General features: G+C 36.3%; 8 protein-coding genes across 12 annotated transcripts; 4 read left to right on the forward strand and 4 right to left on the reverse strand.

Moving 5' to 3' along the window:
* Nucleotides 1–5869: 5869 nt before the first annotated feature.
* LOC108986050 lies at nucleotides 5870–9750 on the forward strand. 2 transcript variants are annotated; one of them, XM_018958568.2, is made up of 2 exons: nucleotides 5870–5936; nucleotides 6113–9750. In XM_018958568.2, the coding sequence occupies exon 2, from the start codon at nucleotides 6665–6667 to the stop codon at nucleotides 9608–9610; it is 2946 nt and encodes a 981-aa protein (XP_018814113.1). In that variant the 5' UTR covers nucleotides 5870–5936; nucleotides 6113–6664; the 3' UTR covers nucleotides 9611–9750. The 2 variants fall into 2 exon arrangements, with proteins under 2 accessions (XP_018814113.1, XP_018814110.1); XM_018958565.2 differs by having other exon boundaries at nucleotides 5871–5936; nucleotides 6045–9750.
* A 16404-nt stretch (nucleotides 9751–26154) lies between these two features.
* LOC108986059 lies at nucleotides 26155–33915 on the reverse strand. 4 transcript variants are annotated; one of them, XM_018958593.2, is made up of 4 exons: nucleotides 33755–33915; nucleotides 32281–32716; nucleotides 30032–31205; nucleotides 26155–29594 (listed from the first exon to the last, which is right to left on the reverse strand). In XM_018958593.2, the coding sequence occupies exons 2-4, from the start codon at nucleotides 32445–32447 to the stop codon at nucleotides 26586–26588; spliced, it is 4350 nt and encodes a 1449-aa protein (XP_018814138.1). In that variant the 5' UTR covers nucleotides 32448–32716; nucleotides 33755–33915; the 3' UTR covers nucleotides 26155–26585. The 4 variants fall into 4 exon arrangements, with proteins under 4 accessions (XP_018814138.1, XP_018814130.1, XP_018814122.1 ...); XM_018958585.2 differs by having other exon boundaries at nucleotides 33751–33915; XM_018958577.2 differs by having other exon boundaries at nucleotides 33624–33915.
* A 17195-nt stretch (nucleotides 33916–51110) lies between these two features.
* On the forward strand, nucleotides 51111–81309 carry LOC108986085 (chloride channel protein CLC-f). The gene is made up of 9 exons (XM_018958612.2): nucleotides 51111–52019; nucleotides 52945–53347; nucleotides 54855–55049; nucleotides 75485–75939; nucleotides 76066–76170; nucleotides 79565–79786; nucleotides 79947–80159; nucleotides 80600–80832; nucleotides 80984–81309. Exons 1-9 carry the CDS (start codon nucleotides 51624–51626, stop codon nucleotides 81063–81065), a joined length of 2304 nt encoding a protein of 767 aa, XP_018814157.1. The 5' UTR covers nucleotides 51111–51623; the 3' UTR covers nucleotides 81066–81309.
* A 1692-nt stretch (nucleotides 81310–83001) lies between these two features.
* LOC108986094 (peroxisome biogenesis protein 5) lies at nucleotides 83002–98174 on the reverse strand. Its single transcript, XM_018958620.2, has 15 exons — nucleotides 97864–98174; nucleotides 97604–97720; nucleotides 97274–97460; nucleotides 96448–96641; nucleotides 95748–95999; nucleotides 95439–95549; nucleotides 94323–94478; nucleotides 93107–93300; nucleotides 91774–92020; nucleotides 89852–89936; nucleotides 89599–89708; nucleotides 87415–87639; nucleotides 84833–84898; nucleotides 83462–83556; nucleotides 83002–83374 (listed from the first exon to the last, which is right to left on the reverse strand). The coding sequence occupies exons 1-15, from the start codon at nucleotides 97975–97977 to the stop codon at nucleotides 83296–83298; spliced, it is 2232 nt and encodes a 743-aa protein (XP_018814165.1). The 5' UTR covers nucleotides 97978–98174; the 3' UTR covers nucleotides 83002–83295.
* A 1796-nt stretch (nucleotides 98175–99970) lies between these two features.
* On the forward strand, nucleotides 99971–111648 carry LOC108986105 (COP9 signalosome complex subunit 6a). Its single transcript, XM_018958628.2, has 9 exons — nucleotides 99971–100409; nucleotides 100579–100667; nucleotides 108105–108198; nucleotides 108631–108692; nucleotides 108804–108882; nucleotides 109259–109351; nucleotides 109704–109804; nucleotides 110438–110493; nucleotides 111198–111648. Exons 1-9 carry the CDS (start codon nucleotides 100106–100108, stop codon nucleotides 111277–111279), a joined length of 960 nt encoding a protein of 319 aa, XP_018814173.1. The 5' UTR covers nucleotides 99971–100105; the 3' UTR covers nucleotides 111280–111648.
* A 742-nt stretch (nucleotides 111649–112390) lies between these two features.
* On the reverse strand, nucleotides 112391–112756 carry LOC108983329 (tRNA (adenine(58)-N(1))-methyltransferase catalytic subunit TRMT61A-like). Its single transcript, XM_035687764.1, has one exon. It carries the CDS (start codon nucleotides 112754–112756, stop codon nucleotides 112391–112393), a length of 366 nt encoding a protein of 121 aa, XP_035543657.1.
* Nucleotides 112757–113217: 461 nt separating this feature from the next.
* On the reverse strand, nucleotides 113218–113538 carry LOC108983339. Its single transcript, XM_018954931.1, has one exon. It carries the CDS (start codon nucleotides 113536–113538, stop codon nucleotides 113218–113220), a length of 321 nt encoding a protein of 106 aa, XP_018810476.1.
* Nucleotides 113539–137091: 23553 nt separating this feature from the next.
* On the forward strand, nucleotides 137092–141719 carry LOC108986136 (probable WRKY transcription factor 2). Its single transcript, XM_018958659.2, has 6 exons — nucleotides 137092–137633; nucleotides 138236–138767; nucleotides 139376–139564; nucleotides 139776–140653; nucleotides 140745–140903; nucleotides 141003–141719. Exons 2-6 carry the CDS (start codon nucleotides 138315–138317, stop codon nucleotides 141571–141573), a joined length of 2250 nt encoding a protein of 749 aa, XP_018814204.1. The 5' UTR covers nucleotides 137092–137633; nucleotides 138236–138314; the 3' UTR covers nucleotides 141574–141719.
* The last annotated feature ends 2460 nt before the right edge of the window (nucleotides 141720–144179 follow it).

Here is a 144179-nt window from a genome sequence, read left to right on the forward strand (position 1 = left end):
GATAATAGTTTGAGGGGCACGTGTATTTTTTTTTTTCTAGAAATAAATTAAACAACCAAGCCACCCCCATCTTAATTATTCATTCTAATAAATATTTTTGGGGTTTAAAATTCTGCATACATCAATTTCTCAAAAATTAAAAATTATGACCTCAATTTATAAAATGTGAAAATTTAAATACTAATTTTACAATTAGTTCTTAATTAATAATCATACAATAAGCAAATGGAAATGGAAATTGCTACTAAGTACGCCCACAAATGCATTATTATATCCAAAACAAAATGATTGAACTAGAGAGAAAAAAGGGGAAATCTACCGATGCATATATCCCGTGGATTAATTCTCCAATGATTCTCTCGTACGTGATTGTATAAAGATTCATATCTAAATATGATACAAGATTACAAGGTGTTAGTTACCATGATAAAATGGGTAGGTTATTGAGGCCGGGTGTCGTGCCGACTAATCCCATGCACCTGGCCTATTAAAATGTATCTTTAAGATATTATAAGAGCCAAATGAGTGTAAGATCCCAACAACAATAAATATAAATATAAATAAAAAGAGAGATCTGGGACGAATGATCTGCTCCCCACCCCATGTCCCACAAAGAAGATCAGTAGCCTAATTTAGTGATCTTGATATAATCTGAATGCTAAACTTGGCCATGTTGTTTTGGTTTGTACTGCACTTGACTAGTCTTATAAATTGCTTGGAGGAGAGTTGTATTGATACATGATCCCCATACGTCGATGACAGAAGGGATCGAGTAATCAGCTGGATTTGAAAGATTGAAGGTTGTTGGCGCCAAGCGTGGCGACAGAAAGAGTTCCAAGGGCACGGTGGCGAATGGATTTCATGCACACTCATTTAGATGATTTTTTCCTACTAGGTGAAGGATTGGAGGGTATGAGGTCTTTGTGGAGCAGTAGTACTATGTCTTTGGGATTTGGCTCTCGGAGAGTTTCCTGAGAATGAGAATGAGAAAGAGAAAGAGAAAGAGAAAGAGAAAGAGGAGCCTATCAATTAAACTGCATTTTGCACCAATAAATATATTCAATCATGACTTCCCTTTAAATTAAATCATTATATAAAAATACTATTTTAATTAAGTTACAAGTTTTTACTAATATTGTGTACGTAGTTTCTTAATTTTCAAAATGCACTTAAAAGAGAAAAATAAATTTGAGAAAAAGTATAGAAACACAACTTATAAATTATACGATGATATTGTAGAAAAAATAGGATCACAAAGATGTACTTTTAATCTATTTTCTTGAATTTCTTTGGGATATATAATATAAATATACAGTAATCTATGACATTTTTATACATAATAATCTATCACATCAAGATATATAAACGTGTAAATTTAAATGTTTCTCTTTGAGTCTTGAGATATTAAAAATATCTTAAAAAATATTCTAAAATCTAATTTAATTTGTATTTAAATATCTCATACTACTCTCACACATTGCGCGGGTCTACTACTAATTTTTAACAGTTTTGTATTTGGTCGTTGAAACAAATTCAACTCATCTCAAATTTATCATTGATGAAATCCACAACATTTTTAACTTCTCATAAAAAAGTTAAACTCATCTAAATCTAAAAAAGTTAAATCCATCTCAATAGGACTCATAAAATACTATTATTAACAATTCAACTCATTTTATATCAACATCCAAACGTAGCCTTAAAGTATTCCTGATGCTTCTCACTATAAATGTTTAAAAAATTACTAACTAAAATCTAGATAATATAAATTTTGATAAAGTATTTCAATGGAAAGATACAAAGGTTGGAGTGCCCGTTAGCTCCTACGGCAGCAACAATCAAGCATAGTGAATTCCAAATCGAAGATGGAGAGAGAGAGAGAGAGAGAGTTGTGATATTCTCCTTGTTTACAAGGCCATGTTTGTGATTGAAATGATTGTTGAGTTGTATGTGGAGTTTGGTTTGTGAGTAAAAAAAAATCGAGAAATAGAGAATTCACTCGACTGTCACTCGAGCGAAGCTCAACCTTTGAGTTTACTCAAGGTGTGCTTGACAGTGGACTCGAGCGAAACTCAATCCGTGAGTTCACAAAATATTATTATTAACAACTCAACTCATTTCATATCAACATCCAAACGTAGCCTTAAAGTATTCCTTATGCTTCTCACTGTAAATGTTTAAAAAATTACTAACTTAAATCTAGATAATATAAATTTTGATAAAGTATTTCAATGGAAAGATACAAAGGTAGGAATGCCCGTTAGCTCCTACGGCAGCAACAATCAAGCATAGTGAATTCCAAATTGAAGATAGAGAGAGAGAGAGAGAGAGTTGTGATATTCTCCTTGTTTACAGGGCCATGTTTGTGATTGAAATGGTTGTTGAGTTGTATGTGGAGTTTTGTTTGTGAGTAAAAAAAAAAAAGAGAAATAGAGAGTTCGCTCGACTGTCACTCGAGCGAAGCTCAACCTTTGAGTTTACTCAAGATGCGCTTGACAGTGAGCTCGAGCAAGACACAAATCTTGGTGTTCGCTCAAGGTGTGCTCAACACGCCGCTCGAGCAAATGAGTCTGTTTTTTCCAATTAGCATTTACAGTGCCGTTTACTATAAATATGTAATATTTTGCTTATTGTGGACAATTTTCAGCATATTTATCAAAGAGAACAACAGTCAAATGAGTGCATATTGTGTCAGAGTAAAAGTCTTAGAGAGAGTGAGTTGAGAGTGAATGATTATAATCTTTTCTGATTAATAAGATTTCTGCAGTTCTGTGGACGTAGGCAAGTTGTCGAACTACGTAAATTGTGTGTTGTGTTTGCTTAATTGTATGCTTGTTTACTTTGATTGCCATCCTTGGTGTGTGTATTTTATTACAACAACTAGTATTAAGAGCTAAAGTCAGATCTGAAGGAGAACGATGGCTAGAGACAAAGTGAAAGCACCTGGGATTGAGAAGTTCGACGACACTGATTGAGAAGAGGCTCCATCTTCCACTTTTGAAAAAGAAGTCGGAGAGCATGAATGATGTGAATGGACCCTGTTAGATCAACAGGTTATGGCGATTGTTCGACTGACCTTGTTCAGAACAGTGGCACACAATGTCAGTAAGGAGAGAACCACGACGGATCTAATAGAAGCTTTGTCAAGTATGTATGAAAAGCCGTCGGCGAATAACAAAGTGCACCTGATGAAAAAGTTTTTCAATCTGAGGATGCTAGAATGTATGTTTGTGGCCCAACACTTGAATGAATTTAATACAATCACAAATCAACTATCTTCTATAGAGATTGAGATTGATGTTGAGATTAGAGCGTTAATTCTGTTGGCATTGCTGCCAAATAGTTGGGAAGTTATGAGGATGTCCGTGAGTAGTTCAGCCGGCAAGATGAAACTAAACTATGACGACGTACGCGGTTGGTGGAGAGGCACCTCACATCGAGAGATCATGCAAAACTATATTGCTGGTGATCTTGGGTAGATGTATGCTGCTGGTGGATAGACATTGGATGTAGTGGGAGTGGGTGATGTGCACGTCACACTTCCAAACAATGTGGACTTTACAGCAAATCAGACAGGTTCCAACTCTGAAGAAAACCCTGATCTTTGTGGGACAGCTTGATAACAGCAGTTATGCAGTAGCGTTCTTTAGATGAGTTTGAAAAATCACTAAGAGTGCGTTGGTCTTAGAAAATGGTAAGAGATCGAATTATTTGTATTTAACATTAGTGTCCAGTAATGTGTAGGAAAATACAAGAGTGCAAAAAGGTAGGCTTGATTGCGCGAAACATATGAGGAAGCAAAAATGAGTCAGCTTTGTTGTTCCTCACGTAAGCTTGGGGAAGTTGGTTGAGTTTGCCAAGATCGGTTCGAGACCGAATACTCCTAGTGCAGTGAGAGTTGTGAATCGCCCAATGTATATGCTGACTAAGGGCAATGTACGTAAGAGACTGAAGTCGAACTCGACTTCAATGTGTCTTATGGCTTAAAGACGGGATTTGTGAGCTGCAGAGGTGGTAGGGTTTGAGCTGGAAACAATGGATAGCATGTGGAGAACCAGTCTCTAAGTGTGAGATTGTTGGGTTGTATGTGGAACCTCTTTGTGTGGAGAATTAGTCTCCAAGTGGGAGATTTGTTAGGTTGTATGTGGAGCCTGATTTGTGATAAAAAAAAATTGAGAAATAGAGAGTTCAATTGATTGTTGCTAAAGCGAAGCTCAACCCGTGAGTTTGTTCGAGTCTCGCGCGATAGTAGTTTTGAGCGAGACACAAACCTTAGTGTTCGTTCGAGTGGCGCTTGACACACTGCTCGAGTCAATGTTGATTGGTTGTTCACTCGAGGTGCGCTCGACACGCTGCTTAAGCGAATGACCCAACTTTTACCAATCAGGGTTTCCAATGTTGTTTATTATAAATACGTAATATTTGACTTATTGTGAACGATTTCCAACATATTTATTAGAGAGAACAATAGTCAACTGAATGCATATTGTGTGAGAGAGTAAAAGCCCTAGAGATAATGAGTTAAGATTGCATGATTGTAATCTCTTTTGATTAATAAGGTTTATGCAGTTTTATAGATATAAGCAAGTTATCGAATCACGTAAATTATGTGTTGTGTTTGTCTGATCGCGTGTTTGTTTACTTTGGTTGCCATCTTTAGTGTGTGTATTTTATCACAACAACGATGTCATCTTAGTTAAAGATATTTCTCGTTTAAAGACTATCTAATATTCTTATTCCCAAAAATACATATATACATAAAGACTATCTTACTCAAATTTTCATAATTATATATATATATATAACATCTTTTTATAGTCTTCTTAATTATCATACATTTTCTGTCATCGTATCAAATGATTAAATGATAATTGCTTAAAAAAATGATTGAATGATAATTAATGTATAAGTAATTTTTCAATCATTTAATATTATAATAGAAGATAATGACAAAAATAATAATAAATAGCATTTCTTATATAAAAAATTTAAGAAATATTTTTTCAAAAACAATATCTTAGAAAAGATAAAAAAAAGAAAAGAAAAGAAAGAAGCCATATGGTAGTTGCTACTAACCTAATCTCAAAAATATCTTTATAATTATTCACAATTATTTCTCACTGACTTTGATTTCCAACAATTACAAGATGAATAGTAATTGTTCAGTCTTCAGTTGGACTGGTCTTTGGTCCAATTTCCGGTGTAAATAGTTTTAAACCGTGTCAGATGATTACTGACTACACATAGAAGAAAGGGAAAAAAAACTTAACTTTCACGTTATATAATGAGTAAAGATAAATACACAATATTTTACATAATATGTTTTATAATATATATTATAAAATAAAAATATTTTTATAAATAATATTAATTTTATAAAATATTTTTAAAAAATACTTCTCTTTTAAAATATTGTTATATAAAATATTGTGTAAAGTGTTATGAATTTATCATTTTTCTTATATAATACATCCTCCATTTTTAAATTCCTAGTGCAATTTGAAGCCTGACTACTACATCCCACTACCAACAAGCATCCAGTTATGGGTTCCTCTCCCTATGGCCTTTTTTCTGAGTCGTTTCTGACCAATCTTCGACTTCTGTGTCAAGTGAGAACCCATGTTAGACGTAGAATTGAGTGATTAATTAGTACAACACATAAAACAAAAAGAAATTGCCCAAACCCAAGGCAGATTATTTAATTATCACTACTGAAAAACTACATCTTTGCGACTTCTTTTTAAGCACTTCTTCAATATTATATATTCAAACCGCACAGATCCAACCCATTCATCAGATTCCTGTCCTCAGTACAGCTTGTTTTTGAGGGAGAGAGAGAGAGAGAGAGAGAGAGAGAGAGAGAGAGAGACGTGGGTTCTCAGTTGTTGAGACAGAGAACTGGGCCTCCCTCTGAGCCTCAAATGAGACTGAGAAAGGTAAATTGAATGACAATTCTATATAGCTTCATGTTCTTCGTTTGTTGTTTTTTTTTTTCTTCCAAATTTTTCTGACACTTGTATTCTGGTCATAAATATCATGGGTAGAAAAAAAGCAGTTATATGGTGTCCATATTCTTGGTGTCTAATGCTGTCTACGGCCTCAAATTTCTCAGGGCAAAACAAAACGCTTTGCCGTCTATACCATTGGTAATTAGATGTGAATCGAAAATTACGAACTTCAACTTCCCTCCCGTCTTATTGTGTTATGGCTACTCTTGGTCAAATATACTGCAGACGCAGAAGGGAAAATAATAGGTTCTTGTGCTGAACAAAAGAGAGGCCCACAATAAGAAGTGAGTGATATAGGGGAACTCCATCACATGCAAGTTTCTGCTGTTTTGAGTTTGTACAGTTGCATTCATCTTCTGGTAGTCGTTCGTCAGAGACCCATATAATTGCCATCAATCAGCATAATTTGGAGCAAAAGAATCCACAGGAAGCCAAAAGTGGATCTTGTGATAAAAAAACAGGCGATGCACATAATGGAGAGTAATGCTTAATAATCTCTGCCAATATTCAAGTATAGGAATCAAGCATTAGAAATTTGTAGTGGTGAAAGACGTTGTAAACAGTTCAAAACTTCCTAGCTCCCAAAGCGAGATCCTCGTCCACCACAACAACGCAAGTGCACCCGTCAAGCTTCAGCCTCAGAGACTCATCCGCGAATGGAAGAAGCAGCATCAAAATCTGCGGAACTACCTCAACAAATCATGATTTCCAGTGGTCTCACCATCAAGATAGCACCTAGTTGCATAAGAGCAGGCGTAGAGACTGGTGTTCCCGGTAGTTCTAATTCAGATTTGCCATCTCCAAACATAAAGAACTCAATGGAATCATCCCCATACAACTCTCCCTCCCTTGTGTCGCCACCTTCATCAGCATTTGTTTCAGCCCTGCAGTCACCATACATATCCCCAAGGGCCATGACCCCAAAACCACAAGAAAACCCAACTCCCGTTACCCTTCCATCACCGCCGGTCTCATACCGGGGCTCTCTGTCTGACGACATTCCAAGCAGCTCGTACACTCCCCCATCCGACCAATATGAGTATTCGGATGACCCAGCTGATGCAAAGCTCAAATTTGTGACCTGTGACCCGGCTCCCCCTCGCCTCTCCTTCTCATTTCCAGTCCCTCGAATCTCCTTCGCCAAAGGACCCGTCTCTCCTGCTTCCAGTGCCAAACTCAGGAGCTGTGATGTTTACATTGGCTTCCATGGCCAAAACCCCAACCTGGTGCGCTTCTCTAAGTGGCTTAAGTCGGAGCTTGAGCTTCAGGGAATTGCTTGTTTTGTTGCGGACAGAGCGAAGTACTCTGATAGTCAGAGCCACGAGATTGCTGACCGGGTTATCTGCTCCGTCACATATGGGGTTGTGGTTGCGACTAATTCCAGTTTTCTGAACCATCTCAGCTTAGAGGAGATAAGATTCTTTGCTCAGAAGAAGAACCTGATACCACTCTTCTTCCACACGGGACCGGCTCAGATCATGGGCCTTCTCAACTGTAATTCCATTGATAAAGAATGTAAAGAGGCAATAGATGGACTTATCAAGTGCAATGAATTCAAGCTGGAAGCCAATGAGGGTAACTGGAGAAGCTGTGTAACCAAAACTGCTGGTATTTTACGAACAAAGCTTGGTCGAAATAGTGTGGCCGAGAAAGATGGGGTAGTAGAAGGATTTGAGGAGATACCCTTCCCGAGAAACAGATTTTTTGTTGGAAGAGAAAAGGAAATTTCGGAGGTTGAAATTCTCTTATTTGGATGTGGGGATTGTCAAGAGCAAGTTTGTTCTGCGCATGCCATCAAGGGAGAAGCCACTGGGCAATCCGAAGGCCTGGCAGATGAGGAAAGCGACGTCGTTATGACTAGAGGAGCGGGGAGATACATCAGTTTGGAGATGGGTAAGAGTAAAGAACCAATTTTGGAGGCTTGGGTAGAGCCAGTTTTAGGAAGGAATTCATTCAAGAGGTGCAAGTACAAGAAACCCAAGAGTTTGGGCAGCAGTGTGATTTGCATAAATGGGGTTCCTGGCATTGGTAAAACGGACCTTGCACTGGAATTTGCTCACAGGTTTTCACAGAGGTATAAGAAGGTTTTGTGGGTTGGTGGGGAAGCTCGATACTTAAGGCAAAACATATTGAATCTCTCTCTCAATTTGGGATTGGATGTAACCGCTGATGCTGAAAAGGAAAGGGGGCGCATTCGGAGCTTTGAGGAACAAGAATTTGAGGCTTTCAAGAGAATCAAGAGGGAGCTATTCCGGGACATGCCTCACTTACTGATTATTGATAATCTTGAGACGGAGAAAGACTGGTGGGAAGGAAAGGATTTGCATGATTTGATCCCAAGGAACACTGGAGGGTCTCATGTGATTATTACAACTAGGCTATCCAAGGTGATGAATTTTGATACAGTGCAGCTTCCTCCGTTACCATTGTCTGACGCAATGGTTTTGATAAGAGGAAGAAGGAAGAAAGACTACACAGCTGGTGAGTTAGAATTTTTGGGGAAATTTGATGAGAAGCTGGGAAGGCTGAGCTATGGTTTGTGGTTGATTGGATCACTACTGTCTGAGCTTGCAATTGGCCCTGCTTCTCTCTTTGAAGCTATAAACCAGGTGCCACTCAATGAAGGTTCTCTTATGAGCAACACTGAAGAACAGTATTGGAAGAACAATCCTTTCCTCATGAAAGTGCTACAATTTTGCTTCTCAGTATTACAGCAAACTAATGGCAGAAGGAACCTTCTTGCCTCGAGAATGCTTCTAGTTGGTGGTTGGTTCGCCCCCACACCCATTTCGGCGAGTTTGCTAGCCGCTGCAGCAAAGAACATGCCTGCCATGGGAAATCGTTTCAAGAAGTGGACCAAATGCCTGTCTCTCACATTTGGGTGCTGCGCTAGTTGTTTAGCACCTCAAACTTGCAAGAGCGAGGAAGACTCGGCCCTAATTCTGGTTCAATTGGGGCTAGCACGAAGAACCAACAAACAGACAGGATGTTGGATCCAGTTGCATCCCATAACGCAGGTATTTGCAAGAACAAAAGAAGGTTTGCAAGCTGCCAAAGCCACAGTTCAAGGTGTGAGGAAAACAGGAAATCCATTGGCCAACTCAGACCATCTATGGGCTTCCGCTTTCCTGGTTTTTGGATTCAAATCCGAACCCCCACTCGTCCAATTAAAGGCAATCGAGATGGTTTTATACATCAAAAGAACAGCTCTCCCTCTTGCAATTCAAGCCTTCAAAACCTTCTCAAGGTGCAACTCGGCATTGGAGCTATTAAAGGTGTGCACAAATGTACTTGAAGAAGTAGAGAAATCGTTTGTCTCTCAGATACAAGATTGGTGTCATGGGTCACTTTGTTGGAAGAAAAAATTTCAAGGTAATCAAAGGGTAGATGAGTATGTGTGGCAGGATGTGACATTGTTGAAAGCTACGTTACTCGAGACTAGAGCAAAGTTGCTGTTGAGAGGTGGGCATTTTGACAGTGGAGAAGACCTCTGCAGAACTTGTATTAGTATCAGAACGGTGATGCTCGGACATAACCATGCCCAAACCTTGGCTGCTCAAGAGACATTGGCCAAGCTAGTGAGGATGAGGAGCAAGATATGAATTATGAAGTTGCCTAACATCAAAACAATGCATCCCGTGTTTTGGAGAACTCATGTGTCAGTTATAATTAGCATACTTGCTCATAAATTTCTCTCAGGATACTAGCACTTCACGTTCAAATGAAACTTCCTATTAAAGTAGTTTGATCAAAGACCAAAAATATGCTCATATGTCTCTGAATGTATCGACTTAAATTTCATGCAGAGACTCTCATGTAGAGACGACTGGTCTTGCATATGACTTACCAACCAGACCATGTTATCATCCGAATTCAACTAAAAATTGCATTCTGATCAACCGAAGAGTACGGGAGTTGATAATGTTTACTTTTTACGTCTTTTCCAAATGATCACAGGTCCCATGTTGATGAAAGTTAACTTGTCGAGAATAACATTTTGGTAGCATGTAGCCATTCTTGACAGAGAAGGAAATTGGGAATTGCCTACACGGTTCTGTTCCACACATCCCACCAAATCTAGAATCACAAAAAATTAAGTTTGCCTCGTTTGTTTCGGTGAGATGAGATAAAATGATTTGAGATTAAAGTTAAAAATTGAATAAAATATTATTAAAATTTATATTTTTAATATTATTTTTATTTTAAAATTTAAAAAAGTTAAATTATTTATTTTATTTTGTGTAAAAATTTAAAAAAATTATAATAATTAGATGAAATAAATTAAGAGGAATTGTGAAAACAAACGAGGAACCAACCGACCTTTTTTTGACATTCTCGGATGGGGAAAATTTGGGTCAATTCATCTTGGTTTGTTAGTGGTTTAATAAATAAATAAATAAAATACTCAGTTATTATGTGACTTCGTTTGTTTACGTAGATGAAATGAGATGAAAGTTAAAAGTTAAATAAAATATTGTTAGAATATAATTTTTTAATATTATTTTTATTTTAATATTTGAAAAAATTTATTTATTTATTGTATTTTGTGTGGGAGTTTAAAAAAATTGTAATGATTAGATTAGATGAGATATATAGTTTGTGAAAACAAACAAATCCTAAATTATTGTTTATAACATATATAATTTTTTAAAATGTTACCGAGTTTTGCATTAAACGATCATGAATTTATTCAATTAAGTTGCAAATAATTTGAACGCTCGTGTTAATAAATGCTAAACAATTTAAAATTTTAGAAGTTTGAGATCACACTTCATGTTCTTCTCTGTAACACTACATCTTCTTATTTTCCCTCTCTTTAATTTACTATAGTCAGTAATTCAAATAATACTACATTAGGAGAATACTACATTTAAAAAACTTCACAATCAAGTTATAAACAAAACTAAAATTTCTTCTGTGCATCGAGCACAACGCAAGGCTAATTTATAACATACATAAGTTTCGAAGCTTAGTTTATTCATATTGACCCACATCGAGAAGGTTTAAATAGTAATTAGCCATTTAAATTTAAAAGAATTTAAAAGGCCATGACCCATGTCAATAAATAATATTCAAAACATGGATTTTTGCAACGTCTTCAACTATCTAACTGTATCAACATTAAATGGTAATTAGTGCTATAAACTTACACCATCTGTTGGTAAAACTTGGATAATAAAATATACATGTATATATATATATATATAAACGTTTTGTAAATTAAAGAATATATAAAAATAACAAGAATAAATTAGAAAGAGAGAACCCGGTATTGAGGCACGTTGTGATAGACGCTTTTTTTAGAGTAGATTCCACCCCCTCCAAATCTTAATATGCACTAGATTTCTTGACAGTCTACTTCTAAGATACAATAACGTCTGTTTCCGTTAATCTTCTTGTCGGTGCACACAAAAGAAAATTTTCGAATCCAATATAAAATAACCAACGCCCAAAGAAAGAAATACAAAAACAATTAGGAAGTTTTTCTCCAATTTTTGTATAGAATTGGAGTTAGTAAATTTGTGGTTGGGGTTTCCTATTTATAGAGAATGAAAGGACGCTTGTGAAAAGTCATAACTAAAATGAAATGACACTTGTGAAAAATCACAACTTCTATAAATGAAATAGTACTCGTGAAAAGTTATAACTTATATAAATGAATTGATGCTTGTAAAAAATCACAACTAAAATGAAAGAGCACTTGTGAGAAATCACAACTTTTCAAATTATAGAGAATACATTGAAAAGTTTATAATTCACTAAAGGGCACAACCTCTCATTTGGTGGCCAAACGGTCAAGACTCATATTCCTAAGAGATATGCATTGGTTCAAGTCATCGTGGCGTATTTTCATTTAAATCTTGACAAACCGAACCAACACATTGAACAATGACAATGGTAATATTATTTTTTACTTAATAGTAAATATTTAAATAATTTCTAAGTCTAAAAAGCAACATCATCCACTCTCAAGTTGTGTTTTTACTATATAACATGTCCAATTGAATTATTAAATATATTTAACCACCAAGGTGGTAGTTCAGTTGATACGAGGTGATATTTCATGGTTTCGAGGTCAGTGTTTAAATCAGGACATAAGTTGAAATCACTTGTGGTAGTAAAGCCTGACCTTTGAGCCATGAGATAGGCTTTGGACTAGCTGGATACTTTGGGGGTGCTGTGGTGACGGGCTCGCCCTTGGGGCAGTATCTATGGCTCAAACCGGACATTCCGCAACGAGGAGGTGCTCATATGGTCATGCTCAGGAAGGGTTTTTACGCTGGTCCCCCCTGCCTCTCCCTTTTTTTAAGGAAAAAAAAAGAATTACTAAATATATTTAATTCTATATATGTATCATTAATGATCAAATCATGATACAGATAATTCAAAACACAAATAGACTGCAAATGATAGGGATAAGATAGAAGAACAGACTTCAAGTGATAAAGATAAGACTGAAGAGAACAAAGTGATAAGTCTTCAAACTAACTCAATGTAGTTCTTAGTCAAACTAAGTGTAATCTTGATAAACATATACAATTAGAGATAAATTTGAGTACTAGTGTATTATCACTCATAAATAAACGCAGACTTCTTCCAAAACATTCATCGAGGAAATCATTCTTTACAAAATATTGTGTCCTTGAGTTTCTGTATGGAATCAAGAGCCAATAGACCAACGTCACTCTCAATGGCATCCACCAATTCATTCGCTTGTTCTGCTAATTCTCTATGGTGTGCCCAACTTATTCGTTACCTTAGAGGCCAAGATTTATTCGATTACCTAGATGGTTCCTTACCCTACCCTCCATCATCGATCCCCTCCTCAACCTCACCCTCTCCATTCATTCCTAATCCCAACTATTCCAACTGGACAAAACAAGATCAACTTATCCTCAACACTATCCTCTATTTCCTCACAAAAAAACTCTAGCATATGGTATCAGAACAGAGGTATTGAGTTCGAACACTGACTCTACACTATTTTATTTAATAAAATATTTCACATATTGAGCTCATTCATTGAAGGAGAGTGTTAAGAATATAATACAAAAATTAAATTCTACATTTTCTCATTAGCTTATACTTTTGAGACAAGTGGTAATTTCATAAAATCTATATTTTTTGAAGCCTTGGAATGAGTTACTTAATCTAAAATTGCATTAAATTGCCATGAATTTAGTCATTTAAGCTTAAACTAATTTGAGAGGTTATATCAATAAATCTTAGATGGTTTCAAATTTTAAAAGCCCGGATCACTTTATATTTTTTCTTTTATAACACTTGATCAATCTTTTTTTTTTTTTTTTTTTTTTTCTATTTCTAATTCGTCATATTTAGGGTTTGAGGTTGCATTAGAAGTCTTAAAAAAAAAAAAAAAAAAAGCTTAAATAGTCTTAAAAACTCTTTAAAGGAAAAATTAGATTGTTTAGGTGTTTCATATTAAAATACTTTTTAATTTCAAATAAGTTGAAAAGTACAATTGATGTTGTTTTTCCTCAAACATGCTTAGATAAACCGGAATGTAATTTAAATTTTAAAAAGGTTGTCAATGTGTGAAAATACACATACAAATTTCAGATAATTACAACTTTTAAACTTTTAAGGATATGATCATAAAATTAAATAATTGTCATTTCTACCTCGGAAAAAACTTTTTTAATTTATTTCCAAACGAATGTAACATATTTGAAAGTGTTTTAAACATATGGTTACGAAACAGTAAATAACTTTTTAATAGTAGAACTTATTACTTAAACTATAAGTTCTCGTTTGTTTTTAGAGATGAAACATAAACCATCTCAAGTTTTAGTACGGTCAGAGTCATTCCAAAAACACACATTTTCATAAATCTCATCTCATCTTACTCAGTCTCTCATTTACTCTGCACTGTTCACTAATTTCATCCCATAGAAACACTGACAAGACAACCCTGTGAAACAGAACAACCATATCTCTTGTGTTGCCCTAGCCTAGAGGTGTACGACTCACTTTCGGCAACAGGCTGCAGCGGTTCTTTGCCTAGCTGTGCGAATCTCAACCTTTATCCCATCTTCTGCAAAACCACTTGGAAGAACTGTTGCGTCGCGTGGGTCGCATCTATGGGTACCTATGGCTTGTCCTCGCTTGGATAAGTTGATAAAGGTCGAGTGTTTGTGGCCTCTGCACCTACCCTCCAGCGATCTCTCAAGTCATCCAGCTAATGGTCTTCTCCCCTCTAAATGAAAGACGTGTCATGTGGTTTTCCTGTGTTATGAATCGACTGGAGACTGCAACACACAATGATCTCACGTGGGTTTCCTACAATTTTTCCAATCTCCACAAATTCATTTTTCAAAATCACAGACCAATTTTCCCTATATATAAAAATGCCGAAAGCTAGGAGAATCACAATGTCCACCACTATTGGCATATGCAACCGTGGAACATCTCTCCCCAACTGCCTGTTAGACCCCCACGTCAAGTTACCTCTAGAGATGCCGCACATGCTCTAGTCATGGTGGGGACATGCACCTTGGCTAGCCTACAAGCATGCCTTAGCTCGTGGGGTGACACGCACGGGGCACCCAGCATGCATGCATGCCTTGGCCCGCGCAATGGCATACACGGGGCGTCCAGCATGCGGGCTAGCGAGGTTAGTGAGCGCTTGCCCATGCGCACAGGCATGCGTCGCAGGCTCATGCACGCAGCCATGTGCAACACTGCGCCATGCGCCCATGCGAGCGGCATTGCATGCAGCAGCGCGCCGCACTCGCATGCTTGTTCCTGTGCACAGGCCCATGCGCACCTTGATGAGCAGCGCGGCCTTGTGCGCGCCCATGTGCCACAATGCCATGAGCAGCACATACAGCCCACCCAGTGCACATGCACAGCAGCTGCCGCACGCTAGCGAGGTTAGTGGCATGCCTCATGGCATGCCATCTAGCTCACGGCTCCAGCTTGTGCCTTGCAGAGTAGGTCGGTGGCATGCCCACCAGGCATGCCATCCAGCGCATGGCTCCAGCCCATGCCTTGCAGCCTCAACGCCTGAGCCACCAGCTTGAGCCATGCAGCCAGCACCTCGGCCACCAGCCTGGGCCATGCAGCGCACCACCATGGCTCACCATCAGCAAGCCAGGCCGCACAACCTAGACATGGACCAGCCCGAAGACCACCATGCACCAACCTAGCCCATCATGGGCCATGCATGCCACGGCTAGACTTGGTCCATGATCATTATCATGTTATTTACTTTATTTATTTAATTTAATTTATTTATTTATTTTCAAGGGACCTATTGGGAGTTTCCAAATTGTATTGCATATAAATAAGACTTCATTCACTTGCCTTAGAATCTTTTGGCAAATTTCCTAGAGGGAAGACTATTGTTTGAGAGATCATAAACGGTGCTTTTGCACTTGGACTTTTTGGGTGAAATTCGTGAATCCCAATGAGAGGATTACACCTTGCAATTCGTGAATATGTGTAATTCATTTATCTTATTTTCTTGCAACTTGGTACAATCCGTGAATCCAAATTGTATTTATCAATATATGAGGTTCATTCAATTATTGTGCAATTCGTGAATCAAGTGTTGAATTATCCTTATTGTTATTTGTTCATTCAAGTTCTTAAGTTTCATGCTTTTGTTCTCAAGTGTTCTTCATTGAGTTCTTGGTGATCATCTTCATTTTTTGCTCTTCCAATCCATCCAAACCATATTTTCGACCAACCCTAGTGTTTGTCAACTTTCCATAATTGAAACCCTTCATCCTTGTTGCCCTAGCCGAAACCAACTGCCATTTGAATTTGAATTCAAATTTCGGCATTCCTTGCCTTATTTGAATTGCTTTAGCCGCCCACTCCATTTACCATAATTAGAGTTCCTATATTTTAGGAACCCTAATTGACCTCATTCTTACCATAGCCGGCCATATACACTCACCATTGACTTCCAAGATTTTAGGAAACTTTCCTAAAATCCCTCATTAGCCATACTCGACCAACCCTAGCTGCCCAACATCATCTTCCAAACCCTAACCCTAAACCCCAAAGTGGCGCCAACCCTAATTGCACCCATTGCTGTGCATCACTTTCCACCATTGTAGCCATACACTTCATATTTCTTTGCCACCATTCCATACACCTATTAAGCCTAAATACTTAACCTCACCACACCCAAGTTTTCATCTTTGTGACCCTTGTTCGAGAATCAAGCAAGAAAGGAACGGGCTTTCAGTCATCTCAAGGAGATCCTAGACATGGAGATCATAGTGTTTAGGGACTTGACCGAGGTCCCTAACACTGTTGCAGTGTAGCACCCATTCAAAGGCGAGCACAGGTCTGAAAATGCAATCGTACAAGGCAACCCCTACTCCCCTCAATAAACAAATGGATTAGATCTACATAAATTGCTTGTGATTGCAATTTCTGCTTACTGGTATATGCGTGTTGGTCCTAGGAGTTCAAGTTGTGAAGATTTTGAGTTGTAATTTGCATAGTCATGTGGTCTTGCTTGCATGCAACATGTTTGATCAAATGTCAAAACCATTAAAGCTGGCATGCTACATGTTTGATCAAATGCACCACAATCTACATGACTCTCTCATCTTTCTGTTTCTTTGCTTGCTATTCTTCTTCACACAAGTGCCTAGTATTTTTTTCACATTATTAACCGAAAAGCTAAGAGCTACTATTTCTTGAATGGATCTCCTTCATGACTGTCAACTCTGTTTCATTTTATAAATATTAATGTAATTTTTCATCAATAGTTGTTCAATGTTTTAGTACAAGTACTATCACCACTTCATCTCCATCTCTCAAGTAATATTTACGAAATTATTGGTAATGAATATATATATATATATATATGCTTCATTTTCAATAACCTATTTTGGTTGACCCCAAGCCAAGTAGGTGGAAAGAAAGTTCATGAAATAATTAGAATGCCTGTTTACATCCACATGATGATGATCTTCGATTACATGTTAAGTATAGATTGGATCAAAAGACTGAAAAAGTTAGATTATTTATAGCTTCCCACTAACCTTGCTTCTTTTAAAAAATAAAAAAAATTGGTCTAAGCTATAATCTTTTTACGACAAATATTAGAGTAGTAACATCAACCTGCCACGTTAGACTTCCCTAAAACCATCTCAAGCTATTCTACAAAATTTATATGATATCATGAAATAATGTCTACGTTCTGGGTAGCTATAAAAAAATATGACTCTCGATGGGTACTTAAATTGGCATAGCTTTTTGAAACTGAACGATGAGCACATTACATATTTTTCTTTGTAAGAACACATGTCTGCACTTGCTCCAACCATATTGTTTCATACTCTAAACCTTGGAGTGATCTGTTGCTTCCGAGATATATAGCACATAGGATTTTATTATTTCAAAATGCTGCTGGCTTTAATGGCCACCTCCTATGTTCTAAAATTTTGAACAACCTTTTTGTTTTGCTAGCTTTACTACCTACGCTTCTCTAGCCTATCTCACCATCAGTGAGTTTGGCCCACTCTCCTCGCAGTTTATATTTCACTTTCTCTCATGTTTTGGCTATCATTCATGCATATTATCTGCTAGAATTCTCCACATAGTCCTTGGATCGTGTACACCCACCTTTAACTAATGCATGAAGTTTTTACTTATGTTACACACACTGAATGCATACATCTTTTATGCCATACATTAGTTTTTTCACATTGATGATTCAGAAATTTCACACACTGATTGTGAGTTATAGGCGGATGGGATGGAGGATATTTTCATTGAGATGTTGTACGGGGATGCCCTTACTAGTGCACTAAGGGTTGGGAAGATCACAAGTAAGGACCACGCTTCGTATGCCGAATACCTTACGGCTCTGGGCATAAGGGTGTATGATGCGAACCAAGTGAAGGGAAAACTACATAGGCTAAAGATGATACAACAAATTTTCAAAGACCTAATGAGCCAAACTGGTATGGGATGGGACTCCGATACAAAAACAGTTATAGGAAGTGATGAACATTGGGAAAATTATATTAGGGTAAACAAGCTGTAGCCATTTATTTGAAAATATTATACCATACTTGCGCTATTGTACCATGTGTTCTTATATTTTATGTCGTCTTAAAAAATCTCTAATACATAGATATTGAAATATTTGGACTAGGCCAAACCACAAGTGAAGAGGTTCAGGACCTTGGGTAGCCCAAAGTATGCGGAACTTTGCACAATTTTTGGTACTTCAATTACCACTGGTACACTCCACCACGCGTTCATCGAACCACCTCCAACGTCGGATGACAAGTAGAGTCTTGATGCAGATATGCGAAGTCGAGGTCCCACACTAGGCACGTGAACCAGTGCAGACTTTCATGTAAATGGCATGTCACAATTTTTCATGGACATGGGGACACCTTCATCAAGACCATCTAGTTATTATAGGCACTTCAACCTCCACTGCTGGACGAAATTTTTCTCATGCATTCTACCGCTTACTTGACCCCCATGGTTCAATGAGGCTTTCTGGCCAGGATGATGTGCATAGGTGAGTGTGGGCCATGCATAATTGATACAATGTTGCTTTTCCATTAGGCTGACATTGTGTAAATTATTATGTTGAGATGTTATTTTTCATTTACATTCTTATGTATTGAGAGATATTTTATTTATGTTGCTATAAACTTATTTGACCTAAAATTCAATCGACCTGATGATATTATGTCAATTGTTAATGTTATTAATATATTGCCGATGTATGACTTTTTACATTTGTCTACAAACAGTATGCGCTCCAGTATTAGAGAATGGATGATGACAATATTTCACTGGGAAGTCCACTGACACCCAAATGTCGAGAGCAAACATGTTAGCTATTGGACAAAAGGGAGTGATAGTGATGATGGGCCCAATCCCATGGAGACAGTAGATGTCGTCAACCTAATTAGGATCCTGACCTCCCGACTGAGAAGGAATCGCCTTATACCACAATATAATATAGGCATTTGCGGAGATCAATATATTATATAACTTTTGAATGAACATCTTGATAATTGTAAGGACTTGTTTCGCATGGAGGTACCCATATTCCACGCGTTATGCGCATTGTTACATACGAATCACTTGTTACGTGATTTTAGAATATCAGTGACAATGGAGGAATTTTTGGATATGTTTTGCATGCTTATGGGCCACGCACATGCCCAACGCATTGTTGGGGACACGTTTCAACATCTGACACAAATAATTAATAAACATGTGAGAAGGGTGATAAAGGCACTATGTGAGCTTGGGTGACATTTGATTGTGCCAGTACACAGAGACGGCGTCCACCCCTATTAGGGGTGATAAACGGTCCGGTTGAACCGAACGGACTGACCGTTTCGGTCAGGATCGGACCGGACCGAGACTTAGACCGATTCGGTCCACATTTTAGAGGACCGAAGAGTTTCGGTCCGGTCCACGGTCCAGATTTTTTCAGACCGGACCGAATGAAACATAAAAAAATATATATTTTATATATAATAATTGTACAATTAACAATATAAATTTTTAAATATATTATTAATACTTGTTAATATTTTATAAATTAACAATATTTTATATATATCTTCATCTAACCTATCACTATTAACAATATAAAATTTTAAATATGCTATTAACACTTGTTAATATTCTATAAATTAACTAATATATAATATCAATTAGTTAATTATATAGTAATTATATAAATTAATAATATAATTTTCTTCTAATTTATTATCATATAAAATATTTTTTTATTGAGTTTGTTACATAATCTATATTAATAAGTCACTTAATGTAATTTAGTATTTTAAATAAATTTTTTTTATTAACTATTTAAAAAAAAATAGGCCAGACGGTTAGCTATCGGTCCGGTCCGGTCCCTTTGGGTGTTTGGTCCATCGCCGGACTGGACCGGACCGGACCGGACCATTTGCAGCCTTAACCCCTATATAGAAATTAACCACCGAAATTTTCCTTAGTTTCGAGTAAGAAATATAATTCAAACTTTCTTTTTGAAATAAAATTGGCGTTAACTTCATTTATCGAAACCATAAAAAACATATCTAAGGTAGTTGCTTATCATTTGATTTTATTTATGACTGGGAATACATTGGTGTGATGGACAACATTATGATGGAGGCGATCGTACCAGCTGAGGTACGTGAGGCATATCGAAACCAGCTGGGGCGAATTACTCAAAATGTACTGTGTATAGTTGATTTGAATATGAAGTTTACATTTGCATACACTGGATTGGGGGGATCAATGCATGATGCTCGTGTCTTCCATCATGCGTGTAGTGATTCATTTGCCCATTTTCCATGGCCGCCCAAGGGTAAAATCTTATGTTTTTCCCTTTCAAATATTTACCCTTGGAAGTGATTTGTTTTTCCCTATATAAATATTGAACTATATGCGTTGGATTTAAATGGATTCTTAGGTTAGTATTATTTTGTCGATTATGTTTTCCCATGCACTAAGGGATTTCTGCCCCCTATTCAAGAGAAAGATACCACATAAGTGATCGTCACAACCAACATCATTTTCGAGGGTTTAAAGATTACTTTAATTACCGCCATTTATCTACTCATAATATCATAGAACGCACTTTTGGTGTTAAAAGAATGCCTTAAAATTTTGAAGTTAATGCCTACATATTTAGTTGGGAGGTAAGGACTCATTATTACAGCGTGTTGTACACTGTATAAATTCATTAGAACGGTGACTCTTGATGACTGGATATTTCAGAACTGGAGCACATGATGACTGAAGCAAGCCAATCTTTGACTGCAATAAGAGATGAGATTTTCATTCCTATGTGGGCAGCTAGGGGTGGCCATTGATGGTATAATTAAAAACTCAGCATATATGTAATATAGTACTTCTTTTGTAATGGTTAACTCTTTTATTTTTCCTATAGGTATTTTATACATTCCAAAAATTAATATTGTTACGATTGACACTTTCAATGTTAATATTTCGTAACACTACTTGACTTTGAAATGACAAATAATAAAAAATTGCACGTTACAATGCAAATAACGTGTGTAATGCGAAGCAAACTTATATAGAATATTGAAGTGTCAAACAATAATGAATTCTCGAACTCTCTGTATGAGTTACGTTCGATCGTAATGTCGAGCGCCTGTCGAGCGAACTCTCTGTATGAGTTACGCTCGAGCAACATGTCGAGCACCTGTCAAGCGAACTTTCTATATGAGCTCGACGGGGGCTTGAGCGCCATGTCAAGCACATGTCGAGCGAACTTTCTGTATGAGTTACTCTCGAGTGTCATTTTGAGCACCTGTCGAGCAAACTATTTGTATGACAAGTGCTCGACATGGACAGGGGCTTGAGCGCCATGTCAAGCACATGTCGAGCGAACTTTCTGTATGAGTTACGCTCGAGTGCCATTTTGAGCACCTGTCGAGCAAACTCTTTGTATGACAGGTGCTCAAGCTCCATGTCGAGCACCTGTCAAGCAAACAAGAGTAAATAATTTTTTTTCCATAGTAACAATATTATATAATATTTAATTAAAAAAACCATGACTTTTTAGTGTGTCTACACAGTTTTCCTGAACGCATGTATAAAAAATCAATTTTCTTTAACCCCATGGATGAAATTATATTTCTCGACAAATTACATGTTTCTTCATTGGATCACAAGTCACTGTTTATTAGCTTTTTTTGTACAATTTGTTTTTTGGTAGTTGGGATTTTTTGTAGTAACATCTCCACATTGAATTGATGTATATTATAAACTACAAAATATATACAAAATATATAAAATAATTTTTGTAGTAACATCTCCACGTTGAATTGATGTATAAAATTCGTAGATACATTCCAAAAGTACTAGTTTGAGAGTTAACGGCAACCAATAACGATTAAATATTCTAGATATATTCCAAAACTAATAGTTTGAAGCATTACAAAATCTAATTACAAACGACCATCAATAATAACCATAGGTTGTTATTGATAGCCGACATACATGATTCTTGTTCGGATACAACATAATTATAGCACAAATAACTATAAAACAAAACCATGACAATAATAAACTTTTTAAGGTTCCCTTGTACCTCCTTTCCATAGCTTGCAATGTTGCTTCTTGGGCCATTACTCGTTGTTGATTGATCTTGGCGTTCATTCTTTGAGCTAACTCTAACGTCATTTTGCAACAACTATTTTGTTTGATTTCAACATCAATCAATTGAAAAAGTAGCATTGTTTATTGATCTTATAATTTAGAGAATTGTAAAATCGTCTGTCAAAATTAGTATCTTTGCCAGAAATCCTTAACTTGGATGGAATCCCACAGTAGCAAAGTGGTCTCTCCAAATAAACTTGATATGTTGCTCTTGAAGTGCAAGAACTTAAACTAGCACCGCTGACAGTGTTTTTCATATTGCTTGAATCTGGATCACGTTAATGCAATTGCATTAGCAATCTTGGAAGTTAATATAACTGTATAAATTCAGTGTCCAATACAAAAAGTTGCACTTACCAAATGTGTATGTTTGTACAAAGATATGCAGAGCCTTCATACACATGTCCATAATGGTTTACTGAAGACCAATGCTAACAGTTTGACAATGTTGATTACAAATGCAATATCTGCTATATGGGTGCCTATCAGTCTCTACACCAATTTACAATACCTCCACAAAAGTAGGCAAAAGGTGGATTTGGTAAAGTGTGAAATGATCGACCATTTCATTTCTAATTTCTACGCAGCTGCATTTTGAGATATCAAGAATCCTGAGCAGTTACACTATCAGAATACATAAGAGAAAGGGGTCCAGCCAGTAATCTTGGAAGTACTTCTTCCCTGCAAGCAACCTAACTTCCAACATCAACCAAACTTCGAGACTTTGAGATTAATCCACCCATAGCTTTCATTACATTTTGAGGGCATGTTTGGAAGACTTTCTACTTGTGTTCCATGTATTTCGATTATGGTAATATATAATCTGTGTCACATTTTGGGCGAAGATGTTAAGAGATGTAGTGGTTATAATGGTAATGTTAAAACCATAGTAGCAAATGCTGAAACAGAATTAGAAGTCCAAAAGCTTGGGGAGACAAAAAGCAAAACACCTGTGGGTTCAAAAACTACAAAAGAGTTTTCCAATGGAGCTTTGTTAAATTACACTCGTCTCTTCATTTTTCCCATTATTAATGAGAACTTGTATAAACAGGTTCCTCGAAGTCAATTTTGGAATACAGGATAGAACATTGTATAAGAATAAAAAATATTCTATTTCTTTTATATCTAATGGTAATCAATAATACCTATGGGTAACTTTAAATTGGACTGTTGTATCTCTAACTGATCAGGTGTTTATACAACGACAACTACGGGACCCGTGATAGAGGGAGGCGGCCACCATGATCGAGACTAGGGAGAAAACAATAAGTCAAGCCTGGTTGTAAACCTGCACATCATGTTCACTGTAATTTCAAACATACACTTAATGCGATGCATGAGTGCCGACTATATATCGTTAACTTAAACTCGTAAAATAAAAATAATGTATCCAATTAAATTGCTCATTTTTTCAACATATACGCTACATAATCATTTACGAAGTAAAAATTTTCCTCTTATATGAATTAAGCCACACAATTAATTATCCTACTAAATATCCAATTAAATTAAGAATTTTATTCTAAAATTAAAATTATGAAATGAAAGTTATATATTTAATTACAAGTCCATGTGCAGTTCCATTTTCACATTTTTTTTTAAATTCTTAATTTTTAAAAAACTTTCTACTTGTTTGATATAAGTTTTTGTTGATGTAGCATTTTTAGATTCTAATTAGTTGAGACATGACATTAATGTAACATTCATTAACGCTGATTCAAAAAAAAAAAAACATTCATTAATGCTACGTGGCAATCTCGTTAACTTATACGACAGGAGTTTTGACCAATGATATTAAAGTATAAAAAGTTTAAAACTTAAGGTTAAAAACTTAAAATTAGAAATGTATAGAGTGTAAATAAACTAATATGTTCGATAGCCCACTCGATACTCATCTGATTAAACTCGAATCAAACTGGATTTGTAAAAAAAAAATTCGTCTGTGAAAATAAATATCTGCTTAATTAGTAAATGACACATATCTGACAAAATTCGATTCAATTCGGCTAAAACTCGTTAAGGCCCGCTCGTTTATACTCAAGTCGACTCATTAGCTTGACTCGATTAAAATTCATTCATATATTGATAAATATATACATATACCTATGTATATATACATATATATGTGTATTAGCTAATAATATAAGCATAACATTTATATAATTAAATATATAATATGTAACCTAATTAATTATGTTTATATATTGAATATATTTCATAGCTATATTTTATAATTTGTACAATAATTAGTCTATAATTAATATTTAATAATTTCTTATACTAGTATGTGGGAACCATATATGAAATAGATATATGCTATCATATTACGTGTATGTATTAATAATTTTTATAGACATATAATATATTGTTATTATAGATAAATATCAACTAGTTAGATATTAATTATTTATAAATTTTTAAAATCATATAATTCAATAGAGGTTCTACTTGTTAGTTGTATAATTCAATATTAGATTTTTTCTTTTCTTTTTATTTATCTAATTTATTAATTATTAAATCTTATTTAGAAAAAAAAAAACAATTCGGGCTCAAGATGAGAGTTTAGTTTACTAAGTCGAACTCGAACAAAGAATAAATAAAAATCTCAAACTCAGATTACTCGAGCTCGAGAGCTCATGTATTTTAAGTCGAGTCAAACTCGACAAGTCAAAGACTGACTCAACTTGATTACATCCCTTCAAATGTAGGAGACTTTTGTTTTTTTTTATTTTTTATTTTTGCAAGTGCACCAAATTGAAGACTAATTGAAAAGATGTCGCTCATTTAAAATATAGTTTTATAAAAAGTTGTAAAAAGTTTTGTATATCCATCATTTTCCAAATATAAAAAACTGTCCTGCGTCCAGCACCAAGCAAAGTCCACACGTTCCATCCACTGCCTTGCCTAACACCGGTTAGTGGAGCGCATGCAACGAGACAAGGAGTGACGGTAGTGATCCGACCGCCAAGCTTTTTGTTGTTCTGTACCTTCCTTGGGTCTTTGCCGTCCCCCGTAGCTCTCCCACTCCTTCCTCTCTGTCCCATGGTCGGCTAGGCATCCATAACCTTTTTATTCGTATTCTAAGATCCAAGCCATTGGAGCTCTACAAAAACTAAAACTCAGAGATAAAGTTTGGCTTCCTGATGGGTCCTTCCGGGTTGTCCCGGCGGACCCCACATTATAAGGTTATAAGAGATACTGTCCTTTCACAATATAACGGTGGAGTCTCTCATCTCCCAGCACGTGTATAACAAAGCATGCAGTATATACAACCGATTTGGAGAATGATAATAATAATAATAATTGTTTTTTGATAAGTAATAATAATAATAATAATAATTAAGAAGACGACGACGATTGGCCACAAATATCTGCATGTGCATGCGGTTATTGCTGATCTCCTGAATGAGTTGTATCCTGTTTTTCCTCGCGGGGATAAGGAAGATTGCCAACAAATTTTGATTGAATGCATGATGCAACACGGTACGTTGCAACCATTACATGATGATCGATCTTTCGTAGATACGTATGTATCTACGTACTGAACATCACAAGCATCTCATGTGTCCAGCAACCATGACACGTACGGTCCCCGGGCTTTGAAAGTTCTAGCTCTACCTACCATCACTTATCAGTAGTACTAGAGGCATGCACGCTCGTCATCCATTTATTCTAGCCAGGAAACGGCAAGGTGATCTCAACAAAACAACATGAAGCACAGATATAGCCACCAACGCAAGCCGAGAGATCAAATTCGCTGTGAATCTGGCATCACAAGACTAATCATGGTCAGATCGGTATTCTCACGATCAACTTGATATTTAGGTTACTTGGACAGGAACATGTATATTGTACGTTTCTCTAATGGGTTAGCTTTCAAAATCTACATACAAAGTGAAAGATCAAGCACGATCGATACGGTTTGGTTGGTTATCGCATCTAACGGCTAAAAGTAACCAGATGTAGATGATCAAAACGTTGACAGAACTGATTTTGAAGGCCAATAGTTTATAGAGGTAGTGTTATAAAATTAGAAGGTAAAAACAGTACGTGCAAAAGGCAGCTCCGACTTCACAAAAGGAGGCTCAAGTCCATTGACTAAAAGCAAAGGTTCCTGGTCAACTTTTATTCATAGGGTGCTTATACATTGCTGGGTAGCTTTAAAAATGCCCATGGATAGCCTCAAAAGCTTCGTAACTTTGGACCCACACTCGGTATAAACCAGCTCAAGCTAAGATTTCAACAGCTGAACTTGTGCGCAGGTTCTGTCTTTGATCAACCGCCATTATCTCGGTTATCTCCGGAAGTTTCTGCCTATCATTAATCTATGAGCAGCTCAAGATTTCATTTCAGTTTTGAAGCAAAACCTTGTTTTGTGACCGGGTGCAAATGTGCCATCCCAAACAAAACTCGCAGCGCCTATGTCAAGCTTGGAGAATTATACAGTGCAGACCTCAGATGACCTGTTGAGGGTGACGCAGGAAAAAAAGGGCTCCACTGCAGCACACCAGAACCTTCAGAAGTACAACTCCATCTAGCAGAACTTGCATGGGCTCCTAGCGAGGGGGTTACATGAAAGCTGGCATTGTGCACCGCTGGTAATTCCCCAAGTGGAGTAGGGTCCTGTGACTGATAATAAGCAAAAGTGTTCAAATGTCTTGAAACCACTGGGATTGGAATGACAGATGAAACCGCCTTTCTTTCCCTCAATGCTCCAGAGTACTTCGTGACATCAGTGGTTAAATTGGCTTCACTAGAGGAGATGTCATCAATGATAATAATTTCTCTATCAGCATTGGCAGCAGAACGAGCACTCATCTGCTGGCAGTCAGGAATTGTTAAGGATTTCTCCATATTACATGTGGGTGATCCATTTGGTCTGTTCTTAGACTTGCTTTGTTGAGCTGGAACATTGAAGTGACTTTCATGGTCATGAGACTCCATGAAAGAAATAAATCCACCATCTTGGGGCTGGTCTGGAAAAAAGCCTGCCAGCCCTCGTGCAACCATTTGCGGTGTCTTTGCAGTATGGCTTCTAAAACTGTTTGATAACTTTCCCTCAAAGCAATGCCCTGATAAATTATGTGAATCCTGGCCTATATGAGGGACCATATGATGATGGCAGCGGTAGACCTCATTTTGAATATTTACAGGAGAGACTTCAGAAAGTGTTGGAAACCTTGGAGTTAGAGGGTTGAGTTGGCCAAGATGTGATTGGACAGGCCCTACTGGAACTGATGCATCTTCATCTTTGTTGACCACCATCAAATTCTTCCCCATCAGCCTTAGTACAGGATTAGAAGCAGATGGACTAGCAGAATCACAACTACCATGACCTGGAAACTTCGCTCCAACATCTGGGGAACCCTTCAAAGAAATGGGACCTGCAGGGGACTTAATGATGGGGGAAACAACCTTTTCAGATTTTGAACTTGGGCAACTGCTCAGAGGAATTATTTCAGGCCTCGCATCAAAATTCCCAGGTCTTGTGTTAAGATTACAACTCATTTGCTTTCCTATGGTAGGCAATGTCACCGAAGCAGCAGCCCTTCGCTTTAATAGTTGTGATTCTTGATAAGTCAATGCTACACTGTGAGAAGCTCTCTCCTTCCTTTGGCAACAGCAAGGCTCATCGCCTTTGAAACTAAGAGGAAACTTTTCAATCGAGATCTTATTAACATTACTATTCTCCCCATAAAAAATAAGCTTTTCTACTTCTCTACCCTTTGTCTGTGGAACTACAACAACACTTTCTGCTGAAGGCTCAATGCTAGCAACAGAGAAGACTGACCTCATCTTGTCTTGAATTGAATGAGGACCTACAGATGAAAATGGTTTGGAATACTTCCAATCATATCCAGCAACTGTAGAATTAGAGATAGTTGATGTTGCAGAAATAGGAGAATCTGACGAATCCCCATCAAAGGCATGCAGATCTTGAGAAGATTGAACCCGGCTTGTGGTTGATGATGAGTTCCCTTGAAGATCTTCTGATCCCATACCCCGAGGACTTGGCAAAAATGATCCCGGTGGCCCTGGAATGGGTATTGGATCTACATCTTCAAAAAAGTTTTCCTGCCCAATTTCAGAATCCATTTCTTCCCCAATAAGAACATTTTGCCCAATAAAGTCATTGCCCACTTTATCAGCACAATATATATCTTGTTCATCAACAAGAGTTGGCTTAGTTGCACTTCTCAGTGCTTCAGCTCCACAGAGAGGCCCTTGATTACCGTTAATAAATTGTACAGAGTTGGATGGGGTCTTAGTAAAACTACCCAGCTTGTGTTGTAGTTCAGGATCTAGAGATTGAAACAAAGTTGTATCAAACTTCTGAACAGCTTCTTTGTCAGCTAGTTCAGAGACAATATCCTCCCCAGGGATCCAAACCTCTCTTGTAGCTGATTTTAAGTCAACAACTTTGTCCAGAAAATCATCACCAACTCTAACAGAAGAATCCTCATTTTCGCACTTATCATGCCCACAACATTGAGTAGCCAACTGTGAACTCTTCAACTTTCGAGTTATACTGATTGCTCCTCTATCTTGCTTGATTCTTAGTACAGTATTACTGCCAAAAGATACTTCACTTGATATCTCTTCTCTTCCAGAACTATTGTCAATACGACTGTGCGTCAAATCATATTGCTCATCAGCTTCAGAATACCAGGCCGCCACGTCTTTGCCTATTCCTGCAGTAAAATCTACTTGACAAGTCTTAAGGGCTGAGCACTTCTGGATCATATCTGGTCTGGATTTAGTCACAGATAATCTGCCTTTGACAGCCAATACATTTTTCCTCGATGAGGAGAATTTCATGGCTTTCGGTTTTAAGGGATGATAACTTCTAGTTAGACTTGTGCAAGGAAGAAAAGGAATATCAGAGTTATGATTTGGCCCTGCAGCAATATCATCCAGCTTGCTTCTTAGCAAAGGTACATAATCTACAGTGGACTTTGGAGAATTCAATATACAATCATCACAAACAGAATTGCTGTCTTTGCTCAATTGATTGACATTTCTCTTCATTAGTGGAAGAGACCTCTCAACACTGCTGCTGATCCTGGCTCCAAAAAAGGGACTTCCAACTCGCTTTCTCCCTGGAGATCGCTGCCTCTTGTCACGAGCATGGCCTTCAGAAAAGGGACTCTTCATTCTCTCACTTTTCTCAGGAGAAAAAATTGGGTTCTGAGAGAAATTTGCAAGTTTTGAAACCTGACTTCTCTCCACAAGAGAATCACCAAAACAAAATTGATCACTGTCACTCAGATGTTGATGGACATCTTTTCTACTGACTTTTTTTGCAACTCCAGTTCTTTTGGAGCATACCCAATGTCTCAAATTTCCAGAATCGCTGGGTTTAACTTGATTCTTTGCCTGATGTTCCTTCTTCTTGCACCTTTCTTCCACTCCTTGACCACCATAAATCTGTTTAACAATCAATCAACAATGCAACCAAAAGATCTTTTCAATTCGGAATAAATGTGGATTGCAAGAATTGAACACAAAAAAGAGTGGCTTAAGAGATGAAAAAGTCTCAAGTAATTTTATTGCTCTGGCATTTAGTTCATACACAGGCTCAATGAAATTACCCACAGAATAAATAAGCACCAATATTATTGATCCAAGAATTCTGAGAACAATTTAATCAACAGTCTTCACCAGCATGCGCAAGCTTTTCATGGAATTATATATTTGTAAATCAACCGGTGAGATGTATAAGCAAATTTGCAGATCACATACTGAGCATAGAGATTTAAAATTAGCATCAATAATGAACAAAAGCAGTCAATGAAGATATGCAAAAGTGTATTCGTTGAAAGGGGAAAAAGAATAACCCATATACAAAGGAAGCAGCAGTGTACCTGAGAAGAATGGGCCTTGCGAGAGAATTTTTTTTTGCTTTGAAGAGCAAGTTTGAGATACTTATGATGTTTGGGCGCACGGCGCTTTTTCTTTTTGGTTGAAAGAAGTTTACTTCCTTGACCTTCCTTTGAGTGTTTTCTTGTTCCAAGCTCCTCACTCACTTGAGACACTGATGGTGCATCATCAAACTTGGATAAAATCCTGAGTTTAGTGCCACTGGAATCAATATAAACTGCACCAACATTGCCACTATCTGGAGTATGAACCAGCAACATCCTTTGCTTTTTCCCTTCCGCAGGCATCTCAGACTTGTCATTATCCTGCATGGTCAAGCTTGAAACTGTGGCCCAGTTCGTGCCATTTCTTCTATCAAGCTCTTCTAATGTGCACCTTGCGGCCGTCTCATATATATCCACCATTAATCTAGTCTTCCTTGGCTTAAATCTGTGCTTGGTTAGTTTTGCAGCCATCCACTTGGGAACTGACTCCATAGACAGGCACTGATCGATGTGAGCATTCAAGGTGGTGTTCGAGGACGATGAGAAAATTTTGCAAACAGGACATATCTTTGAAGCCATTGCTAATTCTGATATGGTAGTACAATTCGAAGCAATATCTTCAGTCAAGTTACGATCAGAGTTGACACCAGATTTTACTACCAATCTGCACTTCTTATTAGAGGGTCGGGTTGTGCTTTCACTCTGGTGGGCCGGAGCAAGACCTTCAGCTTCAACTTCGACTGAGTCTTCATGCAATGTATCAGGGTCTAAAGATGAGCTAGACAGCCCATTAGCAGGAAGTGACTCTATATCAGATCGAGAAAAACTTGTTGTGGATGGGAGATCATTTTCTCCTTCGGACCTACGTGAAGTAGTTGTCTCTATACAAGCTTCTGGTGGCTTCTGATTCAATTGAGCATTTACAGACAAGTCTAATACTGTATGATCATTAGGCGGCCCAGACAGCTCTCCAACAATATTCTTCAAGTTTTTATTCTCAAGTGTGCTACTTCCAACCGTACATTCCTGAAAGCATTCGTTCCTCACTTTATCAAGATGCTGAAACGGCGGCAACACATCCTTCACACCATGTTTCAAGCAAAGTTGCAAGTTTTTCAAAGAAAAAGGCCAATTCGTCTTGATATCCTTGCTTCGGGTAATAAAAACATAATCTCTGCAGTACAAATCGTAATATTCTGTTAATTATGTAGTGACTTGTAACCTATAAAAATATATGTAGTTAATCAATTTAGTGCAGATCTCGTAATCTCAAACCAAAGAAAAGAAAGGACTATATGTCATACATATATAACTCGGACTAGCTAGTCTTTGGAAAAAACCTGAGCACAAATGAACTGATGATGAAAACTTTTACATCTTTAATTATATTGTATGTTGACAACTCCTAGGGGTCAGCTCAACTGGTAAAGGCTTTGGGCTTGGGGGTATATTGCTCCCCCAAGTTTAAGGTTCAAATTCTCTTGAGTACAAATAATTTATAGGGACCATTAGATTAGAAGATTTTCCCTTGTATAACCAGAAGTACATTTACAGAAAATTCCTTGCCGAGAGCTTGTGCACTCCTGGGATTAGTCATGACGGTGCATTCTGGGATTAGTCATGACAATGTTCCAGGACACCCCAGTGCCAATCGAAAAAAAATTATATTGTAAGCTGACTCAAAGCGAATCATGGACCATACGGAAAGTGGAGCAACGGCCAACCAAAGTGACAAAGGAGATTCTATGATCTAGTGAACAGGAAAACTCTGAAGTGTACGCGCAGCGTGATATGCTTAGAACAAGTACAGACTGCAAATGGGGTAGCAACAATTCTCCCGGGCATGCAGCCAGCTCTGGGAAGATTATATAATAGGCAAAGAGACATGAAATCACCAGCAAAATCAAGCAAGAAAAGCAACTAAATATTAAATAACTACAGATTTTAAGTAGACAGACGATTAGGATAGAGTTTAGGGATGATCCATGACGAAGCGTAAAAGCCCGATAGAATTAAAAGCCATGAACAAGTTCATTAGCTAAAGCAAAGCAAAATCCCCAAGAGATCAAAATAGAGACAATAAGGATATTATGAGTTAGGCCCCATGTAGGACTGATCCACAAGCAGCTTGTAACTCCGGATCTGAATCGACAAGCTCTTAGTCTTAAGATGCGAAAACTTTTCGGATCACCACCAGAGAAAAAGCAGTTGGAGAGAGAGAGAGAGAGAGAGAGAGAGAGAGAGAGAACCTTATGGAGAATTTGGGAAGTGGGGTTTCACCAAATAGGGCTCGCTTGGACAGATCTACCTCTGGCAAGGGAAGCTTATGAGAGGCCCTCTCATCACTACCAGATTTCAACTGGGAAACATCGCAAGTGCACGAGGGATCTGATGGAGAGTTTTCAATGGATAACATCTGATAAAAAGGTTCTCTCTTCTTGTGCTGTTTTTCCAACAGTCACAAGCTCTATTACTACCGCTACCACTGGGCCTTATCTTTAACTTAGTCTTCAGCATATATAACAACAATAGGCCTTTCACTCTTTCTTTTCCTTTTTGTTTTTCACTTTCTTACTCCCTCCAAACCCCACCACAAAGCCACCAACACAAAGCAGCATCAATACGAAACTGTAACTAAGTGTGGATCGAAATCAAACAACGCCACTAGAATCTTCATCCATTTGCCTGCGAGAGAAGTAATTGAGATAGCATGAGATAACGAATTTGAGGAAAGACCCAGAAGAACAAGGCAAACTGGGCTGTTCTAGACCCCCCTAGAACGTTATTTTATGTGACGGGGTGAGTGAATTAGAAGCATCTACTTTGAATCGTCAAAATCTAGGGAAACCCAAATGATCAAGCAAAGAACGGAACTAGAAGCCACAAAGCGAAGACGAGAATATAATTCCCAAGTCAGCGAGTGTTATTTTATGCGGGGATGATTCAGAAAGAAACACTACAAAATTGAGGCCCTAGAACTCCACAATCAGCAGGCGTACTCGAACAATCATGTAAAATATTTTAAAGCGAAAACATATTGTATGACATGAGAAATCTAGAGTTTAATCAAAGAAGAAACTATCAGAAGAAGAGCAATATATACAGTGAACCACGGAGACAAGAAGTAAGAAAAAAATAGAACACAAACAAATTCCGGAGCAGCAAAGAAAGAGATTCATCAAGTAGAAGGGAGTCTTATGGTCGAAAGAATGCAAGAAACCCAAATCTTAGGTCGTCAAGTGTGTTAGCTGAACAGTCCACTGACCCTATGTACGTAACAAAATCCAGGGTACGATTAACCAAAACCGAAAGGACCAGATTCGTCCTCTTTTTTCTTCAAGGAAATCAAAAGCGACTAGATAGTGAGTCCGTCAGAATAAAGAAGCCAGTCGGGAAACATGACACACAGAGATCAAGAAATCACATGGAGCAATGGTATATATTCAAGCTGAAGAAAGAAGCCCCCAAGAAGCAAAACCCGGAAAACATTTCCAGAAGTAATTAATAGCATGAAAACTGGGTAAGCAGCAAGAGAAGAAGAAGAAAACTCGAAAAGAAAACAAAATTCAGGGCAGATCGTAGGCAAACAGACCTCTTGCTTCTGAAGCTGTTTTGGGGGATACGGTTTGGGCAGAAAATGGGCGAGAAATGAAGTCCTGGATCGGAGACTAGCTATGCTAATAAACGACAAAAAACGAGAGAAAGAGAGCACCACTCACTCACACATCAAGAGGGCATCAGGTTCTCTCTCTCGTCACTCCACCAAAAGCAGATTTGTACCATTAAACACCACGGATTCACCTCCCATCTGTGAATATGCGTTAAGAGACTTGAAGAAAAGGAAGAGAAAGTAAGAGAGAGAGAGTGTGTGTGTGGGTCTGCGTTTTTTTTTTTCCCCCAAGAAATTAGAGAGACAAATACAAAATCATATACAAAGCTGTCCTATCCTATACCTACTGATCTGCAAGTCTGCAACCCCTAATTTTCTTCCGTTATTTATTATTTTTTTATTTTTATATATTTTTAAAATAGTTGAGAAAGTTTATAAATAATAAAATAAATATTATTAAAATATTATTTTTTAATATTATTATTAATCTAAAATTAAAAATTTAAATTATTATTATATTTTATATGAAATTTTAAAAAAATTATAATAATAAAATAAAATAAAATAAATTGAAATGAGCACAGAGGTAACATAAATCAAACGGAAGTTAATGAGAGTGATTGTGATACGTGAGAGGAGCCGGACTAATTGCCATAAATGTCGGTTTTAGGGCCTACTTTCTTGTAAATTCCAAACTCAATAGCCCATGTTGCCTGCTAGACATTTGTCAGTACCACCACGATGTAGTTTTTTTTTTTTTTTTCAGATCGCACAACACGATGTAAAATAATAAGTAAAAAATTATCCTTATATGTTTAATTTTTTAATAATAAAAGATGTACAGTTATTTTAAAAAATAATAAAATTTATTATTAAAAAATTAATTTTTTTATATCAATTTTATATTTTTTTATTTTTTTAAAATGACTATACGATACTTACATACTCATTACTATAAATATTATTTCTCTTAATTTTTTACAAAATTAGTCAAATTATCACATTTTCATTATATCCTATTATTTATCTATATATATAAACTCTATAATAGAACAATTAAAATTACGTTTAACAAATAGATGAATTATATATGTGTCTCAAATTAAATAGTAAAGTGATCATTTTAAAGAGTAGAAAAGGTGATAATTTTATAACTAAAGTTTAGTTTTTTAAATCAAACTCACCAAATCCTATCTAAGTATAATTTTTTCCTTTTCTTTCTTAGTATTTTTCTCAGGCAGCCCTAATATATAGTCCCATTACTTTTACAAATGTCTTAGTAACCTCGTGATTTTTTTGAAAAAAAAAATCAATTAAAATATATTTTAAAAAGTAGTTAGTTAAATTTATAAAAGTAAATTTTATAGTCAAATTCTGATCAAACTTTAACTAGGTCACTACTAATGCTCTTAAGCTGCCACAACAAAAAATTTTAGAGACCCTTTTTTTTATTACAAACTTCAACCCAATCTTTTAAATTCAATTCCAATGATCATTCTAATACTTGAATAAAATATTTTGGTATTGGTGCATTTTAGTTAAAAAAAGTTAAAATTATATAAATACTTTTTAAATTTAAAATTTACAAAAAATGTCATCCAAACCCAAAAAAAATACAACATTGCCATCAAAATAGTCCGAACCGAAATAGGGCCCAAAATGGCCAAATCGGGCTGAAATTTAGAACGAAATAGAATGATGAGGGAGTACAAACCCCACTCTTTTTGAAAAATGTATGATCCACTATTAAAAATATGATTTTTTTTTTTCATGTGTGTCACAGATTTACCCACATTTTTCAAAAGGAATGCATGAGACTTCCACATCTTAAGGCTGCAAATATAATTTCTCTATATCTATTATTGACTGAATTGTATTACATAATACATGACTTGGTATTTATAGATTCATCTGTACAAAACAATTGAAAGAATGAAGAAATACAGATATGTTAGATTAGTTATCAGTAAATTTTCAGTTGTACAAAATAACTTATTCCTAGTGCCAGTTAATACAACCACCCTCAAAGAAGATGGATTGATTTTCTCGAGACCTAGAGCAAAAGCCAACATAAGTGTCAACGCGCGTCCTTACTAAGGCCTCGTTTGGTGAAATAGTAAGATAATTTGTGAATAATAATGAAATTATTTGAGTTAAGATGTTTTATGAAAGTTTTGAAAAATTGTAATGGTTGGGCAATGATTAAATGAAAAAGTTAAAAATTTGAAATTGAAAAATGTTTGTATTTGAATGGTGTTTAGATGTTAAGATGAGATGAAAAAGTCTGTGAAACCAAAAGGGGCCTAATTCTTTGGGTTCTTTTGTTACTTTAACGCATTATACTTACAATATGACAATTATGCTTCTAACTAGGCCCATAAATCTTAGTTTTATGAAATAGAAAGATCTATATATAATGAATTTGGATAGCCAGCTTGTATTATCCTCTTTGCACAATAAGTAATGACATTGCTAGTATATACATGGAAGAAGTTAAAGGAGTAGTAATATGGAATTTATGTTGCAAATATAGTCATTCTATATCATTCACCAAGGGAAATATCTAGATTAACATAGGACAAATACTACAACATGAAGACCTTCCTTAGGCCTGATCTGAACTACAATCATAAGCTTGGACCAACTAAATAACAGTTGTATTGAAATATCCTAATTGTATTAAACCAAGTTAAATTGCATATTCATCTCCATAATTTTCAAGTAACCATCAATTTACCCAATATATGAAACATGCAAATTTCACCTTCATACTTCAATTACATATCATTAAACAACTACAATTTACAGGTATCTGAGTGAACAAATCTTAATTATTCTCTCTAATTTTCCACCAATAGCCTTTACTAAAAACAAAATACCAATGAGAAGTTCTTTTCCAACACCCCATGTGGCCATGCTATGTGCATACATTTGGTCACAATTCTATTGTCTTCCATTATCAAGAATTACACAACTACATGTACAGTCATGTGAAAATAATATTTTTTTTAGCCAAAAACATAACTTTAATTTGAAACCCTGAACAATTTTATGCTAAAAAAAAAAGATTAGGTTATCCAGCCAAGTCCTATAACCTATTACATTTTCATAACTACTTGCAAAAATCAATTTTCAACAAAACTTGCCTATATTAGCAATTGATTTGGCCTAGCTAGATAAAGCAAAAACCCACTCACTATATTCACACAAGGTAAAATTTTCCAATTAACTATCAACCTGAAACATGAGTTGACCAATAGCTTGAGATAAATAAAACAGTTTTCGCTCATTACAATCACTATTTGGAGTGACTAAAATTATGAAATGCCTAAGGCGTTTGGATGGATGTGTGGAGGTGCGATGTGTGGCAGAACTTGGTGATGCGACGGAAGTGGAGAAATTAAGGGATAGAGAATGGGGATTGTGGGGTTCGATGAGGTTATTGTTGTGAATACGATGACAGAAAAATAAAAACAAACACAAATCAATCAATCACACAATACAAATTAACGTGGTTCGGCAACATACCAATGTTCATAGAGCTACAGATGATTTTATTATACTGAAGAATCACAAAATACACTTTGGGATAAAATCTCACTGTTCAAAACACTCAGAATCATATACTATTCATTAAGTACATATTTATAGTGTCACATGATAGAAATCTTAATTTTCACTTTTCTGTGTTATTTGCTCGAGCGGAGTGTCGATTGCGCCTCGACCGAACTCTCTGTCTGACTTTCACTCGAGCGACCTGTCGAGCGAGCCTCGAGCAGACTCTCTGCCTAAGCTTCGCTCGAGCCACAAAAATCAATACAAAGTTTCAAAACAAAAATTATATTAAATTTTTTTAATACTTTATAATATTTTATTCAAGTGTGTTCTTTCATTTACCAAAATTTAATAAAAATCTTAACTCAAACTATTTTACTCATATTCACATAATTTTAAGATGGTACTCCAGTTGCCCAAATAAGTCCTTACATCAATCTCATGTGCAAGATTAGATATATAATTTTTAAATAATTTATCATTGACTTCATGTTCAAGACTTCCATAAATCATTATTATTTTGTCAATGAATAAGAGAGAGAGTTTAAAACCAAGATTTTGTATAAATTAGGTCTTTTATATATTTTAACAGAGAACTGACACGTCAGTTTTCTGTGGAACTAATAATAAATTTACTCGCATAGCAATAAGTCTTATAAATTTCAAATTTCAAATTTCAAATTAAAAAAAAAAAAAAATGAACCTATCCACTTCTACCGTTACCCCTAGCATCGAGGTGGTAGACAACCACCACGATCTAGCGTCAAGGTGGCACCAAATTACAACATACAATGCCTATAATTTAAATGTGTTGTTCATTAATATTGCATTTGAACTAAGACTTGTTACAATTAAAAAAAAAAATATTTTTACATTTGCTTACATAAAAGTAATTCATATTAAATGTGTTGTTCATTAATAAGAGTTTGTAAATTTTTTTTCAAAAAAATGCTGGTTAAGTCCATATGGTTTGAAAATTTTTAAACAAACACCTATAATTGAAAAGTCTTATATTAATCCTTGGATTGCGTTCTTTTTTTAAAAGAATTCTCTTTGTCCAAACTCTATTAAATTAATATATATTTTTTGAAATAATCATCAACATTTTCTATTGTTAAAAGAACTAAGTTTGGAAGGATGAACCTTTTTAAAATAAGCACTTAACTTCAAGGATTATTTAAAAAAAAAAAAGTAAACCACAAAGTACCAACTTGAGAAAAAACCCAAAACTCACCTAAATAATAATTTTCTTTATATTTTTTTTATATAGGAAATTACGACATTGATTGAAAGAATGAAGAGAAAATTGATAAGTTTTATTGACCAACAGAATTGAGTTTATAAATATTTTCAACTAACATTACAATAAGTCTAACCTGTGTGTATATACACTTTACTGAGAAGCTATATTTGGAAAGAATCTCATGATTACAAGTATTATAATGGAATGCTTGATATGATCATCTAGGATCAACTAACTGGTTGGTCATTGGATCTTTCCTTGTTGGTAAGATTGACAACTGTAGAACAGTTGTTTGGAATCCCATAATTTGTGGCTTGATGAGTACTATTAGGAGGTACTGTTGGTATGGAGTGAGCTTCAATCTTAGCCATTGATTTTTGTATCTTAACATCACTCTCAAGCTAATAGGTGGGGAATATACTTTTAGATTGTCACAAAGGAGAGGAAAACTTGTTGAAGTGAGACCTCTAGTAAAGATGTGAGCTCTTTGGTCAAAAGTAGGTAGATATTCGATGAGAATGTCTCGGTTCAGAACCTTCTACCAAATGAAGTGATAGTTCAATTCAATGTATTTAGTTCTAGCATGAAAAATAGGATTTGAGGATAGAGATAGTGTTCATAAATTGTCACACCAAATGGTAGGTGGACTTGTTATAAACATGTGCAATTATTGGAGAAGCATGCGAATCCTATATAATTCAGCAGTGACAAGCGCAAGCAATCTATATTCAGTTTAGTACTAGATTTGGAGATGATTGGTTTCTTCTTACCACTCTAGCTTATAAAGCAAGGATCAAGATAAATAGCATAACCAGTGGTAGACCTCTTGTCATCAAGATTTCCTGTCTAGTCCGAGTATGTATAAGCATTTAGTTGGAGTGTTCCTTTGTTGAAATACAATTCATGATTCAATGAGCCTTTAAGATATCGAAGTACCCTTTTAGCAGCAGACTAATGAGTGGCTGTGGGATGTTACATGAACTAGCATAGCTGATTGACAATGAAAGAGATGTTGGGTAAAGTTTAAGTGCAATACTACAAGGCACTTATAGGCTGTTGAAACTCGGAGGGATTTTCAAGGTGGTCTCCATCAAGTTGAGACAATTTGGAGCTAGCAGAAGTAGGTGTTTTGGCAGGCTTGGCATCTGTCATCTTAGCTCGGGAGAGAAGGTCCAGAATGTATTTTCCATTTGGATTGTGATAGCAATAGGCCATTGTGAAAGAGTTGAACATGAATGCTAAGAAAGTAGTGTAGGGTCCCGAGGTCTTTCATGGCAAAACTCTTCTTTAAGCAAGCAATGAGTGAAGTAATATCAGATGCATCATTACCTATGACAATAATGTCATCAACATTGTTTCATGTATACCTCATCCTTTAAGGTGCCATAAGGAAGGCATTGGAGACATACAGCTGCCTTGAATGCCACTAAAAATATATTGCAAGAGTAAGAATAGTTTAGTGTAGCCAATACTATTTTTTTATTCAAATCCTTTAAGCACAAGTTTAGCTTTAAATCTATCAAGGTACCCATCGCACCTTTGCTTAACTTTAAACACTCACTTGTTGCTTATTACATTCTTATGAAGTGGCCAAGGACATAAGGTCTAAATGTTGTTAGTTTTAAGAGTAGTAAATTCTTCAAGCATAGCTAGGTGCCATTGTGGAGCTTTCATGACTTGGGAAAAAGGAGATGGAGGATAAGGCAAGTTAGGTGTACAATTGGTGGAATGGAGGGCCATCAATATGTGTTTAGTGGAGTAAAGCTTGTAACCTGGGAAGGTTTTGATTGCTCGAGAACCATTTTGAGACATATTGGTCATGGGGTGAGTGGAGGTAGCTTGAGGCAAAGGTGTTGCTACTGGTTCTATGGGGAGGCTCCTAGGTGCATGGGAAGTATTACCATCTATAGGAGAGTGAGTATTACCTGCAGTAGTGCTAAAAACTCATAATGGGGAAGAAAGAGAATTAGTATCAATGACATCATGTAGTTCATTTGTTGGGCCTATAGAAAGAAGATCATTGGTGAGTCCTTGTGTGACACCCCAGTCTAAGGCTAGGACTTGGATGATATGTTGAGCTTAAGTAAATATAGAATTATTGGACTTAGGGCTCATAGCATTAGAACCTTGTATTAAAGTAGGCTTGTTTACCCTACTTTTGGTAGTGAATAGGCACCCAAGGGCATGAGTGATTTTCAGCCCACATGATTTTTGGCTAAATAGGAGACAATGAGTTATATTTTGAGGAAAGCTCATTAGGGTTTCGGTTGGCATAGGGGAGGCACCACATGGAAACCATGAAAGAGTGATCTAAGAGTTTTCAGAAGATGAATAATGAAGAGGGGGGGAAGAGTATTCTTCCATGCCACATGATATACATGCGAGAGGATCTTTAGGTTCCCAAAGGGAAGAAATCATGAAGAGAGTCACTTAGAGTTTCAAGTTCAAGGAGGCACACACCAACCTCATGATAGCCATCTTTCATATTGCCACTTGTCATACACGCATGAGGATCTTAGAGTTTCTAGAAAGGCAATCATAAGAGAGATGAACAAAGAGTTCAGATTCTTAAGGGGTCAATGCCACTTGTCACACATGCATAAGGCTCTTAAAGTTTCTAGAAATGAAATCACAAGGGAGATGAAGATAGGTTTTGGTTTTTCAAGAGTCACATGTCACTTGTCCCTCATGCAAGCTAGTTTTAAGGTTCTACAAGAATCTACAAATGAGAAGAGAGGGTTAGGGTTTCGCCCACATGCAAGGGGCGCCACATGTCTTTCATGCAAATGAGTTCTTGAGTTCCCAAGAGAAGTAATAATTGTAGAAGGAAAGATGAAGGGGTTTCGGCCAAGGCAAGAAGGGCCACTTGACACCCATGCCATGTAGTTTTCTCGAGGCTCTTCAATTTCCAGCAAAAAGGTAATGATAAGAGAGAGAAGAAGTTGGAGAAAGAAGGGATATAAATGAGGCCATTAATGGCCAACGCCTATACACAAACGAGAAGGGAGTTCAAGTACCATTTGGTGCCTTTTCGGTTATCTCTTCTCCTTTCCTTTATTTCTCGCCCAACCAAACATCATTTTCTATCCACTCAAACACCATTTTCGTGTATCCAAGGGAAGGAAAGCTTCAAGGAGCTCTTGTGGAGGTTGGTGTGGTAAGGAAGCTCTACTTATTATCTTCTTTAGTTCACTACACGAAAAGCACAAGGAGGAAAGGAATATTTGAAGGTTTTAGGTATAAAGAGTAAGGCTTGTGTTCGACCAAAGGACGGTGACCATGCTTAAACTCTATTGAGTATGCTCTTGCCTAGGGTTTTTTCTTTTCTAGAACCTGACTCTTTGATGGCAAAATAGATGGGAAGGAACTCTTTGAACAATCAAGATATATTCAGCCATCATTAGGGTTTCACATAACTATTTTTTTTTTTTGAGTCACCAAAACACAATCTAGAGTACCTTGTAACTTTCGGCCATTTGGGCTTCACACACACACGAATATGGTTTTGGGTACACTTTAAACACACACGACCATTAGGGTTTTGTTATACAAATGAAAGATTTGTCACACTTGGTCACTAGGATTTCAATTAAAGGAAGAATGAACTTAGTCTATTTGGTCCTCGGGTTTGTTACCATGTGTGTGTATGGATGTGATTCAAAGGACAAAGGTACTCTAAGAAAAAAAAGTAAAATGTGGATAGATGGATAGCCCTTGAAAAATCGATTAGGGTTAGATGTTCAAACCCTTAGTACACGTTTGGATTTTTAGAATTTTGATTTCAAGAATCTAATATTTAGCACATACACTTTCAACTTGTTTGATCCTTGGTATTTCTTTGTGTTCGGAGCTTTGTAAGTTACTCTCCAACTTGCTATCGAATAATATACTTATGTCTTAGTGTAAATTTTGCATATATATTGTGTGTTTTGTTTAATGAATCGCTCAAAGGTCATACGATATGATCATTTTCCACTATTATATGCTTGAATCTTTTTTATATGCTCAATTGCTACTTGCTGAAATTTTAGTTCAAATTACATGCTCAAAGCCTTGTTGAATTGTTAAGTGCCAATTGATTCATCCTATATTATACTATGTTGCCTTTTCACAAACATTATTTAACTAGTAAAGTTCCTTTTGATTTAATTTATACGGATGTATGGAGAACTTCTCCCACAACCACTCTCAATGGTCATCACTTTTATGTTATCTTTGTTGATCATTTTACAAAATGTGTCTAGTTCTTTCCCTTGCATAAAAATAAGGTCAAACTCATATTTCCTCATTTTTATAAAATGATTAAAACACGGTTTGACACAAAAATTAAAGGGGTATACTCAGATAATGGAGGGGAATTTATTGTCCTTTGACCATTCTTTATTGAGCATGGTATTAGCCATTACACGCTTGCTCCACATACACCCAAACAAAATGGAGTTTCTGAGCGTCGTCATAGACACATTGTGGAGACAGGACAAACTCTCCTTAGTCATGCTTCCCTTCTATAAGAATATTGGGCATATGCATTTGCAACAGCCACATATTTGACAAATAAACTTCATTCACCTGTTTTCCAACATAAATCACCACTTGAAGTTTTATTCAATCAAAAGTCTCGGTATGAGAAACTTAGATCATTTGGATGCCTATGTTTTCCTTGGATGAAGCCTTATAATACCAACAAGTTTTGACATAAATCTGTACTGTGTGTTTTTGTTGGTTACTCAACTAGTCAAAGTGCTTATCTGTGTCTTCATCTCCCCACTCAGCGTCTCTATACCTCTAGGCATGTCTTTTTTTATGAGTCTGTTTATCCTTTAAAAAAAGAGCCACCAACTCACCCTCCTAACTCATCAACCTCAGAAAATACATTCATTTCAAGACCAATTTTACAGATTGCCTCACATGACACTCCACAAGTCTCACAGCCTCACGAAGCTCTCTCGCCTCCTTCTTCGACTTCATCTAAAGTTCTAGTGACACAAGTGCCAGTTTCAGATCAGGTAACTCATTCAAACTTAACTCCTCCTCATGTCCTAGACAGTTCAATTACTCCATCTCCACCACAACCCACACGCACAATCATGACAAGATCCATGAATAATATTTTTCAGCTCAAGCAACTTCATAGCACTTCAGAGCATCCAATACCTGAACCACTCGAGCCTACATGTGTTAGTCAGGCTCTCAAAGATCCAAACTGGCGCAAAGCCATGTCAGATGAAGTCACAACCCTTCTTCATCATGGGACATGGGAATTGGTTCCCCTTGCTTCAGATCAAAACTTGGTTAGGTGCAAATTTGTGTTTCGAAAGAAAAGAAATCCTGATGGCACAATCAGTCGGTATAAAGCTCAGCTCATCACTAAAGGTTTTCATCAAAGGCCAGGCATTACTCTTAAACATTAAGCCCAATGGTGAAACTAGCAACAATTAGGCTCATTCTAACCATTGCTATCATGCATGGGTGGTCGCTATGTCAACTAGATATTAATAATGCATTCCTGTATGGTACCCTTGAATAAACAGTTTTTATGCATCAATCTCTGGGGTTTGAATATTCATCTAAATCCATACATGTCTGCAAGATTCATCTAAAAAATAGAATCTATGGTCTGAAGCAAGCACCACGACAATGGTACAAAGCTCTTAGGGATGCACTACTCAGCTTTGGTTTCTTACACTCGGCAACTGACAATTGTTTGTTCATTTATATGACTAGTAATGTAACACCCCGCTTAATTAACTATTGATTAACCCTTAAGTACTATAGATTAGGTTTTTATTTATTTTTGTTAATCACTTTCATTAAGGTTGATAGTGAGATTAGCATTAATGTTGGTACTTAGTGTTAATGAGTAAAAGATTAGAGAGGCAAGACCATTAGTAATTTTGGTGAGGTTTTTTAGGACCCAAGTGCAATTATGGGCCTAGCTTAAGAAAAATATTGAACCAAGCCCTTAGGAAATGAAGGCTAGTCTTGGCCCAAATATCAGAAGGCATAAGACCTTTGGTGTAGATTGGACTCTTGGCCATTTTTAAGCCTACATGCCCCAAAGTCATGTTTGAACTCATTTTACCATTTAAAGACCAAAAATCCAATACACCATATCATTAGTTTCCTTAAGCCCAAATCACACTCAAAGTACCCAAATTAAGTTTTGAAAATTTGCTAAGGCTATTAATCATCATACTTGAGATTAGTGCATTTTAAGCTATGCTTTGAAGCTTAATCATGCTTAATCTTTTCTTAAATTTTTTAATTCAAATTTTCTTGAATTAATACTCCCTTAAACCATGATTGGACCATGTTAATATCCTAACTAAATCATTCTACATTTCATTAAGAAAAATGACATAACAAGCTCAAACCATGCTTCAATCGGTTTTGTGCATTGCCTTTGTAATGCTTGGACTGTTTTGCTCTTGGGTCCAACATTTTTGTAGTTTATCCTCAAGGATAATATGATCCTTAAACACCTTATGAGACCCTCCAAAACTCAGTTTGAGCTTTGGATGAAATTGGTTGCATCAACCAACTCAAAGAACCAAACCGGGTGCACCTTGGTCTAGTTTGTGTAGGAACCAAATGGATTGAGTTTGAACCAGCCTCCTGCCATGTTTTGCACCATTACCCCACGCCACCTCCTTCTCCACCCAATCACCAAGAAGTCCCATGACCATCATGAAGGATTTTGACTCATTTTTGCTATCCAAAAAGATCCAAAACCGAACTGATTTTCTGCCACCACAAAACCACCTTCATCCACATGTTTTCAAGAGTGGTTTGAGGGATCTTCTGCCATCCAAATTATGCCCCACGACCTGGAGTCATCTACAGGACCCTTGCAGCTACTGTAGAGAGGAAATTATGATGGTTTGGGGGACTATTCCATTCTGCACAAGTGACCTAAGCTCATGCAAGTAAATCTGGAAATTTTCAAGATTTAAGCACCTCCCACTTCACCCAATCAACAAGCACCCAAGCCAACGGCCCTCACCCCATGGCCACCTATAAATACTTCACTCCCCTTCTTATTTCATCCACACAACAGCTCCAAGCATCATCTTGAGTCTTGAAAGCATTTCCCCCTCTTAGAGATCAAAAGAGTGCAAACCGAGTGAGTTTTGGTAAGTTTTTTAGTGTTCTTGTGTAAGGCAGTTTAGAGTGCTTGGAAGGTCACGAAATTTGTAAATTTTCTTCCTTTTGATCTTAGCTAGCATGTCAAGTTTTGTTTCCAAGTGTTGGTACGAAATTTGGTTGAGTTTTGAGAAAGTTATGATGCTTAATGCAAAATCTGGTCAATTAAAGGAAGATTTAAGTGATTGAATGTTTTTAATTGGAAATTTAGTTATGGCTTGTCCTAAGCATGATTTGATATGATCTATCAATATCCTAACATGATTATGGAAGGTTAAATTTGTGATTAGAAGCATGTCATGATAGGTTTTAAATCTATCTTGTTTTGATCATCAAGCATGAATTGGTTTTAAGCATATTGGTGATTGAGGATTTCTTAGCTTTGTTTAAGTGTTGGGATGAACTTGATTACTCAATAATTAGACTTCATAATGTACTTAAAGATGTTAGTGATAATTAATGATTAAAAAAAATCTCATATGCATGCATTCATAGGGATCAATAGTTGAAAATATGCATAAGTATCAACTAGGATGCATGCCACGGGTTAAGACTAATTGGACAAGTTCCACTTTGAATTTTAAAAATCTAAGGGCATAGATGGTTTTAGAATGTCAAAAACATGAAGTCCATAAAATTTGGTTAAATTTGGAGTTCGTTTGAAATTAGTGAAAATTTACAGCCTAAATGACAATTTTTGAAAGTTAGGGGTATTTTTGTAAATATCTAATTTTTAAAGTCGTTGATTTTGAACCCATCCATAAGAGTATTAATCCTAACTTAGTATACACGTGATTTACACAGCTATGACGCTAATTTAGAATTTTCTCGGAAGTTTGTAAGTTGGCCTCTAACTTAAACCTTGATAAATTTCTTATGAATTATTGATAAATGTTTCATTTATTCTTCAATTATTATTTTGAGTATAAATTATCATGTTATATGACACATTGAGTGCATACTTACATAACATATGACATTTTCACAATTTTTGCATATTACATTTATATACACATGTCATGAAAAATATATTTTTTTAAACATAGCATTAAAATAATTTTGTCACGACCTCAAAGGCCAAGATGAAGAATTATTTCGGTGGAATTCCTCTGTCCATTCTGGAGTGTTTAATAATGGAGTGGTAACTCCTAGGTTGACAAAGAACAATCAACAGGCTTCGAATGGGTTCTTTTTAAAGAACACCGGAGCGAAGTCAAGATGTTATGACACCTAACGCTGGTGGATGTACACGTTATGAATTTTATGATGTTATGTTATATTTACCAATTGATTGAAAATGAGTCTATAGACAACGTAGTTTCTTATATACTACGGTCACCAACAAGTACTCACAGTGCATATGGGGGAACTATGACATTACCACATGTTATGTTATTAATTAAGATAATTATGTAAGTCTATGATGATAAAAGTTTATGATAAAATTTTTATGAAAAAGTTATGTCTTTTCAAAATAATGACGAAATTACTTATTGTGTAAAAACCCGTGTCTCTATATTTTTAAAAAAATGTTGAGAATATCGATGAGAGATATGCATACTGATTTTTTTACATCTCATGCATTGCATATCTATCATTTTCCATGATTGATTTATCTTTGTGTCAGTTAGTTGTTTAACTTACTGAGATTTCGAGTAAATCTCACCCTTTTATAGGACCACTATCATTCCACTTTGAATGATAGAAGTTGTGTCAGGAATCGACTAGGACGAGACTGATGGAGCATTGGATTCACATGATTGAAGAAGAGTTGGATCTGGAGAGGAAGTTGGACTTAATTTTGATGTTCATAGCCCAAGTCTTTTATACTTTAGATCGCATTAAGAGAATGATATGACTTTGTATATAAGTCTATACTACTTTAGTATTTCGAACATGATGATTATCTAATGAAGTTTGGATGTTTTAATTATTCTGGCATGTTTTTCACCTTAACCTTTTATTTTCGCTGCGTTTATTGTATACTGCTAGTTGCATACTAGGATGCATTGCATATTAACTGTTATGAACGGGTGTTGTATGTCCCGACGCTCTAAGTCTCCTTTCTATCCCAAGCGGAGATTAGAGGCGTCACAAATGACATCCTATGTTATTGCCTTGTTTATGTTGATGATATAATTGTAACAGACAACAACAAGAAGTTTGCAAATGCTATTATAGAAAAGTTTGGCACTACCTTCTCAATTAAAGACGTGGGTCTCTTGCATTTTTTCTTGGGAATAGAGGACATTCCCACACCAAAATGGTTGTTTCTATCTCAACACAAGTACATTCAGGAAGTTTTATCAAGAACCTCCATGGAAGATGCTAAAGAGGTACTAACTCCAATGTCAACTACACCTAAGCTCACAACTACAGGTGATTCCGAGAATGCTGATGGGATTGAGTATAGAAAAACAATTGGTGCACTTCAATATCTGGGACTCACAGGTCCAGACATTGCCTTTATTGTTAATCGACTAGCTCAATTCATGCAAAATCCAAAAGCACACCATTGGGCTGTAGCAAAGAGGCTTCTCAGGTATCTCAAGCAGACAATGTACCATGGTTTTCTCTTACAAAAAAAATGCTCAATTCGAATTGAAGACATAGTGATGCGGACTAGGCATCAGACACATACACTCGAGTTTCAACCACTGTTTTCATAACATTTATTGGTCTTAATCCAATTTCACGGTCAGCAAGAAAAACAAAAGGCAGTCTTGAGATCATCAACATAAACTAAGTTTCGAGCACTTGTAACTGCTACCTCCGAAACAGTGTGGCTTAAATCACTCATTTAGGAACTAGGTCTTAAACTTCTACAAACATCTCAACTGTTTTGTGACAATATTGGAGCCTATCATTTTAGTCTAAACCCAGTTCAACATACACAAATGAAACACATTGAAATCGATATTCTCTTTGTTCGAGATCTCATCAAGAAAGGAACAATTCGTGTACATCACATTCATACTATGGATCAACTAGCTGACCTCCTCACAAAATCACTACCACTACCCCATTAACGGTTTCAAACCTTAAGATCCAAGATTGATATTGCAGACATCACCTCCATCTTGAGGGGGCATATAAGGACAACTACAAATCATATACAAAATTTGCATTAGAAACTGTAACTAATTATGCTCATGTAATTCTTTTTTATTTGCTTGATTTGTACATCACATAGTTTGCTATGGAATGGCATATTCTTATGGAAATCCTAGCTATTCTTAGCATGATATTTGGGAATCTCATTGCTATTACTCAAATAAGCATGAAACGTATGCTTGCATATTCATCCATAGGTCAAATTGGATATGTAATTATTGGAATGATTGTTGGAGACTCAAATAGTGGATATGCAATCGTTAGCTTAAGTTTAGGAACAATTATTGGTTCAAAAATCTGTATATATATATATATATGTCTTCATCATCTAATGAAAGTATGAATCATTTTCTCTAAACTCTGTATAATTCTCTATATGTCACAGCTCACTAAGACCTAAAAGGAAAAAGAAGAGACTAGGTAGATTTCGAGACATGGAAGTCTTTTCCTTAGTAGCATATAGTGAATGATATCATTCTCAAAATTTCCAGCCATGCATCTACTAAAACAAATAAAATTTTACCTAAAAAAAAAGGACCACAATGCATTTTGAAAACATAAAACTGTAGTTGGAACCTTGGACAATAACAAGAAGAGAGAGAGAGATGCAAAATTTTGAGGATGATAGTCTTACAAAGTGAATGATGATTATTGAATAAGATAAAGGCACCAAAAAAGCAAAAGAGATTTAGGAACAAGAAACTAGACCACATAATAGTAATGGCGTATTTAATGATGTATCTGGAACGACTCTTTGGTAGAATTACTTTTGCTGATGAATTACATTTTGCGGTAGAAGCAAGGTGTCCAATGCTTGAAGCCTATGTTGCAAATCTTTTTGCAATGAATTCGACTGTTATTGCAAAATTAGGTCACATGGAGGGGGGAAAGAGGTCACGGGAAGCAGAGTTGCATTTCATTTCTCTTCTATCACACTCTAGGGACTGTAATGTAAATTTGATAGTGAATGGGTGTGAAAAATGTGTGAATTGCTATGCTCCCTTCAAGGGGGAGTACCTCCATTAGATAAAAGATAGAGAGAAGGAAGAAGAAGGAATAACAAACTTCAAAAGATTTTGCATAAAGTGGCATACACCGGGATGTGCCCAAATAGGGTCTGACACTAGAAAAACAAACTTCTACCTTCTAGAATATTTTCAGAATAAAGGGACTCAACAGGTAATTAACATAAATGGGCTTCTTGGCCCAGCAACCCATTAACATCTACTGGACTACATGATAGACTAACCCATACTACTGAATTACATTAGATACTCTAGTCCACTGGACTGCTGACTTGGCCCAGCCCATGGCCTAACCCTAAAGGTCCTCAACACTTCCTCCGTCTATCAATTCCTCATCTTTGCCCTGGCCGTCGTGGGACGTGTGACATATTCCTCGGTATTTTGGTCTTTTATTATATTGTCAGATAAAAGTGTTATAAGAAAGTTTTACATCACACATTTCTACTTAATTAATTTATAATTTATCATTTTTATCATTATATTTAATTATATACATATTTAAATAATAAGATAGAAGAATAAAAATGATAAATTATATGTTAATTAAATAAAAATGTGTAGTATAAGCTTTTATATGATTGGCTTTTATTGAAGAATAACAGCCAATCAGCACAAAAACGTGGCACTTGTAACGTTTTAAGTAGTTTTTTTTTCTTTTTTAGAGCAACGTTTCATTAAATTTAAAAAGTGAAATCCAAAGGGCTGAACAAATACTCTGTTATAAATAAAAAAAAAAATTCTAAACATAAATTTCATATTCTTACACACCAATTAAAAATATATAAATTTATTATATTTCCTCATATTTTACCAATGTTTTTAATTTCGTACCGTACCGGCCGGTTCGGCCGAAATTTTTCGTTTCGGCCGTCCGGCCGGTACAGGTACTAGATATATACCGTATCGGCCAAAATACCGGCCGTTTCGGCCTAAATTTCGGCCTGTACCGGCCTGTACCGGCCTATATTTCGGCCAGTACCGGCCTATATTTCGGCCGTTATGTTTTTTTTTTTTTTTTTCGTTTTTTCAAACTACAAGTTTATTTTTTGACCCCCAATTTAAATTAGACTATTTATAATTTATATGTATGTATGTATTTATATATAATTTATTCATATATAAATTATTATTTTAGAATATAATTGTTATATATATTTATATATATAATTTATTCATATATCGACTATCCCGAAACGGTACACGAAACGGTACCGGTACCGAAATATTTCGTTCCAATGTCTTAACCGGTACGCCATCCGGTACGGTATTCAAAACATTGTATTTTACTCTTTTTACGTAGCAATACTCTATAAACAATGCGATGCATAAAAAAACAATGAAAAAAAAGAAAAAGAAAGTAACAAGTGTTCGCTATATTCTTTGATGTAGCCGACCAAACTATTGTCATAAAACAGTTCTTTTATACGATCCGGAGATGGCTATAATATTGTGATGGAAAGCCAAAGCAGCTAATGATGTACAGCGATGGAAAAGATGGAGAGGAAGGGACAAATCTCGCAGGACCGGACAAATAAGGGGTTATTGTATGAATTTTCGAGAGTTTTTTTTTTTTTTTTTTTGAATAATTTTAGAGAGTTTTAGAGAATTGAGCGACCATCTGACGCATATATTTGGGGATAACTCGGCCAGATCCCGTGGATGAAGACTGAAGAGAAATAAAATAGAGGGAAAAAGGGTATAAGTTTGATAAAAGCTTTTTCTTTTTGTTTGATTTTTCCGAACAGTTGATTTTTTTTTTCGTTGGGGTGAAAAAGAGAGAGAGAGAGAGGGGGGAAGAAAACGACCCGAGGGATCAACCCATATAGGGGGAAAAAACCGCATTCGACGAAGAAAAAAAGTAAAATCCGAGAAACTATTTGCGGGTGATGCGAGTGAGGGAATATGTCAGGAGGAGGAGGAGAATACAGCGATGAGAATCATTTGCTGAATCCTACTAATTCAAATAACATAGACGAAGATGAGTTGGAGGCTCAGGAGGGACGTAGCGCTAACATCAACGACAGAGGAGGAGGAGGTGCCTTCCAGGATCTGCTCAAGCATTTGGATCGAGGCTTCTCGGGACGCCGCCACAGTTTCAAGCGCGTCGACGTAAGAGATAATATTAATCATCATCAGCACCATGCATTACTAAACAATCATAATCACCTCAATCATCTCAATGCTTCCGATGCTAACGACGTCCTTGGCGACAGTGCCCCTCCCGAATGGGCTTTGCTCCTTATCGGCTGCCTTCTTGGCCTCGCCACCGGTCTCTTTGTCGCTGCTTTTAACAAGGGGGTTTGTTCTTTTTTCTTTTCTTTTTCCTCTTATTATTGCTGCATGTATTTTCTTAATTTCCTTTAATTTTTCCCCTTCATCTGGATCTGATATTACCAGAGTCGATAGGCTCGCTCTAGTTTGAATGATAGGATTTCACTTTATTTGCTGTATACTTATTACTGTGTATTTGGGTTATGCCAAAGGCTTTCACATTATCTGTACTTGGGCTTTGTCTACTTAGGCTTCGTTTGGTTCCTTAACTACTCTCAACTCATCTCAACTCATCATTACAACTTTTTCAAATCCCAATATAAAATATAATAAACAATTCAATTGTTTCAAATTTCAAAATAATAATAATATTAAAAAATAATATTCTACCAATATTTTATCATCTCAACTCAACTCAACTCAACTCACTTCAACATCCAAACACAACCTTAACTTCTTGCTTCTTGATTTCCTTATAAAAAAAAAAAACATTTGTTACTAAGCCCCATGTCTATAATAATGCACTGAATTTGTGAACGCAGTCAGGATTTAGTAAAGTGCAATATCGATGAGGTTTCCTCACTTTTTTTTTTTCCCTCCAGTTATGGTCTCATTTATGATCTAGTAGATAGCCAAAACCCATATGGCAGATTTGGATGTACCCATTTTTTTTTTTTAACCTTGATGCTCCCGTCCATGGTTGGGACTTGCAAATCTCTCAAATCAAACTTTTAAACAAGAAATGCAGGTTGCCTGCACCAGTTTTTAAACCCAAAGCTCTCATCATTCCTCCTGAATAATTAGCAAGACCAATTTAGCATTTTCCTTGTTATTCACTCATTTATTTAAGATGCAAGTGCATGATCACCATCCCCTTTTTGCATGTTCGGTGCATTTACTATTCTCCATAAAGTTTTGATTAACAGTTACTGGTAGCTTGGTGCTCATCCAGGTGCATGTCATACATGAATGGGCATGGGCTGGTACACCAAATGAGGGTGCTGCTTGGCTTCGTTTGCAGAGATTGGCTGATACTTGGCATCGTATTCTCTTGATACCAGTCACAGGAGGTGTTACTGTGGGCATGATGCATGGTTTACTTGAAATATTGCACCAAATAAGGCAATCAAGCTCCTCTCAAAGAAGAGGTTTTGATTTGGTTGCCGGAGTCTTTCCCACCATAAAGGCTATCCAGGCTGCTGTAACTTTAGGTACTGGTTGTTCTTTGGGTCCTGAAGGCCCCAGTGTAGATATTGGAAAATCATGTGCCAATGGATTCTCATTGATGATGGAAAACAACCGAGAAAGGAAGATAGCACTTGTTGCAGCTGGGGCAGCTGCTGGAATTGCTTCAGGTACTTAGATTTTCTTGTCTTGGATTGTTTTCACTTGAGATATTGCAATTCTGGACGTTTCCCTATAGTTCAGGATATATTTTTTTTTATCAAGTACTTCGTAAAGTTAACATTTGTACATCTTTATTTTTTTCCTGTTTCTTTATTTAGTTTGAATTAGCAGAAGACTCAAATTTTTGATAGATAAAATTTATTAGATATGAATGTATTCCACATAAACAAAGGACTGAGGATAAGTTCACAAGTTCAATCCCTTAGGGGTGCAATCAAAGTGATCTTGGAACGACATGTTTTGTGCAATTTTTATTTTTATGGTGTGGCTAATCAAAGTATTTCCTATCTTTGTTTCCCTTGTCTGCTGGTGTGGCTAATCGGATGGAGAAGATTTTTTTAGCATTATTATGAGGAGGAATTGGGGAGGAGGCCAAGTTCCATCTGGTTAGTTGAGACAAGGTGGTTTGCTCTCCGATCTTTAGTGGGGGCAAAACCTGGGGATCTGTAATTAGGCTCTTCTTGGGATATGATTATGGCCGTATCACCAAGAAGGGGAGTCTTTGTGGATGGCTGTAATTGATTCCGAGTATGGAAGAGTTTTTTTTTTTTTGCCCAGGAGGCTGGTGTTTTAATGAAGTGAGGGGTGCACATGGAGTGGGTTTCTGGGAAAATATTAGTAATGGGCGGGATGTTTTGCTGGTCATGTTAGATTTGTTGTTGATGAGGGATCCCGGGTTAGATTTTGGCATGATGTTTGGTGTGGTAATTCCGCCTTGAAGACCGTGTGCACTTCCCTATTCTAGGAACAAGAAGTTCATTGTTTGTTCATTGTACAAAGCTCTGGCTTGTTAGAGCCAGACTCCTTTTCCTTGGAAGTGCATTAGGAGGAGTAAGGTGCCTTCCTAGGTCGCTTTTTTTCGGTTGGACAGCATCTTTTGGGAAAATCTTGACCATGGACAACTTGAGAAAGCATGGATTAATTATTATGGATTAGTTTTATGTGTAAGAAAAGTGGTGAACCTGTGGATTATTTATTACTTCATTGTGAGGTGGCAAGGGGGCCTAGGGGGTGGTGGGTCTTTTTGAGTGTTGGAAAGGCCTTCAGGGCAACCCACATTTTGCTGTATAGAAAATGATTCCTTTATGCCTGATGTGGCATGTGGCTTGAAAGGAATGATTGAAGCTTTGAGGATAGGGAGCGCTCTTTTGATGATCATAGAAGTTTTTGTTTTCATACCTCATTCCTTTGGGCTTCTGTCATTGTACTCAATGGATCTACTATTCATGACTTTCTCATATTTATTTTCAGTGCCTAACTTGTAATAGGTTTTTTCATACTCCTTGTGTACTTGGGCAACGCTTGTTTACTTGTTTCAATAAAATTTATTATACTTATCAAAGAATATTTTTATCTTGGTAGATCCTAGTTAAGCTTCCAGCACAATATTATTCCACGTTTTCATCGCAAGACTTAAAATTGTTAATATTCTTCACAACCTTTTCTCTTTGCCAGGTTTTAATGCAGCAGTTGCTGGTTGTTTTTTTGCAATTGAAACTGTCTTAAGGCCTCTTCGTGCAGAGAACTCTCCTCCTTTTACCACTGCAATGATAATATTGGCCTCTGTTATATCATCAACAGTATCAAATGTTTTACTCGAGACGAAGTCCGCTTTTACGGTGCCTGCATATGACTTGAAATCTGCTGCCGGTAGATTATGTTACCCTCATTATTTTCCTTCTTCTTGTTAGATTCAGCATATTCAGCATATGCATCTGATACAGGATTATACGTGTGAATTATCTGATATGCTTATATGATAATAATTGTGTTGGTGTATATACATTTCTCTCCTTGATTCTTTTCTTAAGTAATTACAACTGTAGGTAATTTTTCTGAAAAGAAAAGCAAAAGTATTAGTTTTCTGAGGCATATTATGTATGTATTAACATGGTAAACTAAAGTCATTGTTGGCGAGTTTTGGCTCTGTTTAATGCATATAGGGCTGAAAAAAGTTGCCTTCATTAGGATATGCCATTTCTGTTTGTACTTTCTATAGGCCTAAACTCTCTAATTTTTTTCTCAAACATGTAATTGGATATTTAAAAATTTTGTTGCACTTTGGCTGGAATTTTTTTTACTATCTCCCTTTTGTATACTTTGGATTGTTCAAAGTGCATATTGGTGTGAAACTTTTTCTAGGAGAGGGGCCACTTATAACCATGGCTTGAAAAAACAGTTCAATTCATATTGAATCAGCCAATTCAACTCAATTCGGTTAGAGTAGTGTATTATTTGGTTTAAGCCAACAAAGCAGTTAGATTGGCCATTTCAAGGATAGAAGTATTCAAGGATAGTCCTTAATACTTTTTTGCTTTTTTGCTTCCTTGATTTGTGTTCCCTTTGTCTTTTTCTTCTTTTAGTTTTATCTTTTGTTTGTTGAAGATGGATCGTAGTTTTTGGATAGAAGCTAAGAGGTTCATGTTTAGTAGGAAAGGTGGTAACTTTTTTTGTATTATTGAGAGGAGCAAGCAAGAAGATGTCTAAGTCTCTTCATCTCAGTGGAGGTATGGTTATTGGATGGCAAAGATGGTGGAGGATTGTCTGAGGATAACGGGCAATAAAGATTCTTTTTAGACAAGAAGGGAAGGTAATAGATTTTTTATGGTCCAAAAGCGTCAAAACGCATTTGGTAGATTTGTGAAGCTGATTGAGTTTGGCACTGGTAGGGGGAATGGAATCATAGTGATTCCAGAAGGGTGGAAAAGGGGTGGTTGGGCAGGTTTTGTGAGATTAATAAGAGAGAGAGTTGATTTTAGGAACTCTGTTTCAGGTTCTGAAAACAGAGTTGCTCCTTCGGAGGTTGGTGGCGAATGGGTTTCTAGAAATAAGAAGGTGATTTTTGATACATCTTCGAAAGGTGTTTATCATCATCGGGAAGTGTCTTACTTGTCGGCATTAACAAATCCAAGGCATGAGGGTTCTGTTCCTCATCAAAGTTTTGGCCTTGGTAAATTTAGGAAGGATGAATCGGTGTTGGATGTTAACAAAAGGAATGACGTTTTGTGGTGGAAGCAGATGTATGGAAGGAAGAATGGTTGGCCTACTGAGGTGTTGCAGAAAGTTGGAGAAGTTGAAGGGTCTCTATGGCATGTAAAGGCAGAGTTATTTGGTTGGAATGGGAGATTGGAGTCAATGTTGAAGAAGGTAGATGAAGGATTGGGTCTGTTTATGGGTTTGGGCCTAAATTTGGAGGATAAGGAAGAAGGAAAAAGGATGGGGGGGAGCAACGGAATGGGCTTGTGGGTCTGAATGTTAAGTTAGCAGATGGGCCTGTGGGCCGGAATGGGCTTGGTTTCTGGAGGGCAAAGCCTTCACGCTAGATTCAGGGCTCAAACAACCCGAGAGGAGGGGTGGCCCAGCCCAAGGGCTTGGTGGCTCCGACAGACACTACGACATCACAAATAGGGTCGACGGCGGCATACGAGTCTCCAAGAGGCTCTCCGAGAGGGGTCCATGCAACGGTGACTGTTCAGTTCCTCAGATCTAAGAATTGGAACTCTGAGGTGGTTCATATTTTACCCTCGACGGCATAGTAGGTTGAGCTTTCTTCACAGAAGGGAACGATGGTGGTAGTTGATCCCTCTGAGGGTACTCAGGTGGTGTGTTTAGCTCCGGCGAAGGGGAGCATGTTGTCTTCATCTCGGGGTTGGGAGGTTTTCTTCTCAATCGTTACTGGTTCCTGTTGAGCTATGTTTTGAAGGCAATGAGAGGGTTTTAGAGGGGGTGGAAGTGGTGGAGGGAGATGTGGAATTGAGTGGTAATGTCACTGGGTCCATTGAGGAGTTTGTTTCTTGGGTCCTTTCCACCCAGAGCTTAAACTCTGAGATGCAAATGGTTCTTGGAAGGGAGGAGGAGGCAGAGGCAAGTGAGTTAGGAGAGCTGAGGGAGTCTGATGAAGAAATGGACCCTGATTCGTTGTGTGCTGTCCTTCTGAAAATGATTGGCCCAAGTCCTCATCTGATTGGGTGATGCGGAAAGTGGATGAAAGTAAGGTTGTGTGGGACTCTCTTGTGTCAGATTTGAGGAACAATTTAGAGCACATCTAATAGCTATAGAGGCTGGTCAACCTTCATTGGCCAGATCCGCTCTTAAGAAGGAGAGGGACTTAAAGAGGTTATCGTGCTCTATTAATTATAATGCAAAGGGAGGAAGCGCCTTTAGAGATAAAGGCAAGGAGAGGGTTGTTTATAGTCATCAATGAAACCAACAATCATCTCTTGGAATGTGAGGGGGTTGAACGATTATAGAAAACGTCTTCGGGTAAAGAATATGATTCGAAAGTGGAGTGTTGATGTTATTTGTTTCCAAGAAACCAAGCTGAAGTTGGTTAATCAAACAATTGTGAACAGTTTATGGAGCTGCCAATGTGTGGGATGGATTGAATTAGTTTCGAAAGGGGCTTCAGGTGGTATTATTATTATGTGGGATGGGAGGTTAGTGGAGATTGTAGATCATTATGTGGGAGAATTTATGGTTGCTTGCCGGTTCAAATGTGTGGATGATGGATTTGAATGGGCTTTTGCAGGGATTTATGGTCCTAACATGGATAATAGTTGGAGTATTTTATGGGATGAAATGGCGGGTGTTTACTGCTGTTGGGATGTTCCTTGGTGTTTTGGAGGGGATTTTAACATTACTCAGGTTCCTTAGCGAGCGAGTGGGGGATAATTATTTCTCATGCCATGAATACTTTTTTTGATCTGATTTTTGAGCTTGGTTTGATCGATCTTCCGATGGTGGATGGGGATTTTACGTGGTCCAATGGAAGGGCATGGTCTAGGCTGGACAGATTTTTGGTTTCAGCTTCTTGGGAGGTTCGTTTTCCTAATGTGAGGCAGAAAAGGTTACCGAGATTGTGTTATGACCATTATCCTATTATGTTGGAGAGTGGGGGCACTTTTAGAGGACTAAGGTATTTTAAATTTGAAAATATGTGGTTGGAGGCTGAGGGTTTTGTGGATAGGGTGAGAATGTGGTGGTCTTCGTACTCTTTTTCTGGTATTCCAAGCTTTGTACTGTCAGGTAAACTTAAAGCATTAAAAACAGATTTGAAGAAGTGGAATGTTGAGGAGTTTGGGAACACAGAAAATAAAAGGAAACTTTTCATGCAGCAGGTGCAAAGTTTGGAGGAAAGGAAGCTATTGGGGGACTTATCTGGTGAGGAATTGGAGAGAAAAAAAGTGCTGGTGGATGATCTAGAGAAGATCACTTTAATGGAGGAAATCTCTTGGAGATAGAAATCCTGGGTCCTTTGGCTGAAGGAAGGTGACAAGTGCACGAAAGTTTTTCACTGTATGGCGAACTTTCATTGAAGAAATAATGCAATTGAGGTTCTTCATGATGGTGAAAACATCATTTCAGATCAAGAGGCCATTAAGGATCACATTGTCAATTTTTATGAGAAGTTGTTCAGCGAAGAATACTCATGGAGACCAAAGCTTGATGGACTGTTTTTTGACTTCATTGATCAGGCAAGTGCAGAATGGTTGGAGAGAACTTTTGAAGAGGATGAAGTTCTTGATGTGGTTAGAGTAATGGCAAGGGATAAGGCTCTGGGTCCGGATGGCTTTTCAATGGCCTTTTTTCAATCTTGTTGGGATATAGTGCGGGAGGATATTATGAAGGTTTTTCGTGAATTTTATTCATTTATGAAATTTGAGAAAAGTTTCAATGCTACATTTATAGCACTTATTCCCAAAAAGGTAGGGGCTGTGGAGATGCGTGATTTTCGGCCTATTAGTTTGGTGAATGGGGTTTACATGATAATCTCTAAGGTGTTAACTAATCGTATGAGTGGGGTGTTGGGAAATATTATATCGAAATCTCAAAATGCCTTTGTAAGAGTGAGACAAATCCTTGACTCGGTATTAGTTGCTAATGAGTTTGTGGACAGTAGAATTAAATCAAATGAATATGAAATTTTGATTAAATTGGATATGGAAAAAGCGTATAACCATGTTAGTTGGGTTTTTCTCTTGTATTTGCTCGGGAGATATGGTTTTGGAGAGAAATGGTGTATGTGGATCAAACATTGCATTTAGCCGTCGAGATTTTCCATTTTGGTGAATGGCACTCCGGTTGGGTTTTTTTTAATAGTTCACGTGGTTTGAGATAAGGAGATCCACTATCTTCTTTTCTTTTCGTCCTTGTCATGTATGCTTTGAGTAGAATGTTGGAAGTGGCGGTAGAAGGAAGGTACTTGTCGGGTTTTGAGGTGGGCAATGAGGAATGGAATAGTATGAAATTATTTCATCTTCTTTCTGCCAATGATCCATTGATTTTCAGCAAGCCCAATCGAAAACATATTCGATCTTTGAGAGCAGTGTTGTTATGTTTTGAAGCTGTCTTGAGTCTCAGGATTAACCTAAATAAGTCTGAAATTGTTTCGGTGGGTGTTGTAGGTAATATTTCAGTTTTGGCTAATATTTTGGAGTGTAAGATTGCTTCACTGCTGCTGAAGTATCTTGGTCTGTCCTTGGGGGCTCTTCACAAATCTGTTTTGATATGGGATGAGGTTATTGAGAAGATTGAGAGAAGGTTGGCTGGATGGAAAAAGTTATATTTGTCTAAAGGGGGAAGAATTACTTTGATAAAGAGTACGTTGTCTAATATTCCCACGAATTTTCTTTTTCTTTTCCCTTTGCCAGCTTGGGTTGCTAGTAGAATTGAGAAAATTTATTGTAATTTCTTATGGGGAGGAATAGGAGAGGAAAATAAGTTTCATTTGGTTAGTTGGAATAATGTGTGTCAACCGGTTTCTTGTAGAGGATTGGGGGTGAGAAATTTGAGGTTGGTTAATAAAGCACTCCTTGAAAAATAGTTTTGGAGATATCATGAAGAGAGAGATGCTTTATAGAAGAATGTTGTTAATGTTAAATGTGGGAGTGGGTGGGGGGATTGGTGTTCTAATGAAGTTAGAGAAGTGTATGGGGTGAGTTTATGGAAGAGCATTAGGAAAGGTTGGGGGGAATTTTATAAACATATTAAATTTAAGGTGGGGGAAGGGAAGAGGATTCTCTTTTGGCATGACATTTGGTGTGTGGAATCGGCTTTTAAATCAGATTTTCCATCTCTTTATAGGATTGCAAGGGATCAAAATGTTGTTGTGGCAGATTATCTTCAATGTACGGATAATAATATTATATGGAATGTTGACTTTATTAGAGATGTAAATGACTGGGAAGTGAATGTTGTTTCAGATTTTCTGGGATGAATTTATAACTCTAAAGTGATGCAGGGAAGAGAGGATAGGCTATTGTGGGATCATGCTTGAAATTTCAGGTTTTCAGTCAGTTCTTTTTATAAGGTGCTTAATTGTCATTCTGGCTGTGTTTTCCCTTGGAAAAGCATTTGGAGGGTGAAGGTACCTACTAAGGTGGCGTTCTTTAGTTGGGTGGTTGCTCTAGGAAAAGTATTGACCACGGATAACCTTAAAAAACGTGGTTTGTGTATAACTGATTGGTGTGTCATGTGCAAGAAGGACGGTGAATCTGTAAATCATCTCTTTTTACATTGTGAGGTGGCAAAGTCTTTGTGGAATGTGTTTATTGGTCGAACAGGTTTATATTGGGTTATGCCTAAGGAAGTTGTGGATCTCCTTGCATGTTGGCATGGTTTTGAGGCAAGGAAATGTGTTGCTGCCAGATGGAGAATGATTCTGCTGTGTTTATTGTAGTGTGTATGGATGGAAATGAATGAGAGCTGTTTTGAAGACAAAGAATGTTCTTTTGAAGATCTTCGTTATTTTTTCTTTTCTACTTTGAGTTTGTGGACTAGGATCTTTTCAAGGAATGATGATAATGTACTATATCTGTTTCTGTCGTAGTTTCCTGCTTTCTAGTGTGCAGTAGGTATTTCCTTTATATACTTTCTGTGTACTTGGGATGTGCCTATTATTGGTAATAAAATTCTTATTAATTATAAAAAAAAAAGAACTGGCCATTCAAACCAATTTCTTTAGTTTGAATGCGAGAACTAAGCATATATGAAAATTTGAGAGAACTAAGCATATATTAACTTTTGTTTCAAACCAACTCCTTGCATTTCAAAGATGAATTTTTTTTTAATCATGTATGAAATTTTGAGAGAACGAAGCATATATAAACTTTTTCATCTTACTAAGATAAGCATCTATATTTAATGCGAGTTGGTAGTGTCAATGGTCATTTACAACTCCCATTTAATATTTATTGAACGAGTTAGACTCCTTTTATAATTTAAAAATCGGTCATTAGAAATCCCAACCCATACCATCCTATAAATAGTCTCAATTGTATGTGGACCTAGCTCTTCAAGCCTAGGCTTTTTGATTTTAGCTCTCTTTTTACCTTCAGCATGCTGTAGCCTCATCTCCCCCACCATGAAATACAACAAGGCCACCATCGTCTCTTCCTCCCTCCTAATCACAACCATTGTCGTCCCTCCATCGCACCATGATCAATTTTGTGTCGGAAATTTTAGGAAGCAACACTACAAGGTAAGTAGTTTGATCTAAAATTAGGATTAACATACGTTAACTAGTTATATATATTTTGGAAGCTAGTGTTTATATACTACGCATGTCATGATATTTGCAAGCACGTCATTTATCATGTTTCATTCCGCATATTATAGTTATATATGTATCATGCATCTCACGTTGCATAAAACACTTAAGCTTTCATAAGATCAGGTGTAAGATAAGCTCAAAATAGTTAATCAGATGGCCATTCAGATGCATGGTACCAATGTAGTCAGAGTGAATATACAAGCCATGGACTCAATCGTGGTCCATCATAGTATTTTATCATGTCAGTTTAGCGGTTCCCCTTATGGCCACAGGATGTGGGACCGGTGCACAACCTTGCCCACAGGGTTAAGTGTGTTGGCTAGTCAGAACAGTTAGATAATTCAGATCAGGCAGACAAGTCAGTTAATTCAGATAAGTTATGTATGTCATAGCATACGTATGAACAATCATGATTTTTTTTTTTTTAATCGGTAAACAAAATTTTATTGATCAAAAGGAGGCAAAATGCCCAAGTATGCGGGACATATACAAGAGCAATGCCTATGCGTGCTAGTTTAGAAATACAAGGAATTCATGAACAATCATGATTTTAAGTTTTCAACATGAAATATTTTATGAAAAACCTTATGTTAAGTATGTTTACGTTATGTTGAGTTTCTTACTGAGTCATCGACTCATTTTAGTTTGTTTTAATGTTTTTAAAGCACACAAGGTCAGAATAATTATGAAGGTAGAGCAGCAGGATGAGATTTAGTCAGGGAGGCGTGATTGTGGCCTAAATCATGTACATAGATTTTAAGTTATAATTTTATTATGATAAGAATTTTGAGAAATTTTAATAAATGCTTCCGTACACTCTCTCTTATGATCTCAGTATTTTAATAAAGAATAATTTTGTTTATAGAATCTTTGTACCTGACGCTTCCTTTAAAATAAAAGAAAATATTTTTAAGTCAAAGTCAGTAGTAGCACTCTGGCTCCCCTGATCTTTAAAAGAATAACTTTATTATTAACCGTGGAGAGCGGGGTGCTACAGTTGGTATCAGAGCCAGGTTGAAAATTCTAGACTTTAAAAAAAAAAAAAATCTAGGCCAAAGTCTCCCTAAGGCATGTCCTACTCTACAGTAAGTATCTTGAACTATTACTGTTTTCTTGTTATAATTAAGTTTCAAAGATTTTTTTTTTTGATAGGTAATCATAGAATTTATTTATTTATTTACCTTTGGAAAGTTTTGTGTTATTGTTTAAATAAGATTATTATTTTATGTGGAGAGTTTTATGTATTATTTTATATAGAGATTTTTAATTACTATTTTGTGGAGTTAAGATAATGGTTGGGTGGAATTATTATTAGGCTTTTAAATCGATCCCATTGTTAAGGTTGATACTTGTTTATGCTTGAATTATATTTGGAGTGTATGATGGTTGACACGTAGCGTGCTAACGTGTACGCCTAAAGGATTAGTAAAGCATTGAACCAAAATATGGGATTATCGCAATTTTTGAATAATAGGTTCGATTAAAGAATCGAGGATTTAAAAGAGAGAAATGAAAAGTATGTGTCGGTTAAGTATTTAAGTTATTTGAGGTCTAATGAATTCTGAGAACGGAATTTTTATAAGGAGAGTTTGTAACGACCTTGCCCAATAATTCTAAAGTCGGAATATTGATAATTTTATTGGACCTAAATTATATTTAATGAGCCATATTGGATAAGTCCACGAGCTATGAATTATTGAGGTTGATTAGGAGTTTTAATTAGGCTCAATAACTAGGTTAAATCCCATTTAATATTTATCGAACGAGTTAGACTCCTTTTAGAATTGAAAGATCGGCCATTAGAAATTTATTTCAATTTAAAATAATCATTGATTGTAGTTTCCTAAACAGTTTTAGTCACTCTCAATCCTACATTAAATAAATTATTAGAGTATGTTTTTAATTTCAAATACACTAGGATTACAATTCTAGAATCCTTGTCACCTTAAATGTCCTAAACCCAACCCATACCATCCTATAAATAGAGTCTCATGCATTGTACGTGCACCTACATCTTCATGCCTAGGCTTTTTGTTTTTAGCTTTCTTTTTACCTTCAGCATGTCGTAGCCTCATCTCCCCCACCATGAAACACGGCAAGGTCACCATCGTCTCTTCCTCCCTCCTAATCACAATCACTGTCGTCCCTCCATCACACTGTGATCGATTTTGTGTCGAAAATTTTAGGAAGAAACACTACAAGGTAAGTAGTTTGATCATAAATTAGGATTAACATACGTTAGCTAGTTATATATATTATCATTAAAGCTAATTCTTTGGAAGTCAGTGTTTATGTATTACGCATGTCATGATATTTGCAAGCATTTCATTCATCATGTTTCATTCTGCATATTATAGTTATATATGTATTATGCATCTCATGCATCTTTCGTTGCATAAAACACATAAATTTTCATAAGCTCAAGTGTAAAATAAGCTTAGAACAATTAATCAGATGACCATTCAGATGCATGGTACCAATGCAGTCAGTGTGAATGTGCAAGCCACGGACACAAGCGTAGTCCACCATAGTATTTTATTAGATCAGGTCAGTGGTTCCCCTTGAGGCCACAAGATGTGGGATCGGTGCACAACCTTGCACAAATGGTTAAGTGTGTTGGCCAATCAGAACAGTCAGACAATTTAGATCAGCCAGACAAGTCAGTTAATTCAGATAAGTCATGCATGTCATAGCATACAATCATGATTTTAAGTTCTCAGCATGAAATATTTTATAAAAAATCTTATGTTAAGTATGTTTATGTTATGATGGGTTTCTTACTGAGTCATCGACTCATTTTAGTTTGTTTTTATGTTTTTAAACTACCCCAGGTTAGAATATTTATGAAAGTAGAGTTGCAGGACAGGACTTAGTCCAAAGAGGCGTGACAATGGCTTAGATCATATACAGAGATTTTAAATTATGATTTTTTTATAGCATGGACTTTGAGAAAATTTAATAAATGCTTCTATGCACTCTCTCTTATGATCTAAATATTTTAATAAAGAATGATTTTATTAGAATCTTTGTACCTGACGCTTCCTTCAGAATAAAAGAAAATATTTTTAAGTCAAGGTCAGTAGTAGCACTCTGGCTCCCCAGATCTTTAAAAGAATAACTTTATTATTAATCGTGGAGAGCAGTGGGTTACATTTTTCCACTTTACTTGATTTGTGATGGATCTAAAATCTACTTTTGGCATCATGTGTCGTGTGGTAATCAGTCTGTCAAAGGTTTTTTTCTTGGAGTTATTTGTAATCTCTTTTTTTAAGGATGCTTATGTGGTGGATCACTTGTCAACTCTTGCACGATTCTTGTAATTGATTTTCATGGCATGGCCTTTCACGAATTCCTTGTATCACTAAACTAGTACGCCTAGGCATTGCTGTGTATATGTCCCATATACTTGGGCTTTTGCCTACTTTTTTGATCAATAGAAATTTGTTTACCGAGAAAAAAAAAAGGAAAAAAAAACTCTTGCACGATTCTCTTCAATGGTGTGTAAGTTTTCTTAGGGAGGCCAATAATTGGGAGGTGGATCTTTTCAAATTGTATTTGACTGGTTGTATTTGAGTAGGGGCAATGCAATGGTGAAGATAAAATGGCCTGGGCCCATCTAAGAAACGAGTGGTCAAAGTAAAGTCATTTTTATATGATTGGCCTCTTCTCGTGGAAGTTCTTTAGAAAAATAAGGGCATTAGAGAGAGAATTTTTTTCATTTGACCAATGGCTTTAAGGAAGATTCTTACCATGGATAATGTGAAGAGAAGTGGGACATTGGAGTGATCAATCGCGTTACATGTAAGAAGCAAGGTGAAACAGTGGATGACCGTTTTTTGTATTGCCAGGTTGCTATCTTTTGTGGAACAAGGTCTTTGGCCTATTTGGGATGGATTGCGTTATGCCTTCTCAAGTGGTGATCTCAAGTAACCATCAGTGCACGCTATTATGGAGAATGATCCAATCTTGTTTATGGAGAATGATCCAATCCTGTTTATTGTGGTGTGCGTATAGAGAAAGAAAATGAGCATAGTTTTGAGGATTGCAAAAATCGTGTCAGAATAGTTGCTTTTTCTATCTTGACTTTTCAAGAATTTTTAGTGCCTTTTTTCCTTTTACTAGTTAGGTGATTTCTTGTATACTTCCTATGTACTGGGATAACATCTTTTTGTATCTCATTTAAATTTATGTTACCTATAAATTGGTAATAGGAAAGAGGAGTGAACATTTGAAGGAGGTGCAAGTGACAGCTATTGAGGAAAGATACAATAAAGTTGCTTTAGTCGGTTTTATTTTGTGCACCAAACTTGATTGCACAAGATTAGGTTGCCTTTGATTTGATCTGAAGAAAAGGGCTGGGATACTAGAAATGGAAAAATATGTTTAGAGACAGCTAACAAAGCAAATGATAAACAGAGATGGTAAAGAATATGACCCTTGATTGGGTAGATTGGCTGAAATAAAATACATGTGGTGGGTCCTAAAGTAATGACTCTTAAGGAAATCCCAAACAGCAATTGCTAAAAGTTGTGGTACTGAAATTTTTGCAGTGGTCTAAACTCCCTTCTCTTGAACACTAGCATACATACAAGGTATCATTCGTGCAAATAATGCTCAAGTTCCTATTTAACCATCGATGTGTATTGTGATCATTCCATTGGACATGTATAGAAGTTTGTGTTTGTGTTAAAAAAACTAAAAATGCAAAGAAATTCAGTTTGTATTTATCCTGGATAGCATGTATAGAAGTTCAACTAACATAAGATTTATGATATCGAACTCATAATTTGGGCATAAACTTAACACAACCATATTTGCAACACTTAAGCATCATATATAAACCTAAGTTGAGCCATTACCTAGGAGGTTTGTTGCTGAGTAGCAGGGAAGGGATGAGTTGCAGATCTGTCCGCCTGAATTTCCCAGACGAGAACCAGTTTGTACTAGCTGACCTTAAGATTTTTGGTGTTCTACCCATAGAAACAGTAAGGAATCATTCAGATTCATGGCTTTGCCTATTCTTTAATTAATATACTTTTACTTATATAAAAAAAAAAGGAATCATTCAGATTCATAAATAGGCAGGGATTTTGGAGATACCTTAGAATTATTTTAGAAGTTTCTAATACCTCTTCCTGTAGGGTTGCGAATTCTATATTTTATCATAGTACCAGGTAATAAGAGATCCATAAATATTAATATCATATACCATACTTCATTTATTACAAGAGTGGAATATAGTAAAGTTTAAGCAACTGAAAATAAATGATATCTTTGATGTTAATACATCAGCATAACTCAAAACCTAATACTATGTGATCAACACTTATTAGGACTTGACTAAGGGTCCCAATTACTAGTTATGGCCTTCTTGCTTGGACAAGGATCTTCTCCATTTCAAGTGAAATGGAGAGTATCCATTTAGTGTAAAACATGGGGTATTTTACTCATTTCACTTATCAACATGATGTGCAGTGACCAAAGCACCTATTTGTTTTTACACTAAATGGATACTATCCATTTCAAGGGGTTGGGGTTGGGTCTGGTGTATTTTGGATTTTTTTTTACGGGCTTTTTGGGTCATTTTGGGCAAGGTGTTTTCTTGTATACATTCAGTGTACTTGGTTTCTCCTTTTGATATATATAATTTTTTACTTATAAAAAAAAAAATGGAGATGATCCTATTCCTGCTTGTTCACTCATCCTTTTGACCTAGGACATTTAAAACATAAAAACACAATAAGTCGAGTACTCAATAAATACTATATCATACATTTAAAAGGTTTTGAATCGGGATTGATTTAAGGAAAGTTCGTTAAACAATTAAATTTTCGCACCCCAATCAATCAGACACTTATCAGTTAATCTTTACATACATAATGACTGGCACACACGTTGACCATTGTGTGTAAGGTTGGGCACAGATCCTACATCCTGTGGCCACATGGGGTACTGCCATACAGTTGGATGTAATCATTCAGATGGACCACACTACACAAAAAAAAAGTCATTTAGGGACTTTGTTCTCAGACACCCTGTGCCAATTAAAAAAAAGTCATTCAGGTGGACCACACATTCTCTAAGCCCTTCATTATGGGTTGCTCACCCACAATAGTTTTGCATTGGTACCAAGTATCATCATATGGCCAACATATAAACATTTATGACATGCATTCATTCATCATTTCCTTTTTCATAATTTTCATATCATAAGCTTTAACATTCATACCTAGTTGTTTAACTTGCTTACAATGTAGTGAGTATTTGTCATCTGACTTGTTTTCATGCACTACCAACACCACTCAACTGCAACCATTCTACAATTGATAGGTCTCTAAAGAAATTACCTAGAGTCACTGGCTTGAGCCATTAAGGCTGCTGTCCACTGCTACTCATTCAGTTTCATGGCTGATTTATGAAGGGCATGTGCTTGAATTTCCAGCAAATATACCCTTGTAATTGGTGACTTTAGGTTCCAATGAGGTTCATGGACCTCATGGGGGTGGGTTTGCGGAAAAAACATTAGAAGTGGATGGGGTGACTTTTTCAAGGTATAGTTGTCTTGAAGTGGGTGATGGTCAAGTGTGAAATTTTTGCAAGACCTTTGATGTGGTGACAGGGTACTCAATGTCAGATTTTGGTTGAATACCTCTTTGAGGTGCTTCCTTCTCATTATATAAAAAATAGTTCCAGAAATAATTACAAAGATAAGATTGAGAATTCAATTTGAATCTCAACAAACTACATCTTTATCTTATCTAAACTAACCTGACTTTATCCTATCTAAATATGTACAAGTTTAATTTAAATACAAGATAAGATTAGTAAATAAATCCTAATCTATTTGAAATTCAGTTCAGCTGTATCCCAGTAAAATAGGAGATTAGTTGCCATGTACCCCTAGCCACAACCCAGTAAAATAGGAGATTAGCTGCCTAGCTGCCGTATCTTAAAGAAAACCCTAGTTTTCCTTTGATACTCAAGGGGTCTTTTCCTGAGTTATATGGGATTGTGCGGAAGCAGGGTGCCTCTGTAACAGATCTTCTGGATATCTCAAGCAGTTCCCCTCAATGGCACATCAAGTTTTATAGAACAGCTCAAGATTGGGAAAGGAACGTTACCACAGAACTTTTCAAGCTATTGTACTCTACTAGGCCAAGAATCAGAGGCGGAGACAAGGTCCTTTGGAGCCCATTCAAGAAAGGGAAGTTTACCATTCGTTCATTACTCATCTGTTTTACGATCTATGTTTGGTGTGATCAGGCCAACGTGAAACTTTTTAAACTGAAAACACAAGGAAACCATTTTTGTAATTCTTGGACTACCTGCATAAAATCTAACTTAGTAACAAAAATCTTGAAATCAATCCATCATACACATATCAAGTTAAAAACAAGTCTGAACGGTCTTTTACCTAACTTCAAAAGCCGTGAACTATGAACAATATCAAGTGGCAGAATCTCTTCACCTATTTTTCCTTGACAAGCATCAGCCTCTTGCACTATATAGCCATAGGGTTCTGTGTTTGAAATTGAATGACAGTGAGGAATATGTTAAGATATGTTAAAAAAAAAAAAAAGGAATTCTAGTTGTAGGGTGATTGCTCAAGAAAATTTGCATTGAAATGAGTTTGGAGGGAGTAAGCCCCTAGAATCCTTTTGGACTTGAAAGATGTAATCACCAAGCAGTGACTGTGTGTTGGGTTTATGATGAATTTAGATGCACTGTTTTTCATGCCAAAAACCATTCAAGAATGATGTAGAAGTACAGTAAAAAGGTCATTATATATCTAAATTTGAACCTTGATGAAAAGAATTGAAAATACTTGGAAAAACTTTGCTAGATCTCCAAAGGGAGGCCAAGAGATACGATTTCTATAAAGGGTGACAAGGTGGTGATTTTATAAAATTATTTGAGTTCTGAAAGAGATGGTAGCATCAAGAGGGAATTATGGCTGAGCTGAAATGAAGATGTTTAATGTCCTTTTTATAAGAAAAAGTTGTGGTTTTCTTGGGCTATATTAAAGCTGATGAAAGTAGGTATTTAGGGCTTCTAGAAAGCTTCCAACTTCTATTTGCAAATAAGGAAATTCCCTGGGCTCTTTGAGAGGCACGGCAGACCTGCCCTTAGGGTTTCTAGATACTAAAATTCTGATTTGGAAGCTGTCCCAGTTTAGGCAACTTTTCCCTTTTCCTATACAAGCCTTATTAAGATCTAGTTCGGCAAGTTTTTTTCGTCCACTTGACTTCTATACCTTATCAGCATTTAAATAAAGCCAAAGCAGTAACTAACACAATAAATCAACACTTTAAAACAGTCAATTCAGCTGGAAATAAAAACATAAATAAAATTTAAACTACTCAAACTAGAAAAATAGAAACTCTAATTTCAAGCCCTAGGTACTCGGGTATGAAGATTGCACCAAGTATTTGCAACCTCTAGAAACTCTGTTGAGACTCGGTAGGGCTGTTAAAGTGTTTAACCGGTGAGAGGAAATAGAATCATCAAGCTGGATCACTAATTTTTTGTTTACAAGTCAGAAGATATTTTATTGATACTGAAATAGGCTAGATCAGTAATTGAAACAAATTTGGTACTTTTACTATTGAAGGCTTAGCGAAAAACCCTAGAATCCTCTTGCCAGTAAGTGCAAGCAGCAAGAGGGAACTAAGATTGCAATTTAAGGCTTGCAATATGGAGTTGCAAATGTGGATAGATTCATTGGAAACTGTTTGGATTTGTTTCTGGATAAATTTTGAAGGAAAGGTTTATCGAAATCAAAGGATTTCCTTACTTCTAGGGTGCAGCAGTCTTTACGAGTGATTTCCAATCACTATACATAATTTTTCTATTGCCTTGGATTGAGAACAAAGAACTGAAAGTTCTTGGAGTATTAACAATTTCTTGGACGGCTACGGTTCTATTTTGTGGAAGGGAAAACTGACATTTCTGGCAGGGTATCACCTCTTGGCAAGCTGCAATTTTTATTTTAACTTTTTGTACCCTAAGGTCCCTTTTATAAGAGCATTGGCATTGTTTTAGCTAAAAAGTCAGTTTTTTATTTTTTTTTATTTTTTATTTTTTATTTTTTTTATTTTGCATAATCATTTGAAATTTACCTCACATTGGACAAGTTAATCATTTCCCTAAATTATTATAGTATTATTTTTTATTGGGGGTCCGAAGAATCAACTGCTACCAAATGGTCTGAAATCCCCATCAGCCCTGTGTTTATTTCCTGAAAGGGATATAATTCTTTCAAAAGCAAAAATTTCTATCCTTCTGCTCTAAAACGACTTGTCCATCTCATCAAAGGGGTAACAAATCTCTTCAAGGCCCCATTTGGATACAAAAACGGTTTTATCTCATTTCATCATTACAACTTTCCCAAATTCCTACACAAAATATAATAAACAATTCAACTTTTTCAAATCCCAAAACAATAATAATATTAAAAAAAAATATTCTAACAATATTTTATTCAACTTTTAACTTTCATATAAAACCATTCCATCTCATCTCATCTCACTATCCAAACGGGGCCTAAGAGTGGCATTTTTCAGTCTCTGCAGTTACTACAGCCTGCTGCTCCCTTCCTTCCAATGGCTAGAATTCTCCCAGGAAAAAAAACCACATTAGAAATAATCAAGAAGAAGAGAACGGTTAGAAGAAGGGGTATCACAAGAAGAAGGAACATCAAAGGTCGAGAAGTTGATATTCTTGAAAAGAAGGGAAAGTTGGAGTGTGTGGACAGCTGCTATTGGTTTATCGGCTGCATATGCACAATTCGGTGGATTTTGTTGTTTCTGTACAACACCATGTGACAGAAGTGTGACGGAAAGCCAAACCTAGTACGTAACAAAAGTGACACGGGGCTGCTGCTAAACCTGCTGGGTGTGAAATTGAGTTAAGTGGCAGAGAAGAAAAACAAAGATTTTGATAAAGATGAGTTTACAGGAGAAGAGAGATGTGAGGAAGAAAGAGAAAGAAAATATTAAAATAATCTTTAGCTGTGCTGCAGTGTCCAGATAGATTTGTCGAGACACTGTAGTTCAGTGCCATTCACAAAGGAAGAGATGCACGACAGATATTTTCTCGTTGATGTTGGCATACTTTTTTTTATGTAATTGGCTTGTACTGTCGCACCACAAGAATTTTCTAGATGATAGCAATCTTCTCACATATATCCTGGATGAATTTTCATAATATATATATCCTGGATGATTTTGGATTTAGTGACCTTTGTTCTCCCTCATCCCAATAGTGAGGTGATTGACACTTAATGCTCATATAGGATTTCATGTGGTCCTTTTGTGCTCTCTTGGTAATTATTGTTGTATGCAAACTCTATTAGCGGCAAATATTGGACCCAACTGCCATTAAAATCTAGAGGTAAAAGATTATCGCCCCATTAGCTTGGTGAGTGGGATGACAAAATTCTCTCCAAAGTTTTGGCGAATAAATTGAGCAAGGTGTTGGAGAGGTTAATATCGAAGCCTCAAAATGCCTTTGTCAAAGGTAGGCAAATCCTCGAATTAGTACTTATTGCCAACGAATGTTTGGATAGTGACTCAAGTCGGGAGAGCCAGGGTTTTTGTGCAAGCTAGACATGGAAAAAGCTTATGATCATGTCAACTAGAGATTCTTATTCTACATGCTCGAGAGATGTGACTTTGGTATGAAATGGTGTACTTGGATCCATTATTGAATCTCTACGGCTTGTTTCTCTATGTTGGTGAATGGCACGCCGAAAGGCTTCTTTAAAAGTTCACGAGGATTGAGACAAGGTGATTCTCTTTCTCCGCAACTCTTTGTTTTTGTGATGGAAGCTTTTAGTAAGATGATTTCAGGTGTCGTGGAGGTTGGGTTCATATCTAGATTCTTAGGCTACATTTGGGTAGCGAAGATATCTCAACACTTTCTAAGTATTCTCGTACGGATGAAAATACTTCACATGCCAAACATAGTGAACCATTTTCGTACCAAAGTCTCTCAAAAAATCACTATAATATTTATCAATATTATATATAAATAAAAAATAAAATCACTATAATATTTATCACTATTAAATATAAATAAAAAATAAAATCACTATAATATTTATCACTATTATATATAAATAAAAAATAAAATCAGTATAATATTTATCATTATTATATATAAATAAAATCATCATTAAAAAAAAATCAATCATTGATGGGACCCATACATTTTTCAATTATCTATCCAAAAGTCAACAACTCAACACACTTCATTCATCCAAACTACTCAAAATACTCTCAATGGGACCCACAAACCCACTTCAATCTCTACTCATAACTATTCACAAACATTCTCAACACTTCTCGGGTATTCTCACTACCCAAACGTAGCTTAGTGGGGGAGGCAATTACTGGCTCGCTCAACATGTTTCATATATTATTCGCCAAAGATACCTTAATCTTTTGTGGGGCCACCCATGAAAAAATCCGAGCTTTGAGGGCTCTCCTATTATGCTTTGAAGCTGTATCAAGGTTGAAGGTGAACTTGGCCAAATTAGAAATAGCGTTGGTGGGGGATGTTCCTAATGTGGAGAGTATGGCTTCTATTTTGGGATGCAAGATATTGCAGCTACTCATGAAATATCTTGGGCCTCCCGTTGGGTGCTAGGTTCAAGTTGAAATTTATTTGGGATGTTGTTCTAGAAAAAATGGAGATGAAATTAGCTAGTCGGAAGATGTGTGGAGAACCGTCATCGAATTGAAACATGGACAACCATGGGGAGGATGATGTTCTAACAAGGTGAATGGGCCTTCTGGAGTGGGGCTATGGAAGCATGTAAGAAGAGGATAGGATACATATGCAATAAATATCCGCTTTATTATGGGTCATGGATCCAAGGTCAAGTTTTGGTATGATGTATGGTGTGGCGATAGGGCACTAAGGGAAACTTATCCACAAGTTTATGGTCTAGCACGGATGAAATAAGCCTCGATTGCGGACCTACTAATCATCTCCAATGGTATTCCCCAATGGAATGTTAAATTCCTCAGAGAAGCACAAGATTGAGAAATTGATTTTTTTTTGACATTCTTAGACATTGTGTATTCCACCCGTTTGTCAGGGGAAGTGTAAGATAAGATTTTTTTGTGCCCCTCTAAGAAAGGGATATTCAAAATCCTCTCTTTCTACCAAGCCATGACCATGCGCAACACAAAATCCATTTCCATGGAAGAGCATTTGGAAGACAAAGGCACCTCTAAAGGCAACATTGTTTGTATGGACGGCTTCTTTGGGGAAGATCCTCACTCTAAGATAACTTGAGGAAACGTCGAATCATAGTCATGGATTGGCGTTGTATGTGCAAGAAGAGTCTGTTGACCATCTACCACTTCATTGTGAGATTGCATGACTTTGTGGAATGAAGTCTTTACTCGGTTAGGACATGCTTGGGTGATGCCAAGAAGGGTAAGCGACCTCCTCGCTTCTTGGAGAGGCATTCAGGGCAACTCTCAAATTGCATCCATATGGAAGATGGTCCCATTATGCCTATGGTGGTGTATTTGAAGGGAGAGGAATGAAAGAAGCTTTGAAGATCAAGAGCGGACAATGGATGAACTTAGAAACTTATTTTTTCATGAATTCCTTGTATCACTAAGGCCTCGTTTGGATGTTAAGATGAGATAAGAAATTTGTGAATGGTAGTGAAATGGTTTGAATTAATATATTTTATGGGATTTTGGGAAAAGAGAAAAAATTGAATAAAAATTTTAGATATAATTTTTTTAATATAATTTTGTTTTGAGATTTTTAAAAGTTGAATTATTTTTTATGTTTTGTTTGAAAGTTTGGGAAAGTTATAATGATTAGGTAATAATTATATGAAAAAGTTGAAAATTTGAAATTGAAAAGTGTTTGTGTTTGTGGTGTTTGGATGTTGAGATGAGATGAGATGAGACCATCTTGCAATCCAAATGGGGCCTAAACTAACACGCTTAGGCATTGCTCTTGTATATGTCCCATATACTTGGGTTCTTGTGTACTCTTTTGATCAATAAAAATTTGTTTACCAATAATAATAAAAAGTGCTTCCATTGTAACAATGACTGGTCCTTTCGAAGTCTTAGCTCAGTTTTGGCTTGAGCTTTTTTTGGGTTACAAATGTTAGCAGAGTCGATCACAACGAAAAGTGTGAGAATTGAGCCGTGTCACTTACTAGAATGACCTGACAAGGATGTTAGAGATTTAAGGGAGAGATTTTAATACTCTAGATTGAGTATGGTAGTGAATGAGATCCCACATTCCCAGAGAGGAGGAAATTGTTACGGTTTGTTATGATTCTATGGGAATCTAATTGTAACATTGTGTAGTTCTTTTGGAGTAGAAGTTCATATGTGGCTTGGGCTTTCCTTTAGTCGTTACAATTACCCCTCTATCCGGTTTGGTTTGTTCATCTTTCCTGTTTGGGATGTCTTGTAGTAGATTCCAATTTATGCCATCAATGCACACAATTATATGATATTACACACGTCTAATTTTTCATGTTGCCTTGCAGAACTACCTTTATACCTGATATTGGGCATGCTCTGTGGTGTTGTCAGTGTGGCCTTCACTCGCTTGGTTGCTTGGTTCACAAAGTCATTTGACTTCATCAAAGAAAAATTTGGCCTTCCTGCTGTTGTGTGTCCTGCTTTAGGTGGTTTAGGAGCTGGGATAATAGCCCTTAAGTATCCTGGAATACTGTACTGGGGTTTCACAAATGTTGAAGAAATTCTACACACTGGGAAGACTGCTTCAGCTCCTGGAATCTGGCTGTTAACCCAATTATCAGCAGCCAAAGTTGTTGCCACTGCTCTATGCAAGGGATCTGGACTTGTGGGAGGCCTTTATGCGCCAAGTTTAATGATCGGTGCTGCCGTTGGTGCTGTATTTGGAGGCTTAGCTGCAGAACTTATCAATTATGCAATTCCAGGAAATGCCGCTGTCGCTGAGCCACAGGCATATGCTCTGGTAAAGTTGTCCTCTCTAACGAGTTAATTTAGTTAAGTAATAACTGTTCAAACTTCTCACTTTCTGCTCCTTTTTTCTCTTTCAGCCTGTGCAAGTTGACTGAATATATCCATACATCTATTGCAGGTTGGCATGGCAGCTACCTTGGCTTCCGTTTGTTCAGTACCCTTGACATCAGTTCTACTCCTGTTTGAGCTGACAAGAGATTACAGGATCTTGCTTCCTCTCATGGTAATTCTTGCATCATAGTGCTCAATACTAACTGTATCTGTAATAGTTCTAGAAGGCAGCATAGATCAACCATCTTAGGTCAAGGAAGCGTGTAGCTGCCTTTTCCTTTCTCAAATAGATCATTTTCTTAGAACGTGGCCATATACCTTGGCTTTAGTTTATTGCAGCAGAAACTTCTGGTTCTGTTTCAGCTGTCACACTATTTTTCCTCCAATGTTGTCAGACAGCATATTTCCCAGGGGCTGCTTGCTGGCTTAGCCAATGAATGAAATGTGAATATATAGCGCTACCTATACCCATATAAAGAAAAGGCACTCTTCCGTATTAAGCACCTTTCGGGGTGGTTGCCTTTGGTGTTGAGTTTCTTCAAAGCCCAGAAGTCCCTACCTTTGATAAGGTAGACCCTAACCCAATTAGACCATATCGAATGGTCCTTGTCGAAGAAAAAGAGTTTGTTTTATATGAGACCTGATGTTGTTGAGTCGTAGCCTACTTCCTCTCTTTGATCTTTAAACCCTGTTATAGGTGCCTCTATCTGTATGGGGGAATTTCTTGCTCAAGGTAAAGGGCCAGGCATGGTGGGGTAGGAGCATTCTTTAGCAATCTTTTTGGCTTGACTAAGTCTTATGTCCTCCAGCAGGGAGTAGAATCTGGGAAGGACCAGGAAGGATTCATGGAGAACGAATCTATCTTGATTTGTTTGCGATTGACTCTCATTCCAAGCGCCGTATTCTCTCTCCCCGTACATCCAAGAAAACCCTAAGGAGACCGCCACCATCCACCATTGTAAGCGAGTGACCCCTCACAGCCATCACAGACAAAGCCGACGGGCCCTGCGACTTCGCTGAGGGCCGTCTGGCGTTGGTTTTGAGGAGAGAGAAATCCTTATGAAGTGAGAAAACCCTAGATTTGTCGGCATCCACCCTTGCCGGCGAGAGATACCGCACCGTTTCGTCACAGATAAAGCCAACGGACCCCGGCAACTTCGTTGAGGGCCATTTGGCGTCGGTCCACCCTCCGGCGACCTAGATTTCTCTGTGTCGTCTCTCAGAGTGCTCTGGTGACCCCCACGACGGCTCCATTGGTCTTGCCGTCTACACAGAACTAGTCGACGCTTTCTGACAAGTCTTCTGGGAGTACTCCGGCGTCAAGCAGTGGTCTTCGGCCGTGGTCTGCAGCTGTGTCTCTGTATCGCAGATTTAGATTCTCTGAGATGACGAATGGTCAGCATGGGTTCTTCTATGGAGTTGGTCATAGAATCTAAATCCTTTACATTGATGAAGGAGGGGAGCATATTGGTCATCACTGAAAGGAGTCGAAGGGTGATATCTAAGCTGGTTCTGGGTTTAACAACAGTACAGTGGCTGGCCAAGGCCATGGAAGCGTGCACAAAAGATGAGAAACAAGATTTTTTCTCTACTGTCCGGGAAGGTAGACACAGTTTCACAGCGCATCGTTGTTCGAATGCTCGAGGATGTTATATGGCGGTGGAGGACTATGAAGGTGGAGGGAGGAGGAATTTTATTTTCATTCCTGAGGAGGGGAGTAGTGGCTGGAGAAGGATGGAGGAGGTGCTACGTAATTTTTCCTTCAGCAAGAGAGGGAGTGACAGTTTGGAAGGACAAGGTGCTGTAGGACATGGCTCTGTCAGGGAGCTGCGTTGTAGACATGTGGCGAGGCGATCCTATGCAGCAACTCTAAAGACGGGTCAGGCTTCAGGGGTTCAGAGTGAGGAGGGTCTCCAAATTATGCCTCAAGACTAGCTTGTTGAGATGCACAATTCTTTAAAAGAGATGGAAACCCAACTTGGCAAGTTGAAGGTAACGATAACTATATTGTCTACGAAAATAGACCGACTTTCAGTTGGAGGCAACAGGGTTGTAAGTAACAAGATAGGCACGAATCCTTTAAATTCAGAAAAAGGAAAACGGAAGATCGGATTTGGCCTTGTCCCTATAACCAGATCCAGGAGAGTATGGCGGGTCAAAAGGAAATCTAGATTATTTGAAGCAGGGTCTACATCGGGTATCGGCGTAGAGACATTAGTGGAATGTCATTTGCCTCATGTAACACAGGATAGACCGATAGTCGGTATTACACCCTTGGTCCCCGAAGAAATTATGGCTCCCTCGTCAGAGTTGAAGGAAAATTGTGTACTGCCGAGATCTGAAGGAGATGTAAGATCCGCTATCGCCCTAGAGGTGAAGGGACTTCTTGTCACCCCTGAATCTCCAATGGAGAGAACCAATGGAGTTGCTGGAGAACCTATGGGTTTGGCATTGGTGCCTTGTGTAGAGTTGGGAGCGTAGTTGGATACTGTGTTTGGGGATAACGTTGCTCCCCTGGTCTCTCTTCCTCCAATAGCAGACTGGATTCTACCTAAAGTTAACGAGATTCAGCAATTTGTGAGAATCTCACATGGAGGATGTGAAGATCAATTTAAAGAACTAATCACTGTGATTGAGGCAAGCCACGTGCTTGAAACCAAATCAAATTTCAAGAAAAGTAGGGAGTTACAATGTCTTTCTTGGGCAATCAACTACGACGCCAAGGGTGGTAGCTCAACTAGAGGGAAGTCTAAAGGGAGGGCATTGTGAAGACGGGAATCAAGGGGTTGGGGTTGGGTATTCAAGTAGAGTTTTAGTTATGTGGGAAACAAGGGGTTGGGGTCGGGTCTGGTGTATTTTTTATTGTTTTTTCATAGGCTTTTTGGGTCATTAGGGGCTTTTTGGGTCATTTTGGACAATGTGTTTTCTTGAATACATTTAGTATACTTGGTTTCTCCTTTTGATATATATATAATTTTTTACTCATCAAAAAAAAAAAACAAAAATCTATCTTACTTGAATCTGTTCCTCCCACTACTTGGAAGGGCTGATCATAGAGCTATATTAATGACGACCAAGGATAAGCCCTATACCTTTGAGGATAACTCATTTTCTTCCTCTTTCTGTCAATATTGCCAATTCCCAGAATACTCACATGACTGTCGATACTCAGGATTTTGTTTAGCTAAGTGGCCTGTAGACTAGAATAGTAAACCTCACCCGAATTTCCTTGAAACAAAATAGAGAATAATATATTCTCCGAAGGTATTCCTTTGATTCTTGCAGCTACTCCAATTTCTGAAAAAGTAGAGAGATGTACTAATTGACACATGAAGATGATTTTATGCACAGCTGTGGCAGCTTGAAATGACAATCTCCATCTTGTTTTAAACTTGTTTGTTTTCTTCATTTCTTTGTGCTTGGTTACATTATCATTCCATGTCTTTATCAAATTTTTTGGGATTAAGGTTTTGTTTTACTTTTTCAAGATATCATTGGACACAATGAATGTTGACAGTTTTTTAATGCTTGAATTTTTCCCATGTTGCTGTGAATTTTGTAAGTAGGGGGCTGTTGGATTAGCAATATGGGTCCCCTCTGTGACAAACCAGACCAAGGAGAGTGAAGCTGCTGATGCACGGGGTTCAGTGAGAGGCTATACTTCTATTTCACCTGCTACCGATGAAGTTACTTGGAGAGGAACCGATGGTAGAGATGATTTAGAACTTTCTGTTATGGGAGATGTTGCTGAAGAAATTAATGATGATGTGCTTCTGGAAGAACTGAAGGTTGAATTGTTTGTCTTTTCATAACTGATATTAGTATTTGCTATTTTACTTTTATATTTGATTGCGTTTCTCATTGAAATTTTTCGCCTTGAGCATATTATCTGTTACTAATTTCCTTTTCCTTTTTAACTGTCATCAATTTTATGTCCCTGCTTGTCAGGTTTACCAGGCCATGTCAAAGAACTGTGTGAAGATTTTGCTGGCGATAACCTTGAAGGAGGCAATAGATTGCATGCATGGTAACCAGCAGAAATGTGCGGCGGTAGTTGATGAGGAAGACTTTTTAGAGGGAATACTAACATATGGTGACATTAGACGATCTCTTTCCATGAAGCCTAGTGATACCACCAAAAGCGATTCAAGACATCCGGATGTATATATATTTATGAGGCTGTCTTCATCATTCATAACATTTGTTTTTTATTGCCTCTGATGGTCATGCTAATATACTTGATTACCTTATAGTCAGTCATGATTCTCTCTCTCTCTCTCTCTCTCTCTCTCATGCACACATAGATATAGTCTCAAAGGTCAAATCTTAACCACAAGTACAAATTGAAAAATATAGGCAATTTGGGTGTGAAGCATGTCAAACCAAAATACTTAAAAAGCATTAGCTCTCCCTAAAAATAAGGTCTTCATAAGTTAAAACTTTTGGTAGTTTGGGGTACAAAGTGAAAAAAGGACGGTAGTTCATGGGGGAAAAGTGTAATTATATGATGCTTGTTTTTGTACTTTTAAGATATAAGAATGTATAAATTGTTGGTTTGTATACAATTTCTTAAAATGATGCACGTGGCTAAATATTTGCAGGTGAATACAATGCTTGTTTCTGCTGTTTGTACACGAGGAATAAGCTATCGTGGGCAAGAGCGTGGAATTTTAACCTGTTATCCAGATACCAATTTGGCAATTGCCAAGGAGCTTATGGAGGCCAAGGGCATCAAGCAGCTGCCTGTGGTTAAGCGCGGTGGAGAATCCAATAAAGGAAGGAAGCGGAGGATTGTAGCTCTTCTTCATTATGATTCAATCTGGAACTGCCTTAGGTTCGCATTGGTTGCTCAGTCGGCGGTTCTATAATATTACGTCCTTACTTTATTATATCTGCTTCAAATTATTATTATTATTATTATTATTCTAATCGCTTCAAATTAACTTATGTGCTTTATTTAGGTTGATATTTCTGTTTGTGTGCAGAGAAGAGATGAATCGCAGGAAAACCATCTATCAGCATAGAAAAGAAAACAATCTTGAGGAGATAGTTACAAATGGCCATTGATGTGGTTATGCTCGTTGTCAAGAGTTCCTTTAACTGCCTCAATGAAAAATATAAAGTGGGACAATGTGCGTCTTTTTGTTTTTCTTGTAGTGGACCTGCTAAGTCAGTTGATAACCAAGTATATGTTCTACAGTCCCGCATTTTGAGTGTTGAGATCAATATTATGATCAGTTTTTGCTGAATTCCAAGAGTCCTTGTTGGATATAGCAATTTGCACTTTGTACATGCCACTTTCTATTACGATTCAAATCAGAATACTATCTGACTGAAAGGAATTGGAAGCACGGTTTGATTCAAAACTTGATTATTGAACAAATTAGTGTCTGACTTGAAGGTTGAAAGGCATCTCTTTATAAATTTAAACCCATCAAGATAAAATAAAATAAAATTCAAATAACTTCTAAATAAATCAATATTTTAGAAAAAGAGGCATTGGCTAAAAGGAGAAGAGGGTCTTCCTCACCTGTAAACTCAGGTTTTTTTGTTTCCTCTCATCATCCGCATTTTTATCATTTAATAAGGAGGAGCAAAGTGAGGCCATAAAAATTTATAAAATCCTCTGATGCAGTAAATTGTGGAGTCAGTATTCAAATTCAAGAACAGGCATGTATGAGTATATGATCTATCTCTTTATGCACTTTACTGACTATTTAAGCCATAGATGAGCATTACATCGCTTCTGTTGAAGTAACACTGTGGGCCCATTCAATCATACTCTTCGAATCTGACCTCGATGAAGAAATTCATAAATTCTATAATTTTAACCTTGAGTTGCTGACTAGTAGAATAGGTATCTGTTACTACATTATGGATTTTGAACATTTAATCAGAATCAATATAGTATCTGTTACTATATTATGGATTTTGTTAATCAGATTAAATGTTCCCAAAAGCACTAGTTTGATGTTATTACGTCCCAACATGTTGAAAATCATTCAAAATTGATTTTACTCATGGGGCAATCAAATTAAAGGAACCTACGTACACCTTACCTTTGAAATTAATAACCTCTAATTAGGATTAAGAACATATCTACTTGTGGATCGTGCATGTAAAAAAAAAGTTGCTAATCATGTTTGCTTGTGTACTTCATACCTCATCAAAAGGCGCTTTGAAGATAAGGATTAGCTTTAGTGATGATGTTGATCTCGATCGGATTTATTAATTGTTGTATGCTTCATTAATTAGTGGCAATGACGTTGGATGATGTGGCCGTTTATTAAGGTTGGAACATCCCCTAACACTAATTAATTTGTGACAACCATTAGCCATCTTTCACAAAAAAAGTAATATGCATTTGTTTCTAATTCGCCAACAAATTTATCATACCAATTGCGCTCATGTTGTAATTAGCATGTAACTGAAATTTAAATGGGTCCATTTAAAAATGTTAATATCTATATGATTTTATAACTGTTGATCATCTATAGCGATCATGATACAATTTTATTAATTGATATGATAAATACACTTTACGCCATCAAACTTCATGGGTGCTTAGGACCCACAAATTTCAACGTAGATAAGGTCATACAACGACACATAGGGATGGTACGAATACCAAGAAGATATAGGTGACGTTCTATTGCGAAAGGTTAAGGTTGGATGGGACCGTACCCAAGATGTAAAATGAAAAGCAGATAGGTCGCTATAGTGAATGTAGAGTGCTTATTTTGTCAATCGTACCACTTCTCCAATCAGATCCGGCACATTGTCCCGAAATGCATTAAAATTGCGATCTCGAACGATTTCAAACTTTGAAACCAAGTTCAACAAAAATTTGAAGACTTAAAAGGACTTCAAAAATAAATAGTATTTGGTTTTCGAACTTCAAATTAACAAGTCTTTCCTCATTCGCCTCTTTAAGTAATTTGACTCTTTGAGGTCGTGTATTGAAACCAATTCTAATGTAATTCTATTGAGGCAATAATCATTATTTCAAAGCCAACACAGGATGGAATGCGTTTAAATATGGACGTATTTATCAAATATTCATACATTAATTCCCTAAATAAATTCCTTATTCATCACCAATAACCCGGCCCACCTGCGTTATATAGTGTTTGTTGCTACATTTTTAAAAGCATGTTCCTCACCTGGAAGCATTAAGTAGACCTACTATCATCCTCGTGTTTCTCAAATAGCTAAATATACAAAGAGGGATGCTTCATATTTCCCCCATCTCAGTGCTAGACCCCCTTATTCATCCTCAGCTCCAAACACATAAAACTTACAATGGGAACTCCTTCTGAAGAATATCAAGATTCCTGGAATCGCAAGCTTCAAGCATGTCATTCCTAGAAGCACAGCTGCAAAAAAGATAAAAGATAAAAATGTGTACACAATTTGGTTGAATCACAAAACAGACTAAGAAAGTTCTCTTCTAACTGAGGTACCTCAAAGAAATTCTCAAATATTGCCATGCATTGTCTGCCTTTGGATTCATAGCAAGTGCCCGGACGTAGTAACATATGGAATCCACGTACATGCCCTAGGTGACAGAAATAGTGAAACCATTTCTTCATTCAAAAACTGCCCTTACAGTAACTCAACTGAATCCAATTTCCAATGTCCAATGTCTTGGTAATTTATCAAGCATTCAAATTATTATTATTGCTTTTATATATTGTTGTCCAAAAGATGCTATAAGAATCATGAGAGCCACAAAACTTGGGATAGGTTAGACCTATCTGCTTCCTGGTGCTGACTTTGGGCGTGACAGGGGAAGTGGTGGACCCCTATAAGCCGAATGACCCGCACACATGCTATACTATACTCAACAGGAGCTCCGTACCCAATGTCCTGCAGGGAGTTTTGCCGCCCGGGGGCCCAGGGGGAGGAGGGGACGGGGATTACACATTACCAGTTACCTCCCTAAACCACCACTCCTGACTACCATATTACCAAAATTGTCACTCACCCCCCCTATTTTGAAACAGAGATTGCATTTTAATCCCTCGTTAAAATTTCAAAGTTAAGGAAGAAAAATAGTTGACTGGACTAATTGTACTTTGCATCTTCTTTACATATCCTCAAGTGATGGGTTTTTAACAATCTAAATAAATAGCCACCACTCCACTGAGCTGCGGTCCTATAGTGTGAAGGACTTGATAATTTAGTTCGTGTAAAATAAATTTGAAAAGTTTTTATGTTTATGGCCAGCTTGATGTAAAGCTATTTTGGAAAAAAAATACCCAAGTAATGAAAAAAGAAATTTAAACGATGGTAATATTTTTTTTTTTAATCGGTAATCTAGGTGTTTTATTCATAAGAGTAGGCAAAGCCCAAGTATACATGAGAAATATCTAACCAGAGTTTACAACTGATAGTAAAAAGTCATGGACATTTAGTCTGTTACAAACAATGGCCCCCACCCATGAGAACAATGTTTTAAAGAAAAGAACTTTCAGCTCCTCCATTGTCTTCTCACGGTTTTTGAAGCTTCTATTATTTATTTGTATTTATGTTTTCCCAACCTAGCACTACTTGCTATTATTTATTTATTTTATTCACTAGAAAAACCTTGATTAATTATTGGCTGTTGATATTGCTAGTTTATAGACATGCATCATTTCATTTTTCTCTGAGTGGCTCTCAAGCTTTTATGTATGAATCAAACAACTCTGCTTAACCAGTAACACATTAAATAAAACAAATTAAAAACAAAGAACAAGAAAATTAAAAGAAAATCAGTTCTCATTTAAAAGAAGAAGAAAAGGGGGGCCAAAGATGACTTTTAGATGGAACAACCAAGTACAGAAACAAACCTGATTGGCATAACTGATACCCATATTTGCCCAAGCACGAACATAATTAGGTTTCAAATCTAGTGCCTGGAAACCAGAGGCAAAGTGGTTTTACACTGATTAATAATAGTTTCCAGAAAACAAACGAAGGAAATAAAATCACGCAAGTAACTAAACTAAGATACACTGACCATGAATAAACAAAATAAAAAATGACATAAGGAAATATATTTCAGTATGGTTGACATATAGGAGGGACAAGTATGAGAAAGTACAAAAGGAGCACTAAAATCTATAAACTGTCGACTGCAGATGGCCAGCAATGTGATAACATGGAATATGTTAAAGTGGAAAAGTTCGATGAACAATTATTTTTTAAGTAATGAACAGCAAAATTTAAAAGAAGAAACTTGTTGTTCGAGACAAAATGAAACATAATAAAGTTTGAGGTGACAATTCCAGCGTGGGATTAATAAAAATATCTTCTATACACCAATAGGTGCTTCCAGTAAGATTTAGATGGTAAAATAGATGACAGTCAAGAAACGTTATCCAAAGCAAGGACTACAACATTCCTAGTGGTGTGTCATTGACCAAAAAGAACCCCCCTTCCCTAAACAATAAATAAATATATAAATCAACCCCTTGAAACTAAATCACCTGAACAACTACCTAAAGCCAAATGGTAGGACCCATGTCTAAATTACAAATTTCCTTCTCAGTATTATGTGGAAGGAAAAATTCAGGCACAAAGGGTTAAATACTAAATAGTCTCTGTAGTTTGCCTTGTGGACAGATCAGTCCCTATACTCTAACCAATGATTGCATGCCAATGTCGTGTAAAAAGTTTAAAAAAAAATTATTTAAATTTAAAAAAAATCAATTGAAAAAAACTGACACTAAATCATGCATTTCTGGGTGGCATAACTGGGTGCAACCCCAGAGTAGCTTGAGTCACCACCCAGGTATAGAAAGGGTGCAACCTTGGCTCGCCTAGGCGTGACCCCAAATCCCAGGTCACCACCCTGGCTAGCCTGGGTGGTGACTTGAGCATTGCCTAGGTTGCGTCCAAGCATCGCCAGGGTGGAGACCTAGGCAACTTAGTCTGGCAGTCGGCCGGTTTGGGTGGCAGCCCAGGCATTCTGCCTAGCTCACACATGTCCAAGTTAACTTTCTATATTCTATTTTTTGGCTTTTTTTTTTAATATTATTTTTGTTTCATAAAATGAGATTTTAAATTTTATAGTGTCACTCCATCATTGGTGATGTCATGGCATATTTAACAAAGTAGTAACAGAAGGATTAAACAATCAAAGTTGAAAGTATATGGAGTAGTGGAGTGGCCAATCTATCCAAAAGGCAAATCACAAGGACTATTTTAATATTTAACCCAAAAATAATCGATATTCTAATAGGTGTTAATGAAAAGATACAGGGCTAAATAGATGATGTAAAGAATGCAGTATAAAACCAGTAGCTCAACACTCCAAGTGATGACCTTCCTTCTTACATATAGACATACTCCGCATTAAAGAACAAGAAATCCATCAAAATCTACATAAACCCAGCATACACAACTTCTAGACTGGAACTACCACATTGTAATCATAAGTTATTAAATAACAACGCATAAGACTCAAGAAGTTCTTAGGCCTCAAGCCAATAAGAAATAGTCCAAATGGCACTTCCTTGCCCATATGAATGGGGTACAGTCATAGCTGATTGGTTATACTTGACCATAAATCTATCCTTAATTACTCAATTATATTTAATAATCAATTATTGTTTTATTTATTTATTTATAAGTACAAGATTTTATTCATAATGGCAAAAGTAGGCATAGCTGAAGTACACATGAATTATATACGAGGAAAGGGTAGAAGTAAAAGATTTTATTGTTTTATACAAAGCAAGGGTAGAAGTTCAAGATCAGTTGTTTTTCCTGCCCATCTTCTGAACGAATATGGAAGCAGCAATTTGAGACAGTAACCTGCTCCTGAAGTGGAGTAGCAATACAAAATAGATGACAACCTCCGTGTCTTTTTTTTTTTTTTTTTGGGGCTCTGTAAATGCAAAATCACAAACCCTAGAAGATTTCAACACAAACAGAGAGATGTGTTTGGTGTTCTTGAAGAGATGCTATTTTATGGAAGGAGTAGGATTAATTCACTCAAAGTCATTGAGAAGACTCGAGAACATCTAGCTTCAAAAATCTTGGAAATTTCTACAGAGATAGTCAATTAATTGTGAGGCGTATTCTAGCCTGTATTAATTGGCTCAGTGTCTGTCACTTGGGTCTAGATTCTCTGCCAACTGATTCACTAAGTGCCTAATTGGGGGTTCAACGCATTAAGTGCCCATGTAACCAACCAATAGAGCAAAAATATTTCTAAAAAGGTATCAAGGCCATAGCCACAGACCACTGTGTACTTTTACTTCTATATCACATTCACACCTCATCGTCAACCTGACATCATGATTTCCACCAATAACTATTTGTGACAGCATAGAAATAGCCTAATTAAACCTCCTAATACACTATGGAACCTAAAAGAGGTTATCGATAGAGGATTAAGTTGATGGGTTAACAGCTTACAAAATACCTTTTGATAAGCCAATATTGCATCAGCACTCTGAACGCTATTTGCTTGTGTTGCACCAAGCTTGTTCCAAAGAGAGTAATCATGGGGTTTCAGTTTCAAAGCTGTCTGAAAAGATGCAATGGCTTTGTCATACTCTCTGGACAAATTGTATAAGACACCAAGAACTATGTGAACATCAGCATCGTCTGGCGACATTTGAGCAGCTTCGTTGAACAATCTAGCAACCTGCAGGCCACAAAAACATCTCTGATGCACATATAAATGGATCATCTACGGCCACAGATGCTCATCATGTTCTAACACTATCAATACTACTCCAAAACCCTTTGTGATGGTCACCTAAATGCACTACTCCCTTATGGAACATACTTAAATTTTTCGGCTGGCAGGCTGCTGTTAAAACATCCCAACCACATAATTAAGCTAGTAGGTAAAGAGGCCTAACAAGCAGATAATCCCCTAACCAAGCTCAAACCTACAAATGCGGGATCATTTTTTAACACCGGCAACATCCAACACCATTGGAAAAGTGAGCCATGGAGCCACCAGTCACCATTGAACATTCTGAGTTTGCCAACGCGAGACATGCTCCATCCCCGGCTTTCTCCCTAGATATTTGCATTAAGTTTTGTAATTACAAATAAACAACTAGATTTAAGTTGATATTATTCTTTTGTTTACTAAATTGGTCACTGAAAGGTACGTTTGGTTAAGAGAAATTTTGGGAATGTTTGAGATTTTCTAAGAATTTGTATAAGATGTATTATTTATTTGGTTTTGTGAAAGTAGATAGGCATTTGTTTTCCGACCAAATAGCAAAAGAAGATAGGAAAATTTGAAGATTTTTTTTTTTTTTAAATATGTTTTGTATTGAGATTTGTGAAAGTATATAGGTAGAGTTGAAAAGTTATTTGCATATAATTTTTTGGGTAGTTTTTGTTTTGGTTTTTGTATTTTTTACTTTTCACCGAAATCTAGATAAATGATTGAATAAAACATTGAAATAAGAAATTTATTTCAGATTGAAAGATGTTTGGATAGAAGTTGAAAAATATATTGAAAAACTTGGGGAAAAAGAATAGCAAACCAAGCATGGCCTAAATCTCTGCTAAATTGTAGTTTATCAGCTATAAATGTTCAGGGGAAAGGAGACTGGCATACATTGGACAGTTGGACTAGTAACAAATTAAAAAATAAAAAGAAAGAAAAGAACAACAAGAATGAGTGTATGAATCATCATTAACTGGGATCAAAAGTCAAAACTCATTTGCACTCTTTTTTTATAAGTAAGAAGATCTTTATTAATAAGTGCAAAGGCGCAACCTGTTGTACACATGTAAAAACATGCAATCATTTTATCATGCAAAAATTGATGCCAGTATCATTGCAAAAAATATTTAAAATTTAACCAAGTCAGGAAAAGATAAAGAAAGTGTGATAAAGATATGCCCCTTTTGGTGAATTATTTTCCGAACTTAATAACAAAATAATAACTATAGGGTGAAAAGGTGGAGAGGTATTAGAGGTGTCAGACTCTTCATAAGAAAGGTTGTGTTTATGCAAAAAATAAATAGAAAATGATTAACACAAAAACAAAACACAATGTTTGTAAACATGACAAGTGGATAAGGTTAGGATCTCCAAGAAATGACCAAGAGACGAGACCAACGTGGCAAGAAGCAAGGCAGGTGTTGGAAAGACGACCTCTGGAAAGGCATCTAAACTGATTGACAATTAATTCATGGCACAGATTGCACCCAGGACTAGGGACCCAAGCTCTGATGCACATCGATGCCCATCTCCGCAGGGTGTAAGGTCCATAGAACCTTGAAGGAAGAAGCATCAAGCATTCGAGGAGGAAACTCAGTCCGTTTTTGTAAAGTGAGCATCCTTCAACTGGCTACTCATGGCAAAGTACAAAGAATTTTGGTTTGGTGGGATGTTAAAGGTACTGTACTGGAGGTTCTTCTTCCAAATGTAACACCAACACAACAGTTGAAGGATGATTCGCATACAACAGGGGTCTATCAGTGCAAGAAGGCCTTCTAATGAAAAATCATAAGTTCTATAGTATCATCCTAAGAATTTTCCCATCTGAAAAGTTCCAAATTCCCCTGCAAAACAGGTTCTGAAGGGAACACAAGCGTGCATGTGCACACACACCCCAACAATAACAACACTTACATCAGCATAATACAAAGAATCGGACAGCTCTGGAGAGACAAGTGTCCCATACTTTGGGTGATGACGTAACCATCCATATAAATATTTCAATGCAGCTGCCTGCTCAAGTTCTGCATATTTCAAAACAGGTCATAAGTTTCTTGCTCTTCCATCATAAACTGTTAGTTTCCAGTACTTTTGTTCACAGCACCAAAAAGTACAGAACTCCTAACACGAAATAGCCAAGAAAAAAGTGCAGCAAGCAACCACTAACCATTTGTATGACTCACTCCAAGGGCAAGAAGCACTTCCAGATTTGTTGGATCTGCCTCCTGCGCACGCATCATGGCTGCAATAGCCTGCATATATCGGAGTTTAGCTTTATACATTATTATGTGAGAATAGAAAGTAAATGATTAAATTTACATCTTCACTAAGCATAAAATTTAAGGACAATTAGTAGTTTAACTTGGCATTAGGTCTTGAGTTTGAATCCTAACTCTACACTTCACCCTATTTCTATTAAATATTCTACATGTTGCACCCACTTATTAAGGAATCTGGCCAACATGTCAAAAGAATGAGAATATAAATTAGGTGAATAAATTCATTAGTCCCATTAGTTTGAGCTTTTGGGACATTTAGCGATTTAACATTTTCTACAAAGTAAAATCAACTAGTCAGACTTGATAAACAACAAAGATTGTGCAGAGCATTAAATGCACAAGACTACTAAAAGATGAAACCAAATTAAGCCGCAAATCCTCGATCCATATCATTTCCGGCAACTAAATGTATTCAAAAGATGGCCATAAATCCTAGTTGATCAAGCATTCAGCTCAGTAAAAAATAAAACACAATTTTAACTTCATTAGAGAAAACAATGTCCTGAAGATCCAATGAACATGGAAGTCAATTGGACATGCATGCAACTTACATCAGACGGGAAAAAAGGGGCATCGAAAACAATTCTAACCAAAAAGAAAAAATTGTCATCGATTATAGAAGTTCAGTCTGGAGTTATATGATGCCACGAAAGTAGCAATATTAGACATGATACTATAGTATGGGAAGGATTTCAGGCATGTCAAAGTTACGACATGTGATATGGTATATGAACCTTCTTTATTAGTGCTGCTGTCCAATTTACTTATCTTTCTTTTTCTTCTCTTTTATGGAAGGGAAGGAAAGGAGGAAACATTGAAATCAGGACATGCAAAAACCTACATTTAAAACTTCATACTTTCAGCGTCAAATATAACATAACCTCAAGATGTTAATATTGTTTCTCAAAGTTAAGCCTTGATGAAAAAGGTACAAGAAACTTTGTTTATGTACAAATCAACAAATAAACGTATTGGGAAGGGAAATCCCCTACAAGATAAGTTACAAATGTTACTTATAAAAAAAAGATAAGTTACAAATGTTTTTGACAAGCATCCACGACAATCAGTCGTGTGAACCAAAAACCTATTAATGGATAAGAACACACTCCAACTAATTCCCAAAAAATAGAAATTTGTGTCAAATTAGAACTAGTCACTAGTCCTAGCATTGAACTATTAAAAAAACTCATATAAGCAAAAAATCTCAAATATCCTTGATCATGAGACTTATAATTATCCCTATAAATAAGAACCATAATTTTTTATAAGTATTTATAAGAACCAAAATTCCAACGGTAGTAATTAAGATTAACGTAATAGATACTTTATACTTCTCTCTGAATATTTTTTATACTTCTCTTCGATTTTTTTTTACGCCTATATTTTTTTGCATCTATCTTTATTATTTATATTTTTTTGCATCTATCTTTATTATTTATGCAATTCCAATTCAATACAAGCCACTCATTATTTTATTTTATTTTTATTATAGTTATAACAATTCCATATTATGTTCAATTCAATAAGAAAATATTGTTGGATTAAATAGAAAATATTGAATAATTTTCTATTTTAATTTATAGTTTTTTACATTATGTTCTTTTCTCAACATTCACATTCATTTTGACAACAGGTATATCGAACAAATATTATAAATAAAAGAATTGCTCTGAGTGGCCATGCGGTAATGTCCTTTAAGAAGCTTGGATAACAGTATAATTGCTCAACAAGAGTTCAACTTTGTTGTACAGTCATACAAACATGCAGAAAAAATAGTAATTGTACACTTCAGCATGAAAAACGGAATAACCTGTTGATCATCATCATTCTCGGCATGCGCTATTCCCAGTAACCTCCAACCTTCAGCAATGTCAGGGTTTTTCAAGACTTCAGCCTCTAATGCAAGCACTGCTTCACTCAGAAGACCTTTGCGGAACAGCTCCTGACCTTCTTTTAAGGGATTGGGGTGACCAACGTAAGGATTCATATCGGAAAAGACATATAACCCCCTTGAAGTGTCCGACCGATTCTTGGCAGCCACTTGTTCATTTAGGTACCTATATTTTAGTGGCACATGGGGATTAATCCCATGACAAGGAGCTTATGTCTTAAAAGACTCATAATTTTGGCACCAATTAGATCATTTGCACCATTTTCGACTATACACCAAATATTATGAGAGAATTATGTGGAAAAGAATAAAAAATGAACAAGAAGCCACAAGGACGAATTACACTCTGCATTCGCAAACTACCAACCCTTTTGCAATGAGCACCCTAAACAACTAACAAGTTTCAACATGCAATGAGCACCCTAAGCAACTAACAAGTTTCAACGTGCACTCCAATTAAAATTAACTGTTAAGAATATACCACATGGCCTATTTTTTATTCATCGTAACGGTCAAATATTAACCAGAGGTGCCAGTTGAAATATATTGGTAGTTTAGGATGCACATTGAAATCTATTGATAGTTTAGGGTGCACATTACAACTTTCGTAGTATAGGGTGTACATTGCAAAACAGATGATAGTTAAGGGATGCATAATGTAATGTTACCTACAAATCAAATCGATAGGATTTTGTTATTTATAAAAAATAATAATAAAGGGTATACCAACTCAACCTGATAGTATAAAAGCAAGCACCACAACAAGATTCATATAACAGGAAAAAAAAAAATATTTATTGGGCATGCATATACATGTATCTTTCCCTTCTTAACAAAAGCAACTAATAAAAATTGGGTCAGGGAGAACCTACTATAAAAGGGTGCTGCTACTCAGCCCCATGAATTTGCCCCCTCAAACTTACCACCAGTGCAAATTGTACTTTTTTTTCTTTCTTTTTCTTTCAAACATCTTTAAACATTTTTTAAAAATAAAAAAAATACAACTCTTCACTAATAATCACTTCCTTAACCATTAAGAAAAAATAAAAAATAAAATAAAATACCCGAGCAGTAACTTTGAGGGGGCAAACTCATGAGGCCAAGTATCATTTTCCACTATAAAAACCTTACAAAATTGTCACAAAACCACCCAATTAACAATGCTAGTTCAAAAGTGTTCTCCCCAAGTACAAGATGAGCATTTGACGATTGTTCAATAGTACTATATCTTCTAGAAGGTCAACTGACTTACTCATCATATGCACTCGCCCAATTATCAGCAGAATCCTCTTCCAAAGCCCCTTCACCAACTTGACGCCCAAACTCTTCTGCCCAGTCCTGAACGTGCAGCTTAGAGAATTCATTGACCCACTGATCATCAACGGGCCCATGTTGCTCTTGTTCAGTTGTAAACTCATTCACCCATTGATCAGAACCATGAGAAACCTGAAAAACACTAGAATCAAGACAACAGAGATGGGAGGAAAACTCAACCCTTACAGAATTATGTGATGCACATATTTTAGACATCGAATTGAACAAAGCCAATGCCTTATTTGTATGCACCCCTAATATAGGTAGTATCTTTTAGGGCGCACACAAATAAATTGTACACGTGTCCTTAAACCATTGTCCTTATTTCTAATTTGCCATCATCCAAATTTATCCCTAGAACAAAAGTCAAAGTTTAATTTTCCAATGATGCCTTCGATTTTATTATTGGTTACATGTCCCCCATCTGCCTTTTTCCAAAAAAAAATAATAATAATAAGACTTAACTCAAATGGTGATTTCATAAAGGACGGGTCGAATGCATCTAATGCACTTCTTAAAATTCAAAACATCTTAAAGTGAACTATAATCTAGGGATTTCTTTCTACCACTTAAAAAATAAGAAAACGAGGTTGAGGTAGAGCTTCATTGAGTATGAAAACACTTGCCTGTCTCTGTGCATCAGAACATGATTGTTACAAATATCATTGACTCTGATATTCTAGAATATGACTGTGATATATATTTTTGTTTTCACTATATGTTGATTTCTAAATGTTTGCTAGATCAGTTTTACGCACAACATATATTGATTGCCTTTGTATGACCTTCTAATTTTATATGTCATGTAAACTATCAAAAAAATTTATGTCATGTCATAGCTTCTTTCTCAAAGCTAAGTAATAAAACCTATCTAAAATACCTGCTATTATAAGTTTAAGCATTAAAAAGTTGTATCATTTGAAATCCTATGACTGATACGTAAAACTTTAAAATACAGAGCTTGTTTGTGTATAAATTTTTTATCTGTTTGTTGCTATTCATGTGCATGTTTATATGCATACATGTGTAGTTGTATGATTATACGCACACGTACGGATTGGGAAATGCATACATACATATATAAAGAAATGCACAGCAATGCTTTAATATATTGGATGACTGCTAGCCAAACATATACTTGAATAATTACATACAAATTCATCAGCCCAAGCAGAACTCCTGTTATACTGTTGTCGATATTCTGCTGCCCAATCCCCAGATGCCGGTAATGCAGTTTCCTTGACTTGATTATCATCAATAATAAGTTCACCACGACTCATCTTTGACAAAAACTGAAGAAATTTTGAGTTCTGCATGCCACAAATTGCTGTACAACATTAAATATTGCAAGAAAATAAAGCCAAAAAGTACAAAAAAAGATCAATGAAAATTGAGTCATATAATGGAAACAAAGAAAAAAAAATTACATGTTCCCAAAACTTTTTTTTTTATCGATAAACAAAAATTTTATTGATCATGAAATAGACAAAAGCCTGAGTATACAGGACATATGCAAGAGTGTCGCCTATGCGTAAACTGCAACAAAATTAACACTTAATTGTTTTTTTTTATTATTGGCACCGGGTGTCCAAGAACAAAGTTCCAACTAATCCTGAGGGTGTACAAGCCCTCAACAAGGAGTTTTCCACAAGTGCACATCGGGTAATTCAAGGGAAAGTTCCCTAAGTCCGATGGTCCCTAGAAATTGTTTGCACCCAAGAGGATTTGAACCTTAGATCTGGAGGGAGCATACCACCAAGACCAAGGCCTTTAATGCTTATCATGGTCCAGAAAAGATGAGCTCTAAAGATGATTTAATCCTTTTCATTCCAAGAACAATTTTATAGATATTGGTACCATCCTCAGTGCAACAGCCAAATAGCTATAAGAGTTTTTGAATGGTTCCTTAAAGATGTTTTCAGCATGATGCTTAAAAGATGCTACGATAGAAGAACTTTAAACTTTTTTCTTCAAAACTCTGCTACTTTGAACAGCCTCTATAGATTTTAATGGGCGGAGTTTTCTCGTATATTCTCCTATTCCTAGTTAGGTGTTCCTCTTGTATACTTCTCGTGTACTCTTGCTATGCCTTCTAAGTTTTTTTTTTTTTTTTTTTCTTTTCAAATAAAATCTTCCATTACCAATAAAAAAGGTCAATATAAAGCTTGTTTATGTCAAACATCCCCGAGCATCCAAAACCTAGAAAATTCACATGCAAATACCAGGTCAAGAATGTATGAGAAGCATTAATTTAATGAGAGCATAAGAACCTGAAATTTAGGGTCATCATTTTGAGCTAATGTATTTGCAAGCATGCGGGTCTGCTCCATGGCAGCAAAGTTTGAGATATTTGCACCTCTCATGTGATCTACCGACGTCAACTGAGATTGTACCGGTAATTAAAAAAAGAGGTATCAATAAAATGTCTCATGATACATGTAGTGAAGTAGAAAGGCCTTACTTTTTTCATGATCTCAATTTAAAAATTGTACGAGTTTATGCCCCTATGATAAATACAGTAAGTACAAAAGAAGTTGTGCAGAAATGCATTCCTGTGTAAATATAAAATACTTTCTTACCTGCTCGAATTCAGAGGCCCAACCAATCGCACCATGTTGTTGTTCAAAAGAGTGAGCCCAAGCATCGGCATCACCATGTTCCGTTCTCTGTTGGTTAAATTCAGCTACCCATTCATCTGCAGCATGAGCACCGTGTTTCAGGCTATCTTGGGACTCATTCCAGTAATCCTCTAGTTCCCTAAATCTCCCAGGCAGAGGCCCCTTAGCTCGAACGTCACCATCAATATCCAAAGAACATAAAAGAGCATTAACCTTGAAAAATAAAAATAAACTAGTTTAGATTATACGTTCTAAGCAATTGAGCAGGAAAAACTCAAGTATATGTTCCTTATGTACATCACATAATGAGAACAATTAGAATAAGGACCAGGGCCAAGACATATTTGCTTCTAAATCCTTTGAAACAACATAAATAATGATGATAAAAAGATTTTTTTGTTTTAAAACAAAAGAACCCATTCCACTCCACCAGGACCAATCAAACTTTAAACAGAAAATTATGAAATAAACCAAATGGCTAAACGTTAACGTAAACACGATAAATGAGGGCAGCATCCCAAATAGTTAGATACTATAAAACTAAGCTAATTGGAACTTTGCTCAGTCCATGAAAGACCAATTCAAAGTAGGGATGAAGAAAATCACTGCAAAAATTCTGAAACACGTAATAGAATGAGGTAAATCAAGTAACATTCCAGACCTGCGCATTTATGAAGTCTTCACTTTTATCTGCAAAAAAGTGTCGAGCCATTATGCTGCTACGGTCACGTATGCATTGCTTGTCACCTTCAGACAAACCTAATATTGGGAGTGGAATAGGGCGAAACGGAACTCCACCACGGCTACTATCAACAAAGGAATGCAAGAAGCTGGACAACACTCTCTGTGGTGGCCCTGCAGGTCAGTGGGGAGTAAAAAATATTGACAAAAATAGTAAGAAAATTTTCCTCTGCTTACAAGAGAGAGCATCCATAAACCCACCAACAATAACAAATTCTCCAAACCCCCCCCCCCCCCTCCCCTCCTTCCCTTTCCCCTTTCACATTCAACTCAGTTAGACCTGAATCTCAAATTGTTCAGGTCAGCAACATGAATCCTTCTTAGAACTACGGTAGTGTATTTTTTTTTTTTTTTGTTCCAATAGGGAGTATTCTATTGTCCTGACCAACTTAACCATAAGTTGTTTTTCCCACAAGGAGTACTCCCCTATTGAAAAAAGAAAAACTAATCCTTATTCAACACCTATCACGTCTCAAAAACCATCTTCAATTTCCTACTTCCCAATGTAAACACAACTCTTTTCGCTTCCAATACAAGCCACATCAACTAACTAGCACCTCAAGAACAGTCTATCAAAACCACAAGAGCTTTTAAACACAGCATTACTGTAGTCATGCACCCTTTCAAAGGTCCATTCCTTTAAGGTTCTCCAAGCCCCAAGGGCCTTTATTTTAGCTTTTCTAATTCGACTTGAGTAAAATTCACATCCAAGAAAAGCTCAGAAATCAAATAAGCTCAGACGTTACCATCCAAAATTGGTTGCTGAGGCCGAGTGAGAGATGCCCTATCATATATGCGGTCAAGCTCAGGGATGAGGGTTTGACTTCCCCTACCCTGAGGCGGAAGCGGAGCCTGAGAACGCTGTATATCATCCCACGCAGCTGAAAGTTCACCCTGCCCTGCAGAGCGGAAGCCGCGAAGAAAGTCTGAGCCCTGACCACATAAAAACAATTATGATAAAAGGTCCAAGTTATTCATGATAAAAAGAAATCCAAGTTATCCAGCGAGACAAGTAACAAAACAATAGAGAAGACGACCATTATGACAAATAAAATAAAATAAGAAAAAGAAAAAACCTGGTCGTTGGATTCCACAAATGACCGATCAAGAGCTCCTAAATGATCATCGTTATCTGCGAAGAAATGCCTCTCGGAACTTGTGGGTACAGACGTAGGAATCTCCTTTATCTTTTCCTGTAAAGAGACAAAAAACAGTCCAATTCTCGATTAAATTAAAACTACGATAGTTTGTCAAATTTTACATCAGAAACACAAATCCAGTAATTGTTGAACGGGAAAAACTGTGACAAAATCAAGGAAATAGAGAACACGTCTACCTTAGAAGAAGATCCAATAAGAGCGTTGGCCAGAGCACCGAGAGGATTGGACGAAGAAGAAGAGCCGGGTACCGCACAAGCAGCTCCACCGGTAACAAGCTCACGCATCGCCATAATACTCTCTCTCTCTCTGTGTCTAAATTGTCAACTAAATTCTTGTTAGAGTTGGAGGCCTGTTCGATCTTTCTCTCGCTTTGTGGCGGTGCTGCTTTCTGGCTTCGCCTTCTCTCGGTTAAAAAGCTGTGTACTTCATTCGTTCCGCAGTTCTACAAATTCTTCTCTCTCTCTCTCTCTCTCTCTCTGCCAATTTTCAGCAATTCATTTTATCTTATTACATTTAATCATTATAATTTTTTAAATTTTTAAATAAAATATAAAAAATAATTTAATTTTTTTAAATCTCAAAATAAAAATTATATTTTAATAATATTTTATTTCATTTTATTTCATTTCATCTATATAACAAACGAGGCCTTACACTTTTATTATTTAAAAAAAAAAATTATGACATATTTAGGGCCTTTAGATAGATAGAATGATAGTAAAATAGTTTGAGTTAACATTTTTTATTAGATTTTAAAAAATAAGAGAGAAAAATTGAATAAAAATATTATAAAATTTAAAAATTATTTTAATATTTTTTTAAAATTTAAAAAATTATTATTATTTTTTGTATTTTGTTTGACAGTTTAAAAATATTGTAATGATTCGATTTTAATTAGATGAAAAAGTTAAAAATCTAAAATTAAAAATATTTTGTGTTTTAGTAATGTTTGAGAAAGAAATATGGGTCGGGTGCGATGCGGGGCAGGGCGGGGCCTTGCTGGGGTCAGCTTGCCCCTGCCCCCACTAATGGTCTACCATGCAGGGCGGGGCTGACGGAGGCGAAGTAGCGGGGGACGGGGCCCCATTGCCCACCCCTAGGGCCGGGGTCCAAAACTCCGCAACCACTTGAGCTTAAATGTACACTGGGCGCATACTCATACACAGAGTGCGGGCACTGCCATGCACAAGGAGCTTCGCGCCCCCCCGCCACGAGGCCCACTGACCAGCCGGTGGTTTATGTCTCCACGACACCGAACTGCGGCCATGGAGGTCATGATCACGTCGGCCCATGGGTGTAGGCCCCCGTGCACCCAAGAATCCTTTGGCCCACCATGAGGGTCACCTGTGTTTTCTGCTGCTGCCATATAGTTCCCTGCAAGGAAGATCGTGCATGCCATGCGCGGTGGGCAACGGGTGCGTACTTGGTAAGAACCCATGTTTTGTAGCTCATGGCCAAACCACTAGCCATGTGGAGACAATGCTAGACAACCCTAAAACAAGTTTAGGGGCGTGCCATGATCGATTTCTTTCATCTATTTTCTGAATTTAAGTAGACATGTACAAAATAAACCCACCACAGGACACGACTACAACAACCCAACAAACTTACCCACGTCTCACCAGAATATAATCCACTTAAATTAACTGATTTACAAATGCATACTTGGTAAAAAACTTAACAAATAATAAATAAAGCAAGTGACGTAATTAACCTTAACTAAATAACAAAAGACAAAGCATACATAACCCTAAGACAACCATCCGAAATTAAGGCCTCATTTGTTTTGAGAAAATATCTCATCTCATTTCATCTAATCATTACAACTTTTCCAACTTCCAATATAAAATAAAATGAATAATTCAACTTTTTCAAATCCTAAAATAAAAATAATATTAAAAAATATACTCTAATAATATTTTATTTAACTTTAATCTTATCTCATCTCATCTTCAAAAATAAACAAATTCTAATTGAAGTCCTCATATTACTCTTCAGCCTAGCACATAACATATTTGTTCGTACGGATAGCAGGACTATTCTTTTAAAAATGGAAATAATGAATTTTTAGCCTGCATTTAAAAATGTGCCCAATGAATCTAGCCATCAAGATTAAGCTGCTTCCCAATAGTCACGATGAATTAAATTAAAGTTAAAAATTAAATAAATTATTATTATTTAAAAATAAAAAAATTAAATTATTTATTATATTTTATATAAAAATTTTAAAAAAAATAATAATAATAAAATAATAAAAAATGAAAATTTCACTGTACAAACGGGATAGGCCGATGGAAAGGGACAACGATAAACAGACGCTGAAGGGAAACGCAGGTTCCCGAAATAAAAAACCCCAACCCTAAAGGCGGAACTCTTCCAGTACGTGGTTTTCCTGCTCTTCTGCGATCGGAGAGTTGAATGGCGTCTTCGTCGAGCAGCGGACTAACATTCAAATTGCATCCGCTGGTGATTGTGAATATATCTGATCACTACACCAGGGTTAAGTCTCAGATGCACCCGCCCATAGGGCCCTACGCCAACGACAACAGCAATGGCACTGACGGAGCCACGTCGCTCCCGCCTCCTGTGCCGAGGGTCTATGGCTGCGTAATAGGGATTCAGAGGGGACGCACCGTCGAGATATTCAACAGCTTCGAGCTCCTCTACGATCCCTCCACACATTCCCTTGACCGCTCCTTCCTCGAGAAGAAGCAAGACCTCTGTTGAGTGTACTTTCTTCCTCCTTTTTTTTTGGTGGCCTCTCTCTCTCTCTCTCGATATAATATATTTATCCATTCTTTTGGTTATTTTCGTTAGATCTGATTAGGGTTTTGCTGAACCTTTATTGATCCTGTGCTACATTTGTTCTCTTCTCTCATATGATGTTCCAGATAAAAAGGTTTTCCCCAACTTCTATATACTCGGATGGTATTCTACTGGCAGCGATGCCCAGGAATCTGATATGCATATTCATAAAGCCGTGAGTTCTGATATCTTTGGAGAGGCTTTATGGTTTCCCGTATTATGCATACGATCAACTATTGGGTGCCCCTTGTTCTTTTTTTGGCTCTAAATGTTGTTTTGAGAATGGAATGTGCTATTGCACTTCTAGCATGCCATTTTTTATTCTTCCTTTCTTTACGTTTTTGGCAATTGTGCTTCAAGTTTCCCATGGCTTTAAATTTCACTAAATCGAACTTAAACTATGTTCATTTTTAAATAGGCTTCCGTGTGTATGATAGGAGCTTCTTGGAAAACAGAGTATTTTTGCTAATAGATAGAAACATTTAAAGGAAGATAGAAATCCTAACTTTAACTAGGTGTTATCCATGTATACATCCTGTGGGCTTTGCTTATTTACTTTTATTTTTATAAGTAAAAAACATTTTATTGATAGAAGTAGATAGGTATAGCCCAAGTACATAGGAGGTATACAAACAACATGCACCTAGTTACAAAATAATAAGCTAGAAGTGATACAAGAAAGCATTTGAGCAAGCTCCATTAAGAACACAAGAGGGGCCCCAAATAAATAAAGTATGGAAGAAGAAACTTCTAAACTCATCCGGAAAACTCTCCTTATCTTCAAAGCTTCGGCCATTCCTTTCAATCCATACACCACATGATACATAGAGGAATCATACTCCATATATCCGCAATATGTGAATTGGCCTTACATCTTTGCCAACATACAAACTAATCAACAACCCTCTTTGGCATTACCCATGCCTGTTCTATTAAAGATCCCTACCCATAACATCCTTGCCACCTCACAGTGAAGTAAAAGATGATCCACCGACTCCCCACTTTTCTTACACATATAACACCAATCCATTACGATGAGACCTCTCTTTCTCAAATTTTCCAAAGTCAAAATTTCCCAAAGAGATGCTGTCCAGCCAAAGAAAGCAATCTTAGGTGGCACATTACTTTTCCAAATACACTTCCAAGGGAACGAAATATAATTTTGACTTGACAAAACCTTGTACAATGTTTGCACAGTAAACTTCCTACTCCTTGTCTTCATCCAAAGCATCATGTCCACCACATTATTACCAAAACTCAAAGTATAGGATAAACTGTAAAAATGAGAATTTTTTTTGACAAGTAAACAATTATATTAATGAGAATAGGCAAAACCCAAGTACATAGGGGGTATACAAGATGTAACACCTAGTTAAGAGGAGGAAATGGAAACAAGAAAGTCATGAAAGTCTAGACCATTGAAATCTACAGCTTTAGCCCATAGGAATAAAGTTTTAACAAAGAGTAATCTAATCTCCTTTTATGAGCACTCCTTATCTTCAAAAGTTCGATAATTTCGTTCCTTCCATAGGCACCATAGAATACAAATAGGAAATATCTTCCACACAACTGTGAATTGTGGAAAACCGCCAAGGTTCGTCTAACTGGCCAAAAGCTTGACCATAGTAGCAGGCATAACCCAGGCTAGCTCCAACCTTCTGAAGACGTCATCCCATAACACTCTAGCAACCTCACGATGCAGTAGAAGATGGTCCATAGTTTCACCACTATTTCTGCACGTATAGCACCAGTCCACTATAATCACCCTGCATTTCCGTAAATTGTCAATCGTCAAAATTTTACACAAAGAAGCTGTCCAAGCAAAGACATTCCACTGTGGGGAACCACTAGAACGACCCAACAACTCAGACGCTGAAGCCTCCTGATTAAGAGCCAAATGAAAGAGAGAGGGAAACACGGTCTTAAGAGCTGAATCACCACACTAAAAGTCATGCCAAAAATTGATCCTAGATCCATCACCAATTGTTTTTTTATAAGTAAAAATATTATATATATTAATATCAATAGGAGTAAATAAGTACACTTGGCCAAGAAGCACCTAGCCAATACTAGAGAGCCCCTAATGACTAGAGAACCATCACCAATTGTGAATCTAATAAAACAAGCAAAAGCCTCCCATCCATTTCTAATGTTCTTCTACAAACCAACACCATGCACACTTCTCACTTCATTAGAACCCCAACCCCCTTGCAAACTCCCATACTTTAACTCAATAATAATCTTCCATAAAGACTCCCATTCTTGATTGTACTTCCGTAACCATTTCCTAAGGAGTGCCTTGTTAAAATTCCTCATATTTGGAATTCCCAACCCTCCACAAGAAATCGGTGTACATACCTTATTCCACTTGACAAGGTGGAACTTAGGGTCCGTTTAGCAACACAACTATTCTAAAGTATTCTTAGATATTTTCGGATATTTCCTTCCTAAATATCAACTCAAACACAAAATACTTTCAATTTCAAATCTTCAACTTTTTTATCCAATCATTACCTAATTATTACAACTTTTTCAAATTCCCAAACAAAACACAAAAAAAAAATAATGCTTTTTCAAATTTTAAAACAAAAACAATATTGAAACAAATTTTTTAATATTTTTATTCAACCTTTTCTTTCTCATTTCCCAAAATCCAATGAAACATCTTAACTCAAAACATTTTACTACTATTCACAGATATATTGAGATATTCTTAAGTATCAAAACCCTCCCTTAGTCTCCTCTCAAATTCCTCCCCACAAAAAAGCTCGAAAAACTGCTTAATTTGATTAGCCACACTTACTGGCAATGGAAAAAGAGATAAAAAAATAAGTGGGAAGATTAGAAAGTGTACTCTTAATGAGAGGGATTCTTCACCCTTTTGATAAGTACAACCTTTTCCTTCCATTCAATCTCATCTCAATTTTCTCCATGACCCCATCCCAAATAGCCTTAGCCTTGAAAGAGTCCCCAAGTGGAAGACTCAAGTATTTTATTGGCAATGAAGCTACCTTGTAACCAAAAAATACTTGCCAACCTTCTAATGTTCCTTACATCTCCCACCGGCACCATCTCAAACTTTCCAAGGTTCACCTTAAGACTAGAAGCATATTCAAAACAAATCAAAAGAGCCTTCATCGCTTGAATGTGACCCAGATCTGTACCACAAAAAAAGTAAAGTGTCATCTACAAAAAGATGAGAAACATTAATAAAACCATTATTAGTGCTTCCCACTGAAAAGCCGGATAGAAATCCCGCACCAACCGCAATCTCCAACATTCAACTAAGCGCATCCATAACAATCACAAAGAGAAAAGGCGATACTGGGACCCCTTGTCTCAAATCATGCATGCTGCTAAAAAACCAGCAGGTTTACCATTAACCAAAATAGAAAATCGAACTGTAATTACACAATGTTTAATCCACATAACACCATCTCTCCCCAAATCCACATCTCTCAAGTAAAATAGGAAATCCCAATTCACATGATCATAAGCCTTCTCTATATCCAACTTACATAAAATACTTGACAGTCCACACTCCCATTCTCAATCTACTCTTTGCAATAAGAATCGAATCAAGAATCTGTCGCCCCTTAACAAAAAGCTCCATAATCGTACTCAAACGATTAGCAAGTACCTTACACCCCATTTACAAGACTAATATGACGAAAATCCTTGACATCCGTCACCCCTACCCTTTTAGGAATAAGTGCTAAGCATGTTGTATTAAGGCAATTTTCAAACTTTTTATAAGAAAATAATTAATGAAAAACACTCATAATGTCTCCCTTCACAATATCCAACACTCATAAAAAAATGCCATAGAAAAACCATCCGGCCCAGGGGCTTTGTCTTTAGCAATCCCTCTAACCCCATGGTGCACCTCACCCACCTCAAATGGTCTCTCCAACCAATTTGCACTTGAAATATTGATAGTTTCAAAAGCCAACCCATCAAGTTTTGGCCTTCGCAAATGCCGAGAGAAGTGTTTCATAATAGGAAAATACTCTAGCTACAAAGGGATTACATCAAGTAATCTCACAAATTGACGTGATTTTATGTGACTTGTTAGATTATGAAATTACTTTTATTGTAAAGTAGATATAACGGATCAGCTAAAATCACATCAGTTTGTAGGATTACTTTTGTGTAATCCATTTATGGCTCTAACACTCATCTTCATAATAATGAACCAAGTGGTTCTTGATATCAGAATGATCATCAATAACACAACAATCATAATGGAGCATCTCAATAGCATTGTTCCTACAATGAGAATTGGCTGCCCGATGGGAAAACTTTGTGCATCAATCTTCTTCTTTCAACCAGAGAGCCTGAGATTTCTGCCTCCACGAAATCTCCTTCATCAAAATCAGATTTTCAAGTTCAGCTGTCATTGAACTTTTCCTACTCAACTCCTCCGATAAAACCTTAATCTCGGCCCTCTCATTCAACCTATGCAACTTCTCTAAGAGGAACTTTCTTTGACTATCAATAGTCCCCAAAACTTCCACATTCCACTTCTTCAAATGATTTTTTAAAGCTTTAAGCTTATTTGCCAATATAAAGCTTGGGGTACCAATAAATTGATAAGAAGGCCACCACTGTCTCACCATATCCACAAACATTCAGCTTTTAACCACATATTTTCAAATTTGAAATACCTACATCCCCCTTGAATACCCCCACAATCTAATAAGATAGGAAAATGACCCGAACTTACGTGAAACATTCTTTTTTTGTAGCAATCCGAAAAATGAGCCTCCCAAGAAGGGGAAACAAGAAATTTGTCCAACCTTGACCCAACTTGATGGTTAGACCAAGTGAAAGCACCCCCACCAAACTCAAGTCCAATAACTCCAGATCAAAAGTAAAATTAGAAAAGTCTACCATAGTCAGACATAACCGAGACTCCCCTGACCTCTCTCTTGGAAACCGAGTAACATTGAAATCCCGCCAATACACCATGACACCTCCCACCAGCTATAAACTCCTACAATCTCATCCCGCATAAGCCTTCTACTACGCCTTCTACTACTATCCAAATTAGGCCCATAAATGCCTGCAAAAACCCATTCAAACCCATCTTCCACATTCTTGAAAACACAAGCCACTGAATGTTCCCCAATGCACCCATCTAAAAGCTCCACAATCCTCTTGTCCACATCACAATGGTACAACCAAGGCCCCCTTAGAAGCAAGGAATACCCATCCCACATAAGGGTATCCCCATAAACTTCTGATGATTCTCCTATCAACCAATTGTAACTTTGTTTCCTGTAAGCAAATAATATCAACCTTCCATTGTCAAAGTAAGTTTTTAACACAAAGGCGCTTGTTACGATTATTTAGCCCCCTAACATTCTACGAAAGAATTTTAGGCTTAATAAAGTAAGACTTGAAGCCCTTCCCTTACTCCTTTCTCGACTTACACCCTTCACTTTTGCATCATAATTTATTGTACAAGTAAGTCTCTTCAATTCTTTCTCTTTTCAATGTTGATTTCGAAGACAAATGGTGGCCTGCTTCAATGGCAATAATTAAGGCCCTAAATTGGCCTTCAAATCCCTCACATGAAATCCCCAAGCACTCTACTCTAAGCTTACCATTAGATTCTCGAGATTAGAGCGAGGTGAGGAGAAATCAACATCGTCATATTCTATCCTAGGTAATGCCTCCGACTTGGAAATACTGGCAAAACAATCAGCAAAACCTCGGGAGAATCCGTCGATGAAACTTCTGACAACTGAATACTTATCCCAGGGGTGGAAACAGCCAGCGAGCTGTTTTGTGTAAACCCCGGTGCCAGAGGAGCTTTTGTCGATGGTTGGCTAAGGTTGTTCAAGGTTGAACCTGAAATAGGCCCGAAAGTGTTCTTAACCAGCCACACCGACACCGGCCAGGTTGTCTTCTGAATATCTGGTCCAATTTTTTTGTTTTCCCTTATCCAAATCTCTAGGTTTGGGCCTTTTATTACAGCCCATTGGAGACTTCACATTAGACCCACAATAAATATGACCCTTCCGCTGCATGCCGGCCCCTTTAGTAAAACTCAAGCTCACTGCCTCGAGATCATCTTCCTGCTTCTCTGTCATAGACTTCCGGCCCAAAAGCTCCCTTAGGCCCATCTCCTTATCAATCCTCGACAGAAGTGTTGACCTTCTCTTTAATTTTGATCAGTTCCAGCTTCAACTCCCACCTCTAACAGCGACTCTTTCTCTACCCGATTTGACAAGCCTCCCTCGGAAACATCAACAGCACCTGTTGAAACAAGAGTTTGATTGCGAAAGGCATTAGTCTTTATTGCTCCGCCGCCTACCTCCGTCACCACCATGCCCCGAGAGACCTAAGATCCCCTATTTTGATCCGTCCGGAGCTAAATGGTCGGAAAGGCATGGGTTTCAACAATGCCACCTTGTAAGACCCTTCACCACCCAATCTATCCCCTAACAATGTCAACTTAGAAGGAACTCGACCCCCACTCCAAGCCTAAATTTTAACTCCATAATCAAAGCTTCCTTGTCATTGGTGATAGAAACAGAGGAGTTCGCATAACCCAAAACCTTGAGCATTTCGGCAAAACATCTCCGTCCCTTCCCGTCCATATCCTCATGGATGACAATGAAGCCTTTCCTGCCACCATAACAATACTCTATAATAACCATAACAACGCTCATAATATTTTACACATTGATGTGCTAGAAAAACTCAGTTCCCTTTACGCGACTTGTAGAAATCACCATCTCCCAATTCAACATAAGCAACAACCAGCCATCTCACCATCACCTTGCCAATGATGACAGTTTTTTAAACTTTCCTGCTTCTTTCAGTAATACGCAACTACCCTTCCTTCACGACTGAAAACGTGAAAATCTTCACCAAAACACTTTTCTCGGACGCCATCCCAGCAAGACAGAAAAAAGGCCAAACTGAAAAGGAAACCCGAAAAGCAGAAGAGAAAGAAGATAAAAAAAAAAAAAAAAAAGGTAAGGAGAAAAATGATAGAGGAGGAGAAAATAGATTAGAAAAGCAATTAATGGGAAGATTTAGGAATATTTCTGGCGAGAAGTGCCGGAAATAAGAAGAAGACAGGAAGTCATGGTTTTGCTTTGCCAACTCTTGAAGTATTAAAATCTTATTGATCAGAGCATTAATTAGATTCTGTGCAATGTGAGTTTCTTTCAGTTAATTTCATTGTAATCTTTTATATATTTTTGTTTTTATTTTTATAAGTGAACAAAAAATTTATTGATGAATGATGAATAGGCCTAGCTCAAGTACCCGAGATTTTTACGTCTTTATATTTCGATTACTTAGTGTTGCCATCTGGCTTAAATGCAGCTCATTAATGTGCATACGTTTCAGATTTTGTTATAGACCAAGCTTCAAGAAATGCAATTTCATTGTCCTTCAATATGTTAGTTTTTATTATTTATTTTTTTAATTTTTTATTTGGGTTAGGTTTATATACTTCCTTCTCGTTCATTGAAAACTTTGTTATGGTATGTGTGCAGATACTTTGTGCAGTCAATTTATTTTTTCTGAGTGTTAACTGCAACACATGCACTTTTTTTTTTAGTTAATCGCAATGAACATTCTTTTGTAACAGTTGATGGATATAAACGAAAGTCCTGTTTATGTTCTTCTCAATCCTTCAATTAATCATGCTCAAAAGGATCTCCCAGTCACTATTTATGAAAGTGGTATGTAACCTGCATCATTACCCATTATTGCTTGTGAAAAATTCCTGTGAGCAATGCTGTGAATATGCAAATATAAAGAATAGAATCATACTTCAATTCTCACCATCTCTCTTATCATATTTTTCTCTTCCCACCCCTTCATTTCTCATCATTACTTATCTATATAAATTTGTGAACATAGAATTAGTTTGATCTGAATAGTCAAATTATCTGCTGGAGACCTGGGTCAGAAATTATTCCGCTGCTGAATAATGTGTTTCTGCTTTCTTGATCGTGTAGGTTCCCTACAATCATTTTTTCATTAAAATCTCATGATATATTCATGTTTTTTTGTATTTCTGAGTAAGATGACTTTCTTATTAGGTTTTCACTTCTAATTATACTGAGGCGATAACCTTTCTATTCTTTTGGGTCTTGATGTTTGAAACTCAGAGCTGCATGTCATAGATGGGATTCCACAGCTTATTTTTGTTCGTTCAAACTACACTATTGAGGTTTGGCTTGCTAATTCTATGTACATGGTTTGATCTAAATACCACCAATAGGGTTACCGATTAACTTTTTTTATTTTTTTTGGGGTTGGCGGGTGCGGTGGTGCTTTATAGACAGTCGAAGCAGAACGTATTTCAGTTGATCATGTTGCACATCTTAAACCATCTGATGGAGGTTCAGCAGCTACTCAATGTGAGTGCCCCACCCCATTCTCCTTATTATTTTCCCAAAACACGTTTATGATAAACCTTGTTTGAGGAGAATATAGGCCGTTGAAATTAGTTATATAATTTCTGTCTCAAAATAGTTAAGGTGCTTTCCTTTTTGGCTATCCCAAAATATACAAAAGTTCCTAAGAATAAAAGCATTTATCCATTTTTACCCTGAAATTTGAACCCACCTTTTTCTTAACTTGCCTTTCTTTGTCCACCTAAGGACATTTTAGAAAGATTGATATGTTTATTGTTTCATTAAAATGCGTGCTATTTGCAAGCTTCCATCTATTCTGAGAAGGCATAAAAGAATATTCTTTTGTGATATCTATCATTGCATGCGGGTTTGTTTGCAGTGGCTGCTCACCTCACAGGCATACATAGTGCCATCAAAATGCTGAATAGCAGAATCAGGGTTCTTCATTACTATCTTCTAGCAATGCAAAAAGGTATATCCATCTCTATTTTATTTAAAACTGGAATACTTTGAGATTTAAATATCAAACAGAAATTAAGCTTCTTAAAGCTAAAGAAGATTAAACAAAAGCCACAAATATTATTATATCAGATCTCTAGAGGGAAAAATATCCCTTTGTAACTCGCATTTTAGCTATGAAGGAAAACTATAGTGTTTACTTCTTTAGGGATCTCCTTTACTCTTTTTTTCCTCTCAATGTATATCTGTCACTCCTGAGTTCATATAGGCACTAGTAGACATTGACAAAATTAATCTCTTGCTTGGACTTTTATGGTTAAAGACCCAGGTTGGTTATTAATTACACTCGGTACTGCTAAATACAGGTGATATCCTCTGTGAGAATTCACTGCTAAGACAAGTATCAAGTCTTCTAAGAAGATTGCCAGCTATTGAATCAGAGAAATTTCAAGATGACTTCTTGATGGTGGGTGCTAAATACACTTTTTTGGGATGTCAATGAAGATAAGCACTGGGGATATCTGTGTTGGGATAGTAGGCATGCTGACAGTATAAACCAAAATCTGTCTATATAAAGGAGTGTGTTTATGCATGCTGACAAAATTTTTCTCCGATTGATAGCTCCAAACTTGTAACTAGTTGTTCTCTTTTGTATACTCCTTGTGTACTTCAGCATCGCCTATTCACTTAATTCAATAAAATTTTATTTTACTTCTAAAAATTCTCTCATTGTGGTGATTGAAGCAGCAGGTCCTCATGATAAGTCACTTGTAGCCATAATATTATGGGCAAATATCTAATCCTAAAGGCACCGTTAATATGTGCCTAATAATAGGATATTGCATTTACCTGGGTAGCACCTCTTATTGAGTTCCACTAAAATTTTAGTTGTAAAAAAAGGATATAGCCATAATCAATGCCTTCTTTTTCATGTTTCTTGTTCTTTAATATTTTTTCTTTTTACTTAAAAAAACATTTGTTCTTTGAGGATCCATGTGATAATAAATAATCAGACATACATTAATGATTAATTTACTCTTCATTCTATTATTGATTTTGTCCTTACTTTTCTTTCGGTGTGTCTGCCCTCTTTTGACAGGAATACAATGACACGCTATTGATCACTTACCTGGCCATGTTCACCAACTGCTCAAGGTATGTAGGTATTCTTGTACTGCAATTTTTTCTTTTTTGTGTGCTTTAAATTTGTATTGGTGCGTTGTGTGCAATAATTTATTTGGTGTGATAAAAGAAAACGAAAACTTGAACTCTGGCAGCTAGTGGGTTGACGTTTTTTTAGAAGAGGACTTTGTCTGGGCTCCAAACGAACCAAGCATATGCTGTAGTAATAGAACATAACTCCTAGTTTTGCATGGATTGGACTCAAAAACCTTTCGGATATGTAATGGGTGGTTTTGAAATTTTATGTAGTTTTTATCTTGTTTCAACTTTCAAGATACAATGAAGTTGGATACGGATCCCAAAAAAAAGGAAGATGGAAGTTGGATGATTTCAGCCAAGAACTTATGATAGAACTTTCCACATTGAAAGGCAATACCTTTATCATTAAAAGTGTCTATTAGAAAGGACTTGAGATTTATTAAAAACCATGGGCTGCTTGGTCAATGACTCAATTATAGAACCAATCGGATTTGCTAAATGTGTGGAGTTGCCATGCCCGGGATGGAAATCTCCCTCCAGCATGATACCTGTATAGTGTATATACTTATATGGTAGTGCAAACTAGGGCCAGGTGTATATAGTTAGGGGAAGTGGTTGGATTTGGTAGGCATTTCTTTTATTTATTTTTCACTGATATCATAATGTTTTACTGTGTGGCTTTTCATTTTTTCCAACAGCACAATGAATGAACTAGTCGACAAATTCAACACTGCATACGACAGGCATAGTCGAAGGGGTGGACGGACTGCCTTTATGTGAAAGGAAGCTGCTTGCATCTGGCAGTCTTGCTGGCTTCTATTTCTTTTGTGCATAGCACATAGAAGCTTACGAATCATATTTGCTAGGAGCCAAGGATCCAGACAAATGAGGAAAAAATTGAAAGCTATATGGTTTTCTTCGTTTTTATTTTTCTTTAAAAACAAAATGGCTCTGCGCACTATATTGAGTTATTATGGGTGGTGGAGTGCCAAATGACTTTGGGAGTGGAAGATGTGGTTTCAGTATGGTCCTTTGTGAATTGCTGCTTTCGTGTTTGTCTTGCCTGTGAGCATATTCACAGGTCACATCCTATAATATTATATCATGTAAGATGATGAAAACAATCGTAACAGCTTTAAAAGTACTTTAGACATGTTTGCCAAACAATGACAAATACACAATAAAAATCCCCAACTTCTAATTAGAATGAAAACATCGTTGAGCCTTTTTTGTAGGTTCTAAAAAACGGTTAGTGCTTCCCAAACACAATGCGAGCTTACCTTGTAGACCTTCGTATCATTTTATACAATCTTATCTCCTATATTAGGCGGGAACAACGTGCAAAGCACGTTTGTCTAGTTTTATGAAATAGTTATTTGTAAAAAATAATATATATTTTATAAAAATAATTGATTTCACTTAATAATTTAAAGCATAGTGGAGAAAATAAATAACTTAATAATATTTTTTTCTTTGATAAGTAGAAAATAATAGTGTTTTTTTTTTTACAAGAAGAAAATAATAGTATTTAGAGAAATGATATCTATTTTCTTGCTTATTATTTTCATTGATAAAAACTGATGGAAAAGTTATCCCATTAGTTGATTCCTTATAAAAATAATATCTTCCTATAAAATCATTCTAATTGACCAGCACATCTACAAGTCTACTATAATACCCCTCACCAACACTTTTGAGAGAAACAAACACAAATCTCATGTTACAATTAATAGCTTAAAAAATTGGAAAATATAATCACCATTACCAACCAATTAGTGAGAATCAAGTCACAATATTCCTTTATTATACTTGGCTGAGGCAGCCCTTTGTTCATGAAAATCAAATGTATAGACATGCCCTGTAGGAGCAATGGCCCTTGCAAGTGACGTAGTTAAAGATCCACTTCCAGTCCAGATTCCAGAACCAAACAACCAGGAACTAGTTCCAAGTACATGATGACAAGGCTAATATTAGCAATATAGAGAATCTGGGTCCTGTGACTTAGAACCAGAGTCCACAATTCAGGAGTTGGAGCTAACAAGTAAATAAAACCACCCTTGTTGCTAAAAACCTTGGTTCCAAAGGGCTTTCCAATCCAGTCTGAATGTTTGAATACACCAAATCGGTTCTGAAGCACTAAATCCTTGCATACTTTAAGAGCCTTCATGTTGTCATGCCCCTCATAGACAATAACCAAATCTCCATCACAAATGCTACGAGTAAAAGATAACTTTTTGTTTGGATCGACAGGCAACATCGCATGGGTTGGGCTCGCCTCGCGCATGGGTTGGACCAAGATGCACGGGTTGGGCCCTCCAATGCACAAGGCTGGGTTCACAGCTCGGTCTGGGTTATCTCTCACACGGGTTGGTCCTCTCCTCACACACAACACAATTAAAAATACACACACACAACCCACCAAAAATAAAATAAAACACTACAAAAAATAACATCAATAAAATAACATAAATAAATAAATAGCAAAAAAATAAAATCCCGAATTAAAACACACCAAAATAAATTACAATACCAAAAATAACACAATTTATAAAAAAAAAAAAAATACATTGAATTAAAAACTCAAGAATTTATGGATCTCACAACCTCCCCCTTTAAAAGAAATTTCGTCCTCGAAATTGCCAAGTTCTTCATTGATTCCAAAACCAAATACAACACAAAGCTCAAAACAAGCTTGAGAAAGAAAACAAATATTCAAAACTACCCAAATAAGTAAGGGTAGAATTTTCTCATGTCTGACTCTCTTTCCCATGAATAATCTTGAGTCAAAGGATCTCCCCAAGATACCATAACTAAAGGTATTGTCTTGGATCTCAATTGTTGCTCCTTTCTATCCAAAATCTGAGTTTGAACAACTTCATACATGAGATCAGGCTGGAGTTGAATGCTTCCTGGATCAACGAAACGTGGCTCTTGCTGTCCAAAGCTCTTCTTTAATGACGACACGTGGAAAACATCATGAATCTCACCAAAATATTCCGACAAGGCAATACGGTAAGCAACGGGTCCAACTTTCTCCATAATCTGAAAATGGCCAACATACCTCAAGCTAAGTTTCCCTTTCTTACCAAAACACTAAATGCTTTTCATTGGAGAAACTTTGAGGTAAACCCAATCACTTTTCTCAAATAATAGATCTCTTCTCCTTGGGTCCGAATAACTTTTCTGACGACTCTTTGCAGCTGCCATCTTGTCTCTTATAACTCTAACCTGATTCCTCATTTCCTGAACAATTTCTGGTCCAAGTAGATTCCCTTCGCCAACTTCATCCCAAAACAAGGGAGATCTGCACTTCCTCCCATAAAGAGCTTCATAAGGGGCCATTTGAATAGTCGCTTGAAAACTGTTATTATAAGCAAACTCTATAAGCGACAGATGATTTTTCCAATTTCCTTTAAAATCCAAAACACAAGCTCGCAACATATCCTCAAGGGTTTGAATAGTGCATTCTGATTGGCTGTCAGTTTGAGGATGATAAGCACTGCTGAATTTCAACTTGGTGCCTAAAGCTGTCTGCAAAATTTTCCAGAAGTGAGACGTGAATCGTGGCTCCCTATCTGACACTATACTCTTGGGTATTCCATGAAGACGCACAATTTCCTTGACATATAATCGAGTCAAACTTCCCAAAGTATCAGTGTTAGAAATAGGTAAGAAATGGGCACTTTTGGTCAACCGATCAATAATTACTCAAATTGAATTCTTCCCACTAGGCGTCCTTGGTAGTCCTATTACAAAGTCCATTGCGATGTCGTCCCATTTCCACTAAGAAATAGGGAGTGGCTGAAGATAGCCAGCAGGCCTCTAATGCTCGGTTTTAACCTGCCGACAAGTTGTACATCTAGCAATAAACAAAGTAATGTCTCTCTTCATTCCTTCCCACCAAAAACTTTTCTTCAATTCTCGGTACATCTTTGTACTTCCAGGATGAACTGGATAAGGAGCTGCATTGGCCTCAGTCAATATTCTTTCTTTAATTTCTGAATCTGTAGGAATTACCCTACGATTTCGGAATAAAAGAATGTCATCTCTGCTTAGACTAAAATGCGCGGGTCCTTGCGACTTCTTGACACTTTCTCTAATGTCTAACAACTTAGAGTCCTTTTCCTGCAGAGTCTTTAACTTCTCAAAATCAAGAACTCGGATATCATGAATTGAAGTCAACACTTCTTTCTGCTGGGAACTCTTAGCAAGAAGTCTCCTCATACAAAAAAGAAGAGAATCTAACCCTGGTGACTCAGCCTCATCAACCGAGTAAGACTTCCGACTAAGCGCATCTGCAATCAGATTTGCTTTTTCAGGATGATACTTAATCTCACACTGATAATCACTGATTAATTCTAACCATCTCGTCTCATATTAAGATTTTTCTGCAAGAATAGATGTTTAAGATTCTTATGATCAATGTAGATTTCACAAGTCTCCCCATATAAATAGTATCGCCAAATCTTGAGAGCGAAAACCACAGCTGCTAACTCCAAATCATGAGTGGGATAATTCTTTTCATGATTTTTCAATTGGCGGGATGCATAAGCTACAACTCTTCCCTCCTGCATAAGAACACATCTTAAACCAAATTTGGAAGCATCACTAAAAACCACAAATGGCTTGTGAGGCTCTGGAAGTGCCAAAACAGGTGTTGTAGTTAACCTCTTCTTCAACTCTTGAAAACTCTTCTCGCATTTGTCGGACCAAACAAACTCCACATTTTTCCTAGTAAGAGTAGTGAGAAGAGGTCCAGACAATCGAGCAAAGCCTTCCACAAACCTGTGATAGTAACCAGCAAGTCCCAAGAAACTTCGAATTTCGTGCACCGGAAGGACGTGGCCATGCCAAGACAGCTTCAACTTTACTTGGATCAACTGCTACGCCATCCCAGGACATAACATGACCAAGAAACTTAATCTCCTCCAACCAAAATTCACACTTATTCAGATTTGCATAGAGCTGGTGTTCTCTTAACTTACCCAAAACCGATCGAAAGTGACTGGCGTGCTGTTCCGGTTCTCGAGAATAGACCAATATATCATCAATAAAAACTATTACAAAGGAATCTAGATAAGGTCGGGATACTCTATTCATCATATCCATAAATGTTGCAGGGGCATTGGCTAATCCAAAAGGCATCACTTTAAACTCATAATGCTCATACCTAAACCTAAAGGCAGTCTTAGGTATATCCTGATCCTTAATCCTCAATTGATAGTATCCCGACTTTAAGTCAATCTTTGAAAAAGTTGTTGCACCCTGGAGTTGATCGAATAAATCATCAATCCGAGGTAGGGGTACTTATTCTTAATGGTTGCCTTATGGAGCTCTCGGTAATCTATGCACATTCTAAGAGTACCATCTTTTTTCTTAACAAATAGCACTGGTGCCCCCCAAGATGAATAACTAGGCTGGATAAACCCCTTATCTACCAGTTCCTGCAGTTGACTTTTCAGCTCTTTTAACTTCGTTGGAGCCATTCGGTACGGGGCCTTATGAACTGGTGCTGCACCGGATTCTAGATCGATGGCGAACTCCATATCACAAACAGGTGGCAAGCCGGGCAAATCATTCACAAGCACATCAGAGAACTCCTTCACAATCAGAATATTTGCTAAAGATTTCTTCTCCGAAAGTGCAGACATCACTTGAACCAAGAAAGCATCTGCTCCATTTGCCAAGTCTTTACTTGCTTGAATGGCAGATATAACTGCAGGTTTTGACTTTACCTTACTTCCTGCAAACTCTAAATACTTCCCACCGGGTAGTTGGAAACTAACTATCCGACTACGGCAATTAATAATAGCAAAATACTGATATAACCAGTCCATTCCTGAAATAATATCAAACTCAAGTAATTTAAACATTATCAAATATGCTTTAAGAGTCATTCCACTAATAACCAGAGGACAACCTAGGGTAACCTTTGAACACCACACAGTCTCTCCATTTGGTAACTTCACCACCAAAGACTACGATAAAGGTTTAAAGACTAGGTTGCACATCCGTGCAAAAGTGGTAGATATGAACGACTGAAATGCTCCCGAGTCAAATAAGGTGCAAGCATAAAATTCAAACAGTCGAACTCTACCTAAAGAGATTAAGGCTATGTTTGGGTACTAGAGTATCCTCAACACTTTCCAAGTATTCACGTACTTTTGAAAATACTTCATATGCCAAATAACTTAAAATACTTTCAATGGGACCCACAAATCCACTTCAATCTCTACTCATAACTATTCACAAACATTCTATAATACTTATCACTATTATATATAAATAAAAAATAAAATCACTATAATATTTATCACTATTAAATATAAAAAAAATCATTATAATATATAAATAAAAAATATTTATCACTATTATATATAAATAAAAAAGAAAATATAATATATAAATAAAAAATAAAATCATTATAATATATAAATAAAAAATAAAATCACAATAATATATAAATAAAAAATAAAATCACTATAATATATAAATAAAAAATAAAATCACTATAATATATAAATAAAAAATAAAATCACTATAATATATAAATAAAAAATAAAATCACTATAATATATAAATAAAAAATATTTATCACTATTATATATAAATAAAAAATAAAATCGCTATAATATATAAATAAAAAATAAAATCACTATAATATATAAATAAAAAATAAAATCATTATAATATTTATCACTATAATATATAAATAAAAAATAAAATCACTAAAATATATAAATAAAAAATAAAATCACTATTATATATAAATAAAAAATAAAATACTATAATATTTATCACTATTATATATAAATTAAAAATAAAATCACTATAATATATAAATAAAAAATAAAATTACTATAATATTTATCACTATTTTATATATATATAAAAATAAAATCATTATAATATTTATCACTATTATATATAAATTAAAAATAAAATCATTATAATATTTATCATTATTATATATAAAAGTAAAATAAAATCACTACAATATTTATTAATATTAAAAAATCACTATAATAAAATCATTATAATATTTATTACTAAAAATAAAATCACTATAATATTTATGGGACCCACACATTTTTCAACTACTTACTCAAAAGTCAACATACTTCACACATCTAAACAACTCAAAATACTCTCAATGGGACCCACAAACTCACTCAAATCTCTACTCATAACTATTCACAAACATTCTCAACACTTCTCACTACCCAAACGTACCCTAAAATTACTGATGAAATCTATAAATCAAATCACACGGTATAGCAATTTCAATTGATTGGATAGAAATCTATACCTGTGATAACTCCAGCATTTTGGGTCTCCGGAGCTTCATCATCTACCTCACCAGGGGTCACTGCGTACACTCTTGCCTAAACAGTTGGTCTTGGCGTAGTCCTTCCACCACGGTAACCGCCTCAGTTCGCTTGAGTCATGGTAGGGCAATTGCGAGCAAGATGTCCCATTTGCCCACATCTGAAACACTGAATCCCAAACAGATGGCACTCGCCTACATGCGACCTATTACATTTGCCACATACTGGCGCTCATCCCCCCATTCGTACCCCGGTGTTCATCTGCGGTCGGGCTCCAATCCTAGTAGTAAACTTAGGTGCAGACCCGAAACTACTACTTTTCCCGAAATTTCTTCTCTTTTGACCAATTGGAGCGGCACTAGGATCAATGAATTCCTGCTCTGCAATCGTAGCAACCTCCACCAACTACTGGAAGGTCAGGATTTGCAGACAAGCAACCTGTCTATGAATCTCTCACCGTAGACCCTCCTGAAATCGCTCAATCCGCATTTTTTCTGTGGCAATTAAATGCGTAGCAAACTTCCCGAGTTTTATAAACTTCCGAACATACTGCTCTACCGTCATCTCCTATTGCACTAAATTGTTAAACTCTCGGGTCTTTTGCTTCCTTATAGTGTTCAGGAAGAAACGGTCATTGAATTCCTTTTTAAAACGCGCCCAAGATACCACTGCAATAGATCTTAACTCCATTTCCAAAAGCTCTTGCTTGGTCCCCCACCAAGCAGTTGCATCACCTTATAGCAGGTAACTTGCGTATAATACTTTCTGAACTTCAGTACACCCACAGATATCGAATGTCTTTTCAAGATCACTAATCCACCTCCCAGCACGACGTGGATCCACTTGCCCAGAAAAAGCAAGGGTCCTATGAGCTAAAAAGCGCTCATACGAACAACCGTTCTGTTGCTCCATTTGTGGCAAAAAATTCTGTTGAAGAAATTCTGTCATACGGGTTAAGGCTCTAGCCATAGTGAGATTCCCATCAATACGAGACAAGTCGTTCTCAGGTTCCGGATGTGGTATCTCTGATCGGTCCATCTTTATGATAAAACGAGTCTTTTAAAACTCGATATTTAAATTAAATAAACAATTTAAAATACAAAAAAAATTTCTGGTACTGCACCTAGGTATTTTTACGGTTTTACCCAGAGTCAGACCGCTTTGATACCACCTGTGGTGCCCTCGACCCCCACGTATTAATTTTGTGGAGATCGTGACACCGGGATGATTACCACATGGATCACGCACCCTAACGACCAGTGCTCAGAGTGTGTACATCATGCAAAAAATGTACAAAATAATATTCACAGTGGAGAAATAAAAGGTCTTTCTTTATTAAGTACCAGAATTGTTCAAAAACAATAAAGTAACTTTACAAGGATTAAACAGTCATCCGACATATAAATTAAAGACAGAAAATAACATAAAGGAAACAAATCCCATAACGCTGAACAGTTTCTCAGCAACACAAACCTCCGGCTAAGCTGATCCCTCGGATTTATACTCGGGCTCTGCGTCAGACTCTACGACACCATAAGACGGAACCATATGATAAAACACCATAATGAGATTATGACATCTCAGCAAGTAATTAACCAAAACAACATCCGAGAGATTTATAGCACAATATTGAAATCACGCGTCCCCATACGGACAAATATGCAGAAAAAGAACATCTCATTTCCTTTTTCCAAAAATACTTTTTTTACAACTCATGCCAAAAATCTCATTTTTGGTCCAGTCATAACCATTAATAAAATAAGCATGCACCACGGTCTCCCCTATGGACCGTCCGCATGACCTGGCTCTCATCGTCATACCATGGGTAACGTCCGTGCATGAGACTTTGTAACGAGCGATGCCAAGTTCCGCGCCCAGCTCGTACATGGCCAAGCATTCTCTAACCTCACCAGCCAAAAGGTCACGGAATCGGTACGAGAGCGTTGCCGTCTCGTCCGTTCCCATCGTCGCCCTGCGACAACTCAGGGGACGTCACGTCAGTCTGTTACGCTCTCTAGTGACCAGAGGAGCTTCACCGAGATAATGCTCCATCTTGGCTTGGGGTCGTGATACACACACACCCACACATTTAATAACAACAGTCTCAATTTCTAACAGACAACGTGACATCACAGCACAATTTAATAAAAACGATAAATATGCATTTCACAATTTATTGGAATACACATTTAAATTAGAGGTGTAAACTCAAACCAGACCGAACCGGACCGGTTTTACCGGTTTTTAAAATATAAAAACCGGTCAGTTCCGGTTCCGGGATTTTTTGGCCCGGACCGAACCGGACAGGACCGGTTGATTAAAAAACTAAAAAATAATATTTTTATATATAAGTTTTATACAAAATATTTTATATATATTAAATATTAATATATATAAGTTTTATATATAATGTATAATTATAAATTTTTATGTGAAATTTTATATATAATATATATATTCATATATGAAATAATTTCTTATTATAATTTATAAATTATTACATAAAATGTTAATACTAAATCACTAAAAATTTATAACTAATACTAATATATAACTTATAACTATGCCAATAGTCTAATATTAATACTATTATATAGTCTAATATATTAATAAAAGTATAAAACAGTTTTTTTTTAAATAAAATCTTTTTATTTTATAAACAAATTTTTAATGTAAATTGTGACACTTACATGTTAAAAAAACCGGAAAACCGGACTGGACCAGACCGGAAACCGGTAAAACCGAAAGTACCGATTTAGGAGGGTAACCGGAGCGTAATCGATTTTGAAAAATACAAAACTGGTACATACCGGTTCGGTCTTAGATTTTATCCAAAACCAGACCGGACGGGACCGGTTACACCCCTAATTTAAATATTTCATTTACAAATTCTCAATAAATACAAAAATACAGTTTCACAGCTACACGCGTAATCTCGTCCTCCAATCCAGCCCAAGGCCCAACACCAAATCCATCTATAATCACAATCCAACATTTTAACGGCCCAAGGCCCAATTTCTAATATGCCAACAATTACAATTTACAACAATATAATTAAAATCAAAAAATTCCATACAACTGAAGATGGAAAATTCTGAAAGATCACGTGTAAGGAAGTGTTGCTCAAGGCGGTGGCACAGCAGCGACAACAGTGATTTTCAAGAATTAAAACGTTGGCTTTTCAAATGGGTTCTCTCTCAAAAGAAATCGATCTATGAAATAAAATTTTGAGAAACTCAACACACGGCAATTTCCAATAATTTACCAAAACAAACCGATTGAATTTCCACAGATTTTAGAACAAAACACAACACGGCCAAAGCCTCAAACTTTCGGGTTCACCAACAAATTCACAGAACAAGACACCAATCAACAATAATAGAAGATGCCTAAAACAAGAGAGGAAAAAGATGAACTCGGCAGGTTTATAGCAGAACCCGTGGCCTATATGTAGACTAAGAATGGCGGTTTGCGAGACAAGCGTGTCGCACGGATGGAGAAAAGAAAAAACGGCAGCTCGAGCCGTACATGGCAGTACGGGTTGCTACATTAGATGAAAGATGGACACGGAGAAGCCATGGGAGCTCGAGGTGGAAGGTGGTGGTGGTCGTGTGAAGCCACGGCTTGATAGCGAGTCTCCGGGGTTCATGCTGAACGACACGGAGAGGAAAAAAATAAGATGGAGGTGGCGACAAACGACTGAAATGCGTGACTAAGGCCCACTTGGTGTCGGCAGTTGCTGCGGGAAGAGGAAACTGTTGGAAGAAGAAAGAAGAAGAAGAAAGGAGTGCACGGCGCTTGAAGGGAAAGTATGAAACCCTAAGGGGTCATCTCCCAAAGCGGCGCCGTTTAACTAAATGAGGGGTTGGGTTTACAATCGCACGGGTTGGGCTTGCCTGGCGCACGGGCTGGAGCAAGATGCATGGGCTGGGCCCTCCAATGCACAAGGCTGGGTTCACAGCTCGGGCTGGGCTATCTCTCACACGGGTTGGGCCTCTCCTCACACACAACACAATTAAAAATACACACACACACACAACCCACAAAAAATAAAGTAAAACACTACAAAAAATAACATCAATAAAATAACATAAATAAATAAATAGCAAGGAAATAAAAACCCAAATTAAAACACACCAAAATAAATTACAATACCAAAAATAACACAATTAATAAAAAAATATACATTGAATTAAAAACTCAAGAATTTATGGATCTCACAGCGTGGGTCTATGGAAGCACATTAGACGAGGATGAGAAGTTATTGTCCGGCATACTAGCATTGTGATGGGAGTAGGCTCAAGAATTAAATTCTGACATGATATATGGTGTGGAGATTGAGCTCTTAGGGACTCATTCCCCACAGTATTCATAGTTGCACGTGAGAAAGAAGCTTCAGTGGCGGAACTCATCGAGAGAGGGAGGGGATTTACTACAGTGGAATGTGAGCTTTACTAGGGCGGCATAAGATTGGGAAGTCAACTAGGTGTGGGCAGCGGGGCCTTGCCCCGCCCCCGTATGGGCAGGCCGGCTACCCCACTCCGCCCATGCGGGGGCAGGGTCTCCCTCCCCACATGGGGAGAGCCTAGCGGGGGCGGGGGAGGAGATGACCCCAGAGGGGCCCCGCCCCGCCCTGCCCCCGCTCCACATATATAATTTTTTTTATTTATATATAAAAATAAATATATTGTATATAGATATATACAATTTATTAAAAACTTAAAATTGTATTCAAGTCATTGGATTGTCTTGGCCTCTTAGGTCAACCTTTATATAGGAGGCCAAGGCAATACAATAGTCATCATTAAGCAATGTGAGACTTAGTTGGCCTAGAAGGCCAAAACAATCCAAAATTTAACTCTAATGAGTTTAAGTTTTTTTTTTATATTTATAAATTTTAATTTATGATTTAAATAATAATATAATATTGGTCTAAAAAAATATTTTTAGACCAAATTTTTTTTTTAAACACAATATGTTGGCCTAGGCGGGGGGTGGGGCGGATGGGGGTTTTTCTCCCGCCCCCACCTCCCTGGGGCGGGGAAAAAACCCCAACCCCCACATGGTGCGGGTATCACCCCTAAAGTCAACAATTTTGTAGAATTCTTCAAACTCTTATACTCTATAAGACCAAGCAATCAAGGAGTTGATACTTTGTGGTGGTTACCTAATAGAAAATGCATTTTTTTCAATTCGCTCTTTCTATTAGGCCCTCACACAATCGCATAGCAATCTCTTTCCAGGGAGAAGAATTTGGAGAAATAAAGCCCCTCCTAGGACGGCATTTTTTGCATGGACAGTAGTTCTGGAAACGATTTTGATGATGAATAACTTACGAAAGCGCAAGATGATAGTGATAGAATGGTGTTGTATGTGTAAACCAAGTGGTGAGACTGTGGACCATCTTCTACTACACTACGAGATCACTAGAGCATTATGGACCAATGTATTCCAACGGGTAGAGCTAGACTGGGTTGGCCGAACCTCAGTGGTATTCCACACATTACAACTGTGTGGAAGATGATCCCTATTTGATTCTATTGTGTATTTGGTAGGAATGTAACGACTGGACGTTCGAAGATATGGAGCGCTCTTTGGAGGAGATTAGATTACTATTTATTAGAACTTTCTTTCTTTGGGCCAAAGATGTAGATTTCAATGACCTCGATTTTCATGCTTTTCTTATTTCTATTTATTCTCCCTAAATAGATATAATCTCTTGTATACTACATGTGTACTCGGACTTTGCCTATTTGTATTAATATAATATAAAAGTTTACCTATAAAAAAAATAGTGAATAATAGTGAAATAGTCAAAGATGATCTAAGCTTCCAAACACAGCCTTAATCTTCATTCTTCACGAACTTTAATTGAGTGAATAGAAGGATCATAAGTTATTCATATAATATGTCAAATTAAGAGGACATAAGTTGAGAAAACAAAAAAACAAGCATTAAAAGACACTACAGGAAATTTTCCTTCTCGCGGGGAGCGAAATCCCCGCATTTCCCCTGTTTTCTCGCAGCAAATTTTCAGAAACTGCGATAATTACTCGCAGCTAATCGGTCGAAAGTAAAACGTCTGCTCAGTTGATTTTCGGTGATAAATCATCAGCGGCCGCAATTGCTGCACCTAACTCGGCGGTTCATCTCTCGCAGCAAAATCGCCTTGCCAATTTGGGAGAAGGGCAATTACGGTGATGAGGCGTCGCAAATTTGGGGTGATTTACGGCGATTTTGCGGGTCCGTAAAATCCAGATTTCGGCGAATTTGGGGCTGGCCGCAAAGAAGCTTTCTTCCCAAGGTTGCGGTGAATTTATAGACGCCGCAAATTCAAGGATTTTACATACGGTGAAAGATCGAGATCCCCGCAATTCCATTTATTCAACATGCGGTGAATTTGATTATGACGCCGCAAGAAGATAGTGCTGATCCATACGGTGAAATAGCGAGATCCCCGCATTTGGTTTTGATTCTACATGCGGTGAATTAGATTACCACGCCGCAATCTCAGATGGATTTTACATACGGTGAGCATGTATGGCGCAGGAAATGCCAATTAATATCACCGCGAGCTTGCTTACAAATTTACAACAAAGCAGGCACATATGGGTTTTTGGGTATGCGGTGAATAAATTATAAGAACCCACTCGGTTTATTAGATTGATGGGTTTTCTGAACGGTGGCTTCAAACAATAGTTGATCAGAGCAAATTTATGGGTTTTTGGCTTCACTGATGCAGCACGTCGTTGCAGGAATTTATGGGTTTTTGGATTCGCTGGCTTCAATTTCTGCTTTACGTTATTTAAAGCTGATGTTCTTCACCCAGGTTAGTTAGCAAAGTCATTCAATATGTACCCAATCTGAATTGAAACAACCTCTATCGCATAAATTCATGTATAGCATCTTGGCATGCATATTGATTCTCCACCAATCATTAAATATATTTTATTTATATTGATTCCTTGCCCCAGTATATGTTTCATGAATTTATAATGACCAATCATAAAAAATTCTTCTTCTTTAATTTAAAGATCATGATCAGAAAATTAGATAGAGATGTGTAGATGCATCTAATTTATATTTATCCCAATAGCTCAGTATGTACTCTGTGACTCATGAATAAAATGCCAAAACCAATCTACAACCTTGGAGCAATATTATATATAATAAGAGCTAGGGAAATAGCATATATTAGCATATACCACTACTTCACGGGAATTTAGAAATTTAAACCATACGTCCTGATCATCTTAAATGCATATAGATTATTCTTTATAAAAAACAGGGGAATTAAAGAAATTTAGATACTACATATCTATACTTTGCAATTTGTGGTAACAGGATCTAATTAGATTAAGCATTCTTTACACCACACTAACTCAGAAAAAATAAAGAAGTTCAAGAAGATTTTGTCTAAAGAGTAGTAACATATGTAGCCAAGGAAGAATTTAAGCTTTACCAATGGGAAATTATCTTTGAGATTCCTCTCATTTAGTACTCTGCCAAGTACCAGATTTTGAGGACTTTTGTTTTATATTTAATATAATTCAAACACCATACACTTTTTCCCCTGTTTTTATCATGTACATTGCCATCCAGATTTCATCAAAAAAGCTTGAATGTGAACATTTCATTTACTTTTTACATCATACATTATAGCAGGTTCCTTCTAATTGTTCTAGAACTGAAACATTGCTGATTTTAAATGAATTTTAGTAACGTAATTAAAATATTACATTTTCATTTAGTAATTTTATTGTTAAATAAGATTAGGAATATAATAAGACATATATTTTTAATTTATAAATCTAACTTAGTGATTGGTAGATGATAGTTGAGATGAGGCGTGTACATTTAGATGTTAAGAGTATATCTAATCATCTGTGCATAGTATTGAAATAGTTTATGAACAATATTGAATAGTTTCTAAATAGTAGTGAATTATTTGTGAATAATAATGAAGTAGTCTGAGACGGTCTCAGCAGCCAAACAGAAGACTTCACGTTTTAAAAATTATACCGTACATGACTTAAAATAAAATTAGTAATTTGATTGGATATATCATTTTTGTTTTTTAATTTTGTTTGATTGGATATATATTTTCCAACACTAAATGTTATTTAAGAATATAATAGATAGTTGATGATGTGATTTCACGAGAGCAAAACTAAAAACTCTAGGTATAGATATAGATATTCTTTTGGAGAGCAGCCAAGGAAATTCTTCCCACAAAACTCAATCTCCAAAAGAGGAAAGTAGTGAAATCTCCCATATGTCCTATCTGTTTATGCCACCTTGAAACTGTTGCTCATGCCCTGTGGTGGTGCAAGTCTGCCCAAGCTGTGTGGAGCCTAAGCTCGAGGAGAATTTAGAAGTGCAGCATTATTGATGCCCCCCTTTTAAGGAAATTTTAAACCACCTCTTCTCCTTCCTGTCTAAAGAGGAATTCTCTGAGATTGCCATGACAGCAAAACACATCTAGCATCGAAGGAACACTTGGGTTTTTGAATCCAAATTCACCCCTCCCCAACAAGTGAATAGCCTAGTCTCTATGAGTCTCTTTGATATCAACATGTGTAGTGGTAAGCAAAAACAAAAAGCCCCCTGTCCTGGCTTCAGTGCAGTGGTGTGTGCCCCCTCCTAATTACTACATGGTCAATTGGGACGCTGCCATTAACAAGGTCAGGTGTAAAGTGGGCATTGGTGTGGTAATCAAAGACTGGAATGGCAAAGTAGCTGCTACCTTGATGTCTTCCCGTGATCTATTTCCTGATCCCCTCCTGGGTGAAGCATTTGTAGCTTTGAAAGTTGTAATCCTATGCACTGAATTGAAGTTCCCCAACATCGTGCTAGAAGGTGACTCTCTGAGTGTGGTCCAGGCCATCAAAGGAGTGGATGGCAACTGGAGTTCGATGGATCTGCTAGTTAGAGATATTAAGAAAATTTTAGCATGTCTTCAAAGTTGGTCTGTATTTCATATCCCAAGGAATATCAATGTAGTGGCACACTGCCTAGCAAAGAAGGCCTTGAGTCTCTATGAGGAGAACATTATTGTAGAGGACTATCCTCATATTCACAACCTTCTCTAATTGAGTTATGAATGAAAGCTGTCTTTATTTAAAAAAAAAAAAAAAGGATATAGATATTCTTTTTGGTTGTTGAATTTCTTTTCCTAATTCATGGATCTCGGGTTTAAATGTTAGTCGAACTCTATGGAGTCTGGACTATCTTCTCCAGTAACTTTTCTTTTCTATTTTTGGGGATTCACCGAAACGCACATTGGGGACTTAGGGGGCAATTGCAGCAGAGCTTGATCCTCTAGAGCCCATCTTAAATCCCTCGTCCAGAAAATTTCTCCAACAAAATTTGAACTATAAACATTGCTGTTTGTTTACCACTTTACCAGAAGCGTCAGTTCATTCCAAGTGGGTGAGGGTTGCCTTTATGGTCAGTGACGTACTGGAGTACCTGTGATGGCAGCTAATGAAAAGCCAAACTACTTGGACTCGATAGGTTTTAGCTTAATTCATCATTGCAAACAATTTGTTAAGGACTTTTTGGAATGACTTGGATAGTGAGTTGAACTGGGTTGCAATGAAAAGGAATATGATGAGATGAAAATCGAATAAAATATTATTAGAATATTATTTTTTTAATATTAATTTTGTTTTAAAATTTAAAAAAGTTGAATTGTTTATTATATTACGTGTAAATTTAAAAAAATGTAATGATTAGATGATATGAAATGAGATAAATTGAGAAACTCTATCAATCTAAACAAGATTTAGTTGGTAACCGTTGTTGCACACATTTGGTTTTGAACTCTTTTTTTTTTTTCTAAGTGGTTTTGAACTTAATTATAGCAATTCTTTGCACTTGGCAATGATGATAAACAAGACGACTTTCCTAGTTTAATCAATCGTTTTATGTTGGCTACTGTATTTTGTTCATAACATTGGGGCTTAATTTTTTGAGCCTAGTAAAACTTAGCATATCTATCAGAGTAATGTTATGTATAAGTTACAAATAAATAAGTTTTGCGCAGATTCTTTATAATTGTATTTTGACATATAACATGCACATTCTTGTAGTTCTAATTGTCTGTGTTCACATATTAACATATATTCTAGGAATATGAAGTATTAATGTTTTTTCTTGTTGTTATAACCCCTTTAGAGCATTGACAATGACCTAGCCAAATGTCAATGCAAGTCCATAATTTAGCTATATGTAGCAATAAACGTCTACATTGGACTAGCTAAAAGTCCGAAGTTAAAGACTTCAGCTACAGTAAAATTCTACTCCTCTCCAAATATAGTGAATTAATGTTTATGGTCTAAACCAATATTTTATTATTTCATTTACTTTTCCACGTTATTTTCTCTTTCTTCATCTATTTCTCTCATTTTCATTTCTTCATCCTGAAACCCCCACTTCGTAACCCTTCGTCTTCTTCAACCACAAGCACCAAAGAGACCTGCGTCTTCTTCAACCGCAAGACGCCTTCTCTCCGTCGTGTAGTCGTCGTCTTCTAGCCCAAAATGTAATTTCTCTTCCTCACTCCTCTCTCCCTCTTCTCTGCTTAGATTTCCTCTCCCTCTTCTCTTTCTATTTTCTCTCATTTCATCAAGTGATTGAATCTGTGTTTAGGGTTTGCGCGTCCCGAACTCTGTCACAAGGTTTCCTTGCCCGTGAATCCCAGGTCCATAATTTTGCGCGTCCCGAATTCATCCAAAAGGTTGCACATTTCCTCTACAAACTGAACTTAAAAATCGCGATTGGGGTATTTCTATGTAATTGATTTAAGATTTCAGTATTTTGGTTTGTGATTTGGGCATTTTTGTGCTGGAATCTGATTTGTGATTTGGGTATTTTTGTGCTGGAATCTGATTTGAGATTTGGGTATTTTTGGTTTGTATCGGGAAGAAGCAAGATTTAGCTACAACAACTGATATAGATGTAATTAATACTAAGCTCGTTGTTTAGCTGCCCCATTAGATTATTCATATGAATACTATAGTTGTTTCAGTTTCCATGATTTAGCTACCATTTAGCTATCAGTTTTCATAGTCAGAATGTTATATTTGTCTTTGTTTAAGAAATAGGAGTGTTATATTATCCTTTTTTGAGTTTATTTGATGTTTCTGAGTTTATTTGATGCTTATCACAATATAGTTTTACAATGCTCATCATCTAGTTTTAGTTTGCTTATATATATGTTGCATTTGTGGAGTTCTATATTTGTTGATATTTGCAAATTTAGTCACTATTATGTCTCTAACTCTGACCCACTGTTCCAGACTCAGTCAAAACCATTTCAGTCTTCTCAAGGTAAGCTTTTAGGCTTGCAGTGTGTACATGGGCAGTATACATGATCACTAGGTTTTAAATATATACTTTTGATTTTTGTTGGTATTTACAATTGTGGGATAGAAAATGTGGAACTCAAATGAGGAAACCCATTCAGTTTGTTAAGATACCCCACTGAATTTCAGTTTACTGTTTATGGACAATATATAATATCATATATATTATGGAATGGATGTTTGCTGTTTTCAAATGTTTAGATTACAAAATAACCCTTGTACTTCTTATTCTTTTGGTTTTAATTATTCAATTTTCCTTTGTTTATGCAATATGATACTGAGATATTTGGTGACTGAGTTATAGATTAAGAGGTACTTCAGCAAGGTATGTCTGTGCTTAATTTCCTCCATTGATCTTCATGTTTTGAGACTTTGGTTCGTAGATAATTGGATTTTAAATAATGGTGGCAGGAAGTTCATGGCAGTGCTCAAATACAAAGTCAGATATTGTTCATGTTCAAGCATGTGGATCAATGGTAACAGAGGAGCAGCCTCATGCCATTGGAGTACTTCCTCATGGGATACGGCTTGTATAGACCTATAAAAACACGAATTTCTTTGCAAGTATGAAATTAGAAAGTTCAAAAGGAGTTGAGAAAATAAATTTTTGTAATCTATTATATCATAGGGGTTTGCATTTTCTCTTTTATTCGTTGGGGATGATAAGTGAGAGAGTAACCATGTTGTTGTATAGATAGAGGTCAAGAAAAGGAAAGATGTATTGTGGAGGGGTGGGGATAGAAAGAAAGCATATATTTTCATTCTTTAATTTGTAGCCATCATTGTTAGGAGACTAATGAATGATAATTTTCATCAATGAGACTAATCAATGCTAATAATAATAATAATAAGCCTTGGATATGGCTTATTAAATCAAATTATAATTTTAAGCCTTGGGAAACAATAATTTTAAGTAAAAATTAAATTATTAATTAATATATGAAGTGTATTTGTAAAATATTATTTAAATATATAATATTATATTATTATTTTAATTTTAAGATAATTAGTCCAATATAGAGCATTAGCATTGACTTCATCAAAAGTCTAGCCAAATACAAAATTTGATGAATTTCATCAAAATAGGGCTGCATTGGATTTGTCAAATAGATAAATGTGAAACTTTGAGCTACAGTAGAGGTTTCTTCAAATTTGAAGGTCTATTATTCATTCATCAAATCTATTTTTTATTCACTTTTAATTTCTAAAGGTCTTTTTTATTCACGTTTAATCTTCAACCGTCTTGTAATAATAATGTAAGAATCAAATTAAATTATTAATCAACATATGATTAGTATAATTGTAAAATATGAAAAAAATAAAAATATTTTTATTAAAAAAAATATTATATTATTATTTTGATGAATTCAATAGCTAATTCAATGTGAAGTTATGGTTATAAAAGTTTTGAATTTATAGAAATCATGTACTTATCATCAAACTTTAAAGATAATTTTGATGAAATCAATACCAATGCTCTTAATAAAAAATTAATACTATAACTAAAAGTTAAAATTCTAACTAAATTTTAAACTTAACAACTGGGTCATTGCGAATGCTCTTAAATATGATTATTAATGGATGCTTCATTTGAATTTGGCTATATATTAATGGAAAAATATTTGCATCAGCCTACTATTCATCACACACTTAACACACTTAGTGTATTGAGGTTTAATAAAAAAAAATTGAATGCATGGTGTGTGAAGTGTGTAGGTTGATGCATAGAATTACCCTATATTAATTGATGGTGGATCTCTTTAAATACCCCTACGACAAAGTTGGAAAGCAACAAAGTACTGGATCATACCGACAGTTATTTTTTGATAAAAAAATACCAGCAGTTATTTTAAGGAAAATGATAAATATATAATTAATTTTTATAAAATTAATATTAAATTACATAAACATCATTATTTTAAAGGGAAATGCTATGCATCAGCCCCACACCAGCACACACTTCACATCACTTTTTTTTTTCTTTTTTTTACACTCAATAGGTTGAGTGTGTGCTGGTGTGGGGCTGATGTAAATATTTTTCCTATTTTAAAATATAATTATATAAAAAAATTATACGTGCAACATTAAATTTTTAATTCGTACAAATTACAATTACTAAAGAAATGGCCAGATACGACAAGACACTCCACACTCACACAATTGGACTCTATGAAAAGTAGTTAGAGTTGTCTAATCTCCCCCAAAGTAAAGAAGAAATCAAATAGCCCAATCACCCCAATAGGAAGGCTCTGTTCCCCGTTCTCCAAGAGGCGGAGATGTTTGGATTCGAAGGTGACTTGAGATGACTTGAGATGAGTTGAGATGAGTTGAGATTGATTGTGAATAGTAATGAGATGAGTTGTGAATAGTAGTGAGATTTGTGAGATAAAGTTGCTGAATAGTAATAAATAGTAGTGAGATGAGTTGAGATGAGTTGAGATGAGCTGAGATGACTTGCGAATCCAAACAAGAGTCAAGGAGATTTTTTTCCCGTCGTTCTTTTTCTTCATTGAAAACTATTATTGGTAATAAAAAAGAGCGAAAATTGAATTTGGTTGGACGTCCAGGATAGTTTGCTCCCAGTCAGAATACTTTCATTTTAATGGTAGATTTAACGCGATCTTTGGATTAATATCTTAAAATTTTATGAATAATAGTAAAATAATTTGAGTGAAATTATTTTATTGGACTTTGATAAATGAGAAAGTAAAAGTTGAATAAAAATATTTTTTAATATAAATATTCTATTAGACTTTGTAAAAATGAATAAATAAAGTTTAAAAGTTATTTGAATATAATTTTTATTTTGAAGTTTGTTAAAATTGTATTGAGATTTGTAAAAAATTGATCGATTTTTGTGTTTAAAAAATAATTAAATGAAAAATTTAAAATTTAAAATAAAAAAATATTTTACATTTAAATGATATTTAAGAATAGAGCAATGCTAGGTACAGTTCCTACTTGGAGACTGCATGTGCAGGCCTAGGCTATTTTAACTTTAAAATTTTGTAAAGTTATAAAATTATCCCTCCTAAAATAATGTTTTTTCTCATTTAAGCATGTGCCTACACATGCAGTCCCCACTTCAGGACTGTAAATAAAATTTCTCTTAAGAATAAAGTTATGAGAAATTTTGAAAATGTTTGGTGTTACCCTTTGCCCGCCTCACCAGCTTTTCTTAAAATCAAATTGTTGTTTTTATTTGAACTTTCTATCACTTGATCCCTTCACTTTTTTAATAGGTCAGTGACAACATAATTATTCTAAAATATATTCAGATATTTTCTTTGTAAATATTACTAAAAGCACTTTTTAATTTTTAATTTTTAATTTTTAAAATTTTCATCTAATTATTACAATTATCTCAAACTTCTAAATAAAACATAAAAAACAACACAATTTTTTTAAATTTTAAACAAAAAATTATATTAAAAAATTATATTCAAACAATTCTTTTAACTTTATAATTTTATTCAAATTTTTCTTTTTTATGTTCCAAAATCTAATAAAATATTTTAATTCTAACTATTTCACTATTTTAACTCACAGATATACTGAGATATTCTAAGTGCATGTTTGGAATTGCGGTGAGAAATATAGTTTATAGTTTTAGGACTTATACCTTATAACTTATAACTTAAGTAATAAGTTTTACTATTAAAAAGTTATTTACTGTTTAGTAGCCATATATTTAAAATACTTTCAAACATGTTACATTTATTTGAAAATAAATTTAAAAAGTATTTTCTCAAATAGAAATGATGATTATTTGAATTTTCAAAAATTATGATTTTATCCTTAAAAATTTGAAAAGTATAATTATCTTAAAATTGTATGGATATTTTTGTCTGTTGATATTTTTTTAAAATTCGAATTACGTTCTGTATTATTTAAAAAAACATGTTTGAAGAAAAGCATCAAATGTAATTTTATCTTATTTGAGATTAAAGTACTTTAATATGTAACATCTAAACAACTTAACTTTTCTATTAAAGAGTTAATTTTAAAATTATAACTCCAAGCAGATACTAAGTATCTAAACGATGGCTAAACCGTTAGACATGCCAACGTGCATGGCATGTGTAAAAAGAGTTTAAAAACTTTAAAATAAAAATAAATACTAATACGTAAAAATTATATCCTAAATTAGTAAGTAATAGATTCTATCAAATAACTCTAAATTCTTTAAAATGAAATAAAATTATTTACAAACAAAAAGCAGAAGGGTCATCTATGGTAGCAACTCAAGCCCGAATCAAACTGTCAAGGGATGGTGGCTACTGTCGCCAAGTCTAGAGATTAGCATTGATCTATATATATTTTTTGCATATCCATTTTATCATTCAAATAAAATTTTTACATTAATTTATACATATTTAAAATAAAATAATAATAAAATATTATTTTATTATTATTATTAATTTTTTTTCAAAATTATTATTTTTTATATATTTTGTAATTAACATCTGCTACATGCATTTGATATTAATAATACATAAAAAAATATAATCTTTTTATATATAATATTAAAAATATAATAAAATGAAAAAAAAATTATATAATATATTATAATAATAAAATAAATGTGCTGGTAAATATTTGTTGTGTTTTTGAGAGAGAGAGAAGAAGAAATGATTGTAAGAGAGAGAGTGTGAGGAGAGAGAAATAATTAGTAAAATAATATTTGAAGAGTGAATAATGAATCTCTAAATTTGTATTAATACTATTCATAACTATGTAAAAATATAAATATGTATAATCTAACTTAAAAAAATTTAAGTTTATATTATGTAAATATGACTTTACACACACACATATACATACATATATATATATATATATAATATATATATACATATGCATAAGCATAAGCATAAGCCAATATAAATACTCTTAAGTGGCTCTCTACGAACGTCAAATAATGGCCAAGAGGTGGGCAGATAACGAGCTTGTTTAAAGAATAATGATATTAATACGAAGTTCAATGAGTTTATTTATTAGGAGGCAACATCTCAAAATTACTGAAAAAAAATGAAATATTATAAATTTTTAAAATTTTGATTTAGTAAATATTTATTGACATGATATTTTAAATTATTTTATATTTAAACTCTTAGGCAACGTTTGGATGTTAAAATAAGTTGAGTTATGAATAGTAATATTTTGTAAATTATATTGAGATGAATTTAAATTTTTAGGTTAAAATGTATGGAGTAAGTTAAGATGAGTTTAATTTTTTTTATGAAAAATTGAAAAAGTAATGAGATCAATCAATGATTGATTTGAAATTAATTGATATGAGTGATATGAGTTAAGTTTGATTCAATAACTAAATACAACCTTAGTATTAATAGTGGACTCAATAAAGTTTAGCTAGAGAATTCACTTTTATAAATTTAGCTAGTCACTTTTCAACAATATCAAATAACAGACTCTCCAAATCTATCATTATTTTATTAAATTATTAATTTTGACATTTTCATTTATTTTAATTCTAATTGTAAATTGAATATTTATTTGTTATTAAAAAAGTGCACTTAAATTTTCTAACGTTTATATTATTCCTAATGGATATAATTTTCTAACGGTTTTTTTTTACAACAGTCATATTTTTTCAACTGATATATTTTTTCAATGGTCATATTTTTCAATGATAATATATTCACAACAAATATATTTTTACTGCAATATTTTTGCACGAGAGGAACAACAGGTAAGGGTGTCAAATCGTGTTAATGAGTCGTATTTATGTCGTGTAAAGATATGTATATTATATCATATAGGTCAACTTGAACACAACCTGCTAAGCTTGTTGTGTCAAAATCTCAAATCCTAACATTATCCATTAACATAACAGGTTGACATGACACGATCCGTTTTGACCCATTAGTGAATACTATAAAATAGGTTAACCCGATCGGACCCGTTTCAACTTGTTTATGTATATGAGTTGAACAAACTCAAAGTTAACCCATTTGACCTAATTAAGTTTAGCATAATCTTATATAAATGTTAAAGTTATAATATCTATAAAAAAAATATAAAACTAATTACAAGTCTAAAATTAAAATCTAAACAATAAAAATATCAAAATTAAAATTTCAACAATTTTACTTTTAGGTATAAGGGAATAATTGTAACTTTAACTTTCTTAATGGGTCATAACGGGTTAACCCGTTATCAACCCGTTAAGCAATCGTGTCTTAAAGGGTCAACTCGTTTTGACCCGAACTCGTTAAGACTAAACCTAAACCTGATATTATTGTGTCGTGTTCGTGTTAGGTTAACGGGTCGTATCATATATTGCCACTTCTAACAAATAACGGGAAGAAAATTATTTATGGTGAAAATAATATTTAGCCGATCTAAGGGGCTGGCCAGATTTGGCCAGTGAATAAATCTTGAGTTAAAGTTACTGTTTATTTATTAAGTCTATTATATTAAATTACCTAAATAAATTTTGATCAAAATTTAATTAAGTTGAGTTGATCACTAGTGCTCTTAGAGTCATTTAGGTTGAATAAATGAGATATGCGGATTAAGCACTAGATAACGTACTGTTTCTTTTGGTTTTTTATTAGAAAGTGGACAGCTCATAGACCAGAAAAAGAAAAAAAATGTGAACAACTCACAATGAGAGCCAATAAAGAAAGAAGGGAACAGAGGAAGAGGTTGGAAAGACGGTCCACGTGGCGCGGTTGGATCAGAAGGGAATTGGATTCTCTTTACAAAAAGGGAAATGCTTTGAATGATTAAAAAAATATTTTTTAATGATATTGTAATTTTTTTATTTTTTTTAAAAATATTTATGATGATTAAAAAAATACATAAAAAAAAAAATAAAAAATAAAAAAAATAAAATGTCTATTCGGGACACAAAATGGGTCCCGAATTCGGGACCCATAGCAGTGCCCAAACAAAAATGATCCCACAATCCAACGCGACCCCAGAGAAACTGCTTACTTTACCAAAATAAATAAAAGCAAAGAAATATTTCAAATTTGTCCTTTTTGAGTTTAATATTTTAGTTTAGGTTAGACCTTCATTTTATAACTTTGCTCTTGGCACTGGCACTGGCACTGGCACTGGGGATTCCGTCTTTGGGAGCTCCGATCATCCACTATGTAAAACTGTCCTCACCTTAATACAATCCTCAAGCTTGAGTGATTTATTGGCTTCGTTCATTTTCCTACTCGATCGTGTACGGTTAGCTCCTAAATGAAGTCCTCGCAAAGTGCCGAAATTATAATACCCTACCCTACCCTACCCAACCCAACACAACCCAACCCAACATTATCATAAATTGCTGAATTACCATGTGGGCGTTGGTCGCCTTTAACTGGTTATTGTTGCGTAAAATTAAATATAGTGTACAAGTAAACTAAACCGCATGGTGTCAAATAGTTCTGGTCAATTTATCACGTTTGTGGTTTGTGGATGCCAAAATTGGGAGAAGAACGATATTAAGAATAGGAGCATGAGCGTGTCGAAAAAAATGGTACGCCAAAGTTGCATAAAAGAAGGCGGTTGGTTATAACATCCTTCACATTTGAAGGGCACAGCCACAGGTGTTAGGCAGCTATGGTCTCTCATATAGTTTTTGACAGACACCATCCCCAGGCCTAGCGTTTGTTATTCACATATGTATATATATTCCAAATTAGAACGCACAAGATACATTTAAAAAAAACAAAAATCACTTCAGCATTTGGCTGCTATCGTCTGCATCACGGTCAATCGAGGCACAGGCTTTGGTAACGTGATATCCTTTCCACGTAACCCGCAAAGGACGAGGCGGTGAGAGAGGATTGGCGAAAATGGGCCCAAAAAGAAGCCCAGTCCAAAGAAAGATGGTGTAATTGGAGGAGGTGGAGATGAATCGCGAAGCGGAGGTGGTGGTGGAGAAATGTGTGTAGAGCTTCTTTCTCTTTTCCCCTTTCTCTTTTCTCTCGCTCGCTCTCTTTTTGTTCTTTGAAAGATTCCATCCATTTTTCGGTCCACAACAGTTATGTTACACAATCGCCCTCCCCGCGTTTCATCTCTTCTTTTGTTTTTTTCCCCTTTCTTTTAATAGAATAATAATTATACATATATAATACTATATCTTTTTGTAATTATTCTAGAAAACATCATCATTTTCAATTTGGGCTAAAATCAGAGAGAAAGAGAGAGAGGGACACAGACAGAGAAACTGAGGAAATTGATAGGAAGGTGGGAGACGTTTTCTCCCATTTGAATTGAAAGAGATAATCACAGAAAGAGGAAAAAAATAATTGAAGAGGGGAGGGGTGGGGGGTTTCGGGTCGGTGTCTTGTCGTCTGGTCAGGTCAAGGAGGTTGCCTTGTCGATTATGTAGTGGTGGTGCTGCGGCTGCTGGGTCTCCTTCGGCAAAATACAACTACCGATCATCTTAGCTCCGACTCTAATCAGCAGTCAGGTAATTATTTGTTCCTGGCTCTCTCTCCCAAAGCTTCTTTATTCTTTTTTCCTTTAATTTTCTTTTTGTGCCTATCCAAGTCAAGTTTTGGAGTTTTTTTTTTTTTTAATCTCATTTTCTGACAGTGGTTTAAGGTTTCTCGCTGCCTATCCAGAAACTTTCGTTTTCTTCTTATAAAATACCAATACAGATGACCTGAAATTTTGCACCTTTCTCGTTAGATCTTTGAGGCACATTGGATTTTAATTAATCAAATATGGAATAATATAACGTTTTTCCATGGACGACAAAGATGGAACTTTTTATGTGATGGAAAATTTGCCTTTATCCAGAATTGTTCATTTTATAGTACTCGGTTATGAAAGAAAATAAAAGTTCTTTTTTTTTTTTAGTTTATTTTTCGAATGGTACTTAACCTCCTGGAATGTGGTCGTTTTTTATACCATATAATGATTAAACCAGAGTTCATCCTTCTTGTTATAATAAAGCCGATTTTTTCATTTGCCTTATTTTTTTAATGTAAAAAAACTGAATATTACAAATCTACGTCATTTTACAACAATCCGGCTAAAATTGTTTTGCATTAATCCTAAACCTTTCAGGAATTTCATCTTTGGTGCAATATCAGACCTTTGAGGAATTTCATCTTTGGTGCAATATCATACCTCAATTTTTGTTAGTATGGCTGGGATGGATGATAATGTTGTTATAATTGGAGATTGGGTGCCTCCTAGTCCAAGCCCAAGAACCTTTTTATCTGCATTGTTAGGTGACGATATTGGGTCCAGATCAGTCTCAGAACCTCCCAGCAGTAACAGAACTGAGGAGATCTTTCTGGGATCTTCAGAGTCAAACACCAACGTTAAAAACAATGGGGCAAAAGATGGTGTTTCTGGTGAGAAATTCACTGATTTAGGTTCATTTCCTGAACATAAATCATCATGCTCACGTGCCGGCCTCATGGAAAGGATGGCAGCAAGAGCTGGATTTAATGCTCCCAGGTTGAATACACAAGGCATTAGATCAGCTGACCTCTCATCCAATCCTGACATTCGCTCTCCTTACTTAACGATACCTCCTGGTCTTAGTCCTACTACGCTGCTAGATTCTCCTGTTTTCCTTTCCAATTCGCTGGTGAGCTTCAAAATTTTGGAAGTTCTTTGTTTTTTTCAAAACAACTGTTTAGTTGCCTTAACAAAAAAAAAAAAAAAAAAAAGAAGAAGTTAGTTGGTTGCCAATGGTATATGGAATATGAAGAGGTAACTGCTATATTGCATATTGTGAGCTAGAAATAGATTGCTTATTAATACACTTAAATGCAGCTATGCTGTGATAGGCATTTGTTTTGTTTGCTTTTCTTTTCTTTTCTTACCTCGTAAGCAACAACATTGACTTAATTCTTAAGATTAAGATTGTTGTTGTAATTGACTTGTTGAAACAGGATTTATATGATAATTTATACTGAGGGCTTAATATTCCTAGCAGAAAGGGAAAAAAAATTGAAAAAAAAATGAGGTTCTGATAATCAGGAAATTGGTTTATAACAGTTTTGTATGGCAAGTTGTTATTCTTTGAAACAGGACAATTAGATTTAACTTAATTTTTGCTATGAATGTATGTTTAATGTCTTTGCTTTTCTTAATGAGTTTTCCTTCAGATTGAGATTGCAGTTGAATAGCATTCTTTTTAAATCTTATTTTTACCATGTACTGAATTGTGTCTCTGAACCTGTCGCACTGCAGGTGCAGCCATCTCCAACAACTGGAAAATTCTCGTTAGTGCCAAATGGTGACAGTAGGAGCTTGACATTGATCTCAGAGGCCCCTGATAGAAGTAAAGATAATCCTTTTGAAGATATTAATACCTCATCGTTTGCTTTCAAGCCCATTACCGAACCAGCATCCTCATTCTTTTTTGGTGCTTCAAGCAAAGTAATAATACTCTAGGAATTTTATGTATTTGAATTTCATTTTCACAATAAGCTTTTTTCAATTTAAAATACAAACTCACTCTTCATGCATTTGATCCTGTTGGTTATTATTTTTCATATTATTATTAAAGTCCTCTGCATTTAATGATGACTTGGGTTGTGGGTGGTAGTTGATCTGCATCTTTCTAGTTAGTAATGCTTATGTTGTACAGATAACTTCAAAAACTCTTCCTCAACAATCCTTTCCAAGTATTGAGGTGTCTGTTCAGTCAGAGAGTTCTTTTCAAAGTGTAGAACATACCAATCAAACACAGAATAGAAGCAGCCTCTATTCTCAGGCAGACAACTCCCGATCATCTACTGAAAGGGATATTGGGACTAATGTGAGTGTGGCAGATCAAACAGCCTTTGACGCTGTTGGTGGCAGCACCGAACATTCTCCTCCACTTGATGAGCAACCGGATGAAGAAGGAGATCAAAGAGGCAGTGGAGATTCTGTGGCTGCAGGTGGTGGTGGTGGCGGTGCACCATCAGAGGATGGATATAACTGGAGAAAATATGGACAAAAACAAGTCAAAGGAAGTGAGTATCCGCGAAGTTACTACAAGTGCACGCATCCTAATTGTCAGGTGAAGAAGAAGGTCGAACGATCTCATGAGGGCCACATAACAGAAATCATCTATAAGGGGGCCCATACGCATCCCAAACCTCCTCCAAACCGGCGATCAGCAATTGGGTCCACTAACCCACTTATGGATATGCAACTAGAGATCCCTGAACAAGCTGGGCCACAGAGTAGTAATGCTGATGGTGATCTGGTTTGGGCAAGTTCACAAAAGGGAACTGTTCCCGGGGCTTCTGATTGGAGGCATGACAACCTTGAGGTGACATCGTCAGCACCTGTGGGCCCAGAGTACTGCAACCAGTCTATCTCTGTGCATGCTCAGAATGGCGCACACTTTGAAACAGGTGATGTGGTGGATGCATCATCTACTTTTTCCAATGACGAAGATGAAGACGACCAAGGGACACATGGCAGTGTATCATTAGGTTATGATGGCGAAGGAGATGAATCTGAGTCAAAGAGAAGGTTCCTACATACCTCTGTCCTTCTGTGAACAATATCTTGTTTTAGATACAACATCACCTTGACAAAGTGTGTATGTTGTGTGATATTCCAGGAAAATTGAAGCCTATGCGACAGAAATGAGTGGAGCCACTAGAGCCATCCGGGAACCTAGAGTTGTGGTCCAGACTACCAGTGAGGTAGATATCCTTGATGATGGGTACCGTTGGCGCAAGTATGGGCAGAAAGTTGTGAAAGGAAATCCAAATCCAAGGTTTCTACAATAATCACTGTGAACAACTTTTTCTTCTCCTTTGTCCTCTCAATTACACTTATCGCAAAATTGAAATGGGGGGAGAACTTGTTTATGCAGGAGTTACTATAAGTGCACCAGTGCAGGTTGCACGGTAAGGAAGCATGTGGAGAGGGCATCGCATGATCTTAAGTCAGTGATCACCACATATGAGGGAAAGCACAATCATGATGTTCCTGCTGCTCGTAATAGTAGTCATGTCAATTCTGGCTCCTCTAGCGCTGTACCTGCCCAAGCTTCCGCTGCTGCCATTCAGAATCATGTTCACAGGCCTGAGCCATCACAAGTGCACACTAGCATGGCTAGGTTTGAAAGGCCTGCTTCACTCGGTTCATTCAGCCTTCCTGGTAGGCTGCAGCTGGGGCCTTCTCATGGCTTCTCTTTTGGAATGAGTCAGCCAGGCCTTTCCAATCTAGCAATGGCTGGGTTGGGTCCTGCCCAAGCCAAAGTTCCTGTTATGCCCGTTCATCCGTACTTGGCACAGCAACGGCAGGCGAGTGAAATCGGTTTCATGTTGCCAAAAGGAGAACCGAAGGTGGAGCCTATGTCCGACCCTGGTCTGAACCTGTCCAATGGTTCATCGGTATACCAACAAATTATGAGCAGGCTGCCGCTTGGACCTCAGATGTAAACTTCTGTTTTCTGTTTTCTTTGGGAAACGTAGAAATGTGTACCTTTCTATTATATAATAGACATATATGGGTATTTTATTTAGTGATACATTTACCTCTTGATTCTTTAATTTTTATGGGTGAATGTGTTTAAACCTTGCCAAGAGATGCATTTCATTTTTGACTCTGGTTGTCCTGGCGGTGGAACTAAATGTGGATTAATTTTTTTAATTTTTGTAGAATTTTTCTCATATGGATATCATTAAATACACTTCTTTGGTATTTTTGAAAGCTTTGGGGCTCCAACATGTGGGTCCGCCGATGGTCCTCTTCTCCGACATAAGAGCATTGGTAATGGCATTGCCAAGTCTAAAATTTAGCTAGAATCTTAACTTTTGGTTATAGTATTAATTTTTGACTAAATGAGTCTACATTGGACGAGTTATCTTAAAGTTAAAATAATAATATAATATTATATATATATTTTTTAATTTTTTTTTTACAAATACAATTCATATATTTCCTAGAACTTCATGCTTTGTAAAAATAATGTATCTACTCTATCAATATTTGCAATCAATAGAATAAATAATGTGCATGTCATGCATGTTTTACCATTCAAAGAGAGAGGGAAGTGATGAAATAATAAAATATTATTTTCCATTGTGAATAGTAGCTAGCCATGTTTGGAGAGGACTTAAGATTTACTGTAGCTCAAGTCTTAAGTTTTGGACTTTTGGCTAGTCTAATGTGAAAGCTTTTTCTCACATCTAGCTAAAGTTTAGACTTTCATTGATATTTGACTAGTCCATTGCCAATGCTCTATCTCGGATGCGAGCCAAATTGGACTTTGCTTTTTTTTTTTTGAAATCCAAATTGGACTTTTAAATTAACGTCATTCGAAAAAGTAGTATGCATGAACTTAGTGCACGATAGAATGCCAATTTATTTTTCTGGAGATTTACAAAAAGGAGGATAAGGTCATGGGTTTTAAGACATCCTCGGGAGATGTTGATGATATAAATATCAAGGGTGACATATACGTCTATACACTTTGTTTTCACGAGATTGGGCTTCGTTACCTTCAACACATAGTTGATGAGACGGCCGAGGTTGAAGGTTTCCTCTGATGCCTAAATTAACTTTTATTTCCTTGGAAAGAATTTAAATACGCAAGAGAATGTAAGTTCTGAATTCTAATTTTGCGTCCTGCTTTTATATAGTTTATCAAGAGGGAACTCTATATCCCATGTCAGAGGACCTGATATCCTGTACAGGATACCATGTTGTCGTCTTTAATGCGGTGTGGCCTCCCGGGCCACGCTTTAGTGGCAGGTGGGTAGGTGTGGCCACCTTTTGTGCGCTCTATCAGTGACAAGAGGTTTTGTTTTGTGATCTCTGTCCATGTCCCGTATTTCATCTTTAAATGCAACGTGGCTCTGTCACGACGTGCTTTTGCAAGGTAGTATCATGGTCGGTGGCGTCCTATCTTTTCACGTCAATCAGTTTCCCGCTCAGGCCTTGGGCCTTATTCTCCCTTACGCAATTAATGGGCCGATTGTATTATTGAACACTGGGCCTTCAAGATAAAGCTAGCTCAGCTTGGGTGGGATGTAAATATCCCTCCCAGTTAGGCCTAGCCCGATAGGGGTGCAAACATCTCTTTCAGCTACCCCCCAATTCCTATCGGTGAGAATTTTTGGTCTTCTTTTCTTACTTTCTCTCCCCCTTTTTTTGTGCCTGGCGGCTTATGACATCTGACGTGTGGCTGCTTGATCCCATGCTCCCTCATGCAGTGAAAATTGCGGGACTTGTCACTCCGTCGTTTTGTTCCTAATGATACATGTCACCCTCTCATTTGGGCAGCCCGATCATTGCAGTTGCCAATTTAAACCTAAGCCGTGGGCTGCTTTCACTTTCTTGCTTTCTTATTATTTCTCTTGCTCCCATTGTGACCCTCGCTTGTTTCCTCTAGTCTTAGTTCTTCTAAGTTCGCCTTCAAACCCTTTCCTTCTTTCTCTCCTTCCTCATTCAATGGGCCCCCATAACACCTCACATTTTACTCCTCAGGGTTCTCGTTCAAACCAATAAGAGGGGCCTTCTAGGGTTCCTGGGGGGTATGGATCCTCCTGAGGTTGGCGATGAGTCTCAATTCTTCCAGGGGTATCATTGGACCTTGGTGGTCACTTCCGTAGACTTGAGGTCTTTCAGATATTCTTTTGGAGCGACTAACTCCTCCAACAAATCGCCAAGGTGCCGTTGAATCGGAGGGCTTTGCCACGAAGGTGGCATTGTACCATTCGATGTTTACCAACGAACTGCGACTTCTTTCTACCGCTTGGTCAAAGAAATTTTGGACTTTCTTCGCCTAGTTCTGTCACAAGTTCACCCCAATGCGTGGAGGATTTTGCTATGCTACCGTGTTGTTTGGCGCATGGTCCTGGGACCCGCAGGTGAAGGTTACCCGGATCTGACTGCTAGAGAGTTCTTGCTTATGGATGAGGTGCTACGTTTGGGTGGTAATCTGTGTAGCTTCTGCTCACATCCAAGTTACAAGGTTGCCCGCCTGGATTCCCGCTTCTCCTGTGTAAAAGATTGGTTTAGGCGATTTTTCTTTGTGACAGGG

This window comes from Juglans regia, chromosome 2, assembly GCF_001411555.2.
Source record: "Juglans regia cultivar Chandler chromosome 2, Walnut 2.0, whole genome shotgun sequence".
Classification (NCBI taxonomy): Eukaryota; Viridiplantae; Streptophyta; class Magnoliopsida; order Fagales; family Juglandaceae; genus Juglans; species Juglans regia.

Bases quoted from the DNA above. Each gene is read 5' to 3' on its own strand.
- LOC108986050 (XM_018958568.2), top strand. From the start codon at position 6,665: ATGGAAGAAGCAGCATCAAAATCTGCGGAACTACCTCAACAAATCATG.
- LOC108986059 (XM_018958593.2), bottom strand. From the start codon at position 32,447: ATGTTATCCATTGAAAACTCTCCATCAGATCCCTCGTGCACTTGCGAT. The intron at 31,206-32,280 runs GTTCTCTCTCTC...TTTGTACTGCAG, and splicing joins CTTCCCAAATTCTCCATAAG to AGATTATGTTTTTATTACCC. The intron at 29,595-30,031 runs GTACACTGCTGC...ATTGTTAAACAG, and splicing joins GCAAGGCCCATTCTTCTCAG to ATTTATGGTGGTCAAGGAGT.
- LOC108986085 (XM_018958612.2), top strand. From the start codon at position 51,624: ATGTCAGGAGGAGGAGGAGAATACAGCGATGAGAATCATTTGCTGAAT. The intron at 53,348-54,854 runs GTACTTAGATTT...TCTCTTTGCCAG, and splicing joins AGCTGCTGGAATTGCTTCAG to GTTTTAATGCAGCAGTTGCT. The intron at 76,171-79,564 runs GTAATTCTTGCA...TTTTGTAAGTAG, and splicing joins GGATCTTGCTTCCTCTCATG to GGGGCTGTTGGATTAGCAAT.
- LOC108986094 (XM_018958620.2), bottom strand. From the start codon at position 97,977: ATGGCGATGCGTGAGCTTGTTACCGGTGGAGCTGCTTGTGCGGTACCC. The intron at 94,479-95,438 runs GTTCTTATGCTC...TGTGGCATGCAG, and splicing joins ATGATGACCCTAAATTTCAG to AACTCAAAATTTCTTCAGTT. The intron at 89,937-91,773 runs GTTATTCCGTTT...CGATATATGCAG, and splicing joins AGAATGATGATGATCAACAG to GCTATTGCAGCCATGATGCG.
- LOC108986105 (XM_018958628.2), top strand. From the start codon at position 100,106: ATGGCGTCTTCGTCGAGCAGCGGACTAACATTCAAATTGCATCCGCTG. The intron at 108,693-108,803 runs GTTTGGCTTGCT...GGTGCTTTATAG, and splicing joins GTTCAAACTACACTATTGAG to ACAGTCGAAGCAGAACGTAT. The intron at 109,352-109,703 runs GTATATCCATCT...TGCTAAATACAG, and splicing joins TCTTCTAGCAATGCAAAAAG to GTGATATCCTCTGTGAGAAT.
- LOC108983329 (XM_035687764.1), bottom strand. From the start codon at position 112,756: ATGTTGCCTGTCGATCCAAACAAAAAGTTATCTTTTACTCGTAGCATT.
- LOC108983339 (XM_018954931.1), bottom strand. From the start codon at position 113,538: ATGGAGAAAGTTGGACCCGTTGCTTACCGTATTGCCTTGTCGGAATAT.
- LOC108986136 (XM_018958659.2), top strand. From the start codon at position 138,315: ATGGCTGGGATGGATGATAATGTTGTTATAATTGGAGATTGGGTGCCT. The intron at 139,565-139,775 runs GTAATAATACTC...TATGTTGTACAG, and splicing joins TTTTTGGTGCTTCAAGCAAA to ATAACTTCAAAAACTCTTCC. The intron at 140,904-141,002 runs GTTTCTACAATA...TTGTTTATGCAG, and splicing joins AAAGGAAATCCAAATCCAAG to GAGTTACTATAAGTGCACCA.